At 41.4% G+C, this 144179-nt stretch overlaps 1 protein-coding gene across 6 annotated transcripts; it reads right to left on the bottom strand.

The window, feature by feature from the left end:
* Positions 1-50234: 50234 nt before the first annotated feature.
* tfap2b (transcription factor AP-2 beta) lies at positions 50235-122353 on the bottom strand. 6 transcript variants are annotated; one of them, XM_041188789.1, is made up of 8 exons: positions 121917-122353; positions 116920-117369; positions 108651-108711; positions 94513-94729; positions 92063-92181; positions 88837-88978; positions 84417-84488; positions 50235-50342 (listed from the first exon to the last, which is right to left on the bottom strand). In XM_041188789.1, the coding sequence occupies exons 1-7, from the start codon at positions 121995-121997 to the stop codon at positions 84455-84457; spliced, it is 1104 nt and encodes a 367-aa protein (XP_041044723.1). In that variant the 5' UTR covers positions 121998-122353; the 3' UTR covers positions 50235-50342; positions 84417-84454. The 6 variants fall into 6 exon arrangements, with proteins under 6 accessions (XP_041044723.1, XP_041044722.1, XP_041044718.1 ...); XM_041188788.1 differs by lacking the exon at positions 50235-50342 and adding an exon at positions 79710-82362; XM_041188784.1 differs by lacking the exon at positions 50235-50342 and having other exon boundaries at positions 79710-85088.
* Positions 122354-144179: the final 21826 nt, after the last annotated feature.

The following is a 144179-nucleotide window of genomic DNA, read 5'->3' as shown; positions in this document are numbered from 1 at the left end:
TGGATGCTGTGCTCTTAGCTCAGGCGCAGACATTCTCCTAACCCGTGCTGCAAGGCTGCGCTGTTAGCTTGAACCATGGGGGAGACTAGTCCAAAATGGGATGATCACATTGCAAGAGGCTGTGAACCACTCCACCAGTGACTGCTCCATGGCCAGCTTTAGTAAGGAGATTGTACAATGTGCACAGTCATCCAATTGTTCTGCAGTCCATGAAAACACTCATTAGTTTGCAGTCTGTGCCCGAGATGTGAAGAGCTCTGGAGCATTTGGTGGCACTTTCAGGTAGATAGGCTAGAGGTCCAACCTGAAGCATGACAATGTTTCTGAGTCTGAACTGTCTCAGCTGCAGAGGAATAGTGGTTTTATACAAGGTTTCCCTCATGCGTGGCTGCTTCCATTCTCCCCACCCTGCACGTGCTTGTGCACCACCACCAGCCACAGGGCAGCACTTGGCCCCCACACCCCCCCAATTCACATCAACTGCAGGGTAGCCCTTGTCCCTGCACCCCCCCACCCAACCCGCCTCAACCTTGAAGTCCAACAGGCAACCCTCGCAAGTACTGCGCAATGATCCTGCGCACTCACCTCCACGTACCCCTCAAAGTACAGCCCATCAAGCGCATACCTTATATATGCTGTTGTGAAACACATGGCATGGTGCTAGGATGACCCAGCGTGTGTGGGTGATTCTGGCAGGCTGGCCTTATATTGATATGCAGATTTATTACATTGAGGTTCTCGACATCTGATGGCGTGAAACGTGGCCTGCAGAGTGGAGGATTGCAAATTGGTTTCATAACGTCATGAAACCGATTTTTGGCTTTTTCGCCATTTTGTCTGCTCACGTTGCCGAACACACCTGACACCAGCAGGCATGGAAAATTCCACTCTATGTCACCATTTTAACTGCCAGGCCATTTGTGATTGCACACCAACAGAGGATACACAAGCAGCGTTGCCTGGGTGACACCTTCTACTGGCAAAAAAAGATCCTTACTACAGTTGAACCACATACACTATTTATTATTTTGAAAATTATTATTAAACAACGACATAAACTGGAGGATAAGGTGGCTGTAAAATGATCTGAAGGCTTATGATGTTATTGGATCTCTGTGAGATTACTGAATTGCTATCAATTGTGGATATGCATAACCTACTATCTCTCTCTGCATTGCAAAGCGTATAAAGTACTTATCAAAAATGTCTTTAAAATGCAGGTATTACTATGATGATATTCCTGTGAAAGACCTAGGGATGTTCTATTGCATTAAATGTGCTATAGAAATGTAAGTTATTGTTGTCAACAGTAAGTTCCAAATATTGTATTTCCTGCTCTAGGTAGCTTTGTGACATTAGAAATACATAAAAAGAGCAGCTAACTGTCCCCAGTCAGTAACCTTTCCACACTGCCCTTTCTACTCAAATATTCTCTCTGATGACAGATTTGAGATATGAGCCCTGAGTGAAAGAATGCATAAGGGGTTTGTGCTGCTGCTGAAATATGTATTACGGAAATCTGTCCTGTCCTGGTATAACAGCAGTTCAATTTGTACTGTTAAAACATTATTTCAGTTCCTCAGCATGAGTGCTGGCAGAGATCTGGGCTTCCTATAATTGACACAAAGGAAGAGGCCAAAAATAAGTACTTCAACCATGTTCATTAGAAGTACCTCCACTTTGCAAGCCTGTTATTTTTAAAAAGCCAAACACTGTGATCCATGCCAATGTGGTTTCTGGTTTTAATTAGCCTGATGATGGTGGGCAGGGATCCAGGGGAAAATTACTTGTACTTCCTCTGATCGAGGTCTGCCCAGCATGGGACTTCCTTTTAAAATACAAGGTTCAAGTGGGAGTTTGTTTTTCCAGCAGTATATTGCAAAAAGGTAATGCTAGTCTGTCATCAAACCCATTCTTAGGCAGCATGTTATGGTCCTTTAAATATAATCCGCAGTATTATTGACCCTCATCCGCTTTCATATCCTTTATAGGGTGAACTTTTATAGGGGTTAATGCTGTTTTATTATCAAAATGTATTTTTTAGCTTTTACTGGGAAACAGTTAAGAGTATTTTGCTTTTCACATTTATAAGACATGATGAATTCAAAAAATCATTTTAATTAAGGATAGCCCACCAGAGCAGCTCCCTGATACACTTCCAAGCAAATGAGCCATTTGTGAGATTCAAGGTTATAAATAAAAAGAAGATGCAATATTCAGTCCCCAACTCATTTTCTGATCTCAACATATACAATGGTAATGGTCTCAGGGACATTTATTTGTGTCATTTTTTGTTCTTGAAAAATAAGTAATGCTGGCAAGTCCACATTTATTGTTCATCTCGAGTTGCTCTGAGGAGATGCTGGTGGGGCCCTTCTTGAACCACAGTCTTTGTGGTGATGATGCTCCCACAATGGTGTCAGGTAGGGAGTTCCAGGATTCTGACCCAGCAACAATGAAGGAAAGGGGTTACATACCCATCTTACTTAGTGTTTGACTTGGAAGGAAACTTGGAGGTGATTGTGTTTCCATGAGTATTGTGTACAGTTTAGGTCTCCTTACCCAAGGAAGGATATATTTTCAATAGAGGGAGTGTAATAGAGGTTCACAAGACTAATCCCTGAGATGGAGGGATTGTTTTATGAAGGGAGATTGAGGAAACTGGGTCTGTATTCTCTAGAGTTTGTAAGAAGGAGAGGTGATCTCACTGAAACTTGTGAAATTGTTACGGGGCATGACAGGGTAGATGTAAATAGAATGTTTCCCCTGGCTGGTGAATCTAGAACCAGGGGACACAGACTCAGAATAAGGCACAGCCCATGTAAGATTGAGCTGAGAGGGAATTTCTTCACTCAGAGGATGGTGAATCTTTGGAATTCTCTAATCCAGAGGGCTATGGAAGCTCAATCACTGAGCATGTTCAAGAAAGAAATTGATAAGATTCTACCAATGACACCAAAGGATATGGGGATAGTGGGGAAGAATGGTATAAGAGGCAGATGATCAGCTTTCAGTTGTTTGAAAGACAGAGCCAGCTTGATTGGCTGAACAACCTACTGCTGCTCCTATGTTCCTAAGTTCCTACAACATTGCTCTTTTGTTCTACTCGGTGATAGAGGCTGTATGAGAGTGGAGTGGTGCCTCGGTTTCCCCGAACAAGGAAGAAAAAATCTTCCATAGTTGCAGTTACAGATTTCTGTGTAGTGATTTTTAAAAGGAAGTGTTCATGTAGTACATATCTTGGTTGATAACAGGATGAAAATTAGTCATGATAGTCTCCTTGGTATGAAAGCTTGCCAACAATTTTTATCTACGCTCACATGCGTGGAGTGACCAGTTGGGCAAGATCACAGACACCTACAAACAGCCATGGGATGGTTCCTAACAAGAATAAATACTTTCAGAAAAGAATGAAAGAAAAGAGAAAAGAATCCTTGAGGGAAAAACTCATTAGGGCAAATTTTCATCTGGGCAGTAAACTGATGCAGTGTGGTGCACAACCCATACAGAATTGGAAAATCAGATTCTAATTCACAAACTTTTCTATCAGAATACCACTCAGGAGGTGAAAATGAAAATCTATTCCATTAAGATTTCATTTAACTGCCAAAAAGAATGTGTTCTTATTAAGCATTCTCCTGGGTTAAACAGTTTTTGAGAACCTGTTGAAATTCAGACACTTTTCTGCAAATATTTATTTCTATTTAAGATTTTACTCTGAAGCATTGCAGAAATATAACTATTGGTTACAGGCACAGAAATTAATGGCACAGGAGGAGGTTATAGGCCCAGTCTATCTATTGTATGTAAGAACAACCCAAAACTAATATCACTGTCCCACTCTTTCCCTCCAGTTCTGTATATCTGTCAACCTCAAATATTTATCCAGTTTCCCTTAAATAATGCAATGGTCGCTACCTCAATCATTCTTAAGGCAAAACATTCCATGTGCTAACAATCCTATGTGAAGAAATTTCTCCAAATCTCCCTGTGAAAATTTCATATTGATGAACTCTGATTAGTAACTCCACAAGCATCTATTGAATATCAACCACTCAAAATGTTAGACAATTTTATTAAATCTCCTCTCATCATTCTGTGTTCCAATACATTGTAAGTCTCTACTCATAACATGAGTTTCTCACCCCTCATATCATCCTGGTGAATCTATATGTTCCCTTTAGTTTGAAGGTCCATTCTAAAATTATACCCATCCTGCATACAGCAAGACTTGAACAACGTTATGGTTTGGGGTGATAAGTGGCAAGTAACATTCATGCCACACAAGTGCCCAGCAATGCTATCTCCAAAAAGTGAGAGCTTAATCACTTCCCCTTGAAATTCAGTGCTTTGCCACTGTCAAATGCCCAGCCATCAACATCCTGGGGGTCACCATTGATCAGAAACTTAACTGGACCAGCCACATATTTTGGCTAGAAAAGCAGGTGAGAGGCTTGTAGCGAGTGGCTCATCTCAACTCCTGACTACCCAAAGGCTCTCCACCACTTACAAGGCACAAGTCAGGAGTGTAATGCAATACTTTCTACTTGCCTAGTTAAGTTTGTTTCCAACATCACTCGAGAAGTTCAACACCATACAAGGCATAGCAACTTATTTGATTGACACCGCTTCACCACCTTAAATCTTCACTCCCTCCACTAACAGTGCACCGTGGCTGCAATGTAGACCATCTATGAGATACAATGCAGCAACTCATTAAGGCTTCTTTGTCAGCATCTCCCAAAACTTTTCTAACACCTAGAAGAACAAGAACAGCAGGTGCATGGGAACAATACTACCTGCAAATTTTAAAGATTAAAGTAAGCTAAAAGGTAAGATGGTCAATAAGAAATGTCAGACATTTAAGGAGATGTTTCATAATTTTTGACAGAGATATATTTCATTAAGAAAGAATGGGCGTAAATTAATGCCCTTGCCTGAGGTGAACTTGGAGGCTGGAGGGACATTTAATCCAGCTAGAGGATGTGATGTGGGGGCCCTGCTGCCTTCCCACCTCTGCACCATTAAGTCCAGGTGGGAAGGCTTGTGGCCGTCCCTCCTATTCTGATGCCAATTGTGGCACTTAAATGGGCAATTAATGCCCTATTGAGGGACTTAAGCCATCAACACTGATATTTCACAAGGGGTGGGTAGTTGTCAAGCAGGAAGCCTGAAAAGTATATCCAGTCAAGTTCACTTGCTGGCTCAGGGAGTGCAATCTCCCCCATTCAAAGGCAATCGGTGCCTGATAGAGGGGCCTAGCATTGGGAAGAGGGGGCCCACTGATAGCCAATCCCCTGCCTTTTCTTCCGACACTCCTGGCCCACCGCCTCGCCAGCCAGTGACCATATCTCTGCTACCCCCCAACCCGCCCTCACTCACATGCGGCCTGGATCCCTCACCAATCCTGGGGCACTGATAGGCACATCGCTGGCAACTACCATCACTGCCCCAGTGGTGCCGCCTGCAGTGGAGAATGTGAGCCTCTGACTGGCCCGCAGTTCTCGAGGGATGGGGTTTACCACCACCACCAACCCCCACCTACCCACCCTCCCCTCAGGTCCTTGGTCACACTGGCATGGATAGCGATTGTCGAGCTAACAGGAAACAAAGGGTAGCCACATATTGGCCTTTATCTGATTGACAAGATGTAACGAGTGTTGTGCCGCAGGGATCACTGCTGGGGCCTCAACTTTTTACAATGGATATAAATGACTTGGATGAAGGGATCGAAGTATGTTTGCTAACTTTGCTGATGATACAAGGATAGGTAAGAAAGTAAAAAGTGAAGAGGAGGCTATAAAGGGATATAAATAGATTAATTGAGTGGGCAAAGATCCGGCAATTAGAGTCTAATGTGGGAAAGTGTGAAATTGTCCATTTTGGCAAGAAAAATAAAAAAGAAGCATATGATCTAAATGATGAGATATTGTAGAGCTTTGAGATGCTGAGGTATCTGGGGGTCCTGGCGCATGAATCACAAAAGGCTAATATGCAGGTACAACAAGAAATTAGGAAAGCTAATAGAATGTTATCATTTATTGCAAGGGGAATTAAATACAAATGTAGGGAGTTTATGTTTCAGTTATTCAGAGCACTAGCAAGACTACATCTGGAGTATTGTGTATAGTATTGGTCTCTTTATTTAAAGAAGGATGTAAATGCATTAGAAGCAGTTCAGAGAAGGTTTACTAAGCTAATATCTGGATTAGGCAGGTTGTCTTATGAGGAAAGGTGGACAAGCTGGGCTTGTATTCGCTGGAGTTTAAAAGAATAAGAAGTGACTTGATTGAAACGTATAAGATTCTGAGGGTCTTGACATGGTTGATGTGGAGAGGCTGCGTCCTATTGTGGGAGAATCTAGAACTAGGAGCCACTGTTTAAAAATAAGGGGTCACCCATTTAGCAGAGAGATGAGGAGAATTTTTTTTCTCTCATCGTGTTGTGAGTCTTTGGGGCTCTCTTCCTCAAAAGGTGATGGAAGCAGAATCTTTAAATATTTTTAAGGCAGAAGTAAATAGATTCTTGTTAAGCAAGGGGGTGAAAGGTTATCAGGGGTAGATGGGAATGTGGATTTTAGGTTACAATCAGATCAGCCATTATCTCATTGAATGGTGGAGTCGGCTCGAAGGACTGAGTGGCCCACTCTTGCTCCTAATTTGTATGTTCGTACATATCACTGGGAAGGCCTGATTGTGGTCATTTAAGTGCCTGGCACTTAATATTGCAGGCCTTCCCTAAAGGAGGCAACACAGGGCTCTCGCTGGCTGACAATGCCTCATCACCTGGATTAAATGCAGCCTGAAGACTACACAAGAAACATGAACTATCTGTGGCTAACTAAGGAAGTTAAGGATAGAACCAAAATTAAAGAAAAGGCACACAATGTGGCAAAGATTAGTGCAGGGCCAGGAAATTAGGAACATTTTAGAAACCAGCAAAGAATGACTAAAAAAATAAAGAGGAAGAAAATGGATTTTAAGCAAGAAACATACAAACAGACAGTAAGAGCTTCTACAAGAATATAAATAAGCAGAGCGTAGCTAAAGCAAATGGTGTTGCCTTAGAGGGTGAGACCTGGGAATTAATAATGGGAAACAAGGAAATAGCAGAGTTTTGAACAAATATTTGGTATCTGTCTTCATGGTAGAAAACACTAAAAGTCTCCCAATTACGGTAGAAAATCAAGAGGCAAAAGTGGGGGAGGAACAATTATCACTAGAGAAAAAGTACTAAGCAAATTAATGGGAGTAAAGGCTGAAACTTACCCTGGGTCCTGCAAGAAGTGGCTGCAGAGTTGGTAGGCTGAAACTTTAACGGTTTGCAGAGGGGGATCGAAGACAGATAGGCCTGCAAATTCCCTGCTGCAGCCAGCAGGCCGGTTTGCCAGCATGTTCCCGGCTCCAGGCCATTTGAGTAACAGATGATTTGGTGGCAAGGGGAAGGGAGAACACGGGGGGGGGGGGGGGGGTGCAGGAGTGATACCTTCCTGCCTGAAAGCAACAGGTAGCTAATTAAGGCCCTTAAAGAGCCAATTAAGAGCACAGTGCAGACGTCGGCTAGAATTTTGCAGTCAGCTGCCGTCGCCACCCACCCCCCCCCCCCACCCCCAGTTGTTGAAGAAAGGCAGTCTCCCACTAGCCGACAGGGGACCCAGCCCTGCATATAAATTTTTTTAAGCATCCCACACTCACCTGACCCCACGGCCATGACAGTGAGATGGCCATAGCTGCAAACGTGGGCCATCCTGTGTAATGATTACCCCTTCTCTGGCGCAGTCTGGAAGTTGTAGTCAGTTTTATTTTTATCTGTTTAAAGAGCCTTTAGAGGGTGACTCCCATTTTGAAGTGCCTCTCTCTCCTATCTAAATCAGTAGTTCCCACCTTCTGCTGGGGCTTTTGATCTATCATTGCTGGAGGACCTCCTATTGGCCCTCCAGGCTGGAGGGATTAACCACTATCCTTATTTGTATGGTGAGCAGGCACTCTGGCCATTACTTGGCCAGCTGCTCAAAGGCCACATTGGGCTTCAGGCTGATAAGATACAAGGTCAGGGCCCAGATATTGGGATCATGATCTCAGACAAATATCTAGCGTATTGGATGCATTATTTGTAATCTTTCAAAATTTCCTAAATTGTGGATTGGAAAACTGCAAATGTAATACCACTATTCAGGAAAGGAGGGAGAGAGAAAGCAGGAAACTATAGGCCAGTTAGCCTAACATTTTTCATTGGGAAAATGATAAATGCTTAAAGAAATAGTTGCAGGACATTTAGAAAATCATAACACAACCTGGAATAATCAACATGGTTTTATGAAAGGGGAATCGTGTTTAACAAACTTATCAGAATCATTAAGGATGCAATGAGCAGGCTGGATAAAGGGGAACCAGTAATGCACTGTATTTGGATGTACAAAACACATTTAATAAAGTGCCACATAAAAGTTATTACCCAAGGCAAGAGCTCACAGTGTTGGGGATTGATAGAGGGTTAGCTAAATAACAGGAAACGGAGAGTCCGGATAAATGGGCTATTCTCAGATTGACAAACGTGGAGTATCACAGGGATCAGCATTGGGCCCTCAATGATTTACAAATATGTTACCAACTTCAATGAAGGGGCAGAGTGAATTGTAGCCAAATTTGCTGACAATACAATGATAGGCAGGAAAGTAAGTTGCGAGGAGGACGCAAAGTGTCTGGAAAGGGATATAAATAGGTTAAGTGGGCAGGCAAAGATTTGGCTAATGGAGTATAATGTGGAAAAATGTGAAATTATCTATTTTTATGGGAAGAATAGAAAAGTAGAATATTATTTAAATGGAGACGTATCACAGAATGCGGTGGTATAGATGGATCTGGTTGTCTTTGTACATAAATCATAAAAAAAGTTATGCCAGTACAGCAAGAAATTAGAAAGGCGAATAGAATATTTGCTTTTATTGCAAGAGGGGTGGAGAATAAAAGTAGAGAAGTTTTGTCACATCTATGCAGAGCATTGGTATACTGCATACAATTGTAGTCTCTTTAATTAAGAAGAGCTTGCATTGCAGGCATTTCTGAGAAGGTTCACTGGGCTGATTTCTGGATGAAGGGCTGTCTTAAGAGGAAAGGTTGAGTAAACTGGGCTTGTAATCAATGGAGTTCAGAAAAATGGGAGGTGATCTTATTGAAACATATAAGATTCTGAAGGGGCTTGACAGGATAGGTGCTGACAGAATGTTTCCCCTCATGGGAGAGCTTAGTTCTAGGGCATAGTTTCAGAATAAGAGGTTATCCATTTCTTTAGGAGATGAGGAGAAACTTCTTCTCTCAGAATGTCATGAATTATTGGAATTCTCTACCCCTGAGAGCTACAAAGGCTGGGTCTTTGAATATATTCAAGGCTGAGATAGACTTAATTTTGAACTTGGAGTCAAGGATTATGCAAGACAGGCAGGAAAGTGGAGTTGAGGCCAAGATCAGTTCAACCATGTTCTTACTGAATGGCTGAGTAGCCTCAAGGGGTCATATGGTTGACTTCTGCTTCTGTTTCTTATGTTCATTAATTCTCCTCCAAGTCATATACCACTCTGACTTGGAAATTTATCATGATTTTTTCATCCTCACTGGGACTCCCTACTTAACAGCGCTGTGGGTGTAGCAACACCACATGGACTGCAGCAGTTCAAAAAGATGGCTTGCCATTACCTTCTCAATAGCAATTAAGGATGGGGAATAAATGCTTGCCTTGCCAGTGTCACCCATAACCCATGAAAGACTTTTAAAAATGTAAACTGCACACATTGCTCTAACTGTGGATGAACCAATGTATTTTTTTTGTTTTACAAATGTATGATTATTTCCTTACTCTTGTAGCCTATTACTGTATTGCAGGTGGTATTTTCCAGACTGACCAAATCCACAAGGTAAATTTGGCCACACTGTCACAATTTTGCAATTTGTATTTATTACAAGAAGGCTTGTACATTGAAGTCAGAAGTAATGAGTCCACTACCACCTTTAGAGATTTTAAAGATTAAATTAAAATATTTATTAACAAAAGGAGTAAAAAAACTTAAACGCAAACACAAGATTACAGTTGCACTGTTATAACAATTCACTAAATTTCTACTTAACTAGACTTCCAACTACACACCCTCTTTAAGGAAACAGTCTAAAGAAATTCCAAACTTATAAAGTCATCAGCAATTTTACCACAAGCACTCACTGGACAATCGACTTCCAAAGGCTTTCAACACAACTTTGGTTATTGGAATAGCAAACTTCTTCAGGGTAGCTAAAGGCCTTTTCCCCCCAAGTCTTCTTCACACAGTCGCCTTTGAAGATTTCACACAGCCACACCTCATACAACCTTCCATCCTTCTTCAAATACATTTCTCCATTTTTGATCTGTAAATCCCATTGTTTCCACTTGTCTTTAGAAGTTGATTTTCCCAGAATATAACAATCTTTCATGTTATCATTAGGGCCAGCACTTTTGAGAAAGTGCCTTATTTATCTTGCCAGTTGTAAAAATCTTATCATGTTGCTTTCAAAATCAAACATCTTCCCACTTATCTAAAAATGCAAATTTCATTCACACCATACCAGTTGACCTCACGCTAGCTTTACTCATCTCCATTTCAAAGGCCTTTTTACACTTCACTTCTTTGATAATTTAAACCTTACACTCTACCTCTTTCTAGTTTAATTAAATTAGCCACATGCACAGAACCATACAAACACCCACAAATATAAACCTACATTAAAATATCCCACATAATATTAGGAAAAATATGTCAATTCCTTAACACCGCCATCCTTTTGGAAAAATGAACCATCATAATTTTATACGACAGTTTCATTTTGTCAACCTATCTTACATTGCTTACTATACTTATCTATATACACAAAACTTTTACATTACCAGGTACATGCACTAACATAACAACATATACAAAACCTTTGTATCAACAGACGTAATTTCAGTCCAGTGTCCATGTTTCAAAGGCCCAATTTCCTTTGAGTTTTAAACTCTTGACAATGCATCTGCAATTAAATTTTTCTTGTCCAGCCACATATTTAATTTGTAAAGTAAATGGTTGCAGTAATAAACCCCATTTGAACATTCTTGCACTTTGGTCTTGAAATTTGTCCAGAAATTTTAAAGGTCTGTGTAAACAATTGTTTCTGAAGAATTGCTTGCAGCAGCACAAACTTTGAAATGTTGCAATGCTATCACGAGACCTAGAGTCTCTTTTTTGATGGCTGAGTATCTTTTTTGATGTTCATTCAGCTTCTGTGAAAAATATCCTACCAGCTTTTTAATTCCTGTTTCATCTTGTAACAGCACATCACCAATACCCAAATTACTTGCATCCATTGCCAACTTAAACAGCTTGACATAATTGGGTGCTGCCAAAACTGATGTAGTAGTCAGCACAGTTTTCAAACTGTCAAATGCATTCTGACACTCCTTTGTCCATTGAAATTTCTTGTTCTTTTTTAGTAGTTCAGTCAATGGAGCAACCACAATCCTAAAGGTTTGGTACAAGCTTCCAGTAAAATCCATTCATTCCCAGAAATCTCAAAACTTCTCATTTTGTTGCTGGCACTGGGAAATTCATGATGGCTTTTACGTTCACATGTCTTGGAGCCATCTGGCTATGTTTAACGGTATGGCCTAGTTATGTGACTTGCAGTTTTGCAAATTCACTCTTAGCCAAGTACATCACCAAATTTGCTTCTTGCAGTCAATCAAAGAGTTCTTTCAGATGTTGTAAATGCTCCTCCCACGTTTGACTGAAAACTACCAAGTCGTCAAGTCGTCAATATAACAGCACAATTGCTCAGTCCTGCGATTACTTTGTCAGTCTTTGAAATTTCGCTGGTACGTTCTTCAAACAAAATTGCATAGCATGAAACTGATATAGTCCATCTGGCGTTACAAAAGCCAATAGCTCTTTTTCTCTTTCTGATAACTATACTTGTCAATATCCTCACGGCATTTCAATCTTTGTGATAAACTCAGATTGTCCCACTTTCTCAGTATAATCTTCCAACCATGGAATAGGATATGAATCCACTTTTGTCACTGTGTTTACTTTTCGATAATATACACACAGTCTGTGTTCCATTTCGTTTTGGCACCATCACAATAGTCTACTACAACTAAACTCTATGATGTTATTCTGAAGCACGTATTTGATTTCTATTTGCACTTGAGCTAATTTTACCAGATTTAATCTATAAGGATGTTGCCTTATTGAAACTGAATCTGTCACATCTACATCATGTGTAGCTAAATTTGTTTTCCCCAGTTTATTCCCACAAATAACTTTGTGTGACTGCAATAGCTTTTCTAAATCACTTTGACACTTGTCTGGAAGGTACTCAATATTACATTTAAATTTTTAAACACTGCCTCATTATCCAATTTGATTAGAGGAAAATCAATCTCAGAATCCATAATTTCTGCTTCTTTCTCTTTATCTACCACTGCTAATGCCTCCTTTTGGTCCTTTTCCCTGTCACAGTACTTTTTAAGCTTATTTACATGACACACCCCCTGCTTCTTTCTTCTATCTGGAATATTTATTAAATAATTTACTTCATTCAGCCTCTTTTCAATCCTGGAAGACCCATTAAACTTGCCTTTAATGGTTCATCTGACTCTAGTAACAAACCTAACACCTTTTCCACAACAACAAAACTACAAGCTTTAGCCTTCTTATCTGCATTTGTCTTCATTACCTGCTGTGATATCTTTAAATGTTCCTTAGCTAACTCACATGGTCTGTTCAATCCTTCTTTAAATTTTGTCACATGATCCAGAAGAGTAGTTTCTGAACTCTGACCCATTAGTTTCTCTTGAATCAACTTAAGTTGATTCAAGTTACTTCATTAAGTTACTTCATGACCATATACTAATTCAAAAGGACTAAGTCCTGTTAATTCATTAGGGGCATCTCTAATAGCAAATAACAAGAACAGAATCCCCAAATTCCAGTCCTTGGGTAGTCTTGACTATAAGCAGTTTTTAAAGTTTGATGCCATCTCTCTAAAGTACCTTGTTATTCAGGATGATAAACTAATGACTTAAACTGCTTTATTCCCATGCTGCTTATTACTTCCTTGAACAGCTGTGGCATGAAAATCGAACACTGATCTGACTGTATTTCTTTTGGTGACCCAAATCTTGTAAAAAATTTGGTCAACTCCTCTATATTTGTCTTTGCTATAATATTTTGTAAAGCTTTCGCTTCCGGAAACCTTGTAGACACATCCATAATTGTCAGATGGTTTCCACTTTTAGTCTTAGGAAGGGGCCCTACACAATCAATCAGGACCCTGGTGTAAGGTTCCTCAAATGCTTGAATTGGGATTAGAGGTGCAGGTTTAATCACTGCTTGAGGTTTTCCTGTCACCTGACATGTGTGACATGTTCTACAGAATTTGACTACACCTTTATGCAGTCCAGCCCAATAAAAGGTTTTTGTATTTTTGCCCGAGTTTTCCTAATTCCTAAATGTCCAACTATTTGAATTTCATTTCTGCATCCAAATGGTATAAGTATTTGGTGTACTACCACCCACTTCTCATCAGCTGGGATATGAGATGACCTCCATTTCCTCATTAATACATTACCTTTAAGGTAATAACACTCTGGAATACATTCTGCCCCTGTTTCCGAATAAGCTGTCTGATATAACTTCTTTATTAGTGAATCCTTCTGCTGTAACCCTACCAACTTCACTAAGCTAAACATTTCTGCCTCATTCTCTTCAACCTTCTCTTCTTACACAATCTTTTCAAAAACAGATCCAGCTAATTGGTTGTCAGCATCCTTCCCCTGCCTTTTAGAATCCTCCTCCTGTTTCAACCCGTGAGATTGTGATCTCATTACAACATAATCTGGAAATAATCCAGGATGCTCTTTCTGCAACATCTCTGTTGAGTACACTCTGCCAGCCAATCAACCGCAGTAGGCATTGCCAACATTTGTGACCCAGCTACATCATTGCCTAAGTTAAATTGAACCCCTGCAATGGGCGATTTTTCCACTACTCCAACACCTCACTTGTTTTCAACTCACTTTTTAAATTTACCTTCCACAGTGGAAGAGGTTTAACACCTCCATGAATTCCACTTATTACCACTCTTTCCTGCAATAGCCCCTCTAGACAACAAATAGTACTATCCCATAACTTTAACTGGCAACCTGTATCCCTTAAGATTTTAACATCTTTGCCTGCTCCACCCTGCACACATGGAAGTCTACCCTTCCCTAGTTTAATTTAAATTAGCCATACACACACAGAACCATGCACACACACAAACATAAACTGCCTTAACATATCCTATAATAATATTATGAAAATTATGTTAATTCCTTGACATTAGCAAGGAACTGCTAAACCAACCTTCTCACTCAACTTACTGCCATGTAGTTGGTACTTGAACCCTATTGCATGTGTTCTATTAGAAGAATTAGCAATCAATTTTACAATAAATAGCAACAATATTGTTTCTATTGGAACAAAGCAATTACTTTGACTATTTAAGTCAAATCTACCAGAGAATATCTACTTGTTCATTGTTTAAGTACAAGGAATCAGTTAGTAATTAAGACCCCGGTACCATAAATAAGTCTATTGATTGGCAAGAAAGATTAATATTTTGGGTTTTCACATCATGCCTCTGTAAATTGTGTTGAAATGTTAGACCATTTGCTTGTAAAATTATTGTGAATGCCCTTGCTCCCTCCCCAAAGAGAAAGTTTGCCATCAGCTTATAACACGAATGCAGCATTCCTTTAAAGTGAAGATTAGACAATCCTGGATTAGGGCTAATTTCTCACTCACTAGTGTCTTCTTCCTGTCTTATCTAAGGGTGCAGCAATATTGTGGCATCAATGTGACCTGGTTTGAATGCTTATTAATGCAAAAATGCTGAGCATGGATATGAATGACTTCGGACTTGATTTGTGTTTTCATGAATTACATTACAATTAGCCTTCATACTGATACAATATTGTTTTAATTGCCCTTTGATAAAGAAAAAAAAATGTCCACATATGAGGAAAGAGCAGGAACATAGGGCTAGCTGGACAGATCATTCAAAGAACCGGCACAGGCATGATGGGCTGAATAGTCTCCTATGCTGTGTGATTTTATGGGATGTGGCATCGCTGGCATGGCCAGCATTTGTTGCTTATCCCTAATTGCCCTTGAGAAGGTGGTGACAAGTGCCTTCTTGAACTGCTGCAGCCCTTGTGATGCAGGTACAGCCACAGTGATATTAGGGAGGGAGTTCCAGGACTTTGATCCAGTGACAGCGAAGGAACAATGACATAGTTCCAAATCAGGATGGTGTGAGGGGAACTGGCAGTTGGTGGTGTTCCCAGGCATCTGCTGACCATGTCCTTCTAAGTGGTAGAGGTTGCAGGTTTGGAAGGTACTGTTAAAAAACTCTAAGTGAGTTGCTGCAGTGCATCTTGCATGTGGTTCACACTGCTGCCACTGTGTGTCGGTAGTGGAGAGGGTGGATTTATAAGGTGGTGGATGTTGTTCCAGTCAAGTGGGCTGCTTTGTCCTGAATTGTGTCAAGATTCTTGAGTGCTGTTGGACACACTCAAACAAGCAATTGGAGAGTTTTCATCTGACTTGTGCCTTGTAGATGGTGGACAGGCTTTGGGAGGTGGGTTACTTGCCGGAGAATCCCCAGCCTCTGATCTGCTCTTGTAGCCACAATGTTCACATGGCTGGTCTAGTTAAGTTTCCGGTCAGTGGTAGACCCCAGGATGTTATCGTTGCCTGGCCCAAGCCTGAATGTAGTCCGGGTCCTGCTATACATGGACACCAACTGCTTCAGTATCTGAGGTAATGAATATTGTGCAATCATCAGCGAACATCCCCACTTCTGACTTTATGATGGAGGGAAGGTCATTGATGAAGCAGCTGAAGATGTTTAGGTTGAGGACACCACCCTGAGGAACTTCTGCAGCGATGTTCTGGGACTGAGGGTTTTGACCTCCAATAACCACAACCATCTTCCTTTATGCCTGCTGTGACTTCAACCAGTGGAGAGTTTTCACCCTGATTCCCATTGACTCCAGTTTTGCTAGGGCTCCTTGATGCCATGGCTGGTCAAATGTCACTTCACCTCTTGAGTTCAGTTCTTTTGTACATGTTTGGATGAAGGCTGTAATGAGGTCAGGAGCTGAGTGGTCTTGGCTAAACCAAACTGAGCAATAGTGAGCAGATTAGTGCTGTGTAAGTGTTTTTGAAAGCACTGTGACGACATCTTCCATCCCTTTGCTAACGATTGACAATAGACTGCTGGGGCAGCAGCTGACCAGTTGGATTTGTACTGCTTTTTGTGGACAGGTCAAACCTGGGCAGTTTTCTACATTGTCAGTTAGATGCCGGTGTTGTAGCTGTATTGGAACAGCTGGTCTAGGGGCATGACTAGTTCTGGAGTACAAGTCTTCAGTACTATTATTGGAATGTTATGAGGGCCCATAGATTTTGCAATATCCAATGCTTTCAGCTGTTTCTTGATATCATTTGGAGTGAATCAAATTGGCTGAAGACTGACATCTGTGAGGCTGGGGGCCTCAGGAACAGACTGAAGTGGATGGCACTTCTGAATGAAGGTGGCTGCAAATGTTTCAGCCTTTTCTTTGGCACTGATGTGCTGTGTTCCCTCATCTTTGATGATGGAGATATTTGTGGAGCCTCCTCCTTCTTTAGTTAATTGTCCACCACCATTCACAGCTGGATATGGCAGGACTGCAGAGCTTTGATCTGATCAGTTGGTTGTGGGGTCACTTAGCTCCATCTATCACATACTGTTTCCATTGTTTATCATGCAAATAGTCATGTGTTGTATCTTTAACCAGTTGACACCTCATTTTTAGGCATGCCAGGCACTGCTCCTGGCATGCCTTCCTGCAATCTCCATTGCAGGGCTGATCCTTTGGCATGATAGCAAATGTAGAGTGAGGGATATGTGAGGAGTTGAGGGCTATGAGGAGCAGGCACAAAAGAGGAGTTGAGGCCTGGGGCAGATCAGCAATGATCTTATTGAATGGCGGAGCAGGCTTGAGGGGCTGAATGGCCTACACCTTCTCCTATTTCTTATGTTCTTATGTTCTTATGCGGTACCATGAATTTACCAGTTGTGGTTGAATATGGTTATGCCGCTGCTGATGGTCTACAGCACCTCATAGATGCCCAGTTTTGAGCTGCTTGATCTATTTTGAATCAAATGCATTGCTAACCCCTGTGTAACAAATAATGGTCCCAATTTTGCTCTGGTATTGATGGTGAAATTTCAGAGTTCAACATCATTACACGACTGAAATTGGCAGCAACTGCAGGAGTTTGGAAGGTGCAGAATAATGCGAAAATCAAGAAGTTACTGTCAGTGAACCTATGCTCCTCCATAAGTGCAGTGTAGAGGTTCACACAGACTGCTATCTCCCTTGCAATCATGAATTGACAAGAACTTCCACTCTAATGCTACTAAGTCACATTGCACAAACCCCTGAAAATGTTACAGCTTCTGGTATGAGGTGTAACTGAGTTTTAACAATGCACTAACTTCATATTTGCTGCTAAGTGCCTTTACTGACACTGAAAAGCTAATTTTATATCTATGCAATGTCAAATTTCTTTACAATGATTAAAAATTTCAATTTTTAAATACATAGGGCAGAATTTTACACCTCATGGGCAGACGAGCCGATTGGGTGCAAAATAGGGTGAGAAGACGTCAGACAACATCCCAACGTCATCTCGCACGCGCGCAATGTTCAGTTCGGCGGGGATGCGGGGGTCTCAGAGCCACACCCACCATCAATTAAAAGGCCACTTAAGGCCTTTAAAAACTCAATTGAACACAATTTTACATTTCCCATGCAATTTTGCGCTCAGGCAAAACTTGCAGATGGACAGCCCACGTTTTGCAAAACCTCAGACAGGGTTGGGTAAAAAGGGTCAGCAGCATTGCCACTGTGAGTAGTGAAGTGTTTAGGAGATAGTTTGCTTCTGATTTCTTATTTGAACATGACAGTTCTGTCCTCAGCTTATTCTGAGCATCTCCAGGCTTCATTCCAGGACTCATTGGTGTCTCCAAGGCCCAGAGGATTTTGACTGTGTGAACCCTTCCAGGTATCAGACAACCTTCTGTTACCCTGGTATGGGGCATTGAGGTCTCTGCTGGAGGCACTCCCTCTGAGGTGTAAGAGAGGGGCAGCAGGAAGAGAAGCCCAAGTGTTCCAATACAGCTTCCGAGTGAGGGACCTATGGAGGGAGAGGCGCAGGCACAAGGGATGCAGGGGCCAGCAGGTAGTCCAAGGTGGAAACGGCTGCTGGATCATCACTATCCTGTTGCCCAGGGTTTACAGGCAGCTATGCAGCTACCTCAATATGTCTGAGGTGCAATGGAAAAGGAAACTTCACCTCTCCAGGGAGACCATGGCCTCCATTTGACAGATGATTGGGCCTGAGATCAGTTCCAACTGTGTGGGTGGAAACCCCATGTCAGTGGCTCTGAAGGTCATAGTGGCTCTCAACTCCGGCTCTTTCCAGGGGTCAGTGGGGGATCTGTGTGGAGTGCCCCAATCAGCTTTCCACAGTTGTGCCAAGATGGTGACAGAAGCTCTGTTCAGGCAGATAATGACATTTATTTATTTCCACATGGACGAGGCCAGCCAGGCTGAGCAAGCCAGAGGCTTCGCAGCGATTGCTGGGTTCCTCCACATTCAGGGTGCCATCTCACCTCTGTGCATTGCACTCTTACCGTCGTCTGACATCCCAGTCTCTTCACGGCCGGTTGACCTAGGTGCATGGTGCCTCTCCAGCTCCTGCTCAAATATGGTTAGGATTAGAAGGTTTGGATGGCCTCTGCCTGTCCACGACCTCTCAATGTTGTTATGGGTCGACTTCTGAAAGGACAGAGGAGCATTGATTAGTCCACACTCTACCTGCAGCACCATTGCAGCCTGGCCAACTCCACATGAGAAATATCTTGCAGTACACAACCGAGTTGTGACCCTCAAGGCACAAAGCATGCAGTCCGAGGAGCCAGGGCTCACCCTCTTGGCCAGCTCCAGTGTCATTGACAGCTGGCACTTAGACTCAAACACCCCTGAGCTCCACAGGGGACGGCCAGACCTTAACACTTCAACACACTGATCCATGTCAATGCGGTACTCACCCTTGCTGAGTGCAGCAGGTCATTAAATCTTTTGCGGCACTGCACCCATGTGCGCCCCACAATGTCATGGCTGCTGACCTGCACTGCCACCTCCTCCCAAGCTCTTTTTGTTAGGTGCGATGGCCTCCTCTTTCCATCTCTGGGAATGAGGGTGTCCCTCCTGGCAGCACCTCCTCCAGGAGGACCACAAGGCACTCGCCCAAAAACCAGGGGGCTTAATGCCCACCTGACCTGCTCTCCTGCCTGGCATCACAAGCCATATTTGAGGCCATGGCTTTGACCTTCATAATGCAGAAGATATTTTCTTCCCTGGCTGCCTTCAAGGGGCTGCCTGTGCTGTTTGTAAACCGCCTGCTGGATGCCATTGGACCTGGTGGCTGACAGGCCCCCGCCCCTGCCCAGCCCTTCCCAACCATTGAGAAGATACGTTTCACGCAGGGCGAGCCTTAATTGGCCAGCCAGTGTGAAATTGTGCTTGGGGGCTTATCGTGGGGATAGTTTTCTGTTTTTTAGAAGTCTGTTTGCGTTTAATTTAGCTTCAATCATAGTAGTCACCTATTCAGTTAAATTTCTGAAAATTGAAATTAAAGATGAAGAATTTTAAGTCCTTTTAAAGTCTTGTTTACTGTGTGTGGATATTCCATGGTTCATTGCTTACCTGCTTGCTGCCATCACTAAGGCTGCATGCTAAGACCATCCCTTTGATTTGGTGCCAGATTTAAACCATCGTTGGGAAAGTGAAAAACCAAGCCAGATATTGCTAAATCTCTGTAGGCAGCTTTCTTCAAGGTCAGTGGCAAGCGCCCTTCCTTCACCACTGACTGCAAAATCCCAGCCAAGATAAACATCAATAAAGCAGAGGATGATAACTTAATCCCACACAAAAATTTAATAGTAAAACTTTGCCTAAAATAGTAAAATTATGAAGCATATTGTAGTGATTGTGGATAAAACCTTTCCTACTGCTGTTAAGGGTCAAGTGATTGTACTAACGAATCATTCCTAATCACAGGTAATCTTAGGGGCAGAGCTTTCTAGTCATGGACCTGGTTCAAGTATGTTGCTTCTACAAGAGCCCTGGAAATAAAGTTATCTGTTTCAAGTCAGAAACCTGCCCGATGCATCAAGTATAACTGGCGACAAGGATAAATAGCTCCGACGCTGCACCTCGCCTCATGAAAGTGAATACATCAATTCTTAAGGAAAGAAAGGAAAGTATATTCACCAGTCATGCCACTCTTCGGCAGAATCGACTGTTATGACTCATCCATGGAAGACTGGAGCCAGTACATGGAGCGCTTAGGTTTTTATTTCGTGGTGAGTGAAATAACAGCGGAGGAGAAGCAGAAAGGAATTATTTTAAGTGTCTGTGGGAGCAAGACATATAACCTCATCTACAGTCTGGTGGCCCCGAATGCACCCAATTCTAAATCTTTTGATGAGTTGGTGGACCTCATGAAGACACATTTTCAGCTGAAGCCATCTGCTATTATGTAGGGGTTTCAGTTCAACTCCAGAGTAAGGGCCCTAGGTGAGTCAATCGCAACTTATATGTGAAGTTGAAACAGTTGACTGAGCACTGCGACTTCAGAGAAACACTCAGTGACATGTTGCAGGATTGTTTGGTTTGTGGCGTTCACGACGATGCCATTCAGTGCCATTTACTTGCAGAAGTTAACATTGATCTGAAGCGCAGCATGGAAATAACGCTAGCAATGGAGGGTGTTGAGAGGGACTCACAGGCTTTGCAGAGTATGCAACATGGTGCTGTTCTTCAGTTGGGGTGGGAACCTACCATTGAGCATGGTGCGAAAACCAGACAGTTGTGAAGCAGTAGACAGTCTCTACTCCTCAAAAATTTAAAAGGAATCCTGGAAACACCTCACCAGAGACTCAGAAATTAACCTGTTACCAATGTGAGGGTAACCATGTACTAGAAACCTGCAGATTTAAAGAGGCAGAGTGCCTTTACTGTCACAAAAGAGGGTATGTAATAAAGCAATGGAGGGTGAAATTGAGACAGCCAATCAGATATCAGGCCAAGGTGATTAAAGTGCACAATATAACTGAACCAGAAACTGCTGATACTGATATCTATTCCTTATAAAATGTCAAAGCAATAAAAACTGAACGAATCATCATCACCCTTCAAGTGAATGGGAAGCCTCTCGTCATGGAGGTGGATACAGGAGCATTGCCATAGTGGTTGGACAGCACACATTTAAATACCTAAGAGAAGGTACCCAGCCACTGAATCTGGAGCAAACCACGGCTCAGCTGAAGACGTACATTGGAGAGTCAATAAAGGTAAAGGCATTGCCAATGTACCTGTGTCCTATAGGCAACAGGCAGCCCAGCTACCAGTAATCATTGTAACAGGAGAAGGACCCAGTCTTCTGGGCTGTGATTGGTTACAAAAAATTAAGTTCAACCGGTCAGAAATCTTTCAAGTAAGAGCAGGAGGAATTCCTGAATTGTTAAGGAAGTACAACAGTGTATTTCATGATGAATTGGGAAAGATAAAAGGCCTACAAGCAAAAATATATGTAGATTCAGAGGCAACACTCTGGTTCTTTAAGGCCAGACCTGTGCCTTATGCACTAAAGGAGAAGGTGGATGTAGAATTGTGCCATTTAGAGAAGCTAGGCATCATTCAACCAGTCCAATTTTCAGAATGGGCAGCTCCCATAGTCCCCGTGATGAAACTAGATCAAACTATTCACATATGGAGAGACTAAAAATTAACTGTGAACCTGGCTGCTAAATTAGATAAATACCCTATTCCGAGGATTGAAGATTTGTACGCTAAGCTAGACAAAGGAAAATCCTACACCAAACTGGAAATGAGCCATGCTTACCAACAGCTAGAGCTGGACAGCACCTCTAGAGGGTTTGTAATAATCAACACGCAGAGGGACCTGTACCAATATACACACCTACCCTTTGGTGTATCATCTGTCTGTGCAATCTTCCAAAGGACCATGGAAAGCCTATTGCAATGACTTCCCTGAGTAGTACTGTACATGGGTGACATCCTGATCACAGGATCAACAGAAGCCAAACATTTGGCCGACCTGGAAGAGGTTTTAAGCAGATTTTGGAAGTTGGTGTACATTTGAAGAAAGAGAACCGACTGAAGTCACTTACCTGGATCATCAAGTGGATGCCCAGGGTTTGCATCCAGTAGAGAAGAGAGTCAGAGCAATCAAGGAGGTGTCCTTTCCTACCAGTGTCACTGAACTCAAGTCCTTTTTTAGCATGATAAATTATTACGGTTGCTTCTCACCAAACTTTTCAACAGTCTTAGCCCCTTTACAGTTATTACTGAAAAAGAACCATCGGTGGTCATGGGAGGTGCAACAAGAAGAAGCCTTTGTAGAAGTCAAGAGGCTATTACACTCATCTGTCTACAAGTACACTATGACCCATCAAAAGAATTAATATTAACCTTTGATGCATCTCCCTGTGCTGTGGGAGCAGTGTTGTCACACAGGATTGAAGGTGGTTCTGTAAGGCCGATTGGCTATGTCTCCAGAACCCTCTCTGCAACCAACACGGGTTATTTACAACTTGAAAAAGGAGGTTTATCCATAATATTTGGAGTAAAGAAATTCCATCAATATCTGCATAGACAACATTTCACTATAGTGTCTGATCAGAAGCCACTGATAGGTTTATTTAATGAAGATAAAACAGTTTTGCCGATAGCCTCAGCCAGAATTCAACGTTGGACTTTGATTTTATCAGCCTATGAGGACACCTTTATGCACTGTCTGGGTATGCATATGACAAATGCAGATACACTCAATCATCTGCCATTACCAGATAGAATTGTGCATGCTCCAGTGCCACAAGAAGTTGTACTTGTGCTGAATTTCTTGGATTCTGCACTGGTCTGTGCAGAACAAATGTGGAATTGGACAAACAGGGATACACTTTTGTCAAAATTCCGAGACTAGTTATTGGAATTAAACATTAAAACAATACCATATCATCTCTCATCCAATGTGTTAGCAGAAAGAGCAGTGCAAAGTTTCAAATCAGAATGAAGGAACATTAGAAACTCAAATTTCACACTTCTTCTCAATTATTGTACAATTCCTCATGCAACTATGGTTTCAATACTGTCTGAATTACTGATAAAATGCTGCCTTCGTACCAAGGTTAAGTCTGATGTTTCCAAACTTAGAGGGGAAGGTAGCGAAAAACCAAAGTAGTTAGAAATTGAATCATGATATTCATAGCAAAGCTTGAAAATTTACGAAGGTAAAAGCAAAATACTGCAGATGCTGGAAATCTGAAACAAAAACAAAAATTGCTGGAAAAACTCAGCAGGTCTGACAGCATCTGTGGAGAGGAATACAGAGTTAACGTTTTGAGTCCATATGACTCTTCATCAGAATTATCAGTACTGAAGAAGAGTCATATGGACTCGAAACATTAACTGTCTCTTCCTCTCCACAGATGCTTTCAGACCTGCTGAGTTTTTCCAGCAATTTTTGTTTTTATTTTGAAAAGTTACTGTGGGATAAACAGTTTTTGTGCGAAATTTTGGAAATGGACCTAATTGGGTTCTTGGCATAATCATCTCTGAAACTACACTTTTGTCATACCAGGTAGAAGTATAAGGCTGGATTGTTCGAAAACATGTGGACCATCTAAGGAGTAGAGACACACTCCAATAACCAGTAATTCAATCTGTAATTGATGTCAAACCTTTAGCCCCAAGGTGGCAGATTGACCTAGAATAGACATACCTGATGTCTCTGTGCAATTACCTAATTCTGAACTGCCATTGTCTAAGGATGTCCCTAATGCTGCAGTTCCAGATCATGTTGATCTAGTAGGAGAATCTGAAGTCATAGAGCTATGTCGCTCTAACCGAATTAGAAAGCCACCTCAGAAACTTTATCATTAATCGCATGACTGGGGTATATATGTATATGTTATGGATTAAGACATTCTTGTAAATAAGAAATGTAAAAAAAAATTAAAGGGCGAGGAATGTAGCGATTGTGAATAAAACCTTTCCTTCTGCTTTTAGGGGTCATGTGACTGTACTGACGAATCAGCCTAAGCGCTGTAATCTCAGGAGCAGAGGTTTCTAGTCGTGGACCTTGTTCTAGCATGTAGCTTCTACAAGAGCTCTGTAAATAAAGTTATTTGGTTCCAGCAAGAAACATCAAGTTTATTTTCCATATTTACTGTTTGTACAAATGTGTGTGTGTGTGTGAGTGTGTATGTGTGTGAGGTGTTCTGAAGCCTTTCACACAATTAGCTGATAAGTTAGCATTTTTGGTCAAATTTTCTTGCCACAGTTGTGTTGATAGAGTCAGCTAGCAGCTAGGAGTGAGGGTGTGAGCATGCAACTGGGAGGCACTGTAAAACATGCACAACACTAGGGAGTACTGGAGCTGTAAGAGAGGGAAAAAAGACAATTTTGCAAAACTAAGGTGTGCAATATCCCAAAGCTGGCAGGTAATGAATCAAGATTCAGAGGTATATTCAGCACATCTACTGAGGGCAACAGATGAGGTAAAAATGGGTTATAAATTAAACCAGAAGTGTGTTAAAAGAATGGGTTGCAACTTACACTAATGGTGGAGTGTTGACTGTCTGAGTCCCAGTTGTGAGCCTTGGCTCAGTGGTGTGCTTTTGCTTTTTGAGTTGAAAGGCTACTGGTTCAGATCTCACTCCAAACATCTTAGCTTATGTTGTCTTTTGAATGAGATGTTAAAATGAGTGCCCAACTGCCTTTTTAATGAATGTAAAAGATCACATGACATTCTTTGAAGAATGGCAGGAGAACTTCCTCCACCAACACCTAATACAAATTATCTGGTCATTTATTTCACTGCTGTTCACGGGACCCTGCTGTGCCCAATTTGGCTGCAGTGTTCCCTCATCATGATAGTGATTACATTTCAAAAATACTTCTTTCGTTGCAAAGCGTTTGGGATGTCCTGGGGCAGAATTTTCTGCCTGTCGGTGGGGAGGGGTGGGAGCAGGTGCAGGCAGGTGTGGACCTGATTTTACACAGACGGGCCAGTTAATGCCCTCCCAGCATGAATCACAGCTCCTGAGGACAGTGGGACTGGGTGGGCAGCCGAGGAACTGCAATGACTGCCGGGTCCAATGGTAACCTGGTGGCCTGTTTTAAAAAGCTGCTGCAGCCTTTCAAAGGCTGTGAATCACGGCCAGTGGAAGGGGTCCCTAGAGTGCTGCTGGTGAGCAGGCCAGGCAGGAGGGTAGGGCAACTTTGTGTGAGTGTTCGACAGCGGGGTGAAGAGACTCTGGGGCCCTGCAATGTCCCACACTGTTTGGGGTGGGCCGTCTGTGAAGAGAGTCCAGGTACAAGTTGCACTAATCAATGCTTGTCTCTCCTTTTCAGGAGAAGAATGCACATAATACAGCCAAGCAGGTGAGAACTGGCGGCAGCTCAGCACAGTTGGCGATTCTCAGCAGTGTAGAGCAGGAGGCCCTAGATTTGAAGAGACATCATGCGCCCAGGTCCGCCGGTGTCGGTGAGGCTGGGATGCCATGGGCATGCATGTTTGCCCAGCAGTGAGGTCACCATTGTTCTCCCAACAGTCATGGCAGTGCTGAATGTTCAGTGATTGAAGTTTGCAATATGGCTTGACCATTGCTTATGGAAGGATGAGCGCATAATGATCTGGGGAACAGGGTTCTACATTGACATTGTCTCCACGTTAACTAATCAAATGTCCTTGTTCTTCCTTTCAGCATCATTGGAGCAGGGATGGGAGGAGGAGCAGCAGAGGCCCCCTCGCACTCCTGAGGGGCCTGAAGCCTCACCAGTGTCACACCATCTCTGCCAGGCAGGCACCAGTGCAGGTATTAGTACCTCGGTGGGAATTAGATCATCGGCTAGTGTCCCAGGGCACAGTGGTGAGGGCACTTCACAGTCACTGGAGGAGCTGGCAGAGACAGAGGGTGCCCATGGCACCAGCAGTTGGAGGCCTGTAGGGTACCAGGCATATGCGCAGTCGGTGCCTGATGATGTGCCTCTGGAGTCATCCGCGATGTAGCAAACACGAGAATTGCTTGCCTGGTCCCAGCGGAAGTGGATGAAGATCAATACATGCCTGAAGAGCGTCTGTAACCTGCTTGACACAAGTGTGGATAGCTGATTGGGAGACACCGCAAAGATCACCGACCAAACCAAGGAAGGAGCCTCAGGCATAGAGGTTGAGGGCAGCTGTCACCGTTATAGCTATGGGGTGTCCACCCACACAGTTAGGGGAGATCTCAGGGCCAATCATCTGACAGATATAGTTGAATGTCTCCCTTGAGAGACAGAGCCTCCTTCAGCACTACAGCTCAGACATATTGAGGTAGCTGCTTTGCCGCCTGTATACCCTGGCAGCAGCATAGTGGTGTCTTCCACCTTGGACAACCTCTTGGCCCTGTGCCCCTTGTGCCTGTGCCTGTCCTCCCAAAGGTGGCTCCCCTGGAGGCTGAATGTGCAGTCCTTGTCTGCTCCCTCTTCTTGCCCTCCCTTCCTCCTCAGAGGAGGTGCCTCCAGTGGAGAATTCAGCTCCCATTCCCCAGGCAAAGGGAAGGCTTCCTGAAACCTGCAGGCCCAAAAAAGATTCCTCACTGCAGAGTACTGACCTGAAGATTGTGACTCCAGTCCAAGCAGCTGGTATGTGTTTCAAAGTATTGCAGATCACACAGGCAACTATCAGTAACTTTGAAACATCAATATTTGACAGAGCACACTTGCGACCCCACTGAGCCCTTTTATCCTGCCAGTAGATGAGGTTTATACAAATGTGTCCTATCCGCCTGCCCGTTATGCCCATGCGGCAACCCAATGATCGCAAGGGTGCTGAAAAATCGCAGTCGATTGGTGCCTCAAGGGCCTTAGGTGGCCCGTTAACTAATGGTGGACGCGCATTGGAGATCAACTTGCGCCCACTCAATGAAATATCACAATGGCGTGCAGTGACGTCAGGAAGCTCGCCCGACATCACCGCGTGTCATTTTACGCACAGGCGTGCGGGGCCCGCCACCTCACACCAGCGGGAAAATTCTGCCCCTGATTACATGCAAAGCACTACATAGAGAAGTCAATGTGAATATCAACTTCTGAGAATTATAAATTGAAGATTAACATCCACTGTTCCTATACAATCCAGTAAAACTGGCCCAGGTTTTGTAATCCTTAATGAACACATCCACTTGCACTTTCCCACAAACCTACCATGGGTTTTTACAAGAGAACTTGTGGTGATTAGGAATTCAGTATGCTGTCTTCTGCAGGGGGTCTGAGTAATATTTTGATAGGACAATTAACTGTATGTTTCCTCAACCAATCAGATTGAAGAATTCTTAATAAACCATGCAGAGTCTGAACCAGGAAGAATAAATTAGGATAATTAATTCAATGCCAAATCATATACAGAAAGGGAAAAATAGAGAGGGAAAAAATAGGATTAAGGAAGAAGTAAAAGAGATAAAAATGTTTTATACAAAAATAGGGCCTGACTTTTTCAGTCATTGGGCCCACGCGATCAGTGGGCCTGGGAATGGCTGGGAACCGGACACCCAACCGCGAGTTCACACTGGCTGGCCAATTAACAGCCAGCAAGTGTGAAATGCATGCTGAAAAGCTCAGTGCTGCAGGGGTGGGGGCAGGAAGAGGGCAGGCGATGACTTCATGATGGGCGCTGATGAGTGCTGCGAGTGAGCTCCCTGAAGGCAGAAAGTTGCCTTAGGGAGCTGCAGACCTGCAAATCATGAAATAAAGCTGTAAAAAGCTGCAGAAAAATATCCATGCATCACAATGAAGCACCTGAAAGGATACCTCATAAAAATGTTGTCCCCAGATATTTATTGTTAGTTTGGTTCCTAACGAAAATTTCATCTCGCCCTTGGATGAGGTTTGATGAACAATGTAAAGGCCGCCTGGCCGATTCATCCATCCGCCAACCACAAGGTTGGATGGGCCATGGAAAATCACAAACAATTGCACCACCAATGGGCTTAATTGTCCACTTAATTGTCGGCGGGAGCACGCAAAAGTTGGAAGCGCACCCACCAAGTGAAATATCACATAAGTGCTTGATGACGTAGGGGCACTCGCCTGATGTCATTTTACACCTAATCAGGTTGGGCACACACCCAGCCCATGGGGTGTAAAATTCTGCCCCTGATTTTATTTTTTAAATCCCTAACAATAATTAAAATCTGAAGGAATGACACTCCACACTTATAAAAGTTAATTTTCAGTATTAGAGAGGTTGTTCGGCAATAATGCATTTACACTTGAATGGACAAGCCCTAATTTTTGCTGACATGGTTTAGTGTATTTAGCGGGTAAACACTGCAAATTATGCCATTCCATGTGTTGTAATGCTCGGTGAGATACTGTTACAGTGCAGCTTGTGGACTAACAGGATAATTTGGACAGCAACTTCCTAATATCTGTATATAACTGCCCAAATACAATCATTGGACATTGCTGTCAAATTTAATCTTTAGTAACTGTGAGCACTGTTAGCTTCACCATTAATTTTGCTGCAAAATCCAAGTCAATATATATTTTACAGTAAGCATGGAGCTGAAACAAAGTCAGACTGTTTTGCAGGTATATTTAGGCTTGGCTAAGCATCCTTTATGCAACTTCACATTTGAATTACTCTATGCAGTTTATGCCACAATGAGGCTAAAACTGACTTGCATGAATGCAAACCATTGTATAATGAAATAAAAACAGAAAATGCTGCAAAAACTCAGCAGGTCTGGCAGCATCTGTGGAGAGAAACAGAGTTAATGTTTCAAGTCCATCTAACTATTCTTTATACAGACTCAAAATGTTAACTCTGTTTCTCTCTCCACAGACGCTGCCAGACCTGTTGAGTTTTTCCAGCATTTTCTGTTTTTATTTCAGCTTTTCCAGCAAATGCAGTATTTTGCTTTTATCATATTGCATAGCAAAATCTAAGTAAGAGTTTTTGATGTTTTCTAGCTCAAATATGCTTTGAATAACTGTTACTTCAGCTGGCAAATAAATGTGTATGAACTGTACAGGTTAAAATCCTGATACACTGCGGTTCAGCTGAAAGCTACATTGGCTTCACAAGGAAGACAGTTACATGCCTGAGTTCCACGGTGGGCTAACAACTAACTGAGTTTTTCTGCTATCCATACAATCCATTTTGAACTAAGCTACTAAGTGGAATGTCTATCAGAAGCAAGTGAAGAGATAAAACTCACATGTCAATCCCAGCATTCTGTAACATCTTCAATAGGAGTAGAAAAAAGTCATAAGTCACTGGAAAGGAACAGGTTGGTTTATTGTGCATGTGTATTTTCTCAATTCCCAGGTGTCACTGAAGCATATGTTTAGTATACACTGAAGAATTTCTCTATGTTTTGTTGTAAGAGGTAGACACTGATTAATGAATCACAATAACTAGACATTTTTCTCATGTCAAATATTTATTCCACTCTTGTTTCACAGATCTTGAAAAATTACTTTGAATCCTATATCACTTGAAAATGTAAACTAAATATTAATAATTCCCTGCTTTTCACTGAATATTAGATAAATGTTTGTTTCACTCCTTAAACATATTTATTTCTGTCCTTTTTGTAATATGTTCCCTTTTCAGTCTGTTGCATTTTTATTAAGGTGGTTTTGCATAACATACATTAGACCAGTTCTTTCTCTGGAACAAATTTCTATTAAAGTGATGGGAAGCAGCATATGTTGTGCCTGAGGCTGAGACAGAGTTCCAGCTCTCCTGCTGCGTGAGTCTCCATTTGAATAAAGGACAGCCTGGGTCTTATTCTAAACCATCCCAGCAGGGTAGACAGACTCTGACCAGTACCTAGTTCAGCATCTGCAACACAGCCTCTGTAAGCTAACTTCCATGTTCCAATCTCTGACTCAAACGGAAACCCCTTCCTTGCTTTCTCTACACAGGTGTACAGCTGTGATGACTTTATGAGGTATCCATACTTTCTATTATCCTAGGGAGTTGAACTTGGCCTCATTATATTAATTTTGGTTTCATCCATAGTGGTCTGGTAGATGCAAAACTACCCTGCTAGTTGAAATGCAAACATATAATTCCACCAGGGAGCATGTAAATACCCTCCCTTCTCCTTCTCCTTCCCCAGACACAGACAATATACTACCAGATACATTACAACCACCATTTCTAACAGCTATAGGATTGAATTGTCTGCTAACAATGCCAAGCAAATTTATGCACATTGCACCCTTAACATTTTGATTTCCAGTTGTTTGAGGATATCCCATGGCCCACCTATATTTTTAACTTGTGCTGTGACATGTGGTCTTGAGTTTCCGAGAGCAATTTATCTGGGAAACTACCAACATTTATATTGGTTTCTACACCGACATTACCAATTAGTACTTAACACAAAATTTGCAATAAATCTTATTCGCATATGCCAGGAGCATAAGAACCAGAGTAAAAAAGCTAAAACCATTGTAACCCATCAGGGCCCACCATCAAACCATCATTTAAGCACATTAAGCGTAGCTTCTTTAAGAATTTGCAATTATGGCTGCTTTTGATAAAAATGCATTCACAGGAGCTGCAAATACATCACTAGTCTCAGTGAGGAGAAACGAAAAAAAATTGCTTAAAACATCACCATAAAAACACCAGAAATATGACTTTTATTGTCCTGCTGCGTCCAAAATTTTGGATCTGTTCAGAACTAACATAATGCAGGAAACACATTCTCGGTCTTTTTCATGGCTATGTTGTTGAATTTTGGTGGAAATTTTGCTGAATTGACACAAATGATTGATTAACCTTAGATGTAGTTAAAATGGTACAAATCACTCATGCAAATTTCCTTAATCTTTTGTGTTTAAAATTGGTATTATGCCCAACTTACGCTGCTGTTTCAACATATGCTTCTCAGAAATTCTGGGCCACTGAAACATACATTAATATTACAGTAACAAAGATATTCAACTTTATTGCCCTAATATCAATCATTAATAACCAAAGTAAACATGTCATACCAATTTCAACTACAAATTTATTTATTTTTTCTGCTTCCCTTGCTATCCATTTTCTTCATTCAATTTTTCCCTTCTTCTTTTCTACATTTTTGGCACTCTAACTTTACTTTTACATTATTTCCAATTTATCCAACTCTTAACAATTAAATTTCAAGTCTCTATTTTTAACTAAATGAAAACAATTATTTTTGCCACCAGTTGAGTTTTTGTCATCCGTTTAGTAGATGGGACCCTTAATGTAAGATTTGGTTTCTCCTTGGCTAAGCTTGCTCCATAGGGCATTTATTCTTCTACTTGTGGCTTGAGCCAGAAGACTGTGCTGAAAGATGGGTGCAGCTATATGTGATGCAAATCATATGATGCGTTTTACGAATGCATGTTATCAGTATGGCACCTCGCACACCATGAGTGAAAAATTATAGGGGGCAGGCTCATGACTTCCTCATGGTTGGATCTGGCGTGTGAGGCACATGCTGGAATTGAGCACATATAAAAATTATCCTTATTAGCAAGCATTTTGATGAAAATAGATGTCAAAGAGATCCTTACATAAACCATGCATGGTTCAACACCATAAAATGGATGAAGTACATATTATGTACCAAATATTATGGTTATCTCTGGCCCTGCTGAGGTAAATCTCAATACTGATTAGCAGTAATCTACAGCATGATAATACTCAGTTTCTGTAAACAGAATTCTTCGAGATCAATCTGCATAATAAATTATTTATTGTAGCCAAACTACTAAAACTGAGCATCTGGATTGAGGCTATGAGAATTCAATCTTTCATAGTCCAATTTCAAAAAACATATCTTTTCTGCCCAATTCTAACACGTTTATAAAGCCAGCTCTTACAATTCAACTCAACATTTATATCACATTCCCTACAGCCCAATTATCACAGCTCAATGAGTACAGCTCATTTACTATCTTCTAGATCCTAGTTTTAATAACCCAACTCCTACAGCTCAAAATGTAATGATCCTGCTCCAACATTCGACAGATCGATGTCTCTAAAGACTTGTTCCACCAACCATTTCTCAAAACCCGCTTAATACTATCCACTTCTTCATTTCAACTATAAATCAGATAAAATTTATTATAGCTTTTAAACTGGATTTTACCAAATAACTATGCAGTTATATCAATTGATATGGATACTTAACTTAATATCTCGCCGCAGTTTGAATTAAAGCAGCTAGGCTTTTCTTTAATTAATGGCTTTGTCTGGTGTTTCACAATGATTATATAATCTTGTGAATGGTTTGAGTAATTTTCATTAGCTTGGATTCTAAGGATGATGGCAACGGAACAGCACCAGCCATTCACTATGCTGACAGCTGCCCACAGAGTTCTTATGGTCTTCTCAATGGAGATTTACTCCATTGAATGTCTGATCCAGTGTGGCACCTTCCTCGGCAATTCTGTGGCATATGTGAGTCAGGCAATCAGCAGTGGGGTTTCTCAACCAATCAGATTGAAGAACTAGGACACCGAGGGCCCAATTTTAACCCTGGATTTTGAGTGAGTTAAAATCAGGCACAGAGCCTAAACCAGTAAGTATAAACCAGGAAATATAAATCAGATACAAAGATAGATAGGAAAACAAGTTCTGAAGAGGACACACAGAGTCTGCAAATGGATAGAGGAAGGTTAAATAAGTTGGCAAAAATTTGGCAGATGGAGGATGCAGTACATAAAATGGGAAAATTTTAGGTTGTACACTGAGGTGGTAAGAATACAGTAGAATATTATTTAAATGGAGGGATTCTGCAGAATGTTGTGGTTCAGCGGTGTCCTTGGACATGAATCACAAAACACTAGAATGCAGATACAGAAATTAATTAGGAAGACAAATGGAATGTTAACGTTTATGGTAAGGGATCGAATCTCAGTGGGTCTTCTGCCCCATCCTGCCAATCGGATTGGCCGGCAACTCCATCAGTCCTGGCAGCACCTGGAAGACATCAGTGGCAGCTGCTGGGACTGCAAATGAAGTAAGGAACCCAAGGCCTAGAATCGCTGGAAAAGGTAAGTCCAGGGTCTTGGCCCGGGAGGGTTTGGTTAGTTTAGGAACAGGGGCAGCAGTGGGAAGAGCAGGGTGTTAAGAGAGGGACCAGGTAGGAAGGAAGAGGGTTTTTCAGTCTAAGGGGGGACTGCCTCACAATTGGCAAATGGCAGCCCCCAGAGATCGACACCCCTCCCCATCCCACCCCACCCCACCTCCTTCCCACCCTTTAACCATTTCAGGTTAAAAATTGGGCTTCCCACTCCTGTCCTCTGCCCAAACCAAACATATTATGGTGTGGGCAGCATATTATTCAGGTCAATAGGCTTAGTAACAAGCCATATTGACCCTTAATTGGTCATTTAAATATAACAGGTGGGCTACCAAATTTGGCACCTGTCCTCTGCCCTGTATTATGGGGAACAGCACAGGGGTGGACAGGAAGTTGATGGGATGGGCACCCACACAAGTTTACATTACCCTTCACTAGGAAACATGCTCGCCAGTGACATGCAAAATTCAACCCATTGTATTATGAAGAAAGGTTGAGCTGGGTTGGGCCTATATTGGAGTTTAGAAAGATAAGATGTGACCTTATTGAAACAAATAAAATTCTGAGGGGCTTGACAGATGCTGAGACTATATTTCCCCTTGTGGGGGGATTCTAGAACCTGGGGGACAGTTTAAAAATAAGGGTCCCCCATTTAAGTCTGAGATGAGGAGCAATTTCTTCTTACAGAGGATTGTTGATCTCTGGAATTCGCTACTCCAGAGAGCAGTGGAGGTTTGGTCTTGGAATATACTCAAGGCTGAGATAGGGTTATGCGGTGGGGGGGAAGGGTAGAAAAGTTGGGTTAAATTCAGAATCAGAACAGTCACAATCATATTAAATGGCAGAGCGAGCTCAGATGGTCAAATGGCCTCTCCTGCACCTATTTGTTCGGTTCTTATGTTTCAGTAGAAATCACGTACAGAAAGCAAAATAAAGTTTGGGAAAGAAAGGATTAAGGGACAGAAATAAAAAAAGATAGACAGAAAGAAAAAATAACTTTCTTTTTAAATCTCCAACATTAATTAAGTCCTGAAGAAAGTAAATTGCACCCTTGTAAAATTAATTTATCAGTGCCAAAGAAGTTATTTGGCAGTAATTAATTCACAACCCCTAACTTTTTCTTAGCACATAACAAGTGGGTAAGTACACAACTTCACACTGTTACATTGATTTAAATGCTGAATCTATTGAGAAGTTACTGATGAAGAACAATCTGTGGAGTGGCAGGGTAACTTAGACTGTAACATCTGGCTTTCCACCTTTCAAAGCAAGTGTGTGGACTCTGGAAGGATGGTGAGCACTGATAGCCTCAGTGTTATACTCAATGCAAAATCAGGACCATTGTATTTTTGTACAAATGAAAATCTCATTGCATGGCTATTTTTGGTTCAACATAACAGGCCTGTTAGCTTATGGAGAGGATTATACAATAGAGTCACTTAATGTTCAGAGTCTGAAGTTGACAATTCACCTGAAGAACCCTGTGTACTCAAATGCACTGCTGCCTGGTGATGCCAGCCTCCTTGGTGTCCTTGTCCAGTGTAATCCCCGCCCACATGGTGTTCCTTGTTCCCTGTTCCAAAACAAGTCCAATAACTGGGTGCAACACATACCAATTTCTAATATGTTTGCATCTGAACTTCAGAAGAGTGACCTATCATTACTACCCTGAGTGAGATTACCAGTCTATTATTAACTTAGTGTCAATTTTGTTGAATTAGGGTAACTGTTTTGCTCTGGATTGATGTCCAATTATTTTACTTTGGTTCTCCATAAGCAATAGGCAGCAAACCTTCGTCCCCTCAGTCTGGGTGAATTCAAACCTAGCTCAATGAGATCAAGAGGCAGTTTCCTAACCACTGACTCAAATCAATACTTTTCGATTGAGATCTCATATATTTGACATGGCCTTAAGTCCAGAGAATTCTTAGCTTTGTTGATAGGTTCCTGACACAACCCTTGCAAAACAACTTTGGAATCACGCTGAATCTATAGCTTCAAACTGTATCAGGGCACATATTTGTTATTTTATAAAGACAGCTTAACAATTTAGGCAGTCCTTAAGATTTATTACATCCTCGCTGTGCTGAAATTAGGATTCATCCCACAGTCTCTGACTAAAACTCATCCTTTCCCTACATCTTGAAGCTGCAGGGATCCTTGCCTCCCTCAGTTCTTTCTTATACAATTTACAAGCTTTTAAAACTCTAGCTTGCTATCACCTAATCACTATTTCCTGAAATATCTCAAGCTTGTTTATGTTTTTAAGCCTTGTTGGTGTTCTGCACTCTGGGCTATGCCCTTTCACTTTGGTCTCTCATTTAACAAGAATGTAAAAGCATATGTGTGGTTGATTGGAATATACTATGATGCTTCCCATGGCTGAATAACTTGCCAGCACTTCATTCCCTCAACTCACGCATGAACAGTGTCCCACTTGGTCAAAATGGTTGAAGGAGGCTGCTGTCTGTGAGGCCATATCCAGGCAAGAATTAAAAGCCTTCAGGCAAGATGGGGAGAAAATTGATGGATAGATAGAGGAAATAGATTATGGAATAATCAGCAGTATTGGATAAACCAAGAAAATATAATGTGTGTTTCAGTCAAACTAATGTACAAGAGAACCCATTGTGTCAAGGAAGTGGACAGTGGCTGACAGATGCTAATATTTAGCAGAAGAAAAGGTAGTTTCTTTGCAATCTGAAGGCTTGTTTGGTATAAGCAATAACAGCATAAATCTTTAATGTAGGAGGATAAGGGCTTTATTAATCCTGAAATGATTTATAAAAACAAAATGTAACACTCTTGAAGACATACCAGGTGGCTAAAGATTGTTAATGGACAGGATCCTAGTAAGTAGATTTAAATCTGAGGTCTCCGTTTTCCATGTCTAAGGGACTGGTTGTTGTTTATGAAACCAAGAAGAAGCCCTGCATGGGGACAAGTGCTTTTCACACACTCAAATTTCAATTAGGAAGTATTAATTACAGGAACTCTTTCATGATATTGAGATGATATGCAAATTGTCACAGGTGAGTCCACTAATTCTCTGTAAAATTCTGTAAGGTGCACAGAAATACATCTCATGTATCTCTGATAAATAAAATGTATTTGAAATGTTTTAAAATCCTTTTTAATGGTAAGTGCCTTAATCTTCTAGTCACAAGGGAATATAAACCTAATCTATACAGCCTGTCCAAGTGTTAACTTTTTTGCCCCGGTATCATCATGTAAATCTCCACCACATCCTCTCCAAGGTCAATATATCCTTCCCTGGATAAACTGACTGGAAGACAAAACTCCAGGTGTGATCTAACCAGAGTTTGATACAACTGTAGCATACTTCTACTCCTTTACATTCTGTCAGCTCAGGGTGAAATATATATTTTCTCCTTAACACATTTCTTCTTCATGTTACTTTTAAAATCAATTTAAGCTATTGATCCAATATGCAAAGATAGCCAATTTAGTTGATTGGAACTCAAGTGCCCTTTCCCAGTCCTGTGCACTCTAATGTTCCCTCTATTAATAACATTGAAGAAAAGGTAGCCAGGAAATAATTCCTAAATTATTGCTACTCATGCAGATACAAACTAAAACCTAGCAAAGGATTCATTCCCATACTTGTCTCTGAATCATTCCTTCATCATACACTATCTTATGCATTGAATGTAGCTATATTTTCATTTGCGTATTTGGCCAACAACATCAAATTCGTCGTTTTCTCAATCAGTAATGTAACTGGCACAGAGTGCCAATGGCATCTCAGAGCAGAGATTGAAGAATGACTAAATCTGTACATTCTGACCTAAGAATAGCCAGGTTAGCATCAGGAATATCAGTACAGCAGGCAATTTAGCTCATTGTGCTCTCTGGTGCTGACTTTTCAACTGGAGCTATCTGCCCGAATTCCTTCTCTTTCCTCCTTCCCCTTATTTCTTTAAATTTATTTTCAAGTGTATAGGATCGTAGCGACATTAAGGAAATATAATTTCACATGATGCAAGGGGTTGCGGAGGATGTGGCATGGTAGAATGCAAGTCTGTTCCTGCTGGTGAAATGATCTTCCACAGTGTCTTTGTCAGGATACACCGAGCAGAGAAAGAGGTGTGTGCAGTAATGAGAACAAGGGGTAGAGTCATGCAAAGCCATTCTCAGATTCTCAGTAGCTTTCTGTGGCAGCATTGCCCAATGCCCAGCTGCAGCTTGCAGTCCCAGTCTCTCAATGGAAGCCTTTGCATGGCCTGTAGAATCCACAAAAAACAATAACAAATGCCCAGTATGCATTGGTCACATAAACATTTGGAGAGAAATTAGAATGAAAATACAAAACTGTTTTAAAAAATCCAAATCACATCTTCCAAAATGTTGTTGCACATTTTTCCCCCTCAGGTGATATTGCTCAAAAAGCATTTGAAGGATAAAATATACAATCACGTGCCTGCTCAAGTTGACAGGTAAAAACCAGATTTGCTGTAAAAAGCCATTGGAGTGTCTCAACTCGGAAAGTGAATAATAATTGACCTCCTTTTATCACATTAAACGCTGACCCTGGGCGATTGGTGCAGTTTAAAACTTTAAAATTAATATTCAGAGCGCACCGTAAGGTTTATTTTAAAGCACGGGCATCCCTTAAGATTTGGATTTGAGCTGGGTTAGAATCTGTCCCGGGATTCTTGAGTCAAATTATCCCTTCAAATTCTTGCCTGCCTGAGATTTGGAGAGCTGCTTTTAGTGAACCGTTCTCCCAGGTCTCCTGCTACTAGGTTCAACTGGGAATGCTGAAGTTCAGCCTTTTCATTAACCTTTTACTCAGATCTTCGTGAGGTTAGATAGTCCAGCATTAATCTCAAACCGCAAGAGTAAAAAGCAACCTTTTTTTTCCCTTTCACAAAAATGTATAATTCAGTATTATGTAAGCGATGAATACATTGCTACATTTAAAACGGCATTTTCCATTGTGATGAATTCATCCTAAAAGTTACTAAACTAAAAACAATTTAAGTTAATCACATCTGTTTTATTTTTAAATTGATGTGATATTTGCAAATATTATCAGCAGCGAAAGGTTGCAATATTTTAATTCTGATGTGTTTCTAAGTGATTTCTCTGCAATTAGTGGACAGACCTTTTAAATAGAACACAAAAATAGATCTATTGCTTTCATTGCACCTCCAGCCAGCAGAAGCAATGAATCAGCTTTACTGTAAAGATAACCAAAAAGACAAGACTTTACTCGAGATTAAACTAGCATTTACAATATTTGAAATTGAGGCCGAGCACAAAGTAGGGTTTTTGTTGAACAGAATTCAATTCAATCGGGGTACGATTGAACACAACAAACTCACAGAACTTACTTTCAGTTAGCTTTAATGTTTAAGTAGATTTCGACATTTTCATCTTATATCTCGCAATTGACCCTAAAACCTGACCAGAACAATCAGGAATCGATTTAGCAGCAATTAACGTGTTTAAAATCAAAACGTCACTATATATCCTTGTTCTAGGACAGAAATGATCAGCGGTCTCTTTAAAAATAATTGCAATCATTATGCATATTTAATTTTTCCTACCACAATTGTCTGCCTAAAATCACCATTGCAATAAATGTAATATCTCCTTTCAAACCATTTCACCCATGTAACTGTGTTGAGCAGTGGAAAATTTCAATTTCGATTAAGCAAAACGTTAGATTTAGTTAACGGATGAAAGCAACCAAGCATTGTGATTTTGCTCAACAATAGATTCTTGATTAATTAAAACCGCAAACAGAATCACTTTGATACTGCCTTTTTTCTGATACTCCAAAAGGAGTCGTGGCCAAAGAGAGATGGCCCGTCGCAAAGCAATCATTGTGCCATTTCTCTTTAATCGCTTAAGTGGTTAAAGCAGATATGTTGTGTTTCTCAGTTCAAACACGTGTGTTTTTTTTTATTCATAGATCTGTGTATGTCTGTGAGTGTTGTTGAATAAAACAAGCCCCAGTATCAAATAGCTCAATTCTCCACGCCTGACACCAACTGCTCCCGTTTGCTGAGCTCTGTCAACCGTTTACCCTGATAATGACTGGGATTTGTTAAACGGTAAATTAATGAAGAATGAAAGATCCAGGTTGATCAGTTCTAGCACACGCTTGCCTCCCCTCCGGCAAAGCGCCCAAGGCAGGAATTACACTGAAAGAGCAGTTGGCTGTCTGCTGCACTGGAGGACCATTTTACAGCCCATTTCATGCCAGAATGCAGAATAGTGGCTTAAATTATGGTCCATGAAGGGCAAATTACTTCATAAATTAGAAGATAATATTCCTTCTGTAGGACTCTTACTTGTCTTTTTAGCTGTCTGTCTGTCTATCTAACTTTCTTTTCTGTAATTGTTAAAACTAATAATGTGTGGTGACTTATGAACTCTGGTATACTGGTCACATTGTGTCCTATATTCAACCCTTGCCACATGGCCAACTATATATCAATAATAATTTCATGCAAATCATAGCATATCTAATCTAAATCACTCGTGATGTAATGGTAAAATGGGGGAAAAAACATGATGGACTTCATAATATACTGCACAGTTCAACATATTTATTTAGCTTTCAGGCTATTTTATTGTGGGTAGTGAAGATAGGAAATCAGCATGCACTCACCCTACATGGAAAATATTAATTTTATCCAATAGTTATCCACCAGGAGGTGCACTTGAACTGGAAGAAAGTGGGTAATTTCTGGTCAGTTTTCCTACTGTTCCTCAGATGATTTGGCAGAATCCTGACTAAACGTTCGCCCACCCGGGGGACCATCACATAAGGACATCAGTCAAAACTGCAGTGTTGGGATATTAGGAGTACAATGGCCCAGCAATGTGGCTGCTAGGTCAACAATACATCCATTCATCATTTGCAATGTGCCCTTACAATGCACTCGATGCTTACCTTTCTGCTCTGTTTATGTGACAATCCTTTAGATTGAGAGGTGAAAAATAGACTCCAATTAGGGAAGATGTCAAGGAAAACTTTAATTTTTAAAAGCAACACATTTCAATATGTAATCACAAGAAGGTAATTTTGTTAAGGTGTTCAAGTGACAGTGCATCAACAGAACGACTTGATTTATGATCTTATCTTTCAGTTAAGTTGCCTGTCTTCAGTTAAAACCTAACTGCAGTATTTTCATGCATTTCCATCTTGCATCTTAATATAATTAATAAAAACACAAAGCAAAACATATGAACAAGCTTTTTACCCCATTAAGTTCTGCCATTGCATAAAATATGCAACCTGGCCTATTATTCTACTTCACTTATTAATGCCCTGAGACATTTTACCATATACTTAAGAAAAGAATCATCAAGACTGTGATTTGGATTGTTGTACGGAGCTGAAATCTGGACCCTAACATAAGCAAACATCCAAATATTAGAAAGCAGTGCTGGAGGTGGATGGAGCAGGTCAGTTGGAGAGAACACAAAGCAACGAAAAAGTTTTCAGGATAGTGGAGAAGGAAACATCATTAGTGAAGATCATCAACAAAAGGCAACAATGTTGGATTGACTATTTTCTAAGGCATGTGCCTTGCTAAAGGAGGTAATTGATGGAAGTTTAGAGGGATGTAGATCAAGGGGGAGAAAGAGAATTGTGACGTTAGACAACTTGAAATTAAATATGGGAGGAAACTTACCAACAACTGAAAATGCGAGTGCAAGACTGTGAGAAATGAGCAGAGGAACTCCCCTTAGGCAGATCGTGAATACTACTATTATTTCAATGGCAGAGCGAATGTGTGGAATAAGGAATAGGCATAGTCTTGAAATTACTGTTGCCAATATTAATAGACAAACACTTGATCTGTTTACATGACATTAATTTGTCTTCTGTTATAGCAGAGATGCTAATCCAAAGCAAATGGATAAACACTGATGTTAAGTAGTAAAGCAAGGAATATCATATAAATGCATTGTGGTTTGATATGCAAATATTGACAATAACTTCCAGGGTCACATTTAGAATTTGTCTGATTCTCTTCAATAGACAGTGTATGGTTTACAGTATCACAGACTGTCCCTATTTTACTTAATTTCTGGAAATAAATGAATAACTATAAGTAAAAGTTCAAGTGAAAGCTCAGCAATTCTTTTACCTGGCTCTTAAAGTTAATCAAGCAAAAACACAAGGATATGAATGAAAAGCTGTATTTATACAGCGCTCTCAACATGGGAATGTTAACTACAGCAAATTGTGTGTGGCTGGCAAGACCTGAGCTATACTATGAGCTGCACTTCACATTCTTCCTGCCAGCTTTTGCACAGAACTCTGCTCCTGGTGGTTAATTTCTAAAATCAGGAGAGTGGAAATGATAGTGTCAGTATTCACATAATGTTAAAAAAAACTTGAAATTTGCAAGATCTTCAATGATTGTCCACCTAATACAAAGTTTGGATATTATAGCATGGCCGCTTGAAAGATAAATGATTTCACTTAGCTTTAGAAAATTTACAGGTTATATTGGACCCTAGCTCTTGAATTCTGATGTCATCTTTGTATCAATATGCACCCAATACCATTTTTGATAGACCATGAAAGTGACTGTATAACTGTGGCCTAACCTTACCGTCAGTATCATTTAACCATGACTAGTTGGATGTGTTATGTTATATATCTATAAACTAGAGTTGAAACTGTAGCACTAACAGTTGTCCAAAAGGTTTACAGAACTTTCTGTGTTATGTTGCAATGTGTAAAGTCAAAAGGTTAAAAGTATTCAGGCATACACGAAGTCTGTAATCAAATATATAATTATTTCACAATTATAGTTTGAAAATTGAAGTTTATTTTGTGTTCATTCATAGATTGTGTTTTGGTATATTGTTGATTATTGAGTATATTTAGAGAAGGCTAATCCCTGTAGATACCAGTTAACAAGCAGGAATGAGAATGGTAGTGTGAAAAATGGCAAGTTTTATACAAGCTCAGATATCCCATATCCTTAGCTTTAAGTGTGAGTTTGGCTCAGTTGATAGCACACTCACTTCTAAGTCAGAAGGCTGTGTGTTTGAGTTCCAAGCCAGGATCTATAGCACCAATTTGAGACTGATACTTCAGTGCAGTACTGAGAATGTGTTGAACTATCAGAGTGTTGCCTTTCAGATGTGGTATTAAGCTGAGGCCCTCAGTTGCTGTCTTAGGTAGATGTGAAACATCCCATGGCACCATAAAGAAGAGCAGGGGAGTTATCCCTGGTACAAAAACAGAATTACCTGGAAAAACTCAGCAGGTCTGGCAGCATCGGCGGAGAAGAAAAGAGTTGACGTTTCGAGTCCTCATGACCCTTCGACAGAACTTGAGTTCGAGTCCAAGAGTTGAAATATAAGCTGGTTTAAGGTGTGTGTGTGGGGGGGCGGAGAGATAGAGAGAGAGAGGTGGGGGGGGGGTGTGGTTGTAGGGACAAACAAGCAGTGATAGAAGCAGATCATCAAAAGATGTCAACGACAATAGTACAATAGAAATCATAGGTGTTAAAGTTAAAGTTGGTGATATTATCTAAACAAATGTGCTAATTAAGAATGGATGGTAGGGCACTCAAGGTATAGCTCTAGTGGGGTTTTTTTTTCAATAATGGAAATAGGTGGGAAAAGGAAAATCTTTATAATTTATTGGAAAAAAAAGGAAGGGGGAAACAGAAAGGGGGTGGGGATGGGGGAGGGAGCTCACGACCTAAAGTTGTTGAATTCAATATTCAGACCAGAAGGCTGTAAAGTACCTAGTCGGAAGATGAGGTGTTGTTCCTCCAGTTTGCGTTGGGCTTCACTGGAACAATGCAGCAAGCCAAGGACAGACATGTGGGCAAGAGAGCAGGGTGGAGTGTTAAAATGGCAAGCGACAGGGAGGTTTGGGTCATTCTTGCGCACAGACCGCAGGTGTTCTGCAAAGAACACTCTTTACTTCAACATTAAAGCAAACAAATAGTATTTGCTGCCTTGTGCTTTTAGCAGAAATTGTAACATGAAAATATTGCAAATTTGATGTTACTTAGTCAGTGATGTTACACTAATGATTTAAAAATATGGTATTGGTGGGTGGAATTTAATGCCCTCCCCTGAGGTGAGTTTGGAGTTGGGGTTGCATTTAATTGGGCAGCAGGATGCCTGCATATCATTCCTCATACCAACAAATCTTGTAGGTGCACTCAGCCCTTTCTTTCAAGCCACCTCTTCACATCCCCACCAGATCAACGCCCACTGATGCTCATTGCTATCTTTTAGCAATCTCACACTCACCCCCCACAGTGAGCTCTCCACACATGTTGGTCCTTCCGTCCTCTCAAAATGTTCCGTAGCTCAAACTCAAAGGTCTCATCTTTCTTTCTTTCTTTCCTTGCCTTTCTTTCCTTGCAGGAGGAGAGAGCACAGAACACGAGGGTGAGGCAGAGAAGCAGAGGTGACCCTACAGACATCTTCACCCTGACAACTGCAGAAGAAAAGGGAATGGAGATAAGCCAGGTCTCAGCTTCCACTGGTGATGGAGAGTTGGGGATCTCCCAGAAAACTGGTGACAGAATTAATTGTAACCACATGGTATTCAATGTTCAAATTAAATTGATGTCAGCAGTCACTGGGTGAATGTTTAAGGTGGTCGATTGTGTGCCAATCAAGTGGGCTGCTTTGTCCTGGATGGTGTGACTTGTGCCTTGTTAATGGTGGACAGGCTTTGGGGAGTCAGTAAGTGGGCTACACTTCACAGAATTCCCAGCCTCTGACTTGCTTTTGTAGCCACAGTATTTATATGGTCCAATTCAGTTTCTGGTCAATGGTAACCCCCAGGATATTTATAGTGGGGGATTCAGTGATGGTAATGCCATTGAATGCCATGGGCAGATGATTAGATTCTCTCTTGTTAGAAATGGTCATTGCCTGGCACTTGTGTGGCATGAATGTTACTTGCTACTTGTCAGCCCAAGCCTAAATATTGCCCAAGTCTAGCTGCATATAGACGCAGACGGCTTCATTATCTGAGGAGTTGCAAATGGTGCTGAACATTGTGCAATCATCAGTGAACATCCCCACTTCTGACTTTATAATGGAGGGAAGGTCATTGATGAAGCAGCCGAAGGTGATTGGGCTGAGGACACTATCCAGAGGAACTCCTGCAGCAATGTCCAGGGAATGAGGGTGATTGGCCACCAACAAACACAGCCATCTTCCTTCGTGCTAAGTATGACTCCAAACAGTGGAGTGATTTCCCCCTGATTCCCATTCAGTTTTGCTAGAGCCCCTTGATGCGACAGGTCCTGCAATTGCCCTTCATAAGGTGATGCTAGAGAAAGAGAAACAATCTTCGGGACGGGAGGGTGCATTCTGAGGATACCCACCTACACCAGCTCAGAAGGACACACGTGGAACAGGTGATTGTATTGTCACAGGTGAAACGTATGTAACACTGGATCAGGAACCGGGGACAGGTACAAGAGCAGATAGTCACTGCAGAAGGCCACATGAACCTTCAAGTTCTACTCTGCTGAACACAGATTCTGGATGTCGGGGGCCATTAATAAAGTGGACAATTCTGGAGCACAACAAAAAATGTGTTAGGCTCTGTCAGCCTTTACAGACACATTGCATCCAATTCTAGCATTAGTGCCATGATGTCTCAGGCTTTCGCACTGACTCTACGTCCATGGAAAGAGTGTCCAGCCACATATAGCATCAGGTGCAGCAGACAACCAAGTGTATGATGCCCTTCATCAATAACCTGAGCATTCAGGCTGTTACCTCAAGCAGGATAGAGGAAAACTTTGCCTTGACTACTGTGGCAAGGTGCTCTCCAATTCTTGGCTAGCAGCAAAGTGTGGGTGGGCCATGAGAGTGAAGATGGAGAAAGAGGATGTAGAAGGGAGGATACTGCTCAAAGCCCTTGCACTCCTGAACCTTCACCTAATGCATCCTCAGTCAGAGCCCACATATTTTCTCCTGTCCTGATCCTGGACAGGTGCAGGTGGGTCAGTCTCTGGCAGGAGTGTCACTCAGAGCACATCGGTCAAGAGCCTTTGAGCAGTGAGAACTGGGGTGCGAGCAGCCTGCTCCAGCTTTGCTGAAGCCATAGGTGTAGTGACAGGAGGGAAATAAAGTATTTGTAGTTGCACAATGGTTTTCAGATAGGTGTTTAAAACTGTGCTAAATTGTCACATTTCTGTTTATTATTTCTTTGATCCATAAAGTTTTATTTGCCACCCCCATTGTCCCATTCTCCTCATCTTTGACTGCCACCTGCCACGTGAACTTCTGCATTGTGAAGAATGGTATGACAAGTGTTAAAGGTGAGCAATGGGTGTCTGTAAGATGGATGAATCATTGCTTGTGGGGCTGTTTTGAGCTGGGAGCTCAAGGGCCTCAGTGGGTCCAGATGGCTGCACTTCCTCAGATTCATTGAATTGTGCCTGAATCAGACCAACCTGGGCATCCCTGGTAGCTAAGTGTGCTGCTGCAGGTGCCCTCACCACATCGAGTAATTCCCCTCCTCCTCCTCCTGCTCCAAATCCTCTCCCTCTGAAGGTGCAGATCAATCATCACCGTCCTCCTCCTGGAATTCTAGTCCTCGCTACTGTGCAAGATCATGCAAGGGTCTGCAAACCATTACCTTTCTGGAACTTTGCTGATACATACTGAGAGCAGCCCATGATCTGACAAGGCACCTGAATTATGTAACTTTCACTGATTGTTAATGAAAATCCAACTGGCTCACTAATGCCCAAAGGGAAGGGAATCTGTCACCCTGACCTGGATGGCCTACATGTGACTCCAGATCCACAGCAGTGTGATTGGCTTTTAACCTTGCAAGCCACTCAGTTTAAGGGCAATTAAGGTTGGACAACAAATTCTGGCCTTGCCAGCAATGCCCACAGTCCATGAAAGAATAAAGAATACCAGCAGATCCCTGGAAGAGGCAAAGAAATTAAGATTGAGGTGACCTAGAATACCACTGGCAATGTTTGCCCGCCTCATCAACTTGGGAGATCATCTTCCAGAAGGCTGTGTAAACATCAGCATGACCTGATAGGAAAGTCTGAGTGGCCTGAGGAACTGGTGCTCAGTCATGTTCAGGAAGTGAATCCCCAGCCTCTAAACCCTGTGTTGGAGTTGGTGCCTCCTGCAAGCTACAGCTCCTTTCTTTTCTCCTTTTTCCTGTGGAGCAGCAGGTAGTTGAAGAGAGAGTGACTGCTGGTACTGCTCCTCCTGTTGGTGATGTGGTTGCTGCTCATCAGAGGTCCACGATAGAGCTACATAATGGACCCCCATGCTATCGAGAAAGCTGACAGCTGGCAAGTGCAGATCAAAGGCAAAAAATTGCAAGGTAGCAGAAGTGACCTCCAAAGTATTAGAAATTACCTTCAAAATAGTGAAAGTACATTCTCAGAACTAATCCCATGAGCAAAAAGCTTTCCTTTAGGCAAGGAAGCAGCTGTCAGATATCAGTATTTAATGCCTTTTTTGCCTGTCAGTTGCAAGGAGATGTCAGTTTCTGCTGTCATCTCACCTTGTTTTGGCTGGTAAGCTATAAGGAAACCTGGGAAACCTCTGGACAAGCAGCTAAAGTCAGAGTCCTGGGTTACAACTATACTTATTGAGTGTTGAACATATTTAAATGGCAGTCCCACCTGTCCCAAGGGTTATCCTGCACGCTGAAGAATAAGCTCAGGTGAAAGGTGGAAGTCAATGGGTTTCTGATAGTTTCCCATGCCAGCAGTTTCAGGAACTCATCCACCTTGGCTGGTTAATGTTCCCCTCATTGTTTCAAAGAAAGCATTAACACAGATAGACTGCCAACATTGAGCACTGTGTGATAAGAGCAAGTTCAGGTGAACACAACAATTTACCTGGTGTATGAGCTCAATTCCATGGATATTTGCAACCTTTTAGGTATCTCCTTATCTATGAGTATACAAACTCCATACATGTCTTGGGACAATCTCTACCATCCTAGAGATTGCAGTTTCTTGTTTCTAAGCCAGCCTTATCTACCAACAGATCTTCGTAAATTGATTTAAACATATTTCAGTTTATCCGCTTCTTTCTGAGGTAGCAAAAAAAATTCCACAAAGTGGCTGCAGCTGTTCTAAAGCTGTGATTTTTTTCACTTGTTCATTGTTTTTATTTTGCATTATACTGCATCATTGTGTCATAACTATTTTTATGCCATGGTCTTCTGTGTCTCCCAAAGTTCTTTTACTGACTATAATCAAAATCATTAGTGGCTTCAGGGGTGGTTGTGGTGGGTGGGCGGGGGATAATGCTCAACGTTACACCTTTGATTTCCTCTCTGATATTTTCTCCTTTTATGCAGAACTGAGCATTTTGCGCTCTGGTTCTGATTTTCCTTTAGGCAAGGAAGCAGCTGTCAGATATCAGTATTTAATGCCTTTTTTGCCTGTCAGTTGCAAGGAGATGTCAGTTTCTGCTGTCATCTCACCTTGTTTTGGCTGGTAATGTGCCTTCTTTTTGGCTGCAATTTGTGTCCTTATGCATTATTTCAATTGGGTCCAGTTTTGAATTTAGTTGTCCCAATTGAATCTAATAAAATCAAACTGTCGGAATTACTTTCGCCTTAAACAAGGACACACAATGGAGGATATCAGGTGTCAAATCTGATATGCATGTCAGGGAAACATGGGAATAGGTGAGCAGCAACTCAGATTAGACTGTTAACAGCCGTCAGAGTTAAATCCATTTACATCAGAGTTGAGTTTAATCTGTCAAGTAGCAGGATTTAAATCCAAGTTGATATCAAAGTAATTTGCAAAGTTTAGACATTTGTGTTTTGATTTGGAACAGTTGTAGATTTGGAATGAACAGAATTTAAAGAGTGATGTAAATGCAGCTGGAACTGGCTATTATTTCTCTCTGGAGCAGAGCCAGACTGCACTGAAGTTATTTGTAATCCGCACAGTAGTTTCCTAATTCCCTATAATTGCTTCACGTAGAAAACAGGCGCTTGTCTTTATCCACAAACTGTGGCTTGCTAGCCAGTTGTGGTAAGTTTATGGTGCTTCTGTCCTTCCAACTCATTTTTTTTTCGCGTGCATTCCATGTTTTTTTATACATCTATTTTACTTTTGGCCCTGTGATTTCTGCTTTTCTTAAAAAAAAATGGTTTTATTATCTGTTTCTGTTGTTTTCTTTCCCCAATGCCACACATGATCCCCTGCCTGAAAAAAACAGACAGGTTACCTGCAATAAAGCTGATCTTTAATTGACTGCTGCACGGGAGTGGTGTGGGGTAAATTGGCTGCTGAGTTTGTACCCTTCCCTCCCTGTGGTAAACTGGTTATCCTGCACTTGGCGCCTAGCCCTAATGGCCCAGCTGGGGCCAGAAATGTTGCCATGTGGGGAATTGTGGGCATAAACCAACATCCTGTCATTTCATAGTACAATGTGTACACCAACATGCCCTGATCCAATAGACCAGCAGATCTTCTTTATAAGCATTTTCCTTTCCACCACCCTCACCACCCTCCCCACCTTCCGTTCACACCCCACCAACCCCTGCCCCCACCACTATCTTTTAGGGACCATGATTTTTCAGATTTCCTCCAAGCAAGAAGTCAGAGAGATCCAAAGTTGTCAGTTTATCCACAACCTGCTACGCCATGTGACACTTCCAGATCATCCAGTCAGCGCAGAGGTGCTATTTATTCAATGTCATGTGGCCTGTCCCTAATGGGTGGTGACGCACCACAAATAGACACTAAAAACTACCAAATTCATCAGCGAATGTAATGCAAGACATGCCTGTGACCGAGCCGCACTAGTGTTAATACCAGATGTAACTTCTGTACATGGTCAAAAATCAGTTTCTCCCCTTCATTCTGTTCTGCTGCACAGACTCAGCTTCTAAAATCCAAACTGTGGAAAAAAGATACGCAGTTCCTCATTGCCTGATCTCATTGTGGTTTACCCCTCAGCCAGAATGGTGGAAACATTTGAGAATTCTTTAGATCCCAGATATCCTATGGCGTTGCCATGCTAGTCACACTAACTTTTGCAGTGGAACAATGATACTATTGAAGTGTGGCTGCTTCTAGAGGCAGTGGCAGATTTAGAGTTAGCGGAGCCCTGTGTGCAGCTTCATTTTCGAGCCCCCTACAACCACTACCACCACCTCAGGACCCAGCCAAGGAAAAGAACTTTCTCCCTTATCTACCTGGCCCCAACTCCCATTTTTCATTTTTTTTCTTCATCTTCCTCCTATATTATAAGTGATAGGAAGTAAATGAAAATAAAGTGAGGTACCTGGATTGTTTTGGTAGTGTAGCTTTTGTTTCACAGATCATTTGAAAATTGCTGAGCGTCTCGGCAGACCACTTAATGATCCTTCCAAACTTTGTTTATACCATTAGTTAACTATTGTGAAGTGTCTTAGATATCAAAAAAAACTAACAACTTTTCCCCAGTCCACCTGAATGGAGTTCTCAGATCATAGTTTGAAAACTTCTGATCTAGGTGAAAGCATTATGCCAACATGAAAAATGTGCAAAAGTAAAAAAGAATAGATGACGCATGAATGGAAAAATAAAAATTAACTTACTCTGAAGAAACTTATTCAATTTAAAAAAGTAATATTTATTCAAATAGCTTTTGTCCTACACCTTTTCTTTATCAAATTGCCAATTAAGTCATTGCAAGTAATATTTTGTAAAGAGGCACTTTCAGTTGTCAAAATTGCCAAACTTGTCAAATTTCCCTGACTCATGTATTTAGCAAATAATTTAAACTCATTTCAATACAGAGAAAGAACGCTCACCAGGAGCATTTGTGACAGGTATTATTAAAAATATTTTCAGAATGGTTTCTGCATTTGGAAAGGTTGCCTGCAAAACGTCACATACAAGACTATACAAATCAATTAGTGATCTTGAAGCACGAACCCCATCGTTTTTGATAAAATGAATGAAATGCTTTGCTTCATCTTCAAAAAGATTTGCCTCTATGTCCTCTCGGTGGAATTCACTTAATGTTTTCCTGCAGTGGCTTCGAGCATTTTCATCCATACTGCTGTCAAAAAACACACAAAATAACTCATCAGTTTTCTTTAGAGATTCACCTCTACTCTGCAAATGCACTGTTATTGTGTCACAAATAACACTGACAATCTCAATGATGATCTTCTTTTTCCCTTTTAAATTTATTTAATTGTCTTTAGTTTCATCGAAAAATAACCTCCTGCTTTTTTTACACTTCTCATCAGATATATCAGAGGTATCTATATTTCTTTTTAATGTTAATGTCTCTGTTTCCACCAAGCGATAGTCATCTTGAACTTCCACGACAAAACTTTTAACTGAGGCTAACAATTGTGCATCATTCGATAAATTTGTATCAACCTTTTTCAGCAGTTTGCTGACGGCATTAATTCTTTGAAGTAAATGATTCCACAAAGGAATAAAAACATCTTTTTGTACTTTTCACTTTTCTGCTAAGAATTTTGCTTCAGTTTTCACGTGTGGTTTTTCAGAATTCGATGTGGCTATGACTAATAAGGTTTTCTTTACATCAACATAGCTCATTTTCAAAGCCAAAACAGCATCTGCAAGAGCAGACCACCTGGTGTCACAAATTCTTTTGACTGTCAAATGTTTTTAAATTGCCTGCTCCAAGCATGATTGTAGATCATGATTGTAGACCGATGCGTGGAAACCAAAAAGAAAAGGTATACACGTTTTGAACGAAGTCAAAAATCTGTGTAGCTCCCTCACAAGATTCAGCTGCAGTGTTGCAGATTAAATTTAAAGAATGGCTGGAACATGATATGAATAAAGCAGAGGGGCTTGCATTGTTCAGTCTTGCCTGTAGACCTGAATATTTTCTTGCCATATTTGCGACATTATCAAAGACCTGCCCATGACAGTTTTTGATGTCCAAACCTAAATCTGCAACGATTTCTAAAACAGTTGTCTCTAGACATTCAGAAGTGTGAGATTTAAGCGAGGCAAAACAAAGAAATCACTTTACAACTTCACTATTGCTGGACACTTATCTTAAAATTAATGTTAATTGGTCTACATGACTCACATCTGGTATTGAATCGACTATTATGGAATGGTACTTGGCATCCTTTACTTCATCAATGAATTGGTTTTTGAGCCGCTCTGCCATTATAGTGATGACTTCACTGTGGGTTTGGTACATTAAAAAGCTGGTCTTCCCTGAGCCACAATACTGATAATTTTTCAAATGCTTTAAGATACTCAAGGCAGGTTAAAAAATTACCTTTTTGATTTGACAATGATGACTCATCATGTCTTCTTAGATGTAGTCCCAAAGGACACAGAAGTTTGACCATGACTACAGCATGTCTCAGCACTTTCCTCCAATAAGAACAATCCTTCTCAAACTGAGCTGATAACACAGAATTGGCTTCTTGCCTCGCCTTCATTCTTTTGTATTTTTGACCGCCAGACTCATAGTGTTGCTTCGTTATTGCTAAAAAACTGACCTTGGATTTTAGGCACATTAAAAATGTTTGAAAGAGCAGGGGTGTAGCCATGGGTGTGGACCACCCAATTAGGTGTAACGCAGTTAATCCTGCTTTTTATCAGGCTCTGTCAAAACAGGATTCTGAACCGTTCCATACTAGTGGCAATTGTTGCAGAGTGTTGAGGTGGGGGGGGGTCCTTTTGCTCAATTGGATAATTCTAATTGGTCAAGCAGACAGATTCGGATTTGCAAATGATGATTTCCCTTAGTGGCTGTTATGCTTTTGCGGAGACAGTGAAAAAAATGGTGAAGCAAAATTCTTTGCCCGTCTACTTCAAGAAAAGCATGTTTAGAGCACATTTTGCAGAAACGCAGAAAGCCTGGACCGCTTTGCGACTTGCAAGCTTATTAAATTCAGACATTTGTCGGATTTGGGGCACCCTGTCATTTGGGGGCCTCATGCCACCGCACGGTTTATTTCACGGTAAATCCGCCACTGTCTAGAGACTTCTAGATCAAGACTGATTTGAGTAGTTGGCTTTACCAGCGCCTCAGAGGCAACAACATCTCAACAACAAATATAAATATTGCCTTCAGGAAAAAGATAATTACCGTAGTTTTAAGCTGTGGGCAGACTGAAGGTTCAATCTATCTGTCATGAGGTTTCCCTATTGCTGATGTGTACAAGCCTCTCCCTTTTCCAGCCCTGGCGAGGGGTCGGTGGAGGTGGAGGTGGGGGGCTGGGGAGTGGAGAATGCCCAGAACCAAGGGATGAAGTGTGACTTTCAAACAATCACATGAGCACAGTTGTTTACCTATTGCTTGGAAACAGCCACTAAAATATCAGTCTTAAAGCAGTGAATGGTGAAAGATGGTCCAGAATGTTCTGTCACTTGGCGAGGAGGTGAAGAGGGGGTCTGAAGCGGGTACAGTGGCGCTCCCCTCCATTCCCGTTCTCAGACGATCTCACACGGCTGGTCAATTAAGCGCCAGCAGGCAGGGAGTGGCCAATCCGTCATCAGCTGGCGTTGGGAACTAAGATGGCTGCCGCATTGTCCACTGACCTTTGTGGATGTGTTGGTGCCATCTTTAAAGGGTCATCAGTGCCGGAATACTGCTTCAGGCATCCTTATACAACTGCTTCAGACTTTCTCTTCAAGATTTCCAACACTTGGCAGTGCATCCCTGCCATTGGAGAAGATCAAGAGGTCAGCATGGTAGGCATAGTGAAGGCCTGAGGAACAAGGCGCTTGTCGACATGTCCAAAGGAAGAACTGATATGGCCCTACAGTTTGGTGATGACTCTCTGAATGTTCCCCTCCAGGCGACTCAGGAAAGGCAGGTGTCCTCTTGCCCAGGGCCTGAAGGAGCAGACCTCCCAGCCTAAACAAGCAAACCTGGATAGAGGCCACAGAGGAGGTCAGCAGACTTGGGGTCACCTGGTGAACCCGGCTGTAGTGCCACAAGCAGGTCAACGACCGTTTCTGCTCTGTAACACGCCTCAGCTCACTTAAGGGTCAGCAAATGGTGTAAGGGTGTTGCTGCTGGGGAAGGAGAGTCCACCAAGTTGGTGGAAGTGGCTTAAGGCTGCATCATCCCCTCAGAAAGAAATGGATGCTGCTGGTTAAGGTGCAAGAGCCTGGCACTGATGGACCTTGCAAGGCCTAGTAATCCAGAGGCCCAGGCTAGTGTTTTGGGAGCAAGGATTCAAATCCCACCATGGTAGCTGGTGCAATTTAAATTCAATTAATAATCTGGAATTTAAAAGCTAATCTCAGCAATGATGACCATGAAACCATTTTTGATTGTCATTAAAACCCAACTGATTCACTCATGTCCTTTGGGGACAGAAATCTGCCATCCTTACCTGGTCTGGCCTACATGTGACTCCAGACTGACAGCTATATGGTTGACACTTAAATGCCCTCTGAAATGGCCTGGCAAGCCCCTCAGTTCAAGGGCAAATAGGAGTGGGTAACATTTGCTGGCCTTGCCAGCGACGCCCACATCCTGTGAAAGAATACATTTTTTAAAAGTCACTCTCGAGTGCAATGCTATGCATATGCCAGTGGCCACAGAGTCAGAAGCTAGAGTTCTGGGTGCTTAGGCATTGTGCCTGTTCTTGAGGGACAACGAACATTCCTCTCCTATCCTCACACAGGAGGGCCTAAAATGCTAAGGGAAAGGCCTGGACTGGCGGCAAGGTCCGACTTCTCACCACCCTGATACCAAAGGAAGCGAGAGCTCTTCAGCTGGCAGAGCAGCATGGCGGCCACTCCATCGCGTATGATGAGTGTGGTCACAAGGGGGCGCATGAGGTTTCATGTTGGGCCACGAGGGAAGACTCAGGTGAGCAGGTGGGATGATGTTCCTGTGCCCACCCCCCTCCCCCCAACACTGCAATGCATCGACCTGAACATCAGCCAATTCTGGAGGCTCATGTTTGGAAAGGCAAAACCCTTTGATCTTTCTGTTCTCTCACACAGGTCAAGCCATGAGCTGCTGTTTCAAGGGGAGAGCCATCAGCCTTTGAGGAGGAGGAGGGGACCTCAGAGTGTGTACTGGCACATTATTCCCCTGTATGCTCCACCAATGCAGATAGTCACCTCAGTGGTTATGCTTGACCTGTGTCAATTCAGGTTCACAAACTGATACAGGCACCACATACACACCTGACCAGCTATGGGAGGCTGGGACAGCTGAGGCCACTGACACCTGAAGGTATGTGCTCAAGCCCATACTGAACCCAGGCTGCTGACATGCTTTTGGAGTCGTATGTAGTGGCAGATGCTGCAAGTTCTGCATGAGATGTGTGAAGATCTGGAAGAGTTTCTAGAGGGTATCCATACCTTTACTCAGACAATGGAGGAGTCAATCCAGCCCATGAGTGCTGTGATCTCCCTCTAGTCTGCTTGCGTGGCCTCCTCCATTGAGAGATTGATGACACTCATGGCTAGCCACATCAAGCAGACCAGTCAGAGGGTGTCAGAGAATCACACAGACCTGCATTCCATCACCTTAACTGTGAACTCAAGGGTACAGCAGCCACTTCCTCCCTAAGAGCACTGTGGGTGTCCTTACGCTACATGGACTGCAGTGGTTCAAGAAGGCAGCTCACCACCACCCTCTCAAGGGCAAGTAGGAATGGGCAATAAATGCTGTCCCAGCCAGCGAAGCCCACATCCCATGAATGAATTAAAAAAAAGTGGAGGCACCTGGTATCTGCCCAGCTGCTTGTCCATCTCAGATGAGCAGGGAGGTACAAGTGTGCCTTGCAGGGGAGGAAGAGCTGCTGCCTTCTGTTTCTGGGAACTCCTCTAAGGCTGCTCTCAGTGTGAACAGTGGTTCCTGACCCCTCTGCTACTAACATCAGCTATTCAAGTTGTCATGATAGCTTAGGAGGTCCCTGTACCTGTGCAGGAGGCCTTTAGATTGCTGGGACCCTCCAGGCATCAGGCAGCCAGAGGTTGGTCACCAAGGTGATGTGCAGGTCATGGGGTGCAGCAAGGTCAGCAGCACGCCTCCACCATAGCTAGCAGCAAAGGGGGAGAACTACATCAGAGCACATACAAAAGAATGAAGAAGGCTCACTAGATGCACTTGAGCTTCATGGATGAATATATAGTTAAGACATTACTTCTTCGCTTATATTTGTAAGAAATGTGTGATTTGTTTTCTCCATATTTTCACCTATTTATGGAGGCCCTCTAATGGTTCACCCCAAGGGCTATTGGGAGAGACCATGGCATGTCTGGTTATCTTTTTGATCTTCCAGAAGCACCAGTTTCCAGTGAGTGAGGGAGACTGGAGGGAGTTGCAACCAAGGTTAAGGGCAGCAGTGGATGTTTGATGTGGGACCTTTATTTGGTTGAATGGATGATGTGGGAAGAGTCCGCTGAATCATGTATGTATGAGTGCTTCCCCAGCCTCCCTCGTATCTTTTTGGATGCTACGGCTGGCCATCATCCTCATCACCCTCCTCGTCTGTGGAGGCCTCATGCTCCAACAAATCCTCATTGGCCAGGGCCTCACCACTTTGCAGCACCAGGTTTTGCAGGGCATAGCAGACCACCAAGATCCAGGAGACGCTTGCTGGGGCTTTTTGAAATGCCCCACCTGAATGATCCAGGTACCTGAATCTCATCTTCAAGACCCCAATGGTCTGCTCAGTGGTGGCTCTGGTTGCCACATGGCTCACATTCCATTGCTCGTCTGCTTCCCTCCTAGGGTTCTTGATTGGTGTCAGTAGCCATTTCTTCAGTGGGATTCCCTTGTTGCCATAAGTCCGGCTTTGAAGATGCATAGGGCAAATGAAAAGCTTGGGCACCTTGGAGTGCCGAGCACTGTAGGCATCATGGCTGCTCCCAGGATAAACAGCATGCATCTGCAGGATCCACTGATGGTGATCACAGACTGGTTGCACATTGAGGGAATGAAATCCCTTCCTGTTAATGAAGGCTGCCAACTGTCCTGTGGGAGCCGTGATGGCCACATGCATGTAGTCTATCACATCTTGCAACTGCAATGGTGCCAAACCCTCTGGCTCTCTTGAACTGACTGTTCGGATCAGTTTGATACTGTATGTATTGGCTGGCCCTCCTGAAGAAGACCTTGGCCACTGCCCTGATGCAGTGATATGTGTCTGATTAGAAGATGCTTTACATGTCTCCAGTGGGCTTGGGGAATGAATGGGAGGCAGAGAAATTAAGGGCCATGGTGACCTTCACTGGCACTGGCATCAGGTGATCACCAATACCAATAGGGCTCAGCTTGTCCGTCATCATGGCACAAAAATCTGTGACAGCCTGTCAGGAGAGACGCAGTCTTTGGTGACATTGCTCTGTTCATGCTCTGTTTATCTACTGTGCCCACAAGGTACCTTTTTCTCCATGCTGTTGGCTGCTTCAGACTCCTCTGCGCCCTTCTGCCATTGCCTCATCCCAAAGTTTCCCCTACAGGTGACCATAAGGTTACTGCTGTCCAGATGCTTAAGCCTGCACCAATCTCCCTCTCTCCTTCTCTGGTTCTCCTCCTCACTGGAGAACTCACCTCCTGAGTGAACGATGCCAAGTGGGCACTGCTAGTCTGCCAGTTGCCTCATCAACACAGCCCACCAGCAGCCCCCTCTCAACAGATCCATGTGCCAGCAGCCAAATGGCACAATGTAGGCTTGACCACAAATCCCTGAAACCTTAACTTCCTGTTCTCAATGCCAATCACTCTGGCTGCAGTGCACTAGCCTTCCTGTGAAGATGAAGTAACTGATGGCACCATCGCTGAATGCAACAATGACCTCAGCACAAGGCCCCATGTCTCTTTTGACAGCCCATAGTCCCCGTGCACATTCCATAAAGTTCAAGTGGGCCTGTAAAACCACTCCTCTGCCAGTGGGTTTGTATGCGGGGGGATGACTGTGAAATATCGCGGATAGGCTTCCCACTGGGTTCCCGCTAGCCCGGATCTCACAGCGATTTTATACTCGGGTGGACGAGGCCTCAGACGTGCTATCCACCCTAGTCCCAGTTGAAGACCTTAAGTGGCCAATTATTGACTTACCTGTCAGCCACAATGGTGGGTTTTTATGCCATATTGTCTCAAGCCCTGTGCATTAGTTATGCATTCTGGGGAAACATGGCATTTCGATGATGAATGGGCTCTCATTCGCCCGCCACGCCATCACCTCACTGCTCCATCAAGCCGGGCGCCATATTTAAACTCCAGCCGTGCACACACATCTCAGTGCTTCTAGTCCACGACTGCTGCAGGGAAGAGGTTAACAAAAGGTAAAAAGACTGCAGCTGCCTGGTTTAATGACACGTCACTGGAATGCTTTTAGGATGTCGTGGAGGCTCGTCGTGATGTTCTCTACCCCCACTCTGGCTGCTGGATGGGCAGCAGCGTGACCAACCAGGCTTGGGAGGCAGTGGCAGTGGTGATCAGTGCCAATGCTGCACAGAAGAGCTTGGCCATCAAATACAGATAGAGGATAAATGATCTCATCCGTGCAGCCAGGGTACAGCAACCATCTCATCACTCTAAACTCACACACTCAAGCCCATCACACATTCACTGGTATCTCACTCACCGCCAGCTCAAGGGATATCACCACCCATTTTCACACACATACCTTCATGTCCATTTGGCCTCTTCTCCTCTGGAGACTGCCTCCTAAGCCCTCACCATCTTGAGGCCACTTGCACTGATCAACATGTGCCCCTGGGATACCCTCCTTCCCCGGTGTAGCCCTCGTCCTGCAGCCTCTTCCCTTGCCTAAGGCCAGTTCTGCCCCTTGCCAAGCAAACCAGCAGGAACTGAAAAGCCACCCACATATGGCTGATCTGGTAAGTAGAGACCTATCCATGAGCCCCCCTAAATGTGATGTGATGCTGTTTGTGAAGCCTGGCACTGATGACTGTGAGTGCTGACTGAAGCAAGGTAGGCAAACAAACTTTGAAGTCCCGAGCGAAATGCAGCCCGCTAGATGCACGTTGCTTATGTGCTGTTGTAACACGCCGACATGCGGACAATCCAGGGAGGGGGACAATTCCAGTGGGCAGCCTAATAATGATATGCAGATGTATTACAATGATGTTCCCGACATCCAATGACAGAGAACGTGGCACGCCATTAGCGTGCTGAGCAGACGATCGCAAACTGGTTTCAAGCTGTCATGAAACCGATTGCACCCGCCACCAGTGGGCACGGAAAATTCTGGCCCCTGTCTGGATGGCTGAAAACCATCTTCCCTGCCAGGTCCTGCTTTTTCAACATTCAAGTGATCAATATTCCAGGGGAGGACAAAGAAAATGTTTCAAAGACACTCTGAAGCTCTCCTTGAAGGGTGGTTCAAAATGGCGGCAACTTGTCAATCAAGCTGCATCCAGGGGCATAGTGCTGCTGCAGCACACTGGAGCACCACTCTGGCACCTTCTATTTAAAGTAGGCTTGTCCAACTCAATGTGTCCTGCCAAACCTTTTAGACACTTAACTGACTTATATTTGAAAAGTGCTGTAAAACTGTTCATCCAATCACAGGCTAGTTCCTCCTTGAATTTGCTGCTGATAGGATCACAAGTTTATGTTGCACACAAGCCTCCTCCTACCCGTCTTGATCATACTATCAGGGTAACCTTCAACTTGTCTCTTCCTCATGTGTTTATCAAGTTCCTTGAACGTATCTATACTAGAATTAGAGAATGCTTAGAGCACAGAAGGAGGCCATTCAGCACACTGTCTTTGTGTCAGTTTTTTGTAACAGTATATCAGCTAGTCCCACTCCTCTGCCTTTTCCATGTAGCCCTGTAAAATCTTCTTTTCAGATAATTATCCAGTTCCCTTCTGAAAACCGCAAATCAATTTGTCTCCACCACACGCTCAGGCAGTGCATTCCAGATCCAAACCACTTGTTGCATAAAGAAGCTTTTCCTCATGCCGCCTCTGGTTCTTTTGTTAATCACCTTAGGGTTCTCAACATTCTGTAAATGGGAACAGTTTCTCCCCATTTATTATGTCCAGGCCTTTCATGATTTTAAATGCGTCTAACAAATCGCCTCTCAACCTCACTTATACAAAGAGTACAGCTCCAGCTTCACCAATCTAACCACATAACTGAAGTCATCCTCGGAACCATCCTTGTAAATCTTTTCTGCACCCTTTCTAAAACCTTCATATCTTTCCTATTGAGGCTGAACCAATGTTTTATGAAGTTTCATAATTGACTTGCTTTTGTACTCGATGCCCCTATTTATAAAAGCAGAATTCAGTATAATTTATTAACTGCTTTCCCAACTTGCCCTGCAACCTTCAATAACTTATTCACATATACACCCAGGTCCAACTGCTCCTGCATTCCATATAATTTTGTACCCTTTATTTTATGTCACCTCCCCTGGTTCTTCTGGCCAAAACATTTCATTTCACACTTCCTTACATTACATTTCATCTGTCATGTGTTTGCCCATTCCACCAGCCTGTGTATATCCACTTGAAGTCTATCACTATCATTCTTGCAGTTCACAATACTTCCATTTTGAAACTGTGACCCGTACACTCAGGTCTAGGTTACTAATACAAGTCAAGAACAGTGGTCCCTCTATATACCATTCCCCAGTCAAAAGTAAGTAATTCATGTTTTTAATAGGCTTGAATTAAATAATTAAACTGCTGTTAATGAAATTCTAGCTATGCTAAAGACTAGTGATTCAAAATACCACACTGCTCAAAATAAAATGCTCACCGCCTACTGGCACTAATATTTTTCACTTAAAAAGCAGTTTACTGATTTTTCAGGACTCAAATCATTAATACATAGGAAAACAATGTAATAGTAGATTTAGAAATGATATAGCCAACACGTTTTCTTACAAAAACAAAAGTAGCTGGAAAAACTCAGCAGGTCTGACAGCATCTGCGGAGAGGAACACAGTTAACATTTCGAGTCCGTATGACTATTCATCAGAACTGAGGAAAGATAGAAATGAGGTGAAATATAAGCTGGTTGAGAGGGGTGGGACAGGTCGAGCAGGATTTATCCTCAGTTCTGATAAAGAATCATACAGATTCAAAACATTAACTGTATTCCTCGCCACAGATGCTGTCAGACCTGCTGAGTTTTTCCAGCTATTTTTGTTTTTGTTTCAGCTTTCCAGCATCTGCAGTATTTTGCTTTTATTTTGCTCTTACATTTTCTTACAGCTCCTCCAAATTTACCTCAAAATTTGCCACTCCAACACTGTAAGACCCCCAAAACTTACCTCTTCCAAGAATCCCAGCACTTAGACTCCAAGGAGTGCTTGCAACCTCAGTGCTGTCCACTGCAGTTTCTGGTGCTGCTGGGATGAGAGAGCTGCTGGCCAATCAGATTGGTCGACAGCATTCGAAGGTGGGACTTCCTCCTGAGTAAGGGGCGGAAGTCTCGCCTGCAGCCAATTAATGCTTGTTGGAGCATGAAATCACTGCTGGGCAGACAGAGTCGGTGGGGATATGTTCGCTGCTGACTCTTCAAATGATGGGATGTGACACCCTGCCATACTAAAAATCCTGACCTCAATCTTCAATCAGCTTAACAAGCTTTCAATGGACAGTTTTGCAGAATTGCATGGCATTCGTATTTGATTTGCCATCTGCTGCTGGTAAAATGCAGACCCAGAGTGATGACTTTGGAGGTCCTTGCTGACACCACCCCATAAGTTTTTATACCCTTGCTGGCCTTCAAGAACATCCACTAGGCACCAGAAAATGTCAGCCATTATTTCCAGTGGTGGTTGAATTGGTAAAATGGACGTAGGCTTATGGATCATCACTGAAAAAACAAAAGAGAAAACAGAAGACTTTTTTTCACATTGACATTATTAGAACACAGAATGCTTTATCACAAGTAATTATTGAAGCAGGGGCCATAACATCATTTAAAATAAAACTAGATACACATTTGGAAAAAAAATAGTTATGAGGGCCTAGAAATCAAACTGGATAATTTCCTCCACTGGGACACATAGGCCTGAGGTACTTGAATAAGGCTGGTGAACTGCCAACATATTTCAAGCGCCCCAGGCTGCTCGTTGGCAAATCAGCATTAGATTTCTAACTGCTGCATTACTGGCAGCGGCCCTTAGCTATGTCCTGGGAGGAGTTGGGCTGGTGGAGGGGGAGGTTGGGCTAAGAATTTTTTTTAACAAACTTGACCTTTTTGCTTGAAGCCTCCAATTTTCCCTTTGAAGACCATTAGTTAGACCACATATTCCCTAATACCTGTTAAGGCATGGGCTCTGAATGCTTCTCTTTCTGCTTTACCAATATGCCAAATGACACAGGCAATTGTTCACACTTGGTGCTGCTGCAACAATCCTATTCATCTGAATTCAGCCATTGGGATTTGTAGCTATTATAGGTTGGATAAATGTAGGACCATAGCTTTAAGAATATTCCTGTGCTGTAAGATCACATGATCCAATGAGTTTGCAGTGTGGGAACCTCCAGGAGAAAGTTAATCTTTAGTTATAGAGTTTGATGCACACATGTAGTTGCTGCTGCTGCCTTGTAAATAAAGTTAGTAAAATGTGTCCACCAAGAAAAGTTGCCTGGGAAATCAACTCTATAATAAACTGGTGATGAGGATAAATCAGATCTGGTACTGGCCCAGCGATTGTGAGCACCTAAGATAATTACAAAGAGAGGAAGATATATATACTCATCTGAGATGCCAAGTTTGACATAATCAATCCATTTGAGCCAGCCACAGATGACTGGGCTCAATATATAGAATGTCTTGCACTCTACTTTCATACCGACAAAATCATGGGCAAGGAAAATAGGAGAGCAATTCTCCTGAGTATTTTTGGGTGGAAGACCTACAGTTTAATTCAAAGCTTGATGACCCCCAGTACCCCAGATTCAAAGACCTTCAGTAAATTAGTAGACTTCGTTAAGGGACATTTTCAACCCAAGCCCTCAGTAACAATGCAAAGGTTTGGGTTCAATTCACAGAAGAGAGCCCCAAATGAGACCACTGCTACCTATGTGGCGAAATTAAAACAACAAACAGAATATTGTGATTTCGGTGAAACCTTGAATGACATGCTCAGAGATTGTTTAGCATGTAGCGTACAGGAGGATGCTATCCAGCGAAGATTGCTGCTGAAGTGGATCTTGATTTTAAGAAAGCGTTAGAAATAGCCCTTGCGATGGAAAGCACTGTAAGGGATTCACAAGCGATTCAAGGTGCGCAAAATGGCACCGTTCTTCTAGTTGGTTGAGGACAGTCAGCTAAAAGTGGCGTGAAAAGCCAAGACTCTGCTGCGAAGGGAGGAGCAGACCCACTAATCCACAATTTAGAAGAAACAGCTCAGCAGCAAAGTCAAAAACTAATTTTTATTGAAGTGGAAACAATCAAACTTCTAATGATTGGTGATTTAAAAAGGTGGAGTGTTATTTTTGTCACAGAAGTGGGTGCATATTGAAACATTGCAAAGTGAGATTTAAACAGGCTTCCAAGCAACAATCGAAGTCCAATGAAGTATATTGTGTAGAAGATGCAGAAGCAACCAATTCTAACATTTATTCATTATTCAACGTGACAGTTGGGAAAACAGAACCAATTATTGTCACAGTGCAAGTGAATGGTAAACCCTTAAAAATAGAAGTAGACCTAGGTGCATCTACCACTGTAATAGGAGAACATACTTTCAGATATTTAAATAAAGGTGCTCAACAATTAAATTTAGAACAAACATCTGCCAAGTTGAAACATACACAGGAGAAGAAATCCAGGTAAAAGGTATCACCAGAGTAATTGTTTATTATAGACAGTCGGCACAGCTACCAGTGATAATGGTAGAAGGTTGACGCTGAGTTGAACCAGCTAGAGAGGTTGGGAGTCATAAAAGCGGTTCAGTTCTCAGAGTGGGCAGCACCCATAGTCCCTGTCCTTAAACCAGACCAGACGATCCCGATCTGTGGGGCCTATAAACTAACAGCCAACAGAGCAGCCAAACTGGTCAAGTACCCCATTCCCAAGATTGACGACCTCACTGTCAAACTAGCAGTTGTATGCAATGTATGCAAAGCTTGACATGAGTCACGCACATCAGCAACTGGAGCTGATAATGCCTCCCAAGAATTTGTGACCATAAATACCTACAAAGGGTTATATCAATATCCATGCCTTCCCTTTGGTGTATACTCGGCCTGTGCCATTTTTCAGAGGACAATGGAGAGCATGCTACAAGTATTACCTCAAGTTGTGGTCTACCTGGACGATGTACTGATAACTGGATTCACGGAAAAGGAACACTTGGCTACTCCAGAGGAAGTCCTGAAATGACTTTTAGAAACAGAAAAGCATCTAAAGATGGAAAAGTGCACATTTCAGGAAAAATAAGTCATTTATTTGGGCCACCAGATGCCCAACGGTTACATCAAGTTGAAGAGAAGCAATCAGAGAGGCACCTGCACCTAAGAACATCTCTGAACTTAACAAAAACAGAATTACCTGGAAAAACTCAGCAGGTCTGGCAGCATTGGCGGAGAAGAACAAAGAAAAAATCTCTGAACTTAAATCACATTTAGGGATGTTAAATTATTACGGCCGATTTCTACCAAATTTATCAATGGTTCTAGCCCCTCTACATTCACGACTAAAGAAAAACCAGCATTTGGGTTTGGGAGTCACCTCAAGAAGAAGACTTCATGAAAGTAAGACAGCTCTTGCATTCTTCAAATGTGTTAGTGCATTATGGCCCTACAAAGAAATTGGTGCTAATCTGTGATGAGTCCCCCTATGGAGTGGGGAGTGGTACCATCTCACAAGGTGGACGAATGTGCAGAGAGGCCAATGGACTATGTATCCAGTACATTTACCACAGCCGAGAAAGGATATTCTCAGATTGAGAAGGAAGATCTGTCAATTATTTTTGGTGTAAAAAAAATTCCACCAATGTGTGCGTGGGTGACATTTCACGATAGTATCAGACCACAAACCAGCTTTGGGTCTGTTTAGTGAGGAATGGGTTATACCTCCCATAGCTTCTAAACGAATACAAAGATAGAACCTAATGTTGGTGACATATAAATACACCTTTGTACATAGACCAGGATTCCTATAAAAAATGCCAATGCCCTAGGTCGCCTACCTTTGCAAGAGAACAATGACCATGTTCCAATTCCCCAAGAGCTCATATTAATAATGAATTTCCCAGATTCCTGTGCCAGGCAGAGAGGAAACTAGATGAATCATGATCCAGTCCTGTCTCGAGTGAGAGACCAAGTGTTACATGGTTGGTCCCAGGAACAAGTCTCTGATGAACTGAAGCCATTTTTCAACCAAAGACACGAGATGAGCAGTCAAGATGGTTTTCTATTATGGGATGCACAAGTAGTAGTTCCTTCACAAGTAAGGGAACCACTCTTAGTAGAGTCACACAGTGCCCATCTGAGTATCTCAAGGTCGTTAAACACTGCGTGCAATGTCAACAGCTACAAAAGTTGCCGGTGGCAGCCCCATTACACCCATGCGAGTGGCCTGGATGAGATTGCACATAGATTATGTTGGTCCTTTTCTTGGAACCATGTTTCTACTGATTATAGATGCTTATCCCAAGTGGTTAAATGTTTATGAGGTAAAGTCATCAAGTCAGGTGCTACTATAGAAAAACTACACCAAAGCTTCGCCACCCATGGATTGCCAGAGGTAATCATCTCAGATAATGGTACTGCATTTACGAGCACTGAGTTTCAATGACTTGCAGCCTCAGTGGTATCAGCCATGTGAAGACTGCATTGCAACATGTCATCTAATCGTCTGGTGGAAAGAGCAGTATAAACTTTTAAAGTGGAAATGAAAAAGTTAACAGGTGAATCATCAGAAAATAGACTTGTTCATTTCCTATTTCACTACAGAGTAACGCCCCCCCCCCCCACCACCCAACACACACACACACACACACACACACTACAACAGGAGCAACAGCTGCAGAGTTACTGATGAGGTGCCATCTTCGAACAAGACTAAGCCTGAGACTTCCCAATTTGGAGGGGAAGGTGGAGAAAAGTCAAGGGAACAAAAAAGCGGCTTATGATTTGCATAGTCGTGAACAACAATTTACAGTATATGTAAAGAATTTTGGTGGAGGACCAAAGTGGTTACCTGGTAAAGTAAGCTCTGTGGCTGGACCAATGTTGTAGCACTTGCAAGTGGAGGGCCAGATCACCCATAAGTATGTGGGTCATTTAAGAAGAAAGGAGATGCCCAATAAAATGATGTTCCACGTGTAATCATTGCTGAACCTGTGGTTTCTGTTGAAGTTGCTCAGCAAGGATAGACATGCCTGATGTCTCTGTTGGAGTGGGAGACACTGAACTGCCTGTGCCTAATGAGGTACCTGATGTTAATGCAGCTCCAGAGAATGTGTTTCCTGCAAAAGAATCAGAAGTGGTGGAGCTACGACGTTCCACACGGATCAGGAAACCACCTGAAAGACTGAACTTGTAATTTCATGACCTGTGTAAATATTGTAATGTCATGAGATAAATATCCTTGTAAATACAAAATGTATAGAAAAGTTAAAGGGGGAGGAATGTAGTAATTATGGATTGGATAAACGTAGGATTGTAGCTTTAAGAATAATCCTGTGTAGTAAGATCACATGATCTCTGTAAACCAATGAGTTAGCAGTCAGGGGAACCTCTAGGACAGAGTTATTTAGTTATAGAGTTTGATGCACTCTGTAGTTGCTGCTGCTGTCTTGTAAGTTAAATACGTCCACCAAGAAAAGTCACCTGGAAAACCAACTCTATAACAGGATTGCCAAGGAAATGGTGAACAGGTTTTAGGGAGGGAATGGAATATAAAATTTGGGGAGTTTTACAACAGCTGTACAGAGCTTTGGTGGGACCACATCTAGAGTACTGTGTACAGCTTTGGTCTCCTTATTTGAAAAGGATATAATTGCATTGAAGCGGTTTAGAAAAGGTTTATTCTACCCATTCGTGGGGTGAAGGATTTATCTTATGAAGAAAGATTGAAGAGGTTGGAGTTTAGAAGAATGGGAGGTGATCTTATTGAAACATATAAGGTCCTGAGGGGACTTGATAGGGTGGATTCCAGGAGGACATTTTCTCTTAAGGGGGAAACTAGAACAAGGCTCATAATTTAAGAATAAGAGGTCTAAATTTTAAAATGGAGATGAGGTGAATTTCTTTTCTCTCAGAGCGTTATTAGTCTGCGAAATTCTCTTCACTAGAAAGCAGTAGAGGCTGGGTCACTGAATTTATTCAGGCTGAGTTAACTTTATATTTGATAGACAAGGGAATTAAGGATTATCGAGGGGCAAGCAGGGAAGTGGCATTGAGATCATAACCAGATCAGTCATAATCTTATCAAATGACAGAGCAAGCTCAAAGAACTAAATGGTCTAGTCGTGCTCTTAAGTCCTATGTTCCTATAAGTCAGGAGGAGAGTTACTTCAAGATATTCAGCCTCTGACCTGCTCTTGTAGCCACAGTATTTATATGGCTGGTCCAGTTAAGTTTCTGGTCAATGGTGACTCCCATGGATGTTGATGGTGAGATGTTCGGCGATAGTAATGCCGTTGAATATCAAGGGGAAATGATAAGATTCTGTCTTGTTCAAAATGGTCATTATTTTTATATTTTAAATGGTCATTATATTTATATTTTTTTCAGATCTTGCTGAAATCCAACACATATTGCTTCAGCATCTGAAGAGTTGTGAATGGAGCTGAATATGGTGCAATCATCAGTGAACATTCCCACTTCTGACCGCATCATGGAGATCATGGTCATTGATGAAGCAGCTGAAGATATTTGGGCCTAGCACACTGTCCCAAGGAAATCCTGTAGTGGTCTCATGGGACTGAGATGATAGGTCTCCAACAGCCACAGTCACCTTCTTTTGTGCTTAGTATGACTTCAACCAGTCGAGGTGATTCCCCCTGATTCCCATTGACTTCAACCAGTGGAGAGTTTCCCCCCTGATTCCCATTGACTTCAATTTGGCTAGGACTCCATGATGCCACACTCAGTCAAATACTGTAATGATGTCAGGGTAGTCACTCTCACCTCATCTCAAGTTCTGCTGTTTTGTTCATATTTGAACCAAGGCTGAAATGAGGTGAGGAGCCAGATAGCTCTGGTGGAACCCAAACTGAGCATCTGTGAGCAGCTTATTGCTGTATTAATGCCACTTGATATCACTGTGGATGACATCTTCTGTCATTTTTCTGATGAACAAGATTAGGCTGATGAGGTGGTAATTGGCCAGATTGGACTTGTCCTGCTTTTTGAGGACAGGACTTTTCCACATTGCCAGTAGAAGCCAGTGTTGTAGCTGTTCTGGAGTAGCTTGGTTATGGACTTGCCTCAGTACAATTGTTGGGATGTTGTTAGGACCTTTGCTGTATCCAGAGCCTTCAGCCGTTTTTTGGTATCATGTGGGGTGAACCAAATTTCTTGGCTTCTCTGATGTTGCAGACCTCAGGGTGAATCATGCACTAGGCACTTCAGGCTGAAGATGGTTGAAACTGCTTCAGCCTTAGCTTTTACATTCACGTGCTTGGCTACACCGTCATTGAGGATGGTGTTATTTGTGGTGCCTCCTCCTCCTCTGGCTAACTGTTCAGGACTGGATGTGGCAGGACTTCAGAACTTTGATCTGATCTGTTGATTTTGGGATTGCTTAGCTCTATCCATCACGTGGCTGCTTCCACTCTTTAGCATGCACCTAGTCCTGTGTTGCAGCTTCACCATGTTGGCATCACATTTTTAGGTATGCGTGGTATTGCTTCTGATATGCTCATCTGTACATCTCATTGAACTGGGATTGGTCCAGTGGTTTGGTGGTGATGGTAAATTGTGGGATATCCCAGGCCATGTTATAGATTATGGTTGAATACAATTCTGCTGCTGCTGATAGCCTACAGCACCATGGACCACTGAATACTGAGTTTTGAGTTGCAAGATCTGCTCTGAATCTATCCAATTTAGTGCAATGGTAGTGCCACATAACACAGTGCTGGGTGGCCTCAATCTGAAGATGAGGCTTCTTCCCCACAAGAGTTATGCGGTGGTCACTCCTATCAGTATGGTAGTGGATAGATGCTTATGCGACAGATTGGTGAGGATGAGATTGGTTAGGTTTTTTCCTCATGTTGGTTCTCTCACTGTCACAAGCCTAATCCAGCAGCTGTGTCCTTCAAGACTTAGCCAGCTCAGTAAACAGTGGTCATTCTTGGTAGTGGACATGGAGGTACACCACCCAGAATACACTCTGTGCCCTTGCTACCCTCACTGCTACTTCCAAGCGATGTTCAACATGGAGGTGCACAGATTCATAAGCAGACTGGGGAAAGGGTGTGCGGGGAGGAGGGTGGTAAGTGGTAATCAGCAGAAAGTTTTCTTGTGCAAGTTTGACTTAATGCTATGAGAATTCATGGCATTTGGAATCAATGTTGACCTTGCTGAAAGATGATTCTGTGAATATCACTATGTCAGCCAATGCTTTACTAGTCTTTGGTACAGTTCTCCCCATTCTGGCACAAGTCCCTAGATGTTATTGAGGAGGACTTTGACTGCTTCTTTGTCACATTAGGACCAAGGTCATTTCTGGGTGATCCATCTGGTTTTTTTCTTATGAAAACTTTTCATAACAGTTTGACACAACTAAGTGGTTTGCTAGGCCATTGCAGGGGACATTTAAGAGTCAGCCATATTGCTATGGGTCAGGAGTAGCATTTATGCTAAGTCAGATAAAGGCAGTAGTTTTCCTTCCACAAAGGACAATATAAACTTCTAATTAGTAGTTAGTAGACAGTGAAGCAGTAGAACAATCCAGAGCTTCAGGATCACCGTCACAGATACTAGAATTTTATTCCAGTTTTATTTAATTTACTGAATTTAAATTCCCCAGCTACCATGGACGTGGCTGGGTGGGGGCTGGGTGGAGCGGGGAGTGTGTTGGGGGACGGGATTTAGTCTCATGTCCTCGGATCATTAGTGCAGGTGTTGACAAGTCCTCTAGTTCAGTAACATAATAATCACTCTACTACTGTACTTAGGTCATCTAATACTAACACTCCATAGTAGCTGCCTAGAGATTCTGTTCGGACAGAATTATTGTGCACCAGATAAAATTTAACTGAACTGCGCAGCCCAATTTTGTTCCCACATAGTTTCTAAGTACAGTCCATGTACTATCTTTTCATTCACCCTTACAAAGCCACACATTAAAGTATCTCTTCCACTGGTTCAAGTTCATAAATCAAAGTCTTAATGTGAGGCTCGTCCTCGTAACTAAGAATGCAAAGCTTAAAGATAACCTTAATTGTCTTATTTTAAAACACATAATGATAATATTGAATTGCTTAACCACTGCTCTAAATGTACTGTAATCAGATTGTTTGTTCCATTGAAAATAGCTCAAGATTAGATAGCTCATTCATTAAAACGATGACTTGAAGTTTAAACTAATATCTTCAGTTAAGGTTAAATGGATGCAAAGGATATAAATCCCAAAACAAAAACAGAATTACCTGAAAAAACTCAGCAGATCTGGCAGCATCGGCAGTGAAGAAAAGAGTTGACGTTTCGAGCCCTCATGACCCTTCAACAGAACTAGGTGAATCCAAGGAAGGGGTGAAATATAAGCTAGAAGTGATAGAAGTAGATCATCAAAAGATGTCACAGACAACAGAACAAAAGAACACATAGGTGTTGAAGTTGGTGATATTATCTAAACAAATGTGCTAATTAAGAATAGATGGTAGGGCACTCAAGGTATAGCTCTAGTGGGGGTGGGGGGAGCATAAAAGATTTTAACATATTTAAAAATAATGGAAATAGGTGGGAAAAGAAAAATCTATGTAATTTATTGGAAAAAACAAAAGGAAGGGGGAAGAAACAGAAAGGGGGTGGGGATGGAGGAGGGAGCTCAAGACCTAAAGTTGTTGAATTCAATACTCAGTCCAGAAGGCTGTAAATTGCCTAGTCAGAAGATGAGGTGTTGTTCCTCCAGTTTGCGTTGGGCTTCACTGGAACAATGCAGCAAGCCAAGGACAGACATGTGGGCAAGAGAGCAGGGTGGAGTGTAAAAATGGCAAGCGACAGGGAGGTTTGGGTCATTCTTGCGGACAGACCACAGGTGTTCTGCAAAGTGGTCGCCCAGTTTACGTTTGGTCTCTCCAATGTAGAGGAGACCGCATTGGGAGCAACGAATGCAGTTGACTAAATTGGGGGAAATGCAAGTGAAATGCTGCTTCACTTGAAAGGAGTGTTTGGGCCCTTGGACGGTGAGGAGAGAGGAGATGAAGGGGCAGGTGTTACATCTTTTGCGTGGGCATGGTGTGGTGCCATAGGAGGGGCTTGAGGAGTAGGGGGTGATGGAGGAATGGACCAGGTTGTCCCGGAGGGTACGATCCCTATGGAATGCCGACAGGAGGGGTGAAGGGAAGATGTGTTTGGTGGTGGCATCATGCTGGAGTTGGCGGAAATGGCGGAGGATGATCCTTTGAACGCGGAGGCTGGTGGGGTGATAAGTGAGGACAAGGGAGACCCTATCATGTTTCTGGGAGGGAGGAGAAGGCATGAGGGCGGATGCGCGGGAGATGGGCCAGACACTGTTGAGGGCCCTGTCAACGACTGTGGGTGGAAAACCTCGATTAAGGAAGAAGGAGGACAGGTCAGAGGAACTGTTTTTGAATGTAGCATCATCAGAACAGATGCGACGGAGGTGAAGGAACTGAGAGAAAGGGATGGAGTCCTTACAGGAAGCGGGGTGTGAGGAGCAGTAATCGAGGTAGCTGTGGGAGTCGGTAGGTTTGTAATGGATATTGGTGGACAGTCTATCACCAGAGATTGAGACAGAGAGGTCAAGGAAGGGAAGGGAAGTGTCAGAGATGGACCACGTGAAAATGATGGAGGGGTGGAGATTGGAAGCAAAGTTAATAAATTTTTCCAAGTCCCGACGAGAGAATGAAGCAGCACCGAAGTAATCATCGATGTACCGGAGAAAAAGTTGTGGAAGGGGGCCGGAGTAGGACTGGAACAAGGATGTTCCACGTACCCCATAAAGAGACAGGCATAGCTAGGGCCCATGTGGGTACCCATAGCCACACCTTTTATTTGGAGGAAGTGAGAGGAGTTGAAGGAGAAATTGTTCAGTGTGAGAACAAGTTCAGCCAGACGGAGGAGAGTAGTGGTGGATGGGGATTGTTCGGGCCTCTGTTCGAGGAAGAAGCTAAGGGCCCTCAGACCATCCTGATGGGGGATGGAGGTGTAGAGGGATTGGACGTCCATGGTGAAGAGGAAGCGGTTGGGGCCAGGGAACTGGAAATTGTTGATGTGACGTAAGGTGTCAGAGGAATCACGGATGTAGGTGGGAAGGGACTGGACAAGAGGAGAGAGAAGGGAGTCAAGATAACGAGAAATGAGTTCCGTGGGGCAGGAGCAAGCTGACACGATCGGTCTACCAGGACAGTTCTGTTTGTGAATTTTGGGTAGGAGGTAGAAGCGGGCCACCCGAGGTTGGGCGACTATCAGGTTGGAAGCTGTGGGAGGAAGATCCCCAGAGGAGATGAGGTCAGTGACAGTCCTGGAAACAATAGCTTGATGTTCAGTGGTGGGGTCATGGTCCAGGGAGAGGTAGGAGGAAGTGTCTGTGAGTTGACACTCAGCCTCCGCGAGGTAGAGGTCAGTGCGCCAGACAACAACAGCATCACCCTTGTCAGCGGGTTTGATGACAATGTCAGGGTTGGACCTGAGAGAATGGAGTGCAATAAGTTCAGCGAGAGAGAGATTAGAGTGGGTGGGAGGAGCAGAGAAATTGAGACGACTAATGTCGCGCCGACAGTTCTCAATGAAAAGATCAAGAGAAGGTAAGAATCCAGAGGAAGGGGTCCAGGTGGAGGGAGAATATTGGAGGTGGGTGAAAGGGTCCATTGAATGGGGAGAGGACTCCTGCCCAAAGAAGTGAGCCCGGAGACGAAGACGGCGGAAGAAGAGTTCAGCATCATACCGAGCCCGAAATTCATTGAGGTGAGGTCGTAAGGGTATGAAACTAAGTCCTTTGCTGAGCACTGAACGTTCAGCGTCGGAGAGGGGAAGGTCAGGGGGTATAGTGAATACACGGCCGGGGCTGGGATTGGAAGATGGGGTGGGGACGGAGGGACAGGCAGGGGTGGAGGGTCCTAGATGGGTGTTGGTGTCGATGAGTTGTTGGAACTTGCGTTCCTGAGCACTTGAAAGAAAGAGAAAAAGTTTATTGTTGAGGCGCCGGATGAGACGAAGAATAAAATGAAACTGAGGGCACGCGCAGCTTTGAAAAAGAGTACGGCGGTGCTGCTGGAGGGAGAGGTCGAGTGTGTTCATATGGCGGCGCATGACACTGAGTGTGGATCTCAAAATGTGACGGGATATAAACCCCACTGTCACCACCAGCACCTGAAAAAGACCTTGATTGATTCCCACATTTCAAAAATATTTCAAAAGTTAGTTATTAAAAGATAATGTTTTATTGCCTGGACCTTGCTCCCACCCATCTGCTCCTCACATTCACTTTTTTTATTTGATTCAGTGTTGGGTGTTAAGCCAAATGTCCAATTTTTAATTACAGAAGCAAAATGTTGCAAATGCTGAAGAACTGAAATAAAAATAAAAAATGTTGAAAATACTCAGCAGGTCAGATGGCCTCTATAGAGAGAGTGAAGCAGAGTTAAAAGGCTACATTTTCTCAGCCCCATGGTGACAGCATTGGAAGTGGGAGAGTCTGGAAAATAGGAGGGTGCCATGTAAGGATGGCTCTCTGATGCATTCCTACTTCCAGAGGGCTTTCCCAGGGACAGGCTGGGAACTGGGTCAGTTATTTGTTCCAAGGAGGCAGCACCCAATAAATGCAAATAAGGCCCCACTTGAGGTTGTAACCTGTGTTTTTTTTTTAATATGCATTATTGAGCAACTATTATTTTAGATAAATGCTTGTGAATAACCCATTGAAAATTCTTATTGTGCCTTTTCAAATGAGAAAGAATTTGCATTACTTCAAGTTTTTTCAAAAAAGTAATCTCTTGGTAAAAAATAATTGAACTACGGCAGTTACTGGAACCCTGGAACAAAATCAGAAAAACACGAGGAGCTCTCAGCAACTCAGCTTCATCTGTAAAGAGAACACAAATCAATGTTTGAATTTTGAATCTCTGTTCTCTTTACAGATGTTTCCAGCATTTCCTGCTTTCATGTTAGTAATTTCTAATTGTTTTGTTCATTTATCACAATGAAGTTTCAATACTATTGCAGTCAAATTTTAAGTCCCACTTTCCTTGCTTTTACTTTAAGGTAAGGATATTCACAAATCAAATTTGATAATGCTTTGTAATTTCAGCCATCCAACCTACCACTAAGTGTTGCTTGTACAGCATGCACAATTGAATTTTTAAACAGGTGCATTTGGTCAATGTGTATATAAGACCATGGCCAGAATTTTACGCTCCCCCACTGGCAGGTTTTTAGGCCGGGGGTGGGGAGCATGAAATTGAAGGAATGGCGTTCCCTCTGGGCTCCCGCCCACCCCGACCACACAGCAATTTTATGCTGGGCCGGACAAAGCCCCAGGTGGGAAGCCCTCCCTTGCCCCAGTTGAGGTCCATAAGTGGCCAATTATTAGCCACTTAAGGGGCATTTCCCACAGAGCCTCAATATTTTGGCTGGTAGGAGGATTGACCTAGCTTGGGGGAAGCCCAAAAATCAACAGACCTAGTGTTGTTCGGGGGGGGGTGGGGTGGTGCCTCCATCAGAAGCCACCTTCTGACTGGGAGCATCTCCCCTTAAGGTCCAATGGCCTCTGAACCCCCTCACCACCACCCCCCCCGATACCTCGAATACCTCCTTCTGGCCCCCTTCATGCGCTCCCAGGCCTTCCCTACCCGCTCCACCTTAGGATCGTAGCCAATTGATGCTCATTTGAGCACAAATTGGCTGCAGGGACTCGGAGTCGGCAGGGAGACATCGTCATCTGAAAAATTCAGGCCCATATTAACTGAAGAACTGTATGATAAGCATCTGAGATTTAATAAATTGATCTTAGTAATAAATTCTGTGATAATAATTAATAGTAGTGCATATAAGATAATAGAGAGCGAATGCTCACATGTAGACCTAAAGTGATGAGGGACAGAATAGTGTCCTGATCATTTTGCCTCAATCAGATACATAATTAAACTAAGCTGGGAAATTGTTTCCTGGCAAAGAAATTGTTAGAGAACAACATAAATCACATGCTTCAGCATGAAAAAGCATTTCAAAGATTGGTATGAAATCACAGGGACCTGATTCAAGCTGAGTTAGTTGACTTCACCAAGTTGATAAGGGCCTTGGTAACCCTAGGTTACAGAAGGGAAAAATAAACCACAGTTCCTGCTCCTGGTAACTATCCAATGACCGCTGCTAAGAATGTGTGCCTCGTGAAGGCTGAATTGGGCTCAGCTGTGACCTTACTCCATTATTGAAATGCCTGCCTTCCAGCCCTTCTACTTAGATTCACACATAAAGAATTGCCATTTCAGTGTGTTGTCAAAAGGTGCTGACAGTTATGGAAGTGTCGCCTGTTTAGATCATGGTTTACAGGAGTTATGGGGAGCAAAATAGAAAATAAAATTGTAAGAACAAAGTTTTGGAAGTTTAATTAATGTCACCAAAACTGAGAGACATTTTAACTACTGGAAACATTCTTACATGTGTTATTTTACATAATATATGCCCCCTGTATAGAGAAATACAGTAATTTTCCAATGCATAATGCTATACTGTAACTTTTTGCTCTGATTGCAGTGATATTGAAGCATGTGAATTGTGCAGCCTTGTAATAGTGTGGATTTTAATTTCATGCAAGTTACTAAAAAATAAGATATTGCACATTCTAGAAGAAATTATGGATTTTATTGCAATGTATCTGCACTATCTTAGCCCTAATTACTAGGTTGCTTAAGTAAACATTGATAATTAGCCCCAATTAGGAAAGTATACTCAAAAATCAGAACAGTCAATGATAAATAGAAATGGTGAGCATGTACAAGCTGATCTTGATTATCTACTAAATTTTGGTTAAAACATATTGTTCAGGCAGACTGAGCATTGCCATACCTCTAATTCTTGCTATTCTAGACTTAGCAGTGTCAAAAGTTATTTTAAAAAGTATTTCATTTACCTGCACGAACAGGTTTCATTCAGATGAACACAAAATAGTTTTGACCATTTGCACTCCAGTCAATATAACATGGTCTTGTTCATGTGCAAGCCACAGAGTTAGAATGCCTTTCATGCAACATTTTAGCAGCATTGGTCGTGTTAAGGGAAAAAGTTTCTTTTGATGGAGGGGGCAGGGGTTTACATTCATGAGTTTTAAAAGCATGGAACCAATTTAAAAACTAATTGCTTATAATTGCCAATATCTAACTCCATCACAACTTTATGTAGTTCTGACCAAGTCTTCTTATATAAATTGTCAATGTATTAATTATGAATAAACATATTATTAGTTTCTTTACATATGTTATCTCTTGTCAATTTCATCAGCTCCCAGCCTTGTGTCCTAACTGCATTGACTCCTTCCTGAGATAGTGTTCAGTTTACATCAGTCATCCCCCAGTACCTCAGTGAAGTGGACTGCTGTGTATCATCACCATAGAAATAGAATATGAATGCAAGCACGTGCTATTGCACTCATGCAAAATTTCATTAGAAAAGTTATGTTCAGTTTGCGTGTCCCACCTTAGGAAGGGTATACTTGTTTTATGAGGAATCCAGTTGCAACTGGCGATGGCATGAAACTAACGGTAGCAGATCAGCCACCAAAAATTGGACAGATGACCAATCTGCTACCGCTCACCCTTACAATGAAAGGACTTAGCCATGATAAGCAGTTATACTAGGGTTGCATTCCATGGAGTTGAGTAAGTTAAGGGGGATCTGATGAGGTATATAAAATAATGAGGGTAGTTGACATAGGATAAGTTTCTTGAACTGGAGAATCTAGAACCATTAGGCATGGAGAGTAATGTTTATTTGGACAGAAGCCAATGGAAGGGAAAATTAGTGGTGGATTTAAATCATGCTCAATCTACAACTATCAGTTTAGCTGCTCAAGGTGAAAATTACTCTCATAATCTTGGAATTAGAACCCGGCCAGTCAGGAGTTTCTTTTTATATATTTTTTTTACATAAAGTGTTGTAAAAACACAAATTGAATATCTCCATAAAACCACTGAAGCAGTCAATTTTAGTGTTCAAAAGGCAGCTAGATACTGGCTTTATTAGTAAGAGTATTAAGGGATAGTTTCCCATTTTCCTACATTCAACTGTTGGTCTTGGCAATGAATGACAGCAAAGTAATCAACTAATCAGTATCATAAGGGTGTGTTTTCCACCCAGAGGGGACTTTGGGAAGCTGACCAGCAAAACCCACCAGCCACCTATCCAATAATCACTGCAGGAGCCCATTTTGAGCACCAGACATATTAGCATCAAGCCAGCAGACTGCCACTAGAAATTGATCACCCTGGGGGCAACCTGACAGATCCAAGCCACTCCAATATCAGAGGACCCTAGCTTCCTGGCCCAAAGAAGGTAGGTTCCTTGATGGGGTAGCTGGAATGACAACAGCCCATGCTGGCCTTGTGGATCTTGAGGGGTTGCTTTTGCTGCTCCTGGCCACATAAAAAATGAAGTATGACTTACCTCTTTAAGTCTCCTCAACCCAGCTGCCAAATAATACTGGCTGGAGCAACTTTTTTTAAATCAGGAAAAGTCTCTGACTTTAATTTCTCTCTTCGAGCTCAAATCTGAAACCCTTTACTTCCATCAGTCTTTACTTCCTCTTTCCATCTTCCAGCCTTTCGGCAAAATTTGGTGTTACTTAATCACTACTTCCAAATTCACCTTACCTCTTTTATTCTTTTCAACTTTAATGGTGTCTGAACCATATACTATGGCCTTTATCTTGATTTCTCAAATAAATACAACACATAAATTTAAAACAAAAACAGAATTACCTGGAAAAACTCAGCAGGTCTGGCAGCATCGGCGGAGAAGAAAAGAGTTGACGTTTCGAGTCCTCATGACCCTTAATGCTGAGTTTAAGATTAGGGGCAGTTAACTGATAAAATCCCCTTTGTTTTCTGAAAATCTGAATTAACACATGGAATTTGAAAATTAACTTTGGCAGTGGCATGAAACAGACAGTAGCAGATCAGTCACTGAAAATCGGGGAGACGTCTGATCTACTACCATTCGTTTTACCCCACTAACAAAACTTAGTTTCACCTCAAAGATTTTGGGCTCATTGATAGCATTAGATTATTATTTTTTTCCATTTTTTGATTTGCAAAATAATATTAGGTGCAGCCTCCATTCTTATGACAATTCTGTTGCAGAACCATTAAAATGTTTAGCATTGGTAATATGTTAACAAAGTTTCTGAAGCCTGGATTCATAGCCACCTGAGAGTCAAAGGATAAAATGCTATTTTCTCTATCATCACTTGGGGTTATATGAGAATTAGTTTGTCCACTCTCAACATGGTTTCTAGTGAACCAAGGCCTACAGCATGAAACTGCTAAGCATTATGCAGAATCTAGTAAAAGCAAAATACTATGGATGCTGGAAATCTAAAACAAAAATAGAAAATGCTGGTAAAGCTCAATAGGTCTAACAGCATCTGTGGAGAGAAAAACAGAGTTAACGTTTCGAGTCACTATGATCCTTCTTCAGAGCCCTTCCAGAAACTCTGTTTTTCTCTCTACAGATGCTGTCAGTCCTATCATACGGACTTGAACCGTTACCTCTGTTTCTCTCTCCGCAGATGCTGCCTGACCTGCTGAGTTTTTCCATCATTTTCTGTTTATGCAGAATCTGGTGATTGGTTGTCAGTTTAGTTCAGAGAGGCCATAAAATGAGTGGTATGGAAATAAGAAAATAGCAATAATCTAATTTTGTGGGGAACATATAGCATGTCTCTTTCAAAATTGGGCAAAACACAATGGGACAGAGTCAAACCAGCTTTCAAAGACACTTGGTCTTTGCTGATCATGGATGGCAAAAGTTAAACTTCCATAATTGATATCCATCATCTCCATATATTAAAAAATTACCAAAAGAAAAAATACGCTTGAGAAAAGATGGTTTTCAAGGTTGAATGAAACTGGTTTGCATCTTTTTTTACCAGAGTTTAAAATCAATACAGCCAGGCCTTTGTTTTTAATATATGGTTTCATGTATATATGGATAATACATAGCCAGAAAGGACAAGTTGGCTTTAAGACATTTATACCCATTAACAGGTAATTTTGAGAACTTATGCATAATGCATGAGCACCACATACCGTGCACCACAATATTACCCTTTAGGTGTATAATTGTCATTTTAAAATGCTTTTACTCCACAGCTGAGGGAAGTCTAGGGCAGTCTCAGAAATATTCTGGAGATGATACTTAAATTATATTTTAAATTAAGTAAGAGTGAGGGTTCAGCAATCGTGTATGATACCCGTCACTATCGGAATTTCAGTTATAGCCTCGATTTCAATAGTCAAGAAATATGAAATGGGTAGAGTCTCCGGAGTGATTGGCTTGTCTGGCAGGTACAGATTATAAAACGAAAGGTCAGAGCTAACCTGACCTAGCAATTGAGTTAAATAGAAAAGTCACGTGTTCATTTCTTGTTTCTGAAATAAAATATGGATAAAGAAAAATAAGTTGGGCTAGAACCAGAAAAGACTTTGAGGCCATTTGAACTTAGGCTTTTACTAATGCTGCCCCTCTGCGCCCGCCAGGGCCATCTTATGCACCCATTCTGGATATAAGCTTTCAGCAGCAAGGCTCCAGAGCGAGATTACATATGGCAGCCTCCCACATGAGAGTAAAAATTTGGGTCATGTGTGGCTATTAATGCTTCTATTGTATTCAATTCATATGAAATGTATTTGTTTGCTACGACCAACGGCTTCAAAACGTGTAAAATAAATTAATTAATACCTTTATAAGTTGCTGCCGTTGTTTTGGAGAAGAGCTGTCAAAGAAATATCAAACAAAGCATTTGACAATCAAACGTTATTTGCACTGCATGATGCCTAGACCCCTGCAAGGGTACATTTCCCAATCTTCACAGACGCCTTGGACAATCCTGCCATTTGCCTTGGCTTGGCCAAGTATATCCTTCAATGTCCAGCTATGGTTTGCCCACAGTACAGAAATGTAAGGTTTAAATGGTACAATTTATAACTTAAATAAATGTCTCGACATTAAAACATCCCGAAATACAGCAGGGTTATTGATGTGACAGTTTTTCAAACCTCTTGTAACGACATTAAACAACCGTCAGGAACGCTCATACTATAGGTGCAGTTTATTGCTTTACTGAAAGACAGAGAAAACCATTTCATTTCGGAAGCAAGGTTTATTATGTGTTCGTTTGTTTCTTGAAGACAAATTGGTTTTCATTCAAACAACCAGTAGGTGGACAGACCTAGCAACATAATCTGTCTGAAAAGTGAAGCAGCATCACATTTAAACTGAATAAAATACAACAAAATCACAAGGTACTCAACTTTTTTTCTTAAAATGAGACCACAACTGGACAATAAACAAGTTCTACCCATCACCTTTACAATGTGTCTAGTGAACAGAAATCAGATAGTGGACTATCTAGCGTCAAGCATTTTCAACCCACTCACAGAGGTATGGAATCATAGATAAATACCCCGCTACTGGCTCACCATATTTACAATCCCATTAAATTAACATTAAATAAATATATACAAACATGACAATGACAACCCGCCCTCCCCCTCCAAGTTGATTTCCAATGGAGATCCAGCAGAACTGATGTTCCAAGTTGTATAATTGTTTGGAAATTTTTTAAAAATCAGGTTACCTAGACACCAGAGTCAAAACACATTTTTTCTAGCATGTGACAAGGATGGGAACGATCCAAATTATGTTATCTGCTCATACGTGTTTTTGGCACATTGTGATAATGAGATCAGAGCTCATTTTGACAATGTGGCAGCACACTAAAGGAATCGGCAATATGGGAAGAATTGAGCGTTATCTGTGGGAATTCAGCGTCAAACTGTTACGTGGCGTGGGAGAAGGAGTCCCGGCAGCATGGTTGATGGACAATGATATTTTGCTGAAATTAGACTGTCTCACGCTGTGCATGCGAATTAAGAATTTGCCATATTCAGTGTTAAATGATGCCTTTTAAGAAAAAGGCGTTCATTTGAAAGGTATGGCAAACAGGTAGTTCAGACTGAGTTCACATATTGAATGTATTCCCTTTGTAACATTTGCCCTTAATTTACAATAATATTGATTATCAAAAGTTTGCACGGCATATTTTAGTTGATACGGAAGATTATTGAAATCAGGATACGATGTGTTTCATAGTGTCAGTGAATTAATGCTTGTTTTTTCGAGGACTGGTGCTGAGGCCAGCGGAGGTGACACATTCCTTCTGCGTCAGTAAGTCACTTATTAGATGAAAATCATGTTCTTCGTTCGATTTTTTTTGTGTGTGTTTGCGCTAGCCAGTGATAATTGTAAAGGTTTTTGTTAATCGGTGGTTCAGCAAAGTCGGAGACGGATATGCCAAACACCACTATTAATTGCTTATTCCTGTTCATTAAAATGGCTTGTGGGATGTCTGGCCAGATCAAGGGGTTTCGGAGTGAGTTACAACATCAGGGTGATCCAATTCTTGACCAGTTTGTAATATTTCATCATTAATTTCTAACTACTTATGATTGCACATTGGGCTATACATTTTTGTCAATTTTTATGGCTCTACACAAGATTACAGTGAGAGGAGAGGGACAAGTCACTTTGCCAAAAAGCCAGCATGGTTACAATGGGCCGAATGATCCCCTTACTTGCTGTAAACTTCTATGGCGGCATATTTAGAAGCGAGAACAAAATTGGGAATGGACAGCTAAAGGTAAGATGAATACTTCATTTGTCGGACATTTAAAACCTCTGTTCCTAATCTTGCATGTTGGCTTTAACTATGAGGTTAATCAAATCTACGTGTGTCTTTTGAACTGCAATGACCCCGGAATTCCAGGAATCCGCAGTCACAAAATCTGATGCACAAACTGCTCCTTGTGCAGTAGTTCCTCACCTGTTCAGATCCTGGGGGAGGTGGGGGGGTTGTGGTGGAGGATCAAGGTAGCCGGGGATGGGGGCAGCAGAATGAAAGGCTACATTTCCCCTGCTTGTTTGGTAGTGTTGCAGGTTATATTTAATTACATCGATACCGGTGGAGTTTTGACAGAATGGAAGCGGCTCACATTTAAATATAAAGCGGTGCTAGAATTGTGCCTGCTAAGCACCGAGTTTTACGATTCGAAATATCAACTTTGTATCTAGTTCAGGCAAAACAGTGAGAGATTGTGATCAAAAGCGAATGGACCTCGGATCAGGTTACATGAAATTCCGTATTACAGAAGTTTGGGCTGTATTTTCTTAACCTGGGGTAAACTTTAATCGATCTGTTTATCCTCACGATTTGGAATTGATCGCCAATTACCATTGCCACCCATTTTTTTGTCGGTGACAGAGGCGGCCCTGAGTCTGAAAATAAAACAGGCAGCAGACAACATATTTAATAAATTAATCCTGTTCCATTATTTAATTCTGCTCACCAGAGAACGCGAAAGAAAAATCTACAAAATGTAACGACCCTTGCCCATGGATTTCTTTCCCTTGCAGAATCCCAGGGACCTTGATCACATTGTCAGTGATGATTTTAACTCAGAATATCATTGCATTTCTTGTTGAAAATGGATCAAAATAGACAAGATCTGTCTGTATTCGCCAAGACACTGCCGTAAGTGCCTAAGTAACAAACCAGTCAAACATTCCTTTCACACCTGAATTCTCCCAGGGTTCCAACTTTCCTGCTATGTGCCTGATGAGTTGAGCCAATCTGGGCGCTGGGTTTGCTTTGCCTCCCCACAGGGGATAACATTCCGCCACATGCCACTTGTGAACTCACCGAGCAGCACAGGTTGGGCTTGTGGTAACTTCCACTGAAATGCATAGCCTGGGGCAAAGAAGTGGAAATCAAGGAATACATGTGAAAAAGAAATTCTTTCTTAAAGGAGCACTGAATTTTGTATAATGTCCCGGTGCTTTATCTTCTTAATATTTTTAAAAAGATTCATTTAGTAGGGTAATATAATTCTGCGCACAAGTGATAAGGAATGCTGCTAGATGGGCAACCACTTGAAAACAAGGCTGAAAATGGCTGTACATTGTAGTGACCAAAACGCATAATGTGAATATGGTTATATGCTGAAAACATGAAGACGAGAGGTGTTTTAACGGTTATAATGACCATATGGCTGTCCGACAGATTAATATGGCCTAAATTGTTGAATATTAGAATAGTGCTTTGCTTCTGAAGAGATAATTACTGTAACTGGTTAGGCTCAAAATCGTGTCCAGGAGCAGATAGCTGGAATATTCTCATTCTTAGGATGGTGAACTGGGATTAAAGAGGAACAATCTGACTCCACCATTTGCCTACAATGCTTTACTAAGTGTTCATGTGCGAAATTTGGTATGTGTCGCCTCAGCCCACCTCGCCTCCCCTTGCAATGTTGCTATTTAACTCGTTTCAAAATCTTAACGCGGGCGAGATATGAGTACAGCGCAGCTCCAGTGACCGAAACACAATAGGTGGGAAGCAAATCGAAATGTTTATACATTCATAGCTGATTAACGTTTCCCAGCCGATGAGGACAGGATTTGCTATCCGTTCCAGGAAATGCAGAAAACAAACACAGTTGAGAAACAAGAAGTTTGTTATTGTTATAAGAACTCCACTCCTTTAGTTTGAAAGAGCCCCAGGACTTCCAGGCAGCCCAGCTCCAAGAATCTGCATGCTCATCTAAATCCATAGTTTACAGGCCCGTGTCTACTGACCTGCATGAAGCAATCCTCTCTTTTAAACATTGTCCTCGTCCTTTTTCTCAGTGTGCATGCTGTCAGTTTAATAAAATAGTGTGGCAGGGTGTTATCTTACTTATGTATGAGCACAGTTGACATCGCGGTGAATGTTGTCTTGAAGATATATATGTGTAATATATAAACAAAAAGACAACCTTGACACGTGTCTATTTCGCAATTCCGAAAAGGGCTTCTTTTCGGGCCAGCAAATATTTTAATAACTGCGAATTTTCTTCCTAATTAATCATATCAGGCTAATCTAGTGCTGTAATAGTCCATATGCTTTCTTCCTGACCTCGGGCCTTGTTTGCTGCTTACATCTCCCATCTACAATCAAACGCCACCAGTTCTCAGCCAGGTCACTAGGTGGACGCCTTGCGCCAGGACAGTGCTTTCAGTGCTTTCACTGGTGAACTCCATCCAAACTCATAATAGGCAAACTGCATATCAACTGAGGTCAAAAGTGCTTTGGGTGGAGATGTTGCTCACTCGTCCTCTCAGCTGAGGGAGGTTGCACGATAAGTTAAGCGTCCTTGAAGGGACAATGGAAAGGCCTTTAAAAAAAAACAAAAACGAGATCGATCAAAATGCTAATGGCTTCTTAAGGGGAGTAACCTGTCGTACTGAGCATTTAAGTAGATGCTGCCAAATGCAGAACAATTATTGAAAGGAAGACCAGTTAAATTTAATGATGTGTCGGAATGTACCAAGAATGCGGTGGAGGGTGGGGGTGAACAACTGCCCATTTCTATTATGCGATGTTCCCTTCTCATTAATCTTTGTTGGATTTCAGTCTGTCTCTTTGAAGTGAACTCACTGCCTGTCTGTACTCATTCTGCTTTTCGTAGTTATTTTTGCAGTGCTGGTGTTCACCTTGAACTTGATCTGACAACTGCAATCGAGTGTGAATAATTATCTAGTTAGAGCTCCGTTTAGATTAATGTCGAGCGGAAGGTTATGGTCAGCCATACTGCTGACTGTAGGGTTATGTTTGGAGTTAGAATGAGCAGGTACAAGTCAATATTGTCACCATATGTTAAATTTAGTGTGCAAACCATTAGATCTCGGATAGTATACCTTTTATAGTCTCTATATTGAAGCTAATGCATCCAAATAGGGAAAAAAGCTATTAAGTTTTTATGTTACCTGATAGTCATTTTCTTTTTGCCGGATTGTTTCCATCCTCATAACATGCAGGAGTGTGCACATAAATCGGACCTGAAATGAACGTGGGACCAAAGGCTTTTGATAATAATATATAAAAAAAACGATCAATTTGCAGTCGCACAAGTGGATCTTGGAATCACCTGCCATTCTGACATAAAATGGAAGTCAAAATGTTTGCAAAATTGGAAAAATACCAAGAAAAAAGGTCTTGATGCCTTGCATCCAGGTCCATTTGGTTGCAAACAGTTGACCCAGTGTTGCTCCGTTATGTGTGCGTTGTTGTCCTTTCCAAGTCAATAGAAGATTTTTTTTATATAAAGCTACAGAAAATAAAAAGTTTGGAGGACTGTTTCTCATTTCCTGTTCTTTTCCTCCTTGTCTCCAGTTTTGGTGCCTGCCTCCCCACCAGATGTGTGTCTATTTGGGTTGTTGTTTAGGAACATCTTGTCCAGTCCCTTTAAAGCTTCCGTCAGGTAGTTCTGGACAGCTGTGAGAGCAGCACAAATGGCAGGAGAGCCAAAACCATGCGTAATGAGGCTAAAGTGAGTCAAACAGCTCTGGATGCCTGGGTCTAGGATGGGGTTGGGCCTGGTGTTTCCCAATGGAGACCTATCCTGAGCCAGCAGATCTGTAAATTCTTTGCAAAGTTGCCTGGGGGTTAAGAAAATAAGACAAAGAATGCTGCCGTCAGATAACACAAATCAGATGTATGCAATGCATATTATCCGGTTGCTATGGGAATTGGTTTAACCCCCTCCTCAACTCGCACACCGTGAATAACGAAAGGCTGACTGTATGGCATTGAGTTCCAATGTATACGAATGTCTACAATAGTCTACAACAACAATTGTCAAATAATTCAGGATGTTTTTAATGGAATCTCATATGTTCTCAATTCCCATAATGATCCACGGATGTGAGTCTTTCTTTAATTTAGTAAAGAATGAATGCAGTAATGCAAAACTAAATATAGAGTAATCTCATTGTGAAATAATTTTGTTAAAAGCAGCACAAGTTCATACCGGTGAAAGCGTTAAGGTTAGGTTACACGTTTACTGGGGCCAATTTTCAACCAATGACATATGAGTGTTACTTGGGTCCTTAGGGAAAAAAAATCTTGCACCTTCGAGGTGTGCGAAATCAGAAATCATTACAAATGAATACCACTGCCAAGAAATGGAAAACAAATTTAGACAAAGCATTTTGGAATCGAATCACTGAGGGAATGAAATCCTCGGGGGAGTTAACACATAAAGGGTTAAATCGCAGGGATTTGCATGACACTGGTAGATCCATCCCAGTGTTAATCAAACAGTCCTGAGAGATTTTCATTTCCTAACAACTGGCTGCAAGTAGAGGCAGGGAGTCCCTGCATGTTATAACCATTTGGTTTCTGATAAATTAAGAATGTACGTTTTGAAAGAAGATTATACACATTGAGTGACTAGGGGATAGGTCGCACATTAGATCAGCACGCTGCAACTTTACTTCCAGTAGCTCGGGTTGAATCCAGCCAGACAGAGGAATGAATGTTTGCTCCGTTGATAATCAGAATTTAATTCCCCAGGGTGAGGGATGGGGTTGGGGTGAGACCGACACTGCTTCTCCCACTCATCCACGAAAGAGCCAGGAAACTGTATGGCGTTTGCGGGACTATTCCCCGAAGTTACGGCGGACAATGGTGACGCTTCCTCCGCTTTCCGCCCCAAGGAAATTCGCCCCCACCCATTTGAGCAAATGGATATTTAAACTCTGCTTCTAACGGGGCTTGAACTTAGCTTGACCCTGCTTCATGATTGGAGTATAAGTTTAGCCTAATTGGGAGAAAGTCTCTGCAAGAGGTAATGCCACAACACTTATATTTAACAGTGCACGCAGTGTAATTCAAGCACTTGTTTAAGATGGGTTTAAAAGTGTTCAAGGCCGTAAGGGCCTATTGGACATTTTCCCAGCCTACCTGGAGAGGTTGTAAATGTCCACAGAGAGCTCTCGTCTCCAAAGCTTTAAATTCAACGCATGCGCAGGACTATCTCAATCTCTCGTGTAGGACATTTGCAGTTCCAAATTGAGAGTACAGACTGGTTCCTGTATGGCTGGAATTTATATCGTAGCCACCCATATCAGACTGTGCGCTACTGTATAATTGCAACATAATGCTGCTGCACCTGACCTGGAAATAATTAATATTTATACTGAGCGTTGAAATGGAAAAATGTTCCCATTTCCCAGCATTAGCCTCCTTCAACTTGATGCACACGTAATCTCACCAAAACACTCTTTGAAGAAAATATTTGAATGGTAAAGTTTAACAATGAACAGAAGTAAGGCCTCAGAACAGTGAAAGGTAGTTAATACGCTCTGAATTGTTTATCAGATAACACCCTGTTGCCAACCGGATTAGCAATTTACTCAATATTGTCGTTATCGAATGGCAAGCCTAGTGCCTAGACTTATACTAAGACCATTTTCTCCCGCCTCTAAATGCTCTAAATGAGGTTCCATGTCAATGTCATTGACATGCAGTGCAGAGTGCGCCGTAACATTCCTTTGAAGGTCACGTTTTCTTTGTTAATCTCATCAACGACCAGAGACTATAGATCTGGGAGTGATTACAGGACAACAGTTTCATCAAGGAGGGTTCACTTCATATAAACTATGAGAAGGAAGTTCAAAAGTATAGCATCATTTCAAGCCTAAATTGTCAGGCAGCAGTGTAATTGTTTCCACTGTATCCATTTTAATATAATACTGTGACATTCATAAGGATATTTCGGATCCAATTAGTTTCCCTGCAACTGAACATCGTGAATATAGATGTTCAAAGCATTCCATATTCCGGATGCTAGATAGATCCATGCTGAAAAATTGCGATGCATTCACTGGTTTAATGAATAATCAACAGTTGATTTCTGGGAAATGACACAATTGCTACATTTTATATGGAAATAACTTATTCGATTTTAAAAAAGGGGAAACATGCATGTGAATAGTCTTCCATAACCATGAAATTATGCATATCTAAGGAGGCTTTTGATAGAAATCCTGATGATATCAACGCATTGGGTGAGAAAAGATTCAAGAACTTGGAGCCAAAAAAGCCTGTTATCATTATTGTATTTAACCCCAATCTTTTGCAAATTGAGCCAAACAAATCATTGCTTTATACATGAGCTTCGAATAAAGAAACTATTAAAATGTAGTTTTATACATCTCATTATGTTGAACTCCCCAGCAACAAGAACAAAGGTGTACAAACCTATACAGAGCTATTAAAAACGTGATGATATGGGTTGGGGTGGGGGGGGGGGGGGAAGGGGGCGGTGGAGGGCGGGGGGCAGCGGGGTGATGCAGATTAGTCTGACCAAAGTATATTTGCAAAAAGCTACAGAGACAATTAGGTGGCGGGCACTCCTGGGTACTTTGCAGCTAGGGAACCTGATGTCAACAAATGCTGAATTAAGTATATTAAAAAATATATATAACTACTGTTTTTGGTTTGCGTTCTCCGTCTCTATTGTCCTTTGTTTTCTTGTCCTCCTTATCTTGTTTTCCGCGTGTGTGGTAACACACATAGAAGAGAGACGCATAGGAAATTGCTATGGGAATATTCTAAACGCCTGCATTCATCGCCCTTGTAATTTTTTTTTACTATGTAAAATAGGAAACGTTCACTGTGAAGGATTAATGGCAGGGAAGCCAAGCGCTTCTAGTCTTCAAAGAAAAAGAATCGCCTGCAAGCAATTAAACTTCTGAGATTGTAATATCTTCTGACCCGGCGGAAAGAAACAATTAAATTCAAATCACGTCTAGCGAACATCTGGACAAATTTGAGCAAATGATTTTTCAGTCTTTTTTTTAAATCATTGGTGGGAATTGGGGGAGATTTTCCTCAATAATATTATAGGCAACCACAGTCATATGTTTTAAGACATTATTTTGTCGTTGTCGGGTCTGATTGAAACTGCTGAAAGGGTTGGAGGAATTATTTATTTTTTTCTGAAAACTCTGCTGCTTAAAATAAAACGTGGCTTGATTATTTAAAAGTATCTATCGATTTCACTCACTTTTTCCAGTGCAGGGCACCTTTTTTTAAAGGTTTTGGGGACTCATATTTAGTGACACTTCGTAAATGACCTCAAATGATCGCCCAGTTTATGTCAGTACTCAGCTTTGTTTCTGTCGATTGTGACTACATGTTGATGCATTGCTGGAAAAGGCTTTAAACTCACAGCGCTTCACTCAGGCACAGGCTGTTTAATGCAGATGCGGTACAAGACGTGCCCTTAATTTCAAATCTCGCATTCTGTTCATGTATCGCTGCAGAACGCCCACAAGATTAATCCCAGTTGATTGTTTCTGCAGGCCTCAAAAGGCAGGTAAAAATAAGTGAATGACTCACTTTGTGGCCAGCATCATGTTCTTTCTGGAGTGCAACTCGCTGGGGTCTGTGTGCTGTCTGTTCAGGTAGTCGGCCGCAGCTTTGGCAGGGAATTCTGTTTCACAGATATACCCAAAATCCCGGGCTAAATGCACGGCTTCGCCTGCAAGACAGAACCAAAATCAACTCAATTTATTGATTTTATACAGAAGCAGGTGTACTTCCGTCTGCAAGTTCTCAGATATATCCTGTGTGCCAATATCTAGAAAGTGAATGAAGCAAAGGAAGAAATAGAGTGCATCATGAACATTTATCATGCATTTACTTCTGTTATTAAAGTTTACACTTCGAAAGTTTGTGTATACACTGGAGGGACCGATAATGCTATTAATACTGGCAACGCACAGTTCCGGTGTGCATCAGCTCCGAATGCTCTCTGCAGAACCACCTTTGAGAATTCAGGAGAAATTCCAAGCTGAGAACTAACTGGGCTCCCAATACGTTACAATCTTACATCTAATAAATGTAACATTGATATGATTGTATTAACAAATAAGCGCATGCTAATTAAGCAATCTCTGTTTCCTGTCAGCGAAAATGGAAGTAGTGAGGTTAATAAAAAGTTATTTGGGGCTAATATTTGAACACAATGCACACCATTCCAATTTATAAGGTTGCAGTTTTGCATGATTTACTTTATATATAAACGTTTTATATATATATTTATAACCTTACTCACACACCTGGTTATCGACACAAAGTAGCGTGTAACTACTGTGAAAATACATTATCAAAATAAACCTTGCAAGAATCTAAAGGAAACATTTAGGTTCATTACCTTTTTTGCAAAATGGTGGCTCTGTTATTTTCTTTTGGCCTACATATTATGTGTTCAGTTATTAGACAGCATAAACATGTTGCTTAGGTTATCCTGTTATATGATGGCTTGGTTTATTTATATCATAGCGGTTAAGGTGTTCGTTATTTACTTCAGGTAGAGATTTAAGTATTTGCTGTAGGCAATCTAAAGCAACGTGCCTGCTGGACCACATTTATTGCAAAGCAGTTGACTGTTATGAAGGGGTTGACTGTGGAACATTTATCTTTGAAAAGATAAATATTGTAATTAAACGAAGGACCCCCAGGAGTTTCTAACAAGCGGCAACTGAGTGTTACTTGCCAAAATAATAAACTGCAACAGTGAAGTGTGAGCTTTCAGAATGTGATCAGTAATGTATGATGGCACTCATGCAGAAGCAAGAAGAATAATTACAATCCATCTATTTGTTTGCCTATCTGTCATATAATATATATTCTGTATACAGATATCCGTCTGTCCGTGCTACTGTGTCATACAAAGAGCTAGATAGCCATCCAGCATTCTCCACATAAAATGCTGAGAAATTACGTGCTGCCTTTCACACAAAAAATGAATAACATAAAGTAGCCCTTCATATATAGGAAATTATTGCCAAATGTGGCTAAATAATACAGTGCGATTTATTCCATTGGGAACAATAAACTGCAATACAATAAACAAAGCATTTTACTCTGGAGCAAGATAATGTTAAGAATACTACCGTGTGCAAACTTTGTGGGTCAATTTGGAGCTGCTAACAGGCTAAACCCTCATCAGAATAATTTAAATTGGGGAAACCTGATAAGTAGTCTTTTGTTCTCTCTCCATCTTCCCCTCCCTCCACACCCCCGCACCACCCCACCCCCTCCCACCCACCTCCGCTCCACTCACGCCTTTCCATGAGAAATATTTTTAAAACCAAGTTTAAATATTACAAACCAGCTAGAAAACACCTATCTCTAAATAGCTATTTTAAGTGTGCATGTGTGTTTATTAAGAACACTCTGGGGGGAGTTCCATGTCATCAAGCTTCCCTGCCTGATTCTGCTGTTTCAGAGTACAGCGAAGACTGGGTAACACTACAAAGCCAAGCTCTGGGGGGATTCAAATAGATAATGCCTCACCCCTCCAGCAGCGAATCTTTTCAAATAAGGTACTTTGCAGGCGATAGCTTAGACCCTGCCCACGAAATGATCATCAGCACTAAGTGATTCAAACTGATACTATACTGCTAATGATCAAACTAATTATTGCCTTTAAAAAAAATTTACTCTTAATGACGGTGTTGCCATAAAATTTAAAATAAAGTGCAACTGTTCCATTTCTGTTGCATCTTTGAAAGAACTTGGCTTAATCAGCTCACTAATGTTAAACATTCATTATGGTGGCCCATGTAGGAACAATAATTGCTTAGATATATTTAGAAAAATGGTAAATAGATGTGTTTCAGGAGCCATGGTAAACAGAAGAAGGCAGATAAATATCCAACATATCTCTCTATCATGCCAATTTTCCCATTATGAGTTATTCAACAGTATTGTCGAATATTTCAGTACTACTACTGAAGAATACACAAGATCAACGACTCTATGATTATTTAAGAAGCAAAATAAAATCTATTCCTAATATTATCTGCTTCGCTCTCTTAAAAACAGATTACATCACTTATTGAGAAAGGATATGGTCTCTACAAAATCGTGCACACACGAATTATATTTATTCTATTAAACACGTTTTGCCTGACTATTCAGGGCTGGGGAAAGCGTGCTGGGAAATCACGAGTGAGAAGTAACAGGTGCTCAAAGGTGCTTCATAACTGCACAGGAACATAAATAGAAATACAAGAGGATAGATAGGTGTGCGTGTGCGTGTTTGTGCCGGCGCGCTTATGCGTAACTAACTTATTGAAAGCACTGTTACGTATGAAAATTTGAATACACCTATTAATCATTCATGAAGGTTGGCTAGAACCCCTTACGGCCACGAGATAAATGTATTTATAATACTTATTATTATTTATGCACAAAATACGTTATTAATGGTATAATTTCTCTTGGAAGTTCAAATAAATTGTTTGCTTAAAATGCCAAAAATCGTGAAAGTAGGCTAATTTTGATATTCTGGTTATCAATTCTCTCAGCTGTCTTTAGTACAAAGAGCATTGTTCAATGTACAAGCTATATATCGAAAAGGACGAGGTGAAATTATATATATCCCTGTCATCATGATATACGTTGAATATTGTTACACAAATAATCGTCTGTTTCCCTGCTCACGGGATGATTAAAAGAAGTTCTTGTGGATGGCATTAATTTTGGGACAATCATACCATCAGGTGATCAATCCAATCAGAAGAGTTCCTTATGAAAAGTGTTCCCATGTCTTTACCTTCTACTAGTGAGGTTAGTAAAGTGACATTTGCAGCTTTACGTCTGCCTGCGGGTAAATTTAATCCGATCTTCTCTAGCTTTTCTCTCAACGACCTTCCACCGTTTTTCGATTTGGCTCTGAAAATAATAAAGGATATATTTTGAAATTCTGCAATACTATAAGTAGCCTTCTTTATACTATGTACATTTGTGTGCGCGTCTGTATGCAAGTTACATCACTGTTTAATCAAAGACTCGTTAATATTACGCGTCCATAACATTTCATACATTCCTCATTCCGGAACTCTTTTAAAAGGCAACTTTGAACACAAGGTTCCAGCGGAAGTTTATAATAATACCCATGGGTCAAGTCATTATTTCTTAAAGATGCAGTTATACTGCTATTTTCATCTTAATGGTGAGCTGTTTTGGATGCGTATGAACCCAAACATGGCACTATAATTGGAAGTCAACTCCCAAGGTAAACCCAGTACGCTAAAGCCATGTAGTGTGATATGCTACGGGAGTCTGTCTCCCACTATTTTGAGTTCACATGAGGTGCAGTGTAACTTCAGGTCAAAGCAAGACCACATTTCAAAACACTGAATTGGTCGATTAAACGATCTGGGCACTTTAGAAACTTGCCTGTCTTTTTTAAATTTTAGGAGAGGGTTTTTTCTTGTTTCCTCAAATCAAATTTGAGCCAGCCAGAACGCGGTCTTCTGTGCTTTTCTGAGTGCATTGGACAGTGAGGCACAGTCGGCAGTATAACCTTGATGAATCAACTTCCTACTCCACCGGTCTAACACCGGTAGCTGCAAAGTAGCTGCAGCCTCGGGGCACTGCAGCCTCGGGGTGCTACAGCCTCAGGGTATTACAGCCTCGGGGTACTGTCATAGATACAATTAAACTGCTACTTATAATTTCGCGTGTCCATTGATGTGAAGGTGCAAGTGTCCTGACGCTCTCCAGTGTACTAAAGCCCGGTGGGGCATCACCACTTCTAAAAGATAGTGTCCCAGCACTTTTGAGTTTCTACTGGGTCACTATCACTCCAGCAATGTGAAACTTGTTTTTTTTAAATACCCAGACTGTTCATTAGCTCCCATAGGAGCTTATACGCTTTAACTAGAATCTGTTTAGTGTTACGACATGACTGAAACTCCTGCCTGCATTCTTCTGAGCATTAAATATGGGCGAGGTTCGGTGAGGGGGGGGGGGGGGAGGGGCGTTATTTTTATTCGTTTTATTATAAGGACGAAAGAATTGGGAGCAGAGTAGGCTACTCCGGCTCTCGAGAGGCTCTGCCATTCAATAAGATCATGGTCGGTCTGATTTTAACCTCAACCCCACATCCCACATTCCCACCTGCCCCTATAACCTGTCACCCCCTTGTTAATCAAGAATCTATCTAGCTCTGCCTTAAAATAATAAAAGACTCTGTTTCCACTGCCTTTTGAGGAATAGAGTTCCAAAGACTAAGGACCCTCTGAGGGAAAAAAATTCTTCTCATCTCTGACTTAAATGAGCAACTCCTTTTTAAACAGTGGCCCCTAGTTCTAGATTCTCCCGCATGAGGAAACATCCTCACCACATCTACATTGTCAAGGCCCCTCAGGATCTGAAGAAGAGTCATAAGGACTCGGAATATTAACACTGTCTTTCTCTCCACAGATGCTGTCAGACCTGCTGAGTTTTTCCACCATTTTTTGTTTTTGTTTCAGATTTTCTGCATCCGCAATGTTTTGCCTTTATCAGGGTCTTTTATGTTTCAGTCAAGTCACCCCTTAATCTTCTAAACTCGAGTGGATACAAGCCTAATCTGTCCAACCTATCCTCCGAATGGAACCTTCCCATTCCTGGTATTAGTCTGGCAAACATTTTCTGAACTGCTTCCAACGCATTTACGTCTTTCCTTAAATAAGGAGACCAAAACTGTACACAGTATTCCAGCTGTGGTCTCACATAACCGATGTTCCAATCAGTGCCCTTCATTTAAAAAAAAACGAAGCATGGGATGATCACATGTATTCAAACATATGGATGCTTTGTGACTAGCCCCATTGCGAGATGCAATGGGCAGTATTCCTCAGATTTACTGCTGAGTATACACACTACACAAACAAATTTCAGACAGGAAGTTGTGGCATAACTGCACTCTTACATGTCCACTGACTTCCAGATTTGCGTTGCAATGGTTATTAATGTTATGTTCTGAAGTGCTGAGAAATGAACAAACTGAAGCGTGATTATAACCATATTGATTGAAATATTGTGTTACGTTAAAAACTGCGCGAGTCGCTTATGTTTGAATAATTTAAATGGATGGATAGATAGACAAGACTTGCGACATGCCGATAGACATAAAAGTTCAGCACATTTTGTACTGTAGCTTTTGTCACACTATATCGTTCAGTACGGCTCCTATTGGTTCATTTTAAAACGTTGGTTTCTGTGTTTGGGACCTACCTTCTCAGAACTCCCCCCAACAATGATGCGTTCAGACATTCTGGCGGGGACAGGCGCCTCTGGACTTCTCCCACAGTCACCTTGTACTTGGACGTGGAGCTAAGCAAGGATAGGCGTCCCGGCACCGAACAAAATACCTCGTTATGGTTAGCAATTCCACCGAGTAGATTGTCTTTATTCATCATCAGAGATGTGATATTCTTCTGAGGAAGTGGGACTGGAAAGAAAGGACACAACAGCAGAAGTCAGCGCTGCGTCACTATAATTGCAGAAACCATCTGACACTGAATATAAAATCATTAAAGTTTAAACCACAAAAGGCCATTCGGCCCAACGCATCTGTATCCGTTCAGCTGTAACACTTCCGAGCAAATATCTTGTATAAGTGTCACATAGAAGTCAGGCTAGCCGGTTCTATGGGGAATGGATCTGTGCTTCAGTAATGAACTGAAATTCTGAAAGTATGTGTATTCATATTTATGGGTTGTTTCTAATCCGTTCTGACAAAAAAAACATTGGGGTATCGTCGCGATCGTGGTTTAATCGACGTAAAGTTCTACATAAACTCATCTTTTCCGCTTAGACGGGATAAGTCATGTGTATTGTGATTTTTTTTTTCGTGAGGAATTGCGGGTTTCCAAATTGGAAGACAGAACCTGGTGAAAGAACAAAGAACGTTTCGTAGAGTAATGTGATTGGAAGATGTCTGCTGAACGCCTGCAATGTATTTCTTCTGAATATTTGTCAAGTTCAAGTGTTTTCAACAGAGTTGGTTGGACTCTCTGTCTTCAGCTACTGCAGTGACTGGAATGGAATCAGCTGTACAAAGAAACCCTAATCTTCATTTGGAATGCATTATTAATTATAGTTGACTTGACTGAGGCTATGACAGATGGTGAGCCCCCACATGTATTATTCCTATAATTTAAGAATTATCCAATTTAAAGTAAAAGGGAGAAAATAATAGTGTTTTATTAGCATTATTAGCAGCAACTAGATAATTGTGGCATGAGATCGTTTCCATTGTACAGTAAAATGCTACAGCAGCCCATTCGCATAAATCAATAGGCAAAAACTAACAAAACACTTGAATGCCACTGCCCACCCCCGCCCCCCCCCCCCCCCACACACACACACACCTCACACCGCCTTATCTCCTTAATCCCATCAAAATATTTTGCTACCGATCAAACAAAAAGATAGTCAAAAATTCACAATTGCAGATTATTGGAAATACGGTATATTTCGGTATAATTTTATTTGCAATATAAGGAGTTGCTGAGTTGAGAATTACTTTAATTGCATCTTATTTCATTTTGCAGACTTATCCAATTCCTTTTGCTGGACAATCCGAAGTGATGCATAAAACCTCGATTTTCGAATTTAAGGAAGTGTGCCATTTTGTCCACAATATGTTTACTTTCAGAATTTGCGGCTTGAGTTATTTAACTAACAAACGAGGAAAAACAGGGGAGCCAGTGCCAACTGTGGTCATGGAGTTTCAACCTGCGTTAAATCACTTGTTGATTGGCTTCGAGAAGCCCTCGCCATCAGATCCCTTCCAATGTATACAAACAATTATAAACAGTTTCGGCATTAGTTGTTTCTCTTCTCGTTCTCCCTGGTTTATACGGTTGTGACGATATGAGTGGCCAAACTGGATGGCTACAGTTACCGCAGTCCAACAGTATAAGGGGACTGAACCCAAATGCCCAGCTAAAAGTTGAACATCATGGTGTCACTGGCGGTGTGGCAAATTTAGTTTTCTCACTTTGTGGGGTTCAATAATTCCTTGGGGAGCATTTCCTCAATCATGCCTGCGGCGTTCACTATTTGACAGAAAAGATTATTCGAGAAAGTTCCACAGAATTAGATCGCATTGAGTAAAGGTTTAAAACGGTGATTGCCACAGCGAATTTTTAAGCCCCCTTTTTTAAATATATATTTACTCTAGACTTGCTTTCTGCAGATCACCCGCAGGATTTAGTTTGAGAATTGAAATTATAATTTCTTAATTAACATAAGGCAAAGCGTGTTTATAATTTGATGAATCTGCAGTTCCCACGCTTAGGCCACGTATCAATTTCCATTGCAGGTAAATGTTTTTTGTAACAAAGCTGGCGAGTGCTACCCAGTCCCTTCCAGCAGATCTGTAAGCGTTTTGATGAAACCCAGATGGACACGAAAGCCGGGTCTGTTTCCAAATAATGTTGAAATCTGGCTTGTGAACTACAAATGCTGTCACTAACACACTTGTAATGCAGTTAATTGTCCGCCAGTTCAGAAGGAAGCCATCGACTTTTGTTTCATCTGTTTGAATTGAAAACTGTCAATTGTGTTTGAATGTGTATTATCGAATCCCATTAGGTTTCTTGCCAGAATTGGGGAAGAAAACACCAATTCCAATTTGGCTACTGCGCCAGCTGCTAGGCCCAACGTCACTGGGCAAATTTAAAGTTTTGGACAAACTGACGCAAGATCTGCGGTTGAAATTTCGTTACGAGTTCACTATTGTGTTGATCTACATTAAAATGCGACCAACAAATTATAAAAACATAAAGTGCTGGGCGGGAAAAAAAATAACCCCAGCAAGTCTGGCAGCATCTGTGGAGAGAGGAACAGCGTTTTCAGAGAAACAGACGAGAGTCATAATGGACTCAAAACATTAACTCTGTTTCTCTCTCCACAGATGCTGCCAGGCCTGCTGAGTTTTTACAGCACTTCATGTTTTGATTTCAGATCTCCGGCATCCGCAGTGCTTTGCTTTCATATCATTTTTGCAAATCTTTATTGTTAACTCTCACTCGTTCCAATTCGACTGCAATGACATACAGTCACCGGCTCCACTCCTTTGTCAACGGGTTACGTCGCCAATTATGAAATCACTTTCTCTCGTCCCCCTTCCCTGACCACACAAAGGACAAGCATACACACTTGTCATTGAAGCTCGGCACAGAAAATCGAGCGAGTTAATATATAACTTGCTTGTCTTTCATTTTTCGAGTGAGGCGAAATGAATGGACACTTTTAACAGGAACACGATGCACGAAAGTTGAAAAATTACATACAACCATCAGAAGAGCCTGGAAGATGTGTGGTTAGAGTTGAAAAGCATTGCACTTCCCATTTTATTCGGTTTATGGTGTGTCGCAAAACATAATTCCTGTAATTGTCATAACTTCCTGTATGATTTGTCCAGAATGCTTAGATCTTTCGCCACGTCATGCTCAAATTCCACAGAAATCATACTAGTGAATCTGTATAGCCTAGTGGACTAACTCTACGGAACTGCAGGCAATCCTGAATCTATCAGATGGTTTCCAAGCTTGCTAAAATTAACTGCAGAGCATAACTACTGTAATGCAAACTGGCTGCAGTCACTTAATCAGCTCTTAACCTCTTAAAATATATCTTACTTCAACTAACACGGTAACATTGACATTTATACATATGTGTGCTAGCATTAGTGTTTTCAGTAAGCTATTCCAGTGCTAAACGTGAAAAGTATTGGCCACTGTCTGAATTTTCAATCTGCTGAAGATTCTGACAAATGTACGGCTGAGGGGTAACTGAGTACCCTCTACATTGCAATATCACGCAATCGTGAGCTTGAGAACAGAAACAGTCATTAGTTGGGCAGTAAATATGCCCACATTAGATATGAATATGGGTTCATAGCCCAAATAACCTGTCCGCCTAACTGACTGTGTATGCCTTGCCATTTTTGCTTTTTCACGGAAACAATGAGTGATGCTAGACCAATAAATACACAGGTATTGGCACTGTCCAGCTATAAACACCATCGCCTAACAGTTAACAGATTGCAGTGAAAATAAACTACTGCAGCAGTGGCTCAGTTCAGTACTTTCAATCATATTTATTAAAGTCTTGTAATATCACTTTGTTAATTTAGCCCTAGAATATCTCTAAGGCATATTTTCACGTTAATTTCTTTTACAGATCATCAATATGGAAAATAATACTTGCTTCATTTGTTAATAATTATGAACAGATTGTGCTTTGAAACATAATTCTGCACCGAACTTGATAGCGTTCAAACGACTAGAGGAAATCGCAAACCAATGGACCGTGACAAAAACGCAGCTTGAAGCCTTCAATTCTTTACGTGTTTAGAATGTTCAGCCCCACATCTTCAGTGTGATTTCGTAATGCAATGTGTAAATATGTTGCAAGTGTACATGCAATTGTTATGGAAGTTAATGTATTAATAATAACCTTGAATGGGTGCACATTTAATGTAGCTAACCTAATCGTGCTTAATTCTATCTGCAAACAATACAGAATACTAAAACATTTGCTTTTACTTAACAGCAATCCTAATTCAGTTCTATTTCGGCAGCATTTATCAGAACGTCTCGAGCTGCCTTTGCAACTAATGTTCCCTTAGCTAGCAATCAGGAATCCTTTATCCACTGCAAAAGTTAGTGTTAATATGCACTATGCTTTGCATATGACAGCATATCTTAAGACAAACCTCTTGACTGTATGTCCATCTAATTTGTTCAATGCATTAACAATCGGGCACAGAGCTATCTGGCAATGGGGGAATGTGTGGGGTATTGATATAGCTAACTTTTAAACTAAGATGAAACTTTTTAAAAACACGTGAACCAAAGTTTTAAGTCACTTGTCTCCGTTCTGCTTCGAGTTGCAATGTAGATTTTCATAGTATACAACGCAGCATCTCTATCATCTGTCGATTTGTTAAATGCCCATTTGACCAAATGTAAAAAAATGCAAGTATTTCAGTGACTGCAATAGTTAAAATAATATGAGATAAACACACAAAAATGTTGTGTTCGTTTTGTGAGCGCTTTCTCCCAATGCTTTGTTTAATTCTAATCGGCTAATGTAGCACAACATTACCATTTTCATTTTATTGATTGTTCATTGACCAGACCCTGCACATCATATTTGCCTCCCTATGTCAATTTATATTAGCAGAAACATTTAAAACACCTCCCATTATCTGCATATTGAAATCAAGAGTGTGTTTTAATGTTTGCAGTAATGTCTCTGCTCAGACAGGAGCCACGGTCCCTGAGTACTGTATTAATAGCTCAACAGGGGCTAATACGGAAAATTAGACTTAAACGAGCTCTAGAGATCCCTAAATGAAAGCGTCATTTATCACGCTGGCTACTTTAACTCTCCTCGTTTGCTCTCTCTTCTGGGACCAACTCATTTCCTGTTAAGTAAATTACCTTAAAAGTGCCAGGCAGCTATTCCCACACAAAATACGGCACAATGACTCTTGACCATCTCGTTAACCCCACTTTGGAAAGGCAGCCATTCTGTATTTTACAATTAAGTATTAGCTTCCCCGTTTTCTCGGTTGGCCTGCGCTGTATTTAATCCTTAAAAACATGAAATCACTCATCTCTACAACGAAATACCTCGAATTTGTTTGAAAAATATAAATATATTGTCACAGGGAAAAAACAATGATAAAAATAATAGTGCATGAGTAAACATTAAACAAAGTAAATAAAATGCGCGGATAATTTCTAATTTCGACTTTTTTGAAATGAATTATCTCGGCGCGGTATGTTTCAGAATCGTTATGGCGATCTTTGCAAATTCTACCCCTGATGTTAAGGTCCTCTAAGGACATTATTTTTTGTAGATATCTGTAATCAAATATTGCTCAATATCGACAACAACTATTTGCAATTAATTGCAGACGCAGTTTTTGTTTATTTCCTCTTTATCTCAAAAAACGTTCTTTTGTTTAGAAAATCGACTGCCATCTCTTTTACCGCCAATGATTGTGAACCATGACTCAAATCAATACATTTGAGTGTGCAGAGATTTCGGAAATCGAGCTAACTAAATAAAACATTAATATGAAATGCTTCAGTGCGTAGATATCTATTTACATTAGTTTCCAGTTTTTAGGTTACACTGAGCCGAACGTGTCTTACTAACTCCTAAGGACAGGAGGACTGTTTTCTACATAATGGTCACAGCTTCAGGAATGACTATTTACTTAAAGCACTATCAGTCACGTGTTAAATCAAGAAACCCATGCATGCCCTGTGTATTATTACAGAAGACTACTGCTAATGTAGTGTCACTTAAACACCGGAATCTGGTGACCATGCCCAATATATAAGGGCTACAATTTCTTCTCTAATAACAAAGTACATCCTTATTAGCAGATTTAAATGGAGTGCTTCCAAATAGTTCACGTTACATACAATTTAATAACGTATTTAAAATGAAATTTTGATCTTTAGCAACGTAAAAGTGAAAAAAAGAACAATTTTGAGTGAATGCTTTATTACATCTAGCATTTTAAATGTATAAACGATGACTGAAAACATTCAACTGGTCAAAAAAAATCCGAACAATTATGTTAAAGCTATGGAACCAAATCTTATGCGGAGCCGTTTCCTACACATGCGCATTGCATACCACGGGAAGTATGGGTGGTGCCACTACAAAAGGATCTGATGTCCTCACGTTGCTAAGCAAACTAGAGTTTTGCAAAGTTGTTGCAATTCTGACTGTTTCCAACAACAGTTCCATTTCACAGCTAGGATTTTTAATCGTTTCCTTTAAGCTATTGACATTGCGGAGAGTCGTATTTAACACATGTACATTATTGTCCTTGCTTGACATTTTGGCTTTTACAAGCACTTTATTCAGCACGTTTGCTAAACGTGCAACTGTTCATTGGCTTGTTAGTAGTAGACTGGAATCGTCTGCACGCGCGATGAAAACATTTAATTTTACTTCTGTCCATTTTCTTTATGGGTACACAGCAATATCCTAATTAAGGTTTTACATGTGGCCAGCTAAACGTGCAAAAGCTCACTACAACAATCCTGCAAATTGATGAAACACTTAACTGTTTTTCAACTGTTGTGTAGAGCAATAAGAGTTTACTGTACAGAAAGGACATTTGAGTTGACTTTAGCTAGACTAATGCGAAAACTAAGCGCACTGCCCTCTTTCTCCCATAGGTCTGTATCTTCCTTTGTTTTTCATATTTATCCAATTTCCTCTTTAAAGATATAGTGGCCTCCACCCAACCACTTCCTGTGGCAAAACATTCCAAGCTCCAAGAGTCCTCTGTAAAAACTCTTTTCCCAAACATCTTCCCTCACACTCTTATTGACAATTTTAAATTGATGAGTCGAATCCAAAGAAAATAATCTTTCCCTGATCACTCAATCAAAAATTTTCATCATTGTAAAATAAAACTCTTGTAATTTTTTTGCTTAGCTTTCCCAGATCCAGTGAAAATAGCGCAGTGTGAGCAAGTTACAGAAGGGTACTCTGGATTGCTCACTGAAACTTCAGTAGAGAATTGTCTCAACTATGGAAAAAATGGTGTAAATAGCCATCTGTACTGTTTCCACAAGATTTCAACTGATTTTCTGCCAAAGCCACGACATAAGAATGTCTGCAGGATTTTAACCTCCACCCAATCCCCCAAAATTCCCCTGAGAATATTAGTTTGAAGGTAACATTCCAATGAATGCAAACTGTACACATTCTATAGCATTAATGCCCTTGCTGCAGTAGAGCATGCAGAACTATAAACAGAACTCTTACTATGGTCTAAACAATGTTTTCATGATTTTTTCATTACTTCTTCACTATTATAAGCATCTATTTGTAAAGCCCATCATGATACTTTTTTGAGAGGGGGGCTTATCTACCTGCAATATCACTTACAGGGAAATATTTATTAGAACTTCTAGGTCATGCTCTTTATCTGTATCTTCCTAGTATGTACACATCATCTTTCCTTCTTTATCCTCCCAGTTTGTATTATCTCATGCTTAACCCCTTTAAATTGCATCTGATATCTGTATGCCATTCTTCCTAACTGTCCATGTCTCCTTTGCTCAACCTTTAATATTTATGTAATTAGCAAGTTTCGAGATTGTGTGGTAGAAATTATATCATTGCATGGGTCAAAATGGGTGTATTGAAGGCCAATTACAGAGTCAACCCCCAAGGTTACCTTAAAGACATCCAACCAAATATTGGAAAAAGCCATTTTCAAGACTTTAGGCAGCCATATAAAACAGAGAGTGGAATCTAACACCAATGTTAGACACCCACAGGGAAATCTGCCTTGTCTGCTTAAGTTTTGCTGGTATGGATGCAGTCTAGCAAATGGCATAATGCAAAAGGTAAATAAAATTTCTTTCAAGTTTGCAAACAGGAACAGAACTATGCTGCCTGCCTACAGTTAGCTTTCTCCCATTCTTGTCCCGCTAGCACTTACTTGAAGGCCACTGCTGGTGAGTCAGGTGGCTTGAAATTGAATCTCTCAATATAAGTCGTGCTGACTCTGGAGGTGCAACAGACACGGCCACCTCAACCAAAATATTAAGTCAAAGCCTAAGGAGTAAATTTGGATGGTCCTGTAGGCCAATATCTTCAGGCATGTGTATAATGCATATCACACAGTTCACACTGAAGACAGCCAATTTGTCCCACTATTTTTGTCAACTAATTACCATATTTGTTAATGAGTTTCAATGGTGGGATAGAAAATCACATATCCATATGTGCCAATGGTACAAAGACAGGTGACATTGAAAGCAGTCAGATAGAAGTGTAACATTGCAGTGATAGATTAACTGAATGGACAAAGCGTGGCAAATTGATTTCAATTTAGGCAAATTTGAGGTAATCAGTTGGATGTAAAAGGGATAGAACAGGGTAATTTCTAAATAGTGGAAAGTTAGAAACAATTGGAGTTCAGAAAGGCTTTGGAGCCCAGGTACCCAGAACATTGAAATGTCATGAGTCAAAAAGGAATACTGGCCTTTAAATCAGGAGGATTAGAATAGAAGGGTGTAGAATCATGTTTCAGCAATGCAAATCACTGATTAGATCACACATGAACTATGAGCCAGTCAAGGCACCACACCTGAGGAAGGATACATTGGCCTTAGAGGAAGTACAGCATAGATTTGCCAGAATGATCCCTAAAGTCCAAATGTTAAATTAAGAGGAAATATTACATTAACTAATGTTATAGATCCTGAAATTTAGAAGGTTGAGAAGTGATTTGACAGAAATTTTCAAAATGATAAGAGGAATAGATAGGAAAGATCGGGAGCAATTACTTCTACTTGTTAGGGACTATAGGACCAGGAAGAATAGTCTAAAAAAAGTCAGCTCCTTCTGCAGTGTAATTAGGAAACACTTCTTCATGCAGGGACTAGTCAACGTTTGAATTCTCTTCCAGAGATGACAATTGTTATTAATACAATTGCTAACTTCAAAACTGAAATTAACTGGAAAAGAGCAAAGACACTTACATGGAGTTAGGTCACACAGTAGCATTAATTTCAATCAATGGTGGAATAGGCTCAAGTGGCCAAATGGTCTCCTCCTGTTCCTATGTTCCAAATCTAAATCATTTTCACACTGAGAACAGAAGTGTTCTGTCATGGTTTCTGTATACACCACTTTCAAGCCTTTTCCAATCTTTATCCTGACTCTTTCATTCTGTCCATCATCCAATCGCCATCCATCTTGCTTATTCCCTTTTGCCCTGGGTCTGTTTTTTTTCAACAAGCCACTTCTATGCCACCTCATGGAATGTCTTCCAAAAATCCAAATACAGTAAACTGACAGAATTTGCTTTATCTATCCAATAGGTTTCCTTCAAAAATTATGAATCAGAACTTGCCTTTCACAGGTTGGTGCCAGTTCCTCTTTGTTAACCTAAGCTTACCCATTTTAGCACGGATCATGAATTCTAATGATGGAACTCCAAACTTCGGGGGTCGGGTGGAGGAGCACAAAATGGGAGTCATGTTTCTCTTGACGATTGTATTACCTAACCCATTGGGTGGAGTATATAGGGGCATCTGATCACGGTTGCCCGTTTTAAGCCCGACAAATTTGTAAGTTCTACCCTGAGAAAATTTTGCCCAGAACTGATGTTAGACTTAACCATCATACCTTCACTCCATTTACCCTTCCTTCCCTTGCTGAATAAAGCTGTTAAATTGTTTACTGCCCCATCCAATAGTGCACATTGCATATTCAAGAACAATTTAAAAAATATCATCAAAGATTTGCTACCAACTTGTTTTAGCAACCTCTAGAGTACATGCTATTAAGGCCCATAGGTTTGTTAACCTCAATTCCACTTATTTTGATAGGACTAATTACTTTTCTACCATTATATCTATCATTTTCCATATCCTCCACTAGTATTCCCGTATGCTTACTCCACCACCACATGCAAAATATTTCTTTTGTATCTCAACAACTTCAAGCAACCACTCAGCTATATCTTCATGCTCAGCTATAAGACTCGCTCCTGTGCATTTCTGTACCCAACAATTTTACTTTTCTAATGCATATAAGCCGCTTTACTGTTTCTTTTCACAGTATGTACTAGTATTTTCTCATATTCCCTTCCTAGCTTTCAAGAGCTCTCGATCTTATCAAATGGTGGGTCAAGCTCCAGGGGCTGAATGCCTTACTCCTGCTCCTAATTCGTATTCCTAAGTTCATCCTTCCCCATTATATTTTCGACATTCTTCATGGTTATCTTTAGCATTGCAATCCCAGCTTGATCTGTTTAAGTAGCAAATTTTGAGGGGTGAGGGGGGTTGATTCAAACTTATCTGTGTGTATAACCACCGGTTAGTGATTTGATCGTATGTAAAAAATTAAGTGCAATCAATATATTTATGACAAATCCTGCAGATTTGCTCTCAACTTCCGGGTACGGTGCAATCATGTTTTGATTTGAAGACGTTTATGTCAAAAATGTTAAGCTGATGAAATCCACTGTAACGGAGTGGGGAATGATGTGAAGTCCTCCCGGCAGAGAAAAGGAAACATATATCCATATATTTACTCGCGTGGAAAATGCTAACTAGCCTGTTACCCACCACCCCCCCCCCCCCCCCCCCCCACCCCCCCCACCGCCGCGAGTTGAAATTACCTTAAATGGTTGCATGTGAAATGGCAGCAAAACATTATATTGCAGATATGTATTATACCATGCAGTTAGGGAGCCGATTGGTGGCTATTTTTGGAAATCATCAAATAAGGTTCGTCGATCCATTATGTAACTCACCTCTTGCCTGAAACGTCAGTCTGCAGTGAACTTTGCAGGGTTTTATAATTACCTTGCTTTTAAAAATTTTCCAAACGATCATTGGTCATCATTGACAGCTAGCTTATCTTCCTTTCCTGTTTACAAGTAACTTAATTCGGCAAACCAAGTTGGTTATCGCTCTTGACATTTTGTAAGGGGGAAAAAAATTCAATTTTGTCCAGGACAATGATTAACAAAACGGTTACCGTACGTGGCAAGGGGGAAACTATTTTACTGGTAATGACCTGCACTTGTAAAGTTAATGGCAAATGGAAAGATAACTCTGGAAGAACTTAATAACAGTAATAATTCACAGCTGCTGTTTTGTTACTTTTCTGTGACAGTTAGATGCAGTTACAAATTTTAGGCAGGATATGAAGGTATTAGAGAGGGTGCAGATGAGATTCCCGAGAACGGTTCCAGGGATAAGGAATTCAGTTCCCTAGATAGATAGGAGGACTGTTTTTCAAGGAGAAGGTTGAGAGGAGATTTGAGGGAGGTATTCAAATCCTGAGGAGTGTGGGCAGAGTAGACAGGGAGAAACTGTTCACACTTGTAGAAGGGTGGAAAACCAGAGGGTACAGATTTAAGATAATTGGCAAAAGAGCAATGGCGACGTGAGGAAAAACTTTTTCACACTGTCAGTGGTTGGGAACTGCGAAGTGTGTGGTAGAGGCAGGATCAACAGAGGCTTTAAAAAATGAATTGGAGTGCTCCCTGAAAAGCAAGAATGCGCGCGGTTACCGGGAGAAAGCGGGGGATTGACACGAGATACATTGCCCCTTCCTAGAACCATCGTAGGCATGAAGGGCCGAATGGTTCCCTTCTGTTTTGTAACAATTTTGTGATTCAAATAACCATCTCTAAGTTGAGAAATTTGAATCATATTTAGAATACAAAAGACACGTTAAATAAATCTATTCATGTTTTAAAAGATATTCATTAGAGCTTACGGGTAGCAGAGAATTGGGGGAAAATAGCTGTTATAATGAGGCGGATATATCGTTGGCCCGGCTATATTTTTTTTAATTATTTTTATATTTAAATGACAGTTTTAAAGCCAGTGGCCGAAGTGCTTCTTTTGAGTTACCAGCCTTTTTAAAAGGAAGCCTTCACCATTAACTTGGCTGGAAAGCGCTTACTTTCACCACCAATGTTATTCTTCCCAAAGAGTCATGGGAGCCAAAATTGCAGAATCTTAGCTTATTCTAAAATCTGGCATCTTCTTTGAACACTCGCAGTCAGTATGAGACCTGCGAACTTCGCCCGGGAAAATGTAGGCAGTCGCCTTGTAGCCAGGCTAAGCGGACACTGTGGCTCTCACATCGCATTGTGAAGAGTGAATGGAAGCGGAACGGATATGTCATCTCTTTACATTCACCTGGTGACGTGACAGCTGCGAACAAGCAGTTTCTGTCCCTTGTGTCTGTGTTTTTTTTAAAGCTGCTGACGGAGATTAGAGCAGGCTGATCGGTCAGACGTGGAGAAAATAGAAAGCTGGGCTATGCACGGTTCACGGAGCTTGCATTGGGATAGCAAGGTGCAGGGAATGTCAAAACAATCACAACACATCAGCACAGGTTACCACACACAGACAGCAACACAAAAGCAGGGCGTGCGACCAAATGGAAGCACCACTCTGTCGGTAACTCAGTGCAGAAAACCAGTGAGGCAAAGCACAGGAGAGTGAAACACAAGCACTAGGTACAAACTGGTTCTAAACGCAGAAAAGATAACCCAACAGAACTGCTTGGACTGTAGAATATTACAAAGCAGATAACCATCATCCCGCCTGCCCAACAAACACAGCCAGCATAATATAAAAGAATCCACAAGGGCAAACGTTCCAGCAAGGGCCAACACACCGCTCACAACACTGCGTGAAGTAGTATCAGCAAAACCACCTCAAGGGATGTTCAGGAAAAAGGACACGACCTCAGCAGGACAAAGGTCTACAGTAGCAACATCGAGTTTAAATATATAAACATTTCTAGTATTTCTTTGCTGGACAAAAAAATGAAATTTTGGTTACACCGCCTATTCTGTGGGTAAGATTCATGCTTTAAATGTTAATTCGAAAAATGCAAGGATGGACTGAAAAGAGTAAAGCTCCAGCCATCTGCATTATCACCTTGATTTTATCTGCCATTGACAAATGCTGACGGGAACTAACATTGTAATTGCATTTATCTGATAAATGTCTACCTCTCTGACTGTCCATTTGCTTATCCATCTATTCTACTGTTCAATCCTTCCATCCCTCCTTCCATCCTTCCGTCCGCGCGTCCACCCATCTTCCAATTGATTCATTTATCTGGTCATCAATCTCTCCATCCATATGTAAACAACTCTTGTTAAGCTGAGCTCTTTGTAATTACGAGCAGTACAGTTTACAGTACAAATGTTAAAGTCATTGGACTTTACCCTTAACACCATGTTTTATTATTAAAGCTATAAATGGGTGGTTGGTTAAGAATTTTTTTTTTGTTTAAGGTATATGTTGAGAGAAATAGTAAAAGGGTGGATGGCAGTGCTTTTAATATTACATAATTAGAATAATTTACAGGAAATTTGTACCTACAGATCTGATGACTTCAGAACTATCGGAAACAGTTTTATAGTCTGCTGCGTTCTTTCATATTATGTGCATATTACACATATTCACGTCAGTGCATTCTGCTCCATTCCCCTAAAGCATCATTCTATAATTCCTGTATGAGCTACCCCACTGTCCAGAAACGTGACTTGAAATTGGAATTATATATACTGACCAGAGAACTTCGGTATTTTAATTACAGACATTGTCGTGAGATTATATTTGAATGAACATAAACACGCTTAGGCAATCTCAAAGAAAGATAATGCTATGCGGATTGTGAAATCACTCGATTTAGTCAACAATTCTGATATAAAGTTATACATATTACATTTATATTTAAGCAGGTTCGTATTACATGGTTAGTGGAATACATAATGAGACTGAGCAATTTAACCATCCATTTCAATTCATTTTCACATTCCATACCCTTTTTAATGACAGATTGGTCCAATAAACTCATGCCAGTGGTACCCGTGTCATCCAAAGCCTGTTAATATAAAAAAAAACAGTTAGGGCCATATCACTATTCAAATTGACTTGATATTAAGCAGTCATGTATATAAATCATGTTCAATCGATCTCGACTATCTGTTATTTCCATTTATATTACCTGGTTGGAGGTTTATTATTCTAAGAAAAAATTACCAGAGGAAATCAAATTCGCCAGAATTACATATTATCAGAAAATAAGCTGTTCAACATCTGGAACCCACGATTGTTTGTTATTGTCGTGTAGAAGACACAGAAGAAACACGTAAATAAAAATTGTATTTGATTATAATGTACACCCGCGTAACCGAATTAAATATATTTTATCAGAGTAGTACATTATATTCATGCAATATGTAAATACTTCTGGAATAGCATACAATTATATCTTTCAGTTTTACAGCAGCTTTGCGTACATATATGCCTATATAGAAGTGTACATGGTACATAGCCACTGTAAAAGTTCATGATATATATGCATGCCGATGCGATTCAGATAGAATTCTGCGCGGTCTAGTATGTATTATGGTAGCATCGCAAATAAATAGCCTGTATTCCTTGCGATGCGAATGGTATAAATGAATGTAAAGATGCAAACAATGAAACTGTTATTATGGTATTGAAAAACAGCTTCAATTCAGATGTGATGTTTTAGACGTTTGTCAACAAGAATATGAGGTACTCCAGCAATTGGCATACAATGAAAAAGGAGCACGTACCCTTGCTTTGGTTTTGTTTCTGGAGAAACTTATCTAGAAAATAACGTTTAGAAATTACAGTGTGCGTCATTGACCCATTTGCAATGAGGCAGAGCAGAACCTTGCCACATTTTTAATAGAACCAAGATCGTGTAACTGCTAAAGACAATGATGTGTTTTTATATTTAGATGGGTGTAATAATCTGACCGTCAGGGTCAGACTGCTGATGCCATGTGACATGCAGGATTCTTTCTTAAATGATTAGTTTGTTACTGTTTTATTTATCTCTACCTGTATTGGTTACACAAAATAATGACACTAATGGAGTGACATGTAACTCTTGTGTGCCCTTTGAGTGGTCATAGATGCTTTGTCGAATTGGTTAATCCATGGGCTGTACGCTTACTCCAGTACTGAAAAAACACAGCAGGAGAAAGAATGCCTTTTCCTGTACAGATACCATCCCGACAAAAGTAAGACTGTATTCATAATTTCAATTCAAACACCTACGATTGTCTTCCGGAAGCTGAAAGGATAATGTAGAGGGGGGAGGGGGAGGGAATGACACCGAATTTAGCGTGGAAGAACTTCAAAAAGAGAATTCCTCCCTCCTTACAGATTTAAGATATATTAAGAAAGCATCATGCTGTTCTACTGGTCCTTCAGCCGTCTTGAGCTGCGGGGTGTTTTTTTAAACTTAAGTTTGTCTTTATTTACTGAGCCCTGTATGACGTCATGATTTACCCTGTGTATTTAATGTTTGCGCAATGGTCATGGTTGGTCTGGGATTTCTAATATCCAATCGGTAGTAATAGCCGTAGTGATATTTTTACATCGGCGCCTATAGACATTAATCCCACTTCAGTGTGTGCAGAAAAAATCCGCGGATGCAACTTATTATTGCAGGAATACTCGGCGGAAACAACTTTAAAGAGAGCGTGGTCATATCCACGTGCCTTTCTAGACACGTGTTGTCTTTCTCAGACATTAGGCATTGGGGCGATAGCATGCAAAATGAAACAAAAATGTAATCGCAGCGAATGCAAAACAGTTTGAGTCATTAAAATTCACCGAAATTCGGCCCTTGCAATAGCATTTAGTATTTTCTGGTGTGTGTTGGTCTAGTGCACACTGTAAAGTGTTTTCGCATTACAGTTAGTTCCGTTTTTTATGTGAACATGTAATATGCCTGAAAGTGAAATATGGTACATGCATCTATAACTAATCCTTTTTTTACAATTTAAGATGCGCCTGTTTCTGTCTATTTGACCAAGAAGTTAGCAAACGTGTTTTGAGGGGAGCTGCAGAGCAAAAGACTTAAACAGAATGTTAAGAAGTTTGTGTAGCTAATGAGAAAAGGTCTACTTTGATTTTCTATCTAATTATCACCGCCTGCTGGGTTTTTGTAGAGGATATTCACGCAGCATGTTGGCAGTTAATAGTCACAGAGAGTATCATAAAGATTTAATTAGAAATGCATGCGGAAATGAGGGAAAAACAACTCACACTTTTAATTACCAGACTCTTTGCTTTAAAGGGATGCGAACAGCAGGATTTTAACAAATTACGAAAGGAAACGCGTGCACGCTTACAAACAGCTTACTGAATATATTCCAGTTGCTTTTCACCTATGTCTTATTGTTTGCTTTCGTTTACACATGGTGTCCGCGGTGGCGCGCCCTCTACACTTCAAACGGCTCGCTCTGAAACTAAGTTAAATTCTCGAAGGCCAAAGCGCCCAAATTCCTCACAGCCTGCGTGTTAATGTTTTACATCTACAATTAGTCAGGCTGTGTGTACACTTATGTCCGATTTAGAAGCAAGGTCGTCAGTAACCACATGGTCGGCGGGGGAGGGGCGAAGAGTAACTACCTTCATGAATTTGCCACAGTATTTCACCAGCGACATGTCCTGTCATTTTACCACATTTCAATAAGGATTTACAAACTCTCCGAAGAAGCGGATGGAATTTGGGGCGGCGTATATCACCTGTCTCCTCTCCTGTAAAGTATTTTTTTTTACCAACTTTCTGAACTTCGCAGGTGACTCGATAGAAAAAAATGGCATTGTTATTAAAACAAAACTATTGAATCCACTCCTCCCGACTGAAAACCAACAGCTGTCCAGATGAAACCTTTGGCAATATTTACAGTCTAGATGACAAGCAGGCAGATAAAATCGCACATTGCCCAAGCGCGTTTCACTTTCCACGCGACTAAAACACATATAAATGTCATGCCTACTGATTACTTCTAGTTATTTCACTGTCAGTTAATGTTGAGTGAAAATCGCTGTAAATAAATAAAGCGTGGCAAGGAAGGTATTCAATGGTCGGATACTAGATGGGGACGATGGCTTGCGTCGCTTAACGAAAGAACACTCAAAATACGGACAACATTCCTCAACTGGCAGAAAATTCTTATTTTGTTAAAGTTCATTACCCTCTATTATTAAAAACTGGCGATTGCCCCTTACGAATTATCACGGTGCCTTATCTTAAGTGCATGTTAGCCTTCTTCTCATTTTAAAATCGAAATAATACTTATATCCTTCATGTGCTTTTTAAACAACTGATAAATTATCTAATCTATTCCAATAGAAATCTGATATTTAGAAAAAAGGGTTATTATCACTAAAGACAGTTTGCTAAATTAGAAAGGACTTGATCTTAAGGGTGAAATACACGTTTAGAGATCATCGTAAATGAACCAAGTAAACATCAATCACTTTTCTCCTCTTCTCCACCCCCTTCTGCCACCGCCTCCCGCCCCCCCCCCCCCCCCCCCCACCCCCACCTTCCTGGGTAAAAATCCATTCACCGAATTATGATTAATCCTGACATACTTTAGTGATGTTTTCATTTTCAATTAACCAAACACTCCCAAGTTTAAAGGCAGTGAGGAGAATTGGGGTTATAATCGCTCTAATTTACAGATCCTAACTTTATTAGCAAACGCTTGTCCCTTATTCTTTAAAATAATGTATCTTTTAAAATCAGTGTTTGCGGCAATGTGCCTATGTAGTTTGTATGGAGGAGATGAGCATTATGTCTAGTTATGTTGTTATCTTCCATGGCGTCGATCTCCCGCAAATAGAAACAAAACACACAAAAAAATAGTCACTGCTTTGGGTAAGAAGCTAAATAAGTAGGGAAGACATAAAAGTTTGCTTAATAAAAAGTAAACATCAGAGGGCCGCTTAGCGTTTGCTTCCTGATTTCTCATTTTAATTCCTCCTTGGTGCCATGCTAATAGAAATACAACTTTGACAGTGCTCCAGTAACTCACATAAACCCTGACGGAAACTTTTCCGCCCATTATGCCCCTGATCAAGCCTTTCGAGATATTTGGCGTAATATTTTCTTTTGTGACTCTCCCCTATAGCCCTGGTTTCTCTGAGCACTTTACCTCCTAAACGAAGCCACAATGAACACAACACAATGATCAGGAATATGACATTCCATTTAACCCCTGGTTGCTCGCATTATTTACCAGTAGGGATTGAACACATTGCATTTTTAAAGGGGAGGAGAGGTAATACTCCACATGGGCGAATTATTTAGTGATGAACAATGTTTCACTTAGGTTCAGCGTGCATAAAAGAAAACAAACATAGTAAGGACTTAACTATTATGGAAACGGTCCGCGCCATTATTAAAGTGATTAGTTTGGTTACTGCAATCTGTCATTTTATGAGATTTCCCAGTTGTACTTTCCGATTATACTTTTTCAATACATTTAGACCGACGAAACGTTAGCTCTTTACTTAAAAGCTATTCTTCCGTTTAAATATTACACTTCCCCATTTCCAGTGTGTCAGGGTGAAAAATCCATACTAATATCATTGAAATACCGATTATGTTGGTTTAAATGGGTTAATAATTACTCTCGCCATGCTCCTAAACGTTCAATATGGCTTTCTTATTGATAATATTTTTAAATAACACCAGCTCTGTTTTATGACTTGTCGCTTAATAATAATAAAGTCGAATGCGAATCGAACGGAAATGGCTGGATTAGAGGTGCAGTTAAGAAGTTGAGTATTTGTGCCAAAATAAATATTAGCTAAGAAATCTAATTTTGCACCATATGATTACAGATGCTTTGATTTTAATTTGTCAAAAGAGCAAGGAGAGTGGCAAAGAATTCAAAGGGAAATGCGAGGGGCCTGGTGTGAATTGAGTAAACATTCATTAGCATTCTAGGTTTCAGATTTCTAATTTTTATAAGCAGATGCATGCACAAAGAAGGCCAAGAAGGCTGCGCTTAAACAATGCAACGCTTTCCATGAACGGGCATTCCTGGCGGTATCAGCTGCACAACAGTATTTTTGATACTGGCGGGAAGTGTATTTTGATATTGGCCCGCTTCGCAATCCTAACACACTTGAACAATTGGCTTCTGTAATTACCAACTATACTTCACTTTTATTTGAAGCGCTCTCGGTAATTGCAAAAATCAACGCTGCACCGAACACACCATGTTTTCTATAGAGCCTCTCGGTTCTGTTTAGTTTTGCTCTATTCTATCCGATAAATGAAACCCGCCTCGGGAATATGGCCATCTATATAATTGAGGCTTCCCTCATTCAGTGAAAGCGACCTACTTTTACAAGTTACCAGTCTCAAAAGGCAACGACGCTGAATTAGACACAATTGCCTCGCAAATAATGAGCCGCTCTTTTATTTGTATTAAACATTTTGCTGAATCTTAAATCTTAGATTTTGAGAGCTGGATAATGTTCCCTTATTTGAAGTTCGCGTTTCAAGCTAGTTATTATAGTTAGGAGTTCCTTATGGTGGGCGTACTGTTATGGTAATTGCCTGATGTATATATATATATATATTCATGTTGGATCAATTCTGTCCTAGAGGGAAAGTATTTATTTCAACTGAACATATCAAATGTGAACTACCATTCCATTCATACTGGCTGCACGCATACGGGTCAATTTCTCTAATAATGAATGCAATTTTGCCGCAAATGAATGCTTAAGAGATGAATCGACATTGGCAACACGGTAAATTATCTTACTGATGCTGCGAAGTTCAGTCCTTACACAGCAGAATATCACCTTAGTTTCAATAAGAAACACATCAAAATGTTGATGACAGATATGTGTACATGTATCATTGTGGGACTGCCCCTGATTAAATTTATGGCTGACGCTAATCGTCCTGAAGTGAAATCGCAAAAAAAAATTATAAATATAGAAAGCGCATTGAGATATTAATATAGCCCGTCCTGCATGCATAATTTCAAATTTGCAAAAACATATTTATGACAAATTGCTTGGGCCTATCATAATAACGCAGTGGATGAATAATGCATGGTTAAATGGTAGTCCCTCTGTAGTTAAAGCATGCAGCTACAAGCCTACTCGTGCTTATGCAGTCCCCTGCTGAAACGCCAACACGCGCACACAAAATGTCACGTCGAAGACAGCAATACAATAAGTGATTTTCATACAGCGTGGTGCGAAGCTATCAATAAATCTACATCGTCTCATTCGTTCAGACAGTAGCTGCTACCAAGTGAATGAGCTATAAAAGGACAGATGTCCAAAACGACCTGAAATTTGTCCCCTGTGAACATTTGGAAGTGATAATATTCTTTTTGCATAAATCAGCGCGGCATTTAGTAAGCCCCATTCTTCTTACCATTTCATCTTACTAAAAATGACGCAGTAACAATAGAAATAAAGACGCTACATTTCCAACTTATACTGATCACTGAGAACGGCATAGTGGCCAAGACAGGCATAAACTGCAAGGTTGAGCACTTTGTGAAGTTATGATTTCGTAGTGCGGTTATTTACATACTAGTTAAGTGAAACAAAATTATCTTCCGTGAAAGGGAAGGACGTGTTTGTCCGGTAAATTGTCTCGTAACTGAATGCTAACATCTAGAGGACTGAATGAAGAGATCAGGGCACTAAAGCTGCAAACGAAGCACAACTCAGATTATGCCTGAAAAGCAGACTGATCCAAAGTCTAACATTCAAGCCAATTGAAATATTTATGTTCTGTAATAAACTGTTTTTAGTTAACAAATATGAATACGCAATGATTGTTCTTTTTTTAAGGGAATGTATCCATGTTTTGTATCACCCAATTGTGAATTAATAATTAAATGTGTGCAGTATCCTTTTAGTTCTAACCTTGCCCATTACAAGGTGCTATATACACAATCGTTGTGGAGAACGCGCAATTGCTCACCGCAGCGGCCATCTTTGTTTATGAGTAGGTGAATGCTTTTTTTTTCAACAAACTATGTTTCCATTTTTAAATTAAATGAAGATTTATTCAAGCATCAATTACTTATAATATTTCCAACTTGGATATGTTTATTATGCATGTATCAGTCTCCAAAAGATTGGGATCCTTTCAGACACAAAAAGACAATTCATTGAACAAATACGACACATTAACGGGACTCAATACTCAAAGTATAGCCTTTCTCTAAGTACAGTATCATCAAAGTAACAATCTTCAGACTGTTATCTTACATATTCTCCATAATCTCAAAATTCCACATGTGTACACAAACTAACATCCATTTAATCAAATGGTGCATAATATAATCAGTCCCAACGATCTTGTAGATACTGCTGTTTCTTGAATGTTATTCTGAATTAATAGTACATCAGATCAAATCCAGTAGTTGATACTTTGTGTGCTTAGTGAATACCCCACCCTGACCACACACCCAATCCCATCATACCTTAGTAGGAACTGTGCAGTCTTTTAATTTCACAAAGGCTCTAACTCTAATTGTATAACCACTTTTTTATTGAATTTATTTACAATGAAATAGATTCCACCAAAATAAATGCCGATAACAATGCAAATGGATTAGATGCACCAAATCGTTTTATTGCAGTTAAATGCACAGCAGAAAATGGTGTTATGGAGTACCATCATTCATATTCCAATGTGATTTCCTCTCTGGGGGCCAGTTCTGATAAGCGAAGACAATTTTGTGGCCGACAGAGTACATATTTAACAGAAACGTCTTCTGTACTAATGGTAGGGGGAACTGCCTGTATGAATTGCAGTGCAGTCTTTAAAGAGAGCCTTGATCATTTGCACCTTGCCCTGGGTTCTGGGGGCTGCTCTCTTGATGGAGTGAGACTTACCCTGAAATATATTCATGACATGGGCCCCTTAAAATAACTTGGTGACCCAACGAAGTAGCAATCAATCTTTTCCTGTAAAGGGCTCGATCAAGAAACGCTTATAGCCCCAATTGCTCTAATAATGATCAGCATTTTGCAGTTCTTCAGGATTTGAGTTAATAATTTGGCATTCTGATTCTTTATATGCAATGAGCTGAAACTTACAAGTCAACTAAGTCAAACGGTTGAACGTGCCGCCGTAATATTTGGCTATGAATAACACCTTTCTACCCATACAGCTGGTGTCCTAATGCATTGGGCAGATTTGAAAAGGAATTGATGTTAAAAACTCTGAGCGAACTAGAATGTAATCTGAAGAGTGCAGACTCACCTGGATATCTTCCATTCCATGATGGCTGATACTGTGCAGAGACAGGCTGTCTCCCATCCCTGAATCGAGTCCATGAGCTGAGTGGACAAGCACGTCTGGCCGCCGTACGCCGGGGTAATCCCGGCGAGGGTCGAGCCCTGTGATCTGGGGCAGAACCCGGGGCTGGTGTAGAAGGCTCGGCTCGGCACCCACATCCTGCCGCTGCCTTTGCTGCCAAGGATGCTGCTGGGGTTGGTGCAGGGCGTTCAGGGAGTAGGGGTCGTTGACATGTGTGTAAGGGTCCTGGCTCTGGTGGTAAGGGAGAGGTTGGTAAGGAGGAGGGAAATAAGGTGGCTGGAAGTCCGATGTCGGGGTGTGAGACAGTGGTGGAGCCGTTGAGTAGTGTCCCTGGGAGACCGACCCGATTTGGGACAGCCTCGAACTATGGCTGTTAACTCCATCGTGCCGGTCCTGCGAAGGAGAAATAACAGGGGCTCAGTTTAAATATTGTTCTTGTGTTTACGATGCATTTCACATTCCCGAAAGCAAAGCGCATATAACATGTAAAATGAAGATGAAAGGAAACAGTGAGCTGTGTTTCCAAAAGAGGCTCTTAAATTATTGCTCAACTACTTAACAAGAAAAAAAACCGCCAGCAGGATGTTGAAAAACAATGTGATCAAAATAGGAAAACGTTGCAGAGTAAAAGTGGCACAAGAAAGGTTCAAGAAAAAACGCATTAAAATGTGAAGAAAAAAAAGTCGCGACGGGATAATAATGGTGAAGTGTAATATATTGGGAGGGAAAACAGTCTAGAACAAGCGTCAGTAGAATCTGAAACAGCCGCTTCACTTTTCTTCGATCTCCAATCTTAGATGCCCTTTAGAATCCGTTTAAGAGGGACTGTATATCTAACAGTGGCTCTGATCTGCTAAGGTTATCGTGGTAAACATCAATTGGGAACAAATGTTTGAAAATGAACACGAGAGAGTCAAGTCTCAGGCCAACGGGCTTGCTGCAAACGCAAACACGGGTTAATGGAAGGTTGGAGGAGGGGGAGGGGGAGCGAAGGAGCTTTGCAATGCACGTTTACATTCGGTATTAAAAATAAAGTGAAACACGGTGAGATAGAAGAATCCCCCACACCCACACCCCCTTCACTAATACGCACGTAGGTTCAGACAGGAAGGGAAGGAAAGCAGCAGCTATTTGCACACGCCGATTGTTGAAAAAGAGCAAAATAAGGATATGTCCTCAGTGAAAATGTGAAATAAGGACAAACGGCGAATTTGGCCAATGCAGCTGCACTGGGGAGGTCGCCCCGAGTATCACAGAAACAGTCCGAGTTGGCAGCGGAGTGTCAAGCAAACTAAATAACATCTTTAACTAAAATTGAAACTCAAATCGCCAAAAGCTATGGAGTGCAGTCGAAAGTTTTACTCCAATGACGCGTCCATCTAAACCCGATTAGATAACAATACAAACAAGAGAGAAAGAACCTGCAATTATGGACTAGATTACAAAGCCACCGGCGTTTGGGGCGAAATGGGATTGTGTCGAGCACTGATCCAACTCACCATGGCTGTGTAAGTGTGGACTAGCATCTGTAGTAAATCTGATCATAGACCATCAACCAGAAGGGGAGAGAAACTGCAGGGAGAGACGCTCGATAGCCTGAAGTATCTCCAACACTATATCCATCAAAATTGGTCAAAAAGAGGACAAATGCTGCGTATATTTTTTTTATCTCCAGCTTCACATCGAGTGCTCACCTCTCCAAGGCAAGGTGCTGACTGTTCACATCCCTCTCTGCCACTCTACACCGCCTCATAATAATTGATATTCATGACTATTAATATTACACGAATACTTAAAGGAAGAATGGTGGCAAATCGAGCGTGAAGCAGCCAGCGAGCGCTCCCCTACTATTGTAAATGACGTTCATTCAGACGAGAATTGCTAGATGTAATCAGACAAGGAGGGGGAGGGGGTGTTGGTGGTGGTAGTGAGGGCTGAAAGCACCATGGCCAGACTTCTGGACAAAAAAAAGTTTTGGAGAAAAATAGCCAGACAACCAAAAGATCGTAGCCAAGCAGTCCAGCCAGATAAGCAAAACAGCTGTCTTAAAGGAACAGCAACATTGGCTTGCCTTTGTTCCGTTTAAAATCCGAGCTTGTTCAGCGTTCTCTTTAATATTGCCCAACCTTCCAGAGCGATTACACGTAAACGCCTTCTCTAACCTTCCACGCTACGAAGTTTAGTCTTTTTTAAAGCTTTTACAAGTGTTGTACACTTCAGTACAGAATTAAGAATTTTACAATGATATTGTTGGCTAAACTTTATTCGGAACCGAATTTCGTCAACTGAATTAAAGCGACTTAAAACAAAATCCTCTGCACTTTACTGAGGGGAATAATATCGCGTTTCTTTAAGAGAAAAATAATTTTAGCTTCAACCATTATGAAGTGAATTTCGGGAAAATATACAGCATAATGTTGCTACTCTCTCTCTCTAAAAGAGCAGTTTACCATTTAAAATCAACTCAGCAGCGTCCTGAAATGGTGCTTAAACAATGTGATAAGAATTCCATCCCGATAAGGTGGAATCCACCTTGTCCCTCCGGCAACATGAAGTTGATCTTATCAGGGATCCACTTAAGTAACCTGCCGTTCACATCTTTAATGTTACACAGTTTCTGTCACGTGGTTTTGGCAGGGAAAAAAAGTTAAGCCAAAAGCACATACATGAAATGAAAACAATACTTTCATATAGATTGGAAAGCATGGTCTCTCTCTCTCTCTTCAAATAAAGTGCAATAGATAGGAATTCATGCTCATTTAAATCAAAAACAAAATCCCCAGAACCTGACATGAGAAATGGAAGAGTGGGAGATGTCAGACATTTTGCAAATTGCTTTTGGAAGAATCTACCGCCAAAGCTTCCTTTGTTATCTCAGCCAGTGATCTAAGGCGTTGCAAATCCAGCCCTCTCACTGCCCTACGTTATCTCACTTATTCTTTTAAATAAAGTCCCCTCTTTCCTGCCGCCAGCTGTAAAACATTTACAAGGGTCTCTGTAAAGACTTGTCGTTTACAGAACTGGTGCAAGTCAGAGGGGCCTGTTTGGGTGTTTGGGTGGGGGTGGGGGGGGGGGGGGGTGTGTGGAATGTGTGATACTTGTTCCGGGTTACTGTCGAACCCGTTGGACTGGCTTGTCCGGCCTTTCTGTTGAAATATTCACCACCTCCTCCTCACATCAGTTGCCTCGACCTGCCCCACCATATCCTCAAAGATTACCTCAAAAAAGTTCCAAATGACGGGAATCGAACACGACTGGAACCTTCTCCTCAGTGAACCCTGTGTGGGTCCAAACGTATCACATTCACTGACTAACAGCGAACACCATACATTTCGAATAAACAAGCAGTTTTGCTCGCGCTATGACTGAGGGTTTCCATTCATGTTTGGGGTAATTAGGTCCCAACATGGAAGCTGTATTAGAACTGAATCCAGGCGAAGCATTTAATAGCTTAACCAGCGCAAATGCTATCTCAAAATGATTTTCTATTTAAATGAATTAAATTGTGGTTGATGATAAAAGTGGGCGTTAGTTTGCATCAAAGAGTAGGCCATTTAAATGTATTTGGCTATCAAATTATTGATGAACCCTTAAGCAGTTTAGTCATTACAAGAGTATCAAATAAATCGGGAAATACGGTCCAATTCCGACACGTAACAGAATCAGAGTTTGGTCTTAAAAAATGTACAAAGGTCAACGTTTTTTTTGGCTACTTGGTTAAAAGAAAACAGTAAATGTGATCTCCTGTCCGCTACCGTTTAAACATGTATGTTTCATTGTACTGCAATGGGGCTGCTCAGGTCTGATCACAGATTGACCACATTTCCTAATAAACCGAACGGGGCGAACAAAACAGCGATAAAGTTGAAGTGACCTTTGCTGGCTTGTGCTGAAATTCGGTCGCAAATGTTTCGGACTTTACCAGCTTGCGGTTGATAATTAGCCTTGAGAGCGGAGACATTTGTAACTTTATAGAGGGTGGCTACCCGCCGGGCTTCTCGAAAGGCTCCGTAAGCAGCACGTTGGCATCAATTCATCAGTCTGTTTACTCTCTTTCATAAGCCATTTTCTGGGCTCTTTGTGCATTGTTATGCTAGTCACTTAATTCAACAAGTCATTCCAGGAACACATTATGAAACCTTTACCAACGCGTGCTTTTTGCCTTAACTTTTACGAGTGTAAAGCCTTTTCTAAAGCCAGTCCTTTTTTTTTTGACTGCCAGTTTCAAGCAAAACACACGGCTGACATCATTTATCTGCAATCTCTCTTCCGTTCACATTTCTGCTTGCACTCGTGTCCATATATGACACCTCCTTTCTCTAATTCTTTCCATAAATTAAACTACGCCAATGTGTCAAGTGTGAGCTATAACTTCTGTATTAAACATTAACCGGCTTCCAGAATGACTGGCTTACAAGAACCTGACCTCTCACAATCTCCAGCCTGACACCGTCTCACTCCATCGGCTGCAGGCAACAGGACTGAACACACACACGACCTCCGAAACTCTCTCTAAAAATACACTTTATAATTTGCAAGCAATTACATTATCATAAGCAAACGGCTCGAGTCCGGAACATCGCCATCATTTCCAAGCTGGCTTCCCGACCGCAAAACTAAGTAGACTGCCCGTTAAAATCGCCACCTTAACGAAAACTGCGCAAATATCTCCGGTCGCCCGTTCAGCAAGCAGGAGACAAACATACATAAACGCGGCTCCTCCTTTGTGGTAATTTGCTATGAAAAGACAGAAATTGCCTACGTAACAGTTAATCTGACATTTTCTGAGGGGCGAACATTTATCTAAGCCCATTAATGATAAATGCTTCATTTTGGTGAATGCCGTACTTGGGGCTAGAACAATCAACGCGCACAGGACTCCGGAAAGCCGTTCAAATCTCCTTTAGTACCAAACACAAACAATCCCCGTGGTTGCTCACCTCGTAGATGTCCTCGTATTTGACATTTTCCACAAGTTTCCAGAGCATGTTTGCAGTCTGGTCTTTAGAAGATGGGTGCATTCATGTGAAGAGCAGCTGTCTGCTTTCTCTCTCTCTCTCCTCGCTGTCTCTCTCTCTCTCCTCTCTTTCCTCCCTCGCTAATGATCGAGTTAATTGGGGGTAAAAAGGGGAGCCCAATCCGAGGCGAATTCCTACAGCACTCGGTACAGTGACACTTACCGCCTCAGCCCCGCAAACACACACATACACTAACTCAACGGTAACGTCCGAAGTTTAGCCCAAATCCTAAACCACAAACTAAAGGCAAGGGATTTATTTGAGAATGAAAATCCCATCAATGCCGTGGATTTAAAATCCTGCTACTGTCTATATGGGGTGCAAAACGTAAAAGCAGCCTGCTTGCCTGTCTACCTAGTTTTCTATCTATTTATATGTCGATCTATCTGAAACATTTAGAGATAGGATATATGCCTGCACAGTGCAATAAGAGGGCACACCTCCGCCTGCCTCTCCATCAATCTATCTCTCCCATTGGATGCACACCATCTCAGGAAAACTTGCAATTGGAGTACATTGAGTGTTTTAGTTCGTTCTGTTGGACCCGACTCTTCCCTAGTTTCCGTGCACCACAATGTAAAATTAAATATGACTCTTAAAGCAAAGACATTTACTAAAATCACGCAGTCCAGCACCCTTATTCTCAATTAATTGAATCACTTTTACATGGCTTTCACAGTAATTCCCCACCTATCAGTCATTTTGCTACGAATGAATAAGTACATTTTTCTGAAGTAGATGATTTATGTGAAGTTCCCCTCTTAACATACTTTATTCACTATTACAGCCTTCAACTTAAATAGCCGCATAGGTAGCGGCCTGGAGCGAGAGTAACTTCCCGCGGATCAAATATCAATTTCATGTGAAGGAGTTAGAAGGGGATCGGCGAATGGACAATCCTTGTCGTTTGCAACGTTACAATCATAGCCACCCTTTCTGAAACAACGGACAAACATATCCACGCACAGTGTTGTAAGTTTGCGATTTGCGTTTGTAACTTTTAAAGGATAAAATAGCAGTACAACAGGGATCGATATTGTTAACAGGAACGTGTCGCGTTTTCTCAGTTTGACAATAACTCTCAGCAGGCTCTCTGGTTAATATCACAGGGGGCTGGGCGCTTACATTTCACCAAAATGTTTGAAAAAACATTGATATTTTTAATGTTTATTGGTGGGTACACAAACATAAAATAAAAGTTCACTGAAGCAATTATATATATATATATGAAATTATTTCATTTTCTCTATTTCTACACAAAGCAGATCCAAAGCGAACCACGGTCGATATGGTTCAATATTCAAATGCATATGCCCTTTCTACGTAGTCAAACATACTAAATAATTGTATATATAGAGAGAGAGACAAATATGAGAGAAGAAACAGATGGCCATGAATAGATACTCAAATGTCCAGATAGACACATGATAAGCATATTTTAATTGCCAACCGTATGAAGTTGTTCCTGTCTTTACTTTGGTAATAGATAGAGATAGAATGGCAACAAATAGATTGAGCCGGCGGAAATATAGGCGAGTGAATAGATCGAAAGACCGACAAACATTGATTGAGCCAGGTCTGTAGCACATCTAGTACGAAATAAAACGCTATTCGTGTAAATCTTTTGGAGGACATAGTGGTCTTCAAATCAGTATATGCCCTTGCTGTGTAATCAAACATACTAAATAATTTTCCAGCCAAATACACATCGCACATATAATGAGAAACGAAGTTTCGCGAGCTACAATGTTTGGAAACAATTATAGTTGCCAAAGCTAATTCATAACTTAAAAGAAACTGTACCGAAACTCAATTTGATTGATTGGTTATGGCTGGGTTGTGATCATTTAATGATGAAATGATTGTACTGGAGCTGGGGAGGATGTGCGGAGCCTGCAGTTATACCCGGGTGCACCGCTCCATCAGTAAACCCAACAGCTGCTTCAATCAGCTGATCTTCCCGCACAAAAGAGCGTTCAAATTGAATTGCGCCTTATTCTGAATATAAGTAATCAAACTATTGCCCACACTGATAACGTCAATAACAAGCATATTCTCTTTATTAGAGAACATATACCAAATTACGGTCATTCCAACTCAATATTACGCCTCAAAATAACTCGAGGGATTTGAGCATCAGAGATTAACTTACTGTTCTTAAAACAAATGGCAAACTCTTATGGTAGTTTTAATGTGTAGCGTTAACACTGCACATTGCGTTAAAGATGAAGAACGTTATTTAAACATAATATGGAAACTATGATCATTAACAGATTTATTTCAATTCTTGACATATATTGAAGTGGTTAAACTGTTAAACTATTATGCATTGCTGTTTCATTTTTTAAAATCCCCATAATTTATATTTAAACCAATAATTTCATTAACAATCTTCCTCAAATTGTTGCCTCGTATTACCCAACCTCCCTTTCTTGCCTCCCCCCGGGGCTTGAGCTTTTCGAAATTGTGAACCGCTTTTGATTTTGTGGCGGAAACTCCTCCTAACATAACTTTTGGACACAGGAACGGCGAAGCACGTTTGAAGAAGCTTGAAGGGGCAATTCCGACTTTGAAATGTGCTGCCTCAGTGGACCAGGCGATTATATGTAGCCTCTCTGCCCTCTGTCGGATATGGGGCGCAAACGCCGCAGATGAATCAGAGAGAGAAAAAACACTGCACTTTCATTATACATTGCTAGAATATTTTATTGCCCTGCCCCCGTGGGAAAATAAATAAAACTAAGCTACAAATACCAACTCGAACATAATGTGATATTCTCCCCATTCAATCGACATTTTAATTGTCAAACATGGGGCGATCTGTCCCTCTCACCTTTAGTGTAATCTATGTACCCTGTGGAAATATTGATTTGTTTCCAGCGTGTTTGTAATTTACGTTGTTTAGTTAGATTATTAAAGAGTTTTAGTTGGTAATGTTAACAAAGGTTAACACAATTGGCCTCCGAAAACAGAAGGGGGTCAATTTATATAAGCACCCACAGATACCAATAGGGATATACCGTGTTTTTGATTAACTGTTGCATTATAAGGCTGTGATAAATACCTGCATACTGATCTCACTGTACAACTACTAGAAGTGACACAACAAACAGGCGCGTTAGTACTGGACTTTGATAACACCGTGTATGAAATTGTTTGATTCAACAATTCGGGAATAGCTGACTAACTTGCGGCTGTTTTTGAAAACCTGGGCAATTGGTATACTCCTTGCTCCTCGAAGAAAGCTGGGCTGAATGACAGGCTGTAATAGAACTAGACCATTGCTGTTGTCAATTATTAAATTCAACTTTCTAGGCTGCATTAACCATTTTCTACAGATGCCCATCCACACAAAATAGCTCAAGGGAATTCGCTCACCTAAGGTAAATATTCGCATATCGTATTATTTTGATAATTCCCATTATCAAGCTGACTACTTGCTAAATGTTTTCTTTCGCTCAGGACTTATACATTTTTAAGTCAATTCATAAATTCAAAAAAAGCTACTCTGTGTGGCAGAACTGAAGCATACAAGGACTTTCGCTTGTTATTTCCAGTGAAAACCGACTCTGGTCTCTTATTTTGCATGAATTTTCATTTGAACTTTACAAGCACTATAGCGTTCATATCATGTAAGTTTAGCTGGAGTTTAGATTTGTGTTTTACATCCATACTGATCTCTAGTTAAAATTCCTCAAGCCCGAAAACTGAACTGAATCTCCTTTTCAGGCGGTAGCGAATTAAACCAACTTTAAAAAGCATTATGGGTTAATTCACAAATTTATTCACAATAGCGCCATCGTGTGGTCTCTACGGAGACGCACAACATCAAGCCTTAATCCAAATTTCTGCCGTAGTTTGAATAAATCAGAATTTCCCTATGAATTGATTTAATCCATATAATGTTAACATAAACAATGAAACAATCTAACCAAATTCTCTTACCCTTTAGTGCAATTCAACAGTCAACAACAACTTGCATTTATGCTGCGCTGTTAACCTAGAAAAATGTCCCAAACCTCTTTTGTTCTATTCTTTCGTGGGATGTGGGTGTCGCTGGCTGGGCCAGCATTTATTGCCCATTAAGAAGGTGGTGGTGAGCTGCCTTCTTAAATTGTTCCAGTCCATGTGGCGTAGCTACACCCACAGTGCTGATAGAAAGGGTGTTGCAGGATTTTGACCCAGCTACAGTGAAGGAATGGTGATATATTCCTAAGTCAGGATGGGGTGTGACTTGGAGGGGAACTTCCAGGTGGTGGTTTTCCCATGCATCTGCTGCCCTTGTTCTTCTAAGTGGTAGGGATCGCAAGTTTGGAACTTGCTGCTGAAGGAGTCTTGGTGAGTTGCTGCAAAGCATTTTGTAGATGGTACACACTGCTGCCACTGTGCAGCTGGTGGTGGAGGGAGTGAATGTTTAAGATGGTGAATGGTGTGCCAATCAACCGAGATTCTTTGTCCTGGATGTTGTCAAGTTTCTTGAGTGTTGTTGGGGCTGCACTCATTCAGGCAAGCGGAGAATATTCCATCACACTCCTGACTTGTACCTTGTAGATAGTGGACAGACACTGGGGAGTCAGGAGGTGAGTTACTCGCTACAGAATTCCCAGCCTCTGACTTGCCATTGTGGCCACAGTATTTATATGGTTAGTCCAGTTCAGTTTCTGATCAATGGTCACCCCTGGATGTTGATAGTGAGGATTCAGTGATGGTAATGCTACTTAATATTACGGTTAGATTCCCTCTTGTTGCTGATAGTCATTGGCTGATGGAAATTTACTTGCCACTTATTAACCCAAGCCTGAATGCTGTCCAGATGTTGCTACATCTGGTCACAGACCAAGTCAGTGTCTGAGGAGTTGTGAATGGTGCTGAACATTGCACAATCATCAGTGAACATCCCCATTTCTAACCTTATGATGGAAGGAAGGTCATTCATGAAACAGCTGAAGTTGGTTGGGCTGAGGACACTCCCCTGAGGAACTCCTACAGTGATGTTCTGGGATTGAGCTGATTGACTTCCAATAACCACAACCATTTTCCGTTGCACTAGGTATGATTCCAACCAGTGGAGAGTTTTCCCCTGATTCGCATTGACTCCAGTTTTGCAAGGTTCCTTGATGCCACACTCAGTCAAATTTTGCCTTGATGTCAAGAGCATTTCTCACCTTTATAAAGATTTAAGTAAAGACACCGAGCCAAAGAAGAAGCAATTGATAATGAAATGCTTGATCTTGGATTTGGATTTACAGGCGGTTCTCAAATTAAAAATAGGAAGCTGCAGAGATAGAGGGGTTTAGGGAGAAATTCCTGAGAGAGGGATCTGAGCTGAAAGCACAGCTGAAGCCGCAGCATAGGTTGAATGATGCGGACGTGGACAATAATGCATCAGTATTACTCAGTAATGATTAGCACTTGGAGGCAGAAATGAAAAAGCAAGGGCACAGAATGTACTTTAAGTAAGAGACTTCAATGTCCAACACTGTCCTGAAAGGCATAATGGCAAGAATAGGCCTACGTCTGGTGCAAAGGAGTCAACAGAAATGAACACCCTGATTAACCTTGTCTTCACCTGAAGAGCCAGCAAGTTTCACTCTTTGCCTTGGAGGCCTCCAAGATCATCTACCATTCCAGGGTGCGTTTGGTGGAGTAGGATGAGACGTGCTCACATTTCTTCTTCCAACAGGTACCCAGAGAGAGCTCTGTGATCAGCAGCCTGAAGGAAGGAAACAGCTCAGTAAAGTCATCGCAGTACAACATTTTGAGGATCAGCAAATCCTTTTTTGCCAGATTGTATGACGTGAAGCCCACAGACAGCATGGCCTCCCAGTCCTTCCTGTCCTCTATCATGGAAGTCTTAGATGACAGTACACAGGAGAGTCTGGACAAACCACTAACTCCTGATGAACTGACTAGCACCCTTGAGTCTTTCGAGAAGAGTAAAACTCCCAGAAGCAATAGATCATCGGCTAAGCTGTATTTGGCTCTGTGGGACTGGAGCAGCCCAGTCCTGCTAGAAGTGAACAAGACTATGCCTCTAGCCGGCAGCATGTCAGAATCCATGAGGAAAGGTATCATCACCCTCACCTACAAGCAGATGGGGAAAGGGAGGAAATTAGAAATTGGCAACCCATTTCACTGTTGAATGTAGACTATAAGATCCTGTCCAAGGTCATTGCCAATTGGATCAAGTCCGCTCTGGAGTTGGTGATCCACCTTGACCAGATCTGCACTGTGCCGGGCAGGAAGATCTCTGACAGGGATACAATTGCTTATGTATGGGACAGGAGTGTGGACACCTGCCTTGTCAGCCTGGATCGGGAGAAGGCCTTTGACAGAATATTGCACACCTACATGGTGGATGTGCTCTCCAAAATGAGGTACGGGGAGGGAATCTGCACTGGATCCAACTGCTCTACACTAACATCAGTAGTGCAGTCTCAATCAATGAGTGGGAATCAGAAAGCTTTCCAATTAAACCTGGAGTCAGGCAGGGCAGCCCTCTCTCCCCTGTCCTGTTTGTGTGTTGCATAGAAGCCTTTGCTGAGTCCATGAGGAAGGATCTGGGCATAAGAGGAGTGATGATTCCAGGCTGTGGAGGCACTCAGGTGAAAGTCTTCCTGTACATGGATGATGTCGCCGTCTGCTGCTCGGATCCACTGTCGGTGTGCAGTCTGATCCACATCTGCGACCAGTTTGAACTGGTCTCAGGAGCCAAGGTAAATCATGGCAAGACCGAGGCCATGTTCTTTGGAAACTGGGCTGACCGATCCTTTGTCCCTTCCACTGTCAGGTCAGATGGCCTGAAGGGGATATGTTTCGGAGGGACCAGGGCATGCATTAGAAACTGGAAGAAGTGAGTGTCTATGATGCAAAGGAAACTGGGTGTGTGGGAGCAGTGCTCCCTCTCCATTGCAGGTGAGAACCTGGTCATCAGGTGTGAGGCACTCTCACTGTTGCTGTACGTGGTGCAGATCTGGCCCATTCCATACTCCTGCATGATGGCGATCACCCGAGCCATCTTTCGCTTTATCTGGATGTCAAAAGTGGACTGTGTCCGCAGGAACGCGATGTACAAGGCTCTAGATAAATGGGGAAAAAAATATGCCCAACATCGCCCTCATCCTGATGGTCACCCTTGTGCGTAGCTGCATCAAGCTGTGCATAGACCCTCTGTATGCAAACACCAATGTCACTACGTGCTGAGGTTCCACCTATCCCCTGTGTTGCGAAGGATGGGTCTAGCCATGCTGCCGTGGAATGCTCCAAGTAGTTGGACCGTGCCGTACCACCTGCCCCTCGTGGAAAATGTTATGCAGAGAAACACCTTTGACCACAACTCCATCAGGCAGCGGTCGGCACATAATGTCCTAGAGGCCCTTCGGGAAAAGGAGATGGTGGATCCTGTCGGCTAGTTCCCCGTGCAGACTGTCAAAGTCATTTGGCAGAATGTCTCATTGCCAGAACTTTCCAAAAAGCACGAAGATGTAGCTTGGCTGGTGGTGAGAAAGGCCCTCCCTGTCAGATCCTTCCTACATGTCAGGAGTCTCACCCCCTCTGCACGTTACCCTCAAGGTGGCTGTGGTGGGGAAGAGACCGTTGTTCACCTCCTTGTGGAATGTGCCTTTGTAAAGAAAGTCTGGAGAGAGATGCAGTGTTTTTTGTTGAGGTGCATTCCGAGCAGTTCTGTGACACAGGACTCTGTGCTCTACGGGCTGTTCCCAGGGACACATACCAAGACAAACATTGACTGCAGCTGGAGGATCATCATCTCAGTCAAAGATGCTCTTTGGTCTGCCCGAAACTTGTTGGTCTTCCAGTGAAAAGAGTTGTCCCCAACCGAGTATTGCAGACTGCACATTCCAAGGTCCAGGACTACATGCTGAGGGATGCACTAAAGCTTGGGGCAGCTGCTGCAAAGGCGCAATGAGGAAAGGTCGCTGTCTAAGACCTTTCAGCCATAGTGCAGCGAGGAGCTGGGAAAGGTATAGACCCCTTGGGCTGTATGACTCACAAGGAATGTATGCAGTGAATACTAAATGTATTATAATTATATTGAAGCACCTCAGAGTGCAACATGATCTCTGTCGATAACTTGAATGCTGTCTGTAATGACCACATTGAAATGTCTGTAATGTTCATTGATTGTATTGAAGCACCTCATGATCAATGTGGAAAACTTGAATATGGTTGCACTTTTTGTGATGACCATTTTGAAATATTTTGTAATGTTCTTTCAGATATTTTATGAATAAAGTATATTTTTCCAAAAAAGCTTGTCATTGGATATGTCTTTTCATTACAGCATGTTAAGAGTGTGTAAAGATAAGTCTCATGCAGACAAAATCTCACCTTCACAGTGATGACATCCTCTATCATTTATTGTGAAAGTACTGCTCTGCTAAGTGGAACAGGGTAAGGAGAGATAAAGAAGGCATACCAAAACTGGACATCTGGAGGACACCTGCAGAGCACTAGCAACAATCACAGGATTATGTTCCACCACAAACTATGACCTTATGGTCCAACACATCCTCCCTCCACCATTTCTGTCAAACGGACAGATCAATCCTGAGTGTATAAGAATGTTCCAGGAGCACACTAGGCCTACCTTAGTACGAGGCATTAAACTAGCAAAGCTACAACACAGAGCTATCTCTATATTAAAGCTGCAGACTACACACAGAGCTAAACAGTCTGACAACCAATGGATCAGACCCAATCACTTAGTCTTATCATATCCAGTTAAGAACCCAGGAAACTAAATGGAAGAGAAGGTGCAATGATTTGATTGAGTTCCACTTATATCAAGTCTTATCTGTTCCAGTGAAATCTATAGTTCTCCTCTAACTTATTTTGTCTTTCTTCTGCATCTTTTGCATGCCCCAAGTCTCTATTTTCATCCTCCAACTCTTTCTCATATATATTCTGCCCCTTGGCAATATCACCTGGATACATGGGGTTGGCTCCCACATGTATGCTAATTGAACTAGAATTTGTCCCTTTCACACATTACCCATGCTTGCTGACCTACAATGGCTTCTGGTTCAGCAACACCTAGATTTTAAAATTCTTATTGTGTTCAAATCCCCCTCTGGCCTTTCCCCCTTTCCCATTTCTGCATTCCTCAATTCTGACCTATTTCCTCTGCCATTACAATTGTGGCCATGCCTTCAGCTATCTAGGCCTTAGGCTCTAGAATTTTCCCACTAAACACCTATGCCTCCTCACGAGTATCTCCTTCTTTAAGGCCAATCTTAAAACCCACCACTTTGACAAAGTTTTTGCAAACCTGTCCTTATGTCTCCTTGTTTGGTTCGGTGTCAGTCTTTGTCTGATAATTCTAGTATGAAGCACTTTGGATTCTTTACTGTATTAAAGACACTATATTATTGCAAGCCATTGTTTCATCAGTTGGAAGTGTCAACGAGGGCATGAATTGTCCTCTGGACATTTGTGATGTCATCAAAGCTTTATTTTATCCATCAGATCAATTTTAGTTATTGTCATGCCCTAACTGATCCTAACTTTAAACATGGTCTCTGTGTTCATATAAAAGCTTCCGGGAATATATTTTATTTTAAAATGGACACGGATGAACTGTTAAGTTGGCCACCAATGGGTCAGGTGACCTTTGCTTATTCAATACAGACTATCAAACTTCCCCTGGAATGGGCATACCAAGGTGAATGTTACCTGTGGAATTCATACCTGATATTGTTCAAAGCTTGCTCAAAACACAGAGTAGAAAGTAAGATGGTTGACTTTGATGCAAAAGCATTCATGCAACAGGCGGACCTATCTTAGGTTAAATTAGTGTCCCTAATCATAGAACAGCTAAAAGCTATAGCTAAACAGGTAGACCAGTGAAACCCAAGGTATTAAAGATGCTGGCTGAGCATCTTGGCCTTACCACAGGCTTGGAACAAGCAGAACATACAGAAACTGAAACAGACCAGGTCACTTTAGCCAAAATTCACCTAGAAGAGTGGAGGCTAGAGTTAGATTTTCAGGAAAGAGAGAGACAGAGAGAAAATTCCAGCTGCAGAAGCTGGAGAAATAATTACAGGCACAAAATGACAGAGAACTAAGGCATATTGAAGCGGTTATGGAAAACTTGTCTTTACCTATTGGAGATACTGCTGGTAATTCAACTCCCCCAGATCCGAAGCAAGTTTTGATTTCTTAACTGGTGCCCAAGTTTGATGGGGGGGATGTGGAAACCTTCTTCACAATCTTTGAAAGTTTGGAAGATCAGTTAAAGTGACCAGCAGAGATTTGGAATCTCCTTATGCATGGTCAACTGATAGGAAAAGCCCAAAAGGTTTATTCCATGCTACCTGCATTCAGTTCTGCAAACTGTAAACAGCTGAAAAGTGCTATCTTGTGTGCTCATGAATTAATGCCAGAAACATGCCAACAGAGATTTTGAAATTCTCACAAAAAGCCCATTCATTCCTTCCTTGAATCTGAAAGAGCTAAACAGCTCGCATTTGACTGGTAGGTGCAAGCACTCAAAAATGGCCACACATATGAGTGATTAAGGGAAATAATCCTGTTAGAGGAGTTCAAAAACTGCCTATCATACAACATTAAAATCTATGAAGAGGAACTAAGGGTTTCAAAAGCCTGATACACAGCTACGATAGCAGATCAAAAACAGAAACAGAAATACCTGGAAAAACTCAGCAGGTCTGGCAGCATCAGCAGAGAAGAGCACAGTTGACGTTTCAAGTCCTCATGACCCTTCAACAAAACTAAGTAAAAATAGGAAAGGGGTGAAATATAAGCTGTTTTAAGGGGGGCGGCGGGGGTGGGGTGGGGGGGGTGGTGTTGGTGGTGTTGTTGAGAAAAGAAGCCAGTAATAGGTGGAGATAACCAAAAGATGTCACAGACAAAAGGACAAAGAGGTGTTGAAAGCGGTGATATTATCTAAAGGAATGTGCTAATTAAGAGTAGAAAGCAGGACAAACAAGGTACAGATAGTAATAAAAACAAAAAAACTGCAAATGCTGGAAATCCAAAACAAAAACAGAATTACCTGGAAAAACTCAGCAGGTCTGGCAGCATTGGCGGAGAAGAAAAGAGTTGACGTTTCGAGTCCTCATGACCCTTCGACAGAACTTGAGTTCGAGTCCAGGAAAGAGCTGAAATATAAGCTGGTTTAAGGTGTGTGTGTGGGGGGCGGAGAGATAGAGAGACAGAGAGGTGGAGGGGGTTGGTGTGGTTGCAGGGACAAACAAGCAGTGATAGAAGCAGATCATCAAAAGATGTCAGCGACAATAGTACAATAGAACACATAGGTGTTAAAGTTAAAGTTGGTGATATTATCTAAACGAATGTGCTAATTAAGAATGGATGGTAGGGCACTCAAGGTATAGCTCTAGTGGGGTTTTTTTTATATAATGGAAATAGGTGGGAAAAGGAAAATCTTTATAATTTATTGGAAAAAAAAAGAAGGGGGAAACAGAAAGGGGGTGGGGATGGGGGAGGGAGCTCACGACCTAAAGTTGTTGAATTCAATATTCAGTCCGGAAGGCTGTAAAGTCCCTAGTCGGAAGATGAGGTGTTGTTCCTCCAGTTTGCGTTGGGCTTCACTGGAACAATGCAGCAAGCCAAGGACAGACATGTGGGCAAGAGAGCAGAGTGGAGTGTTAAAATGGCAAGCGACAGGGAGGTTTGGGTCATTCTTGCGGACAGACCGCAGGTGTTCTGCAAAGCGGTCGCCCAGTTTACGTTTGGTCTCTCCGATGTAGAGGAGACCACATTGGGAGCAACGAATGCAGTAGACTAAGTTGGGGGAAATGCAAGTGAAATGCTGCTTCACTTGAAAGGAGTGTTTGGGCCCTTGGACGGTGAGGAGAGAGGAAGTGAAGGGGCAGGTGTTGCATCTTTTGCGTGGGCATGGGGTTGTGCCATAGGAGGGGGTTGAGGAGTAGGGGGTGATGGAGGAGTGGACCAGGGTGTCCCGGAGGGAGCGATCCCTACAGAATGCCGATAAGGGGGGTGAAGGGAAGATGTGTTTGGTAGTGGCATCATGCTGGAGTTGGCGGAAATGGCGGAGGATGATCCTTTGAATGCGGAGGCTGGTGGGGTGATAAGTGAGGACAAGGGGGACCCTATCAAGTTTCTGGGAGGGAGGAGAAGGAGTGAGGGCGGATGCGCGGGAGATGGGCCGGACACGGTTGAGGGCCCTGTCAACGACCGTGGGTGGAAAACCTCGGTTAAGGAAGAAGGAGGACATGTCAGAGGAACTGTTTTTGAATGTAGCATCATCGGAACAGATGCGACAGAGGCGAAGGAACTGAGAGAATGGGATGGAGTCCTTACAGGAAGTGGGGTGTGAGGAGCTGTAGTCGAGATAGCTGTGGGAGTCGGTGGGTTTGTAATGGATATTGGTGGACAGTCTATCACCAGAGATTGAGACAGAGAGGTCAAGGAAGGGAAGGGAAGTGTCAGAGATGGACCACGTGAAAATGATGGAGGGGTGGAGATTGGAAGCAAAATTAATAAATTTTTCCAAGTCCTGACGAGAGCATGAAGCGGCACCGAAATAATAGCTCTAGTGGGGGTGGGGTGAAGGAATACTAAAAGGTAGAGATAAACAATGGGTGGAAATACATTTAAAAATAATAAAAATAGGTGGGAAAAGAAAAATCTATATAAGTTATTGGAAAAAACAAAAAGGAGGGGGAAGAAATGGAAATGGGGTGGGGATGGAGGAGAGAGTTCATGATCTAAAATTGTTGAACTCAATATTCAGTCTGGAAGGCTGTGAAGTGCCTAGTTGGAAGATGAGGTGCTGTTCCTCCAGTTTGCGTTGAGCTTCACTGGAACAAGGCAGCAAGCCAAGGACAGACATGTGGGCATGAGAGCAGGGTGGAGTGTTGAAAAGGCAAGCGACAGGGAGGTCTGGGTAATGCTTGCGCACATACTGAAGGTATTCTGCAAAGCGGTCACCCAGTCTGCATTTGGTCTCTCCAATGTAGAGGAAACTGCATTGGGAGCAACAAATGCAGTAGACTAAGTTGAAGGAAGTGCAAGTGAAATGCTGCTTCACTTGAAAGGAGTGTTTGGGCCCTTGGATGGTGAGGAGAGAGGAAGTGAAGAGGCAGATGTTGCATCTTCTGCGGTTGCGTGGGAAGGTGCCGTGGGAGGGCTCCCACCACCTGAAAGCAGATCAAATACCACAGTGTTGGTAAAAGGGCTTACGGTCAAATGTTTGCACGTTCACTTATTTAAAATTTATCTGCAGTCAGTTGGCAGCTGATGTAGTGGTGGTTGCGGCCATTTTGAGCTTGCCAATGTGGGCAGGTAGACCTATTATTGGACAATGACTTAGCTGGAAGGGCATTCTTGTGTCCAGAGGGTCCAGGACAATCCATGTTGATTGGGGAAAATGATGAGAACAAGCAAAATGATGAGAACTGCAGAAGGGTGGGGAGACCACTAAAATCCTATAACGGTTGGGGGTGGGGAGATGGGTGGTGGGGTTTGCAGGGCGCTGGGGTAGAACCAGTAAGGTCTAAATGGGCTAAAGAAAAGCCATCAGAATTTACAGGGACTAGGCTAGAACCCATAGAATTTGAAACAGTCAAATCTACAGAGGCTAGAGTAAGGCCTGTAGAATTTAAAATGGTCAAAATAGAACCAGAGCAGCAGAGGTTGAAAGAAATGCACCTGAAGCGTGGTTAGCAAAAAACCTTCTTCCTGGATTTAAAGATGGACAAGAAAGTTCCCAAATAAACAGGCAGAAAATGAAGGAGATGTCTCGCCCTGTCGAAGTGCCCCAGGGAAATGCAGTGGAGGTTGGACAGCCACCTGACTGCAATAGTGGCCCAGAGGACAAGTGACAGATTGGGGAAAAATCGATGTCCTAGGTAAACGGAAAAGTGAAGCCAATGTGCCCTAAGACAAACAGCACCTGTGAAATCCACAAGTGCAGCCTGTGCATAATTACTCAATAAAATATTATAGGGTGAGGTTCAAATTTCAAATCTCACTAAACCCAACAATTCAACTTTCGATAAAAGCTTCTGAAGAAGAGTCATACAGACTCGAAACATTAACTCTGTCTTCCTCTCCACATATGCTGTCAGACCTGCTGAGTTTTTCCAGTTATTTTTGTTTTAATTCAACTTTAGAACCCACTGAAGACAATGAGCAGGAGGTGAGTCCAGGCATCATACATAGGTTTAAAACTGGTTCACTACCCACAATCACCTGAGACACAAGAATTATCAAAGTCCAGAAACTGAATCATCTAACCCATGGGTTGTAGAAACAGCCATTGAATGTTTAAAGCACGTACAAGCTGGCCAGCTAGGCAGTAACATAAATAAGCACTTCAAGTGCTTTTTCCTTCAGTAACCTGTGAAACCCAGTTCTTTCTGTGGTTGCAGAATTAAACAGGAAACTCCACCAATTCCACAACTTACCAGAAGCCACATGTTTGCGGCTGGTAAAGGTTCTAAAGCACAACAACCAAATGTTAGTAAAAATCCTAAACCACTAGACAAAACATAACTAGGAATTTTAAAAAGGTAAAAGGGGGATTGTTGGCATTAGAGCTTCGACTAAAAGCCTTCTTAATGTAAATCCTAACACTCAAAGGAATTCAATTACACTTGAGCCTCATCCCAAGAGGAATCCCAAAGTCTTCTATAGATGTATAATTAGTAAAAGGGTGATAAAAGGAGGAGCAGGGCAGATTAGGGACCTAGAAGGGAACTTACACATGGACAAAGCGGCCATTGCTGAGCTGTTAATTGAATACTTTACATCTGTCTTTACTGAGGAAGTAGATGCTACCCAGGCCACGGTGACAGGCGAGGACACTCTGTCACTAGCAGGGTTCAAAATTGATAAGGAGGAAGTGTTGTATAGACTGTCGGTACTTAAAGTTGACAAGGCACCGGGGCTAGATGAGATGCATCCAAGGATATTGAAGGAAGTGAGAGTAGAAATTGCAGGATCACTGTCCATAATTTGTCAGCCTTCCCTAGACTCAGGGGATGTGACAGAGGACTGGAGAATTGCAAACATTACATCCTTGTTCAAAAACGGTTCAAAGGATAAGCCCAGCAATTACAGGTCAGTCAATTTAACTTCAGTGGTGGGCATGATTCTAGAGAAAAAATATTCAGGATATAATTAGTAGTCACATGGAAAAATATGGGTTGACAAAGAAAGAGCCAGCATGGATTTCTAAACAGGAAATGGTGTTTAATTAACTTGCTAGAGTTTTTTTGAAGAGATAACATAAAATGTCAATGAGGGTAATGCTGTTGATGTGCTGCACATGGATTTTCAAAAGGCATTTGATACAGTGCCACACAACAGACTTGTGAGAAAAGTTATTGCTCATGGAATAAAAGGGACAGTGGCAATGCAGATACAAAAATTGTTTGAAAAATAAGAAGCAGATAGCAATGGTCAATGGATACTTTTTGGGCTGGAGGAAGGTTTGTAGTGGAGTTCCCCAGGGGTCGGTATTGGGACCTTTGCTTTCCCTGATTTATTAATGATCTAGATCTTGGTGTGCAGGGGACAGTTTCAAAGTTTGCAGATGATTGGGAATGTTGTAAACTGTGAGAAGGACAGTGTAGAGCTTCAAAAGGACATAGACAAGTTAGTGGAGTGGGCAGATAGGTGGCAGATGAAGTTCAATGTGTAGAAGTGTGAGGTGATGCATTTTGGTAGGAAGAACATGAGCAGAAAATACAAAATAAATGGTGAAATTTTGAAGGGGGTGCAGGAGCTAAAAGACCTGGATGTATATGTGCATAGATTATTGAAGGTGGCAGGACAGGTGGAGAGTGCAGTTAATAAAGCATACAGTATCCTGGGCTTTATTAATAGGGGCATAAAGTGCAAGAGCAAGGAGGTTATGCTGAATTTATATAAGACACTCATTAGACCTCAGCTGGAGTATTGTGTACAGTTCTGGGTGCCATATTATAGGAAGGATGTAACCACATTGGAGAGAGTGCAGAAGAGGCTTACAAGAATGGTTCCAGGGATGAGAAACTTCAGTTATGAAGATAGATTGGAGAGGTTGCGACTATTCTCCATGGAGGGAAGATGGTGAAAAGGAGATGGTGAATAGAGGTGTTCAAAATCATGAGGGGGCTGGACAGACTAGATGGGGAGAAGCTGTTCCACTTGTAAAAGGATGAAGAACAAGAGGGCACAGATTTAAAGTGATTTGCAAAAGAAGCAAATGTGACATGAGAAAAACCTTTTTTACACAACGAGTAATTTGAGTCTGGAATGCACTGTCTGGGAGTATGGTGGAGACAGTTTCAATTGAGGCATTCAAGAGGGCATTAAATGGCTAATTTGAACAGAAGCAATGTGCAGGGGTACAGGGAAAAGGCAGGGCAATAGCACTAGGTCATAGTGCTAATTTGGACAGCTGGTGCAGACACAATGGGCTGACTGGCCTCTTTCTGTGCCATTAAAATTCTGTGATTCTGTGAAATTCTGTGATTCAACAAAGGAAAGCTGATGAGACCAGTAATACACAAGTTAAGTGTGATAGACTGCTATTTACCTTCTATTGTATATCTATGGCATTTTATCTTCACACCATTCTGGGTGCACAATGACTATTAACTATATGACTAAAACTGTCTTCTGATACCAAGAACCTTTATTATCCAAAGACCCAGAAGAGACCTGGGCAGATGGCAGAAGAACACCAACAAGACAACAGCTGCAGAGAAAGGGTGCCCATTTTTGCATTTTGAGGGTCATCAGCCATCTGAGAACCAGACTCTGAAACTAGCTGCAAGTCATCAAGCAGCCAATGTACTTTTCTGTTCCAGTTTCAAAATTCACTGGCAGCTAACCTTCTAGATATTTGACAAGAAACCTTACAACCTGTTCTGAACCTTTTGCTTTACAAGGCTCTCACTTCAACTTTAAATGATCAAAACCTTTCAAGAAACCACAGGTCTGCCACATGGGGGACTGCAATCATAAATCAGAGATTGAATTAACTGTACTCTGTAAAAGTGTACTATCTTTTTCTTTATCCAACCTTTGAGTGTGTGTGTGCATGTATAAGACCGAATACGTGACATTACATTAATTTGGGGTAACTGTGTGAGAATGAATAACTTCCTTTATTTGTAAAGTCACAAAAGCTTGCTGCTGAATTGGAATGCACACTCCAAGGATAAAAAAGGCACATCTCTTTTAAGTGTAAAATATACTGATGATGGGCAGTAAGGAAGGAAATATGCTCTGTCCATGACAGGGTTTTAAGTAAATGGTCCTAAAAGTGGAGTTTTTGGCAACCTTGCTGCATTTTGGGAAAGCAGGAAGAATTCAAACTAAGAACCATAGGTACTTTAAGGCAGCACTGTGAGGCAAATAATCTTTCATAACTGGGGCTAGTAAAGCTAGGTTTCCTAGGTTGCATATTTATAAGGTTGCATATGTGATTCGGAAAAATGTCGGTCAGCAAAAAATAGAGCTATTCATAAATTAAACTTGCTGACTTTATATCAACATTGGACATTGAGCTGCATATTAATTTGTACCAAGTATTGCCCAACTGATGCTGAATTAATATGACACAATGGATGTTTAGTGTTTAGCATTAATCTCATACTAATCACATAATCACAACCATTAACAAAATATATTGTTAATGATTTCATTGTCTGACTGCTTTGATGATTTGCGAGAAGTGGTTAATGTTCATTCACTAACGCGCTAGTTTTCTGAAGATAAGTTGAGCAAAGGTATATGTAATTTGAACTGGCTATTAAAAGGCAGTTCAAGCAAATCAAATTTTAGACATCCTGGAATCCCCTAGACAAGAATGATAAATTATCAGACAGTGTTTTAATGAGATATAAGATGAAGGGATGATGAATTCACTGGATTCTTTTTTGGTAATGTACCCTGCAAGGTTTATCAATCACAAAATTTTTCTTCTTACAATTTTGAATTGTGAAAGGACAAACAGAACCACTTATGATATGCCAGCCATGTCCGTGCTCTCGAGAATTGCTGCGTATTGGTTTAGTCAGCTATCAGTGTTTAATTCAAGTGTGACAGACAGGGGAGGGATGGTAGGATGCCTCCCCTTTTCTACCTCACAAGTGACTGAAGACAGATTTTAACACCCTGAGTGCTGTGGCTCTCAAGACCAAATGACAGATTTTCTCGTAGGTTTTTGAAAAGCAGGATAAATGTTTATTATTCAACAAGCAAAATGTATTTGCAAAAGCACATAATGACACAGTCACACACACACACAAAGACAGACAGACATACACACACACACACACAGAGTGTTTACAAAAGAGGTAGCATGCACTTAGGTCTTAAAAGTCCAACAATTCACTGCCACACTTGCTTCCTTTGAGATGAAGTCTTGAAATATTGCAGGCCTGTGACTCCCTTTGGTCCACTGAAGAAATAGATGTCGAAGGTTTATGAAGATTAATTCTCTGTGGCTTACTGCATGTTGTTACAGGTTCCTTGGCTTCACTCCAGTTGAGGTGTAGTTGAATTCCTGCAGTGAAAACGTGGTTTGGCTCCTCAAATAGGTAAGTAAAGGCCAGCCTGAATTCTCTGCCTCATGATGGATTTCAGACAGGGTTCTGTTCCTTTTCTGGTCTGATCTCTTCTTTCTCTCTGCCTGATGCTGCTCCCAAAATATGTCTTATTAAATGTTTTTTGTATCAGAAGACTGGTTTCTATCATATGACCACAGCATCTGTTTTTCATTGTCCTGATAAATGGTTTCTGACGCCTTGGCCATTGACATACAATAGTGTTCAAGTTTCACCCATTTATATCTCCTTCTTATGAAATGGGATTCTTCTCACACCCATTCTTTGGAATTCCACTCTGAGGCCAAGAAGTCTGCAAGTCCACTGTGAACAGGTTTCTCTAACCATTTGGATAATGGCAGCCATTCATCTCCAGGTTTGTTGCATTTTAATGCCTTCTCAATGAAATGTTCTGAAAGCCCATATGCATTTTAATGTCTTGTCCAGACATGCAGGCTAGCTTCCAGGACCTTTTGTAGTTCCATGTGTATTGACAGAAAGGAAAAAAGTAATCTGACCTCTCATTTTTTCAAAAGCAGATTGCCCATTCTACATTGTTTAAAGTAAAATGTCCACTTTCCATAAATCCATGAGTCTATATTGCACGAGTTTGACACAAGACAAAAGAATGTGCCAGAAATATGTGGTTTAATCTTATATTTTATCCACACGTGTGCTGCAGCTTCAAGATCCATGTAAGTTTAGAAGGAAGGCTCACAGAATTTTTAATGGAGTGACTCCGGTATGTCCACTTTCACCTTTTTTAAGGTTTTCATCATTGAGTGATTGGATGGTATCCTTTTCAGAATGTTTATTTCAAGCATTTCTGAAGGAATTTAAAGTATTGTACTCCCAGACGATGCCACACTAGACTTTGGATCCATGACACTCTACATGCCACTTTGAGCAATGGACCAACCAGTAGGATATGTTGGTGGGTGCCCCCAAGCAGAGTATTACAGGTCTGTATTGATCAGGAGGGAATCAAACAGTTAGTTATGAGAAGATCCCAGGAGAGCCTGTCTCAGTAGTTTATACATATCGATATTGGAGGCTCTAGTGAATTTCAATTTTTGCTTAGACACAGTTCCCCAAGACAAGGTTGAGCTTGGTAATCTAATCTTTTCCATCTGTCTTCACTGACAACAAAGTCTCCAAAGCAGGTTAAGCTTGTGGCATATTAGATGTGTGCCAAATAATCCTCCTTTATGGTTTGGTGCTTTGAGGCAAGCAACAGAAGGGCTTCCTGCAGTCCATGTACACAGTCCAGGATCATGCTGTGAAGTGGATTTGTGGGAAAAAAATGGGAAACAGTTGTGGGAAGCGAGAGCTCATTGCTCATTTTGATGTGTCTCTTAGCACCAAGAGGGGGAATCAGCTGCACAACTTCATTTATCCTTATTAGCAGAATGCAATGTGTTAGTCATCTTATGGTGGCTGTTAAAGTAGTTTTCCACAACACAGTTATCTAGCATTAGTGTTTGCTCAGCTTTCAGAGAGAATCATTCACACAGGGAGCTATAATCTATTTCTTACTCAACATACTATGATGGCATGTACTCAATGGGTCAAATGGCCTCTTTCTATTCTGTTAATTCTCGATGGTTCTATTACTATTACACAGTAGGGGTAATATTATGAATTTCCATTTGGAAATTTCACCCACTGGGAGCACCATATTATGAATTCAGATGAGCACCACCTACAATTTCCCCTCCATTAAACTGGGTGAATTTAAAAAGGTGAGGAGTGCATATGCCCACTCTATACTTTATTCTCCCAGCAAATGCTTCCAGCAGATAAAGTTCTGTACCGGGAATGTAAATTGACAAAACATTTAAAATGGGTGTACCTCAATTACAAAAATATCCATCTTGCGTATTTTTCAAAGACTAAATTCATGGTGCATTAATGAAAATGCAATAAAAAAACTGGAAGTAGAAACACATTGTCAAATTGAATCCTGCAACTATGCAACTGAATTGGCTTTTTACATAATTAAATCAGGAATTTCTTGATTTAGTTGCGTTCTAAAATTAAATACCAAATTGCAGCCAGGGCTTCATGAGTGACATTAATTTAATGCCAGGTTAGTTGATTTATTTGCAGAGTTAAGGTTATGTCAATCAGAAAATCTGAGCTTGTAATTCTTAATGAGCCCTACCCATTACTGTAAACTGAAACTAAATATAATTATTTCTGTGCTGTCACCCAACAGCTCCACAAACAAGTGAGTTTGTGATCTCAGCCATTACATCAGAGAGAAGCACCAGCAGAGACTAAGTACTTCCACAAGAGACAATGGGCAAGAATGATTCTTGATTCAAATTGTAAGGCATGAACAGAGACTCATACAGCTAAACTTATTTTCATTGAGGATGTTTGATTGGGATTTGACCCAGGTTTTTGAAATGCTAAGAGACATAAATGTAAACCGAGTACTTGACTTGGACCATGAACGCAAATATCAGGAACACAGATTCAAAATTGACAAGACTCAACTGAGACCATAGATTCGATTAACTTTCCTTCCTTGTAAAATCATCAGCATGTGCAGCAGATTCCCAGCCAAAGTAAATGAAAAAAAAAGAATCAGTTGCCACCCTAAAAACAGAGAATTTAAGAATACAGACAGGACAATTGTTTTATGTGACCGAATAGTCAAATTTTGATCTTATTATGGAAGACTCTAGAGTTTATTGGTGTTTTAGAGATCAGAGGTGATATCTTCCAGACTTAGTTCCTGCCAGAAGAGTGGTACCAATTGCTGGGTGGGGCCCGAATGGTGATGGGAGGGCTTTGCCGAGGCTCTTTCCTTGAGTCACACCATACACATTCCATCTCCAGGTTGCCCGTCCAATCAGCGAAGGCAGACAGGATGGCACAATCAATCATGCAAAGGAATGATTTCTAATTACAGGGACCATAGCACTTGGATTTTTTAAACCATAGCATTTACAGAAATGGAGTGGAGAGCTGGGCAGGCTGCTCCCCTGGTCTTTCACTCTTACCTGGAGATCTTGCTACAGGATCACAGGGGCTATAGTGAGGTAAACTCTCCCAAGGATAAGAGGAAGAGGACAACTTCTCCAACCAAGCAGTGATGATGGAAATAGCCTAGAAAGTCAGCAGCAGGAGTGTGGTCCCTCCAGCCTGGAGGCAGTGCGTCAAGAGGATTCAGATCTCAGGAGGATAGGAAAGGCGAATGGCTATAATGCTTTCAGGTGGCAAACTCCACCTTCTGACTTTCCCAGCATTCAGAATACTAGGGAACCAAGGGTCTAGTGAGAAGGAGGAATTTAAGGAAATTAGTATTTCTAAAAAAAATATTGCTGGAGAAATTAATGGGACTGAAAGCGGATAAATCCCCAGGGCCTGATAATTTAAATCCCAGGGTGCTAAAGGAGGTGGCCATGGAAATAGTGGATGCATGTTGTGATATAGCAGTTGGTAAAGGCTGAGTTATTTAAAATCCCAGAGGGAAACTTTAAATAACTGTCATAAACTATATTTTCAATTGGAATGTTTGAGATTGCAGCTCTAAATTCAGGAATAAGACCATTAGTTCTTGAGAGGTTTTTTATATCAAATGAAATAACACACTTATTAATTTACA

This window comes from Carcharodon carcharias, chromosome 5 (genome assembly GCF_017639515.1).
Source record: "Carcharodon carcharias isolate sCarCar2 chromosome 5, sCarCar2.pri, whole genome shotgun sequence".
Classification (NCBI taxonomy): domain Eukaryota; kingdom Metazoa; phylum Chordata; class Chondrichthyes; order Lamniformes; family Lamnidae; genus Carcharodon; species Carcharodon carcharias.
This window is presented reverse-complemented; position numbering and strand designations above follow the sequence as displayed.

Excerpts from the sequence above, each read along its gene's own strand:
- tfap2b (XM_041188784.1), bottom strand. The coding sequence starts at position 121,997 with ATGCACCCATCTTCTAAAGACCAGACTGCAAACATGCTCTGGAAACTT. Across the intron at positions 117,370-121,916 it reads AATACGAGGACATCTACGAG|GACCGGCACGATGGAGTTAA; the intron begins GTGAGCAACCAC and ends TCTCCTTCGCAG. Across the intron at positions 108,712-116,919 it reads ATGGAATGGAAGATATCCAG|GCTTTGGATGACACGGGTAC; the intron begins GTGAGTCTGCAC and ends TTATATTAACAG.